Genomic DNA, 144179 nt, shown 5'->3' with positions numbered 1-144179 from the left:
TGCACACTACACACCCTACACATGGGACACACATCGCCGACACTGCTGCTGCATCTGCAGATGTCTGTCCGGACGGGACACGTGTACAACGTCCTACGGTAGGTACGTGCCTGGAAGAAGTTTCCTTTTTCTACCCTGCAAGACATATCATTATGTAATATGTATATACGCAATATACATAACATTATATCGCGTATTATCCGTCCGTAATCATTCTATTTCGTGTTTTATGTACGACATAATATATATTGTTACACTTTACTGTCTTGACAACAATTATAGTTACTCGTATTATGTTATTATATTATCATTATACTATCTACGCGCCGTTTTGTACGTGTCTATACTCTTATCTATTCTTTTTGTTTCGTCAACAGCACAATACGATGCATTGTGTATGCGCTCGTATCTATGGCCCACATGGCCACATTATATAATTCAAAAATCATATATATGATTTTAAGGGTGACCAAGCCACGGGTCCTTTATTGTGAGGGGTGAAACTCGCTCGCATTGTACTTATTATTCATTGTTGTATACATATATATATTTACATGTGTCCCGTAGCATGTAACTAAAGAGATAATATTATTAGATGTGAACACGCAATATTTTATCGTCTGGTATCGAAAAAAAGATTATTTTTATTGATGACGAAAATTGGTGGGACAGTAGGACCTCTCTCTTCCTTTACCACTAGTTACGGTTTTCTCTTGCTGAACGCGCATTATACGTGCTTTTGATATAAGTTTTGTATAACACAATATTCGTAACATGAGTTTGTGACATATTATTTGTTTCAAAAAAAAAAAAAAAAACCAAGTAAAACGAAATACCACAACATTGAACCTCCAATGACGGGCAACACTACTTTGATACCAATTATAATCAAAATACCAAAATATAAGTGTTTCTATACCTATCAACTTCGTCTGTGTTGTGATACTATTATATACAGATTTGAAATATATATTTGTTTTTTATATACTTCTCTAACCCTCTGTAGTACATATTTATTTGCTTATTATGTATACGTTTTTTAAGCACTCAGTAGAATATTAAATCAATGAGTCTGTGTAGTATAAAAACATTCCGATTAAGATATATTTCTACTTTCAAAGTAAATTGGCAAACCAAAGTCAATATTCTTGCAAAATTAAAGGCCATATAGATACATATATAATTAAAATGAACGAAATTATCAGATGTTGCACCGTAGTCCGTAACGAGTTGAAATCGCCTCGTATAACATTATATATTTATGCTTAAATAACGATATCTTGTCAACTTATAACAGACATAAAATAATTTGATTAACCCAAATTTTATTGAATATTCTGCAAGGTCTAAGTACATCATTGTTGATGTGATGTGTATAAAACCTTGTGGTGAATAGTGATCCATTAAAAATCATATTGTTAATAATTTCATTATACTATACTATATTATATAGTATGTATATTTATTATTAAACTAAAAAAAACGCCAAATGCATTCGAAACAACGAATACCTAGTCAGTGCTTATAAATTAAGTATTTAATATATTATCGTATAAGTACTATTTTAAATATATTATAATGTAAATTTTATAATTTTTGACATAATGTATTCAAATTGTCTTAACGCATATAATTTTATTATTAACGAGACCGTCGTATATTTAAAATTTACCAACTCTTATGAAAACGTAAACATCAAGCGTATAACAATCACAATAATATGTTGTATTTAGTATTATTGTTTAAACTATTAAACGGTCGTCAAAACTCAAAATGTATGGCCTTAATCTAATTTGTTCGAACGTTCTCAGCCATAATTATGGCGCATACATTATGTAAATATTTAAACATTTTAAACATTATTCAATACTAGTTTATAATTTTATAGCATTGGCGTAAACGACGCAAAACGGCGTAAATTCGGTGATTTCAGTTAGAAATAGCTATAGTAGTATATTTAATATGCGTGATGTGAAACATCGTAGGCGTCTACGAAAATAAATAAAAAATACCTTCGAAATAAAATCGAACAATATAATAACAAGTTCGATAAAATATTCCAAATGCACGTTTGACTGTAAATATAAGTATTTCTATGTATGGATAGAACTCAACACAAATAGTTATCGCATGGTACGTAGGTAGGTTATAACTAATAAGTATATTAGTTATATAGACATAGTGTATATACCTACATAATATAATATGTATTATAAACTCAGCGGTGGCGATGTGCGTTCAAAGAGTTATCTTGTTCGTGACGATTTGTGATGTGTATACGCGCGGTTTACGCCACCGTTAATAACAATATTATAAAATCTAATTCGTTGTACAGTAAACGCACGTACTGTACTAACATCATGAATATATACTAATATTAAGTTAGTATCATATATTATACAATGTACCGTTATGTTTAACTATAACGTCGAATTTTAGCACAAATTGTATTTTTTATTTTTTTTTTTGTTTCATAAAATGTAGATCGGGAAAAATAAAAATTTATTAAAATTCTGATTTTTGGAATTTTGATTCTGAGCAGAGCGATTAATTTATTAAATTTATAATGATGTGTTTTTTTTTTCTATTATTTGGGTCTGTAAATACTTTTTGAGGTAATAAAAATTATACTTTCAATTTTAAAAATAGGGTGGTCTTTGGTAGCAAACTGCATTTAATTTGTATCATGGAAGATCAAAAGTAAAATGTAAAAATGAGAAAATAAAAAAAGTTAAGGAATAACTTAGATTTTTAGCAAATCTTATTTTTGATAAAAATCAATTTTTTTTAATAAATTAAATTTTCACCAATCTATCGACTATTTTTTAGTTATTTATAGACGTGCGCAATTTTTATTTATTGTTTTTTTTTATTTTTAGAAATTTTGATTAAAAATTTTTGATATACATATACCTAATCGATAAAAATAAAATTATTAAATAAAATTATTTAAGTACCTATTGGAACTATAATAATATATTTTTATCATATAGAAAATGACAGTCAATGTATCTATAGTTGTATACTGTGTGTATAAAAAAGTTGCGATATTAATATAAATATATAATAATAAATCGTCGGTTTGGTGCGAAAACTCATTAACGGAAAATATTATATTTTTGGGAAATAACGTTAAAGATTAACTATATATTATTTACTGAACTTACAATTTTTATTCTCAACCTTCACATTGGTACAATAATTGTCATAAATTATTTCTTTTTTTTTTGTTAGATTGGTACTGAACTAGATATTATATTATAATAATTATGATACATAAGTTTAAAGTAGTTAAAATATGTAATTTTCTTACCATACTAATAACCTCGAAAGTTTCATAGACCAAATAATTACTATTAGTTAGATTTATCTTTAAGCAGTTTTATCAATATTTATGTGATCAAAAGTGCTGTCGTAAGTAAAGAAAATACAAAAGTTTGTTCTTGTTTTGTAGTCAATGGTACTATAAAGAGTATTGAAAATAAATGTAATACATCCACTTGTACAGTGGAAACTAAAAACTGAAATTTCCAGAATATAGAATTGGATTTGGCTTAATTTGATTTGTTATCATACTGACTAGATGGCAAGCAAATTAGTAAGTTCAATATTATGTAACATGAAACAATAATGATCGTTGAGTTATGATCAATAAATAAATTATAGTTTTTATCCAACAGAGTCATACAAACCGGCCCAAATAGCAAAATGAGCTGAAGCAGTGTGGTACCTATGAGTTCCGGATTCTTGTTCGCTTTTACGATTATTTATAGTATCGGCGTTAAACCTATTTAACGTTTTAGTATATTATAAAATTACTATACTTCAAACATTTATTTTATCGTAGATACTTTTTTTTAATATTATTATTGTTTTTATCCTGCGCGGATTGTTACGATCTGATTTAAATAATTTAAATAATTTTTTTTTTAGTACCAAGTCTTCATGACGTGGGCGCGTAGTTATGTGCGCTGCAAACGGGAAATACGACACAAAGAGTTGTGTTAAATGTGTTACATATTGTGTATACCACAGTGCACACACTCCAAGTGTTTTGTTTCCGGTATTTTACTAAACAATTGCCACTTTTTCACATATCGCATGTATACTTATATATATTATAATGCTTATGTGTATGTATATGTATAAGCATTATAAGCGTTACCACACACGCGTTCGTGGCAACGCGCAGTGAAAAAATAGTTTTTATACGTTAGGTCAAAAGGGTTGGCAGCTGCAGCCGGCGCCTGTGTACGGTTTTTAGATCTGCTTGGGAGTAAACACACGTCGGTGACGACGACGACGACAGATGGAAACTGTAAACAGCTGCAGCGGTGGCAGTGTATACGCGTTCCTACCTATATAATATTAATGTGTGTTATATATATTATATATATACGTGGCATTAAACTTGTATTGTATAATAATATATATGTATACATGATATGATGTACACACACAGAGGTAACTGCAGTGTCCACCTGGCCCGCAGAACGACCTATCTACGACGTGTTTAGCTCGACCGTGCGCTGCAAGTTTACGTATGATTAGTGTATACATATTATACATATGCACTTATCTCGGTTTTCTTGTGCAAGTCCTGATATAAAATATACCTACTACAATACATGGCACAAGTATTATATACATTTACGTGTGTGATTTTTTTATACATGGAAATTAAAATTGGAAATTATCCGAAAAACTGTACTTTTAAACTTCTTGTAAACCGTTCGATAACTACTAATGCGTATATTATGTATAAAAATACATATTTTACATTATATTTTTACTTAAGAGGACGTCACAAACGCATGTGTTGTCTTCATCTTATAAGATGATATGTATACAACATTATATGTATACATAATATTATATACATACAACATAGCAAATTTTCGTTCAGCGGAATTAGTTTTATGCTATTATAGCTTTAATAATAAAGTAAATAATTTATCTATATTATCAACTTAAATATATTATCTTGCAGGTCATCTCAGAGACTTTTATTGATATTTTAATTTTTAAGTAAGTTACAAGCATTTTAAATATTTTACATATAACTATATAACTCATTTAAAAATTAACGGTCACGAGCGTTAACGTCTCCCGAAATATTAATTTTTAAATGCACCACCATCGACCGAACAAAATAACAATAGCTACGATTTATTCAAAAAACGAATCATTTTATTGAAGGAAACGAATACATATAATATATATTTATACTATATACAGCTCGAATGAGTTATTGGCAATTTTACGAATTCAAAAAACATATGCAGTACATAAAATAATAATGGTTAGTTATAACTGCAGTAGATATAGATGAATATTAATAGAAGGAAAAAATACAAAAAATACAAAGCATTATCACCCCTATACGAATATTGCACTCCTCTAAATCGATAACTGTTAAATGTAGTATTTTTACATAATATCTATATAGCTAATAATAATATGTATAGGTACAGTTGCAACGTGTATAAACAAAAAGAACTGACGTCACTCATCGGTTCAATATGTTCACCCTAATAGACATAATAATATGCATATTATAGTGATACCTATATCATACGAGTATATATCCATATAATACATGCAATTTTGTTCTATATATAGTAATACTCTATATGTATATATTATATACTCCAGGAAAGTACGTTTAACGTACTAAAAATTCATTATTTTGAAAAATATTAACTTTTACGATATTTAATTTTAAGAAAATATGAAATTTCTGCAATTTACAATTTTATACAATTATTATAAATTGCTTTTGTTTTTATCGGTGAAACCATAGTAAGATTCTTAATATTTTGATGGCAACTATAATTTTTTTCATTTAAAAATTAAATAATTAATTTAAAACTGTAGTATAATATTTTTATTAACGTAACGTTTTGATACATATATATATATACTTGAATGCTGAACAAATAGTTTATTATTATTAAATATTTACTGTTTAGATGCAAAATAAATAATTGCAAGTTTGATATTATATACTTACAAAATAAATTCATAGTACTATTTTCTCACTAGTTTTCATTTATAAGGAAAGAAATATTAGTTAAATATTTGATAACTATTTAGTATCTACTCCAATATGTTTATAAAACGATAAACTTCAAATTATAAAATTAAAGATTGAGGTCACTATTAAAAAATATTGATAAAAAGTCATTCCTACATAAGGGTGAAAATGTGAAATAATAACAGCATACGACATATTAGAATTCCGTAATAGATGTATGGGTTTCGAATTATACCTATTAATACTTTTAAAAATAACGTGTGTTCACTGGTAAAATAATCATTTTCTATTATTTTATTAAAAAACATATTGCATATTATTGTTTTTACTTTTTCAAACATAAATTAATAAAATAATATAAGTGCATTATGTTTATTTAAACAAACAAATATTTCATAAATATTAGTATAAGTGATAAAATTATGTAACTATAAGTACTAAGTAGGTATACATAAATAATGTACATACATATATATATATATATATATGTATATAAGTACTACGGAGTTAATATTTATGATGCATAAACAATATATGGGGCATTCAACTTTGTTTCAGTATAATTTGGTAGGTATAGAACACATATTAAATGTACAATAAATTAAAAATGCATTCGGTATTATAACCTATAAGTGTTCACCTATCCCACATACAGCGTTCCTATATATTTATTTTTAACATTAATTATCTATTATAAACATTTTTTTTATTTTAAATACAAACTATTGGTATTAATAATAAAATTAAAACAAAAACTCTTCGTTACAAATTAAAATAAAATTATACAGAATAATATGTACAGTATATAATGTATGTTTAAAATGTTGATTAATTAAAACAATTTTCGTTGTATAAATATTAATGCAAAGTGCATTATAGAGATTAAAAGTAAAGTTTTCAAAAAAATATAGAAAAACAAAAAAAAGTGACGGAAAAACGGGAATTTTTACGCAAAACCAGTTTTCGACCAAATCGATTTTTTGTATGGTTGTAACTCAAAAACTAATCACTGTAAATACTTGAAATTTTTACCAAATGTTTATATTAGTGTAATCTATATACAGTCAAATTTTCAAAATATTTTAATTTTTTTTGAGTTATTATAGACCACTGAAATTTCCGATTTTTTTTGAAGTGTCGATAATTTAATAATATAAATATAATACATTTAAAATACTAATTTTAAAAATTCACATGTTATAGTGTTGCGTTAGAAACTGAAAAATAAATAAAATAATACATACATGCATAGATCTAGGTTCTGAATAATAAATAAAATAATACATAATAATACATTCAAAATAATAGTTTTTAAAAAAAAATTTCTACATTTTTACTGTTTTTTACATTTTTTCCTTGGTGGGAAATTCCAGTTTTTCTTAAATATAAAATGCGGCGTAATAGCAAAAAACCCTTATTTGATTACTATTGGATTATTTTTAAAATTATTATTTAAAAATTTGTTATTGACACCAAATCTGACAACACCACAAAATTAAAGTCAAGTAAAAAAGTTCGCAATCGTATATTACCCATTTAGAACAATTAAAACCATCATAATTACGTGGATGATGAAGTTAATTACTACGAATTCTGATTTTAATACATAAACCATTTAAAATTGTATTAACGATAATGAAATATTATTTGTAGTCTTTTAAATTATATTATTAATTGTTATTGAAGGGTAAATTATTATAACAAAGAATAATAATTATGACTTATAATAATTTGTATATGCTTTTTAAAAGTAATACATTTTTATGTGATTTAAAAAATCCATAATAATGCTTTTATATTTAATATAAATTCCTAATTTCTTTATTAATATTTAACTGTATATTATAGGTAATAAATAATACAGATTAATGATTATGGTAATAAGGTAGATACTGATATACGAGTATACGTAGTAACGTACCTATATAGTTAGGTACTATACTTATTAGTTATTACTTACTGTATGCCTACATTATGGTGTACATGGTTTTTATAATAAAGAGTTTAGACTCTTAACTCAGTTAATAGAGCGATTAATAATGACATTTTAAAATTAAATTATTTGTTTATTTGACGTTCGAAGGCAATAGAGTGTACAAAGAATTACTTATGATATAGAATAAAGATAAACTTGTAATTATATAATATAAAAAAGAGTAGGTAACATAATAAATAGTGTTGTGAATTTATATAATTAAAAAAATAACAGTTATTCAATATGAAGATAATATAGCATATCAATTCAATTAATTATAACTCAAAATTTTAATCGTAAATGCCAAAGTTTAAACTTTAAATTTTCTATCATAATTGAAATCAAAATCATCTAGGTTGTTACAAAATTGAAATATTCGACTGTTATAGGTTCATTATAGCTGTATGATTAAGTGTAGAATGACTCAAACAAAGTAATTCTTGACCCTATAAAAGTGGGAATATTAAACTTTCTGTGTCCGATACTCCGATTAGTATTATTATTTATACGAGTTTTTAATGATTTAAATACAGTCTTGAGAAATTGGACTATGATAGTGACATGCAGTTTTTGAAAATAGTTCCGTGTGACGCCATCTATGATAGTAATATAGCAATGACGAGCTCATGCTAATCGAACGGGCAATCAACTACTAAATTTTGTAAATACAACTCTTTTAAGCATTGAGCATTGCATAATGATTAATATAGACATAAATATTTATGATTTTTTTTTAAAATAATAATTATCATTCGATGTAGGTATAATGTATAGTGGCTATATTCCTATAATATGTTACTCACCATGAGTTTGTTAAGTGCTTAAAAATGCGTATCGTCATATTATGACTAAGCGCCCAACTGGTCTGAGCCACGCGTGTTTCCGTGTTATTAAAACGCGTCTATGTTTTTGATCATATTTAACTATTTAATATTTTTTTGTAGTATAAAAAATTATGTGGTAAAAAGATGGGGTTTTTCGTTAATTTATTTATTTTATGTTTTAATATGAATATCGCGTGATCCATTATAAGGGGCATGGGCCATGGGGTAAGGATGTGTAATTTATATATTAGCCCGTGTTTCCTGTAATCGATGTAAAAATGTACATACAACTGAGTAGATAAAAGTAAACTAAGAAACAATTATAACTATATAGCTACTATAATTGCCTACTATTATAACTTGTAAATACACTATATAATACGCAAGCATGGAGTAATAGGTCTTTGTGATTTTTACGCGAATGTAAGGCTGTAGAAGTAATAGATATATAAATACACAATCAATGCATCAATCAAATAATAAATTATGGCTATAGTATATAGTGTAGGTACATGATCATAGGCGTACGCATGCAGCATAGGTCTGCACTGCAGCAGAATGTCTATGTACAACATTTTTTAGGCCGATTCATTGACTTGTGTCCCATAGGCCGTGGTCCGTCGAGATGCAGGTTATAGTCGCTTATTCAAAAAGTCAAGATCAACAGCAGATTGACATAGCCAATTCATTATTTAATAGAAGTAAATAAAATAAATCTGAACTAATTTGGTCATTAGGTAATAACTACTTTGAACAATTGTACCTAGTTACAATAAAAGGTACCAAGTAAAAATTACGAATTGTAGTAATAATAACACAACTTATAGGCACAGTTATAATACATGTGTCAAACTAGTACTACCTATATAATCTTTAAAAAAAAGAGAACTAAGCACGGACACATGAACATTAAACAGTTAATTTTTTAGTTCGAATGTAAATAAGCTGCCGTAAAATCAAAATTTTTTTTATTTTAATTTATTTAAAGATTGATAAAATTCTTGTTTGAATAAAATTCTGCTTTGAATTCATGAAAATGTCAGATGTAATTAGTATTAGTTCCTTGTGTGAAGATACTTAGCTACGTGATAGTGTGGTACCCAGTGTACCAATAATATATTAAATGTAGCAATTGTCAGATTCAAAATTTCAAAGTCTTAAGACAGTTGCCTAATTCCTATATGTACAATTAACTTACAGCATGCACTCTCCTATACGCCTCAAAAATATTGACGTAATGACGTAAGGTATAAACAGTCATTTATCTTATATTTAGTCAGTTGTCTTTATAATCTCGAAATATTAGCAGGCATATTACGCATATATGTGTACCTATACTATAATGCACGCAGTATTATCAGTGTGACACGCGTGTCGCGTACTCTGATGGACTGGCTTCGTTTGATATTCTGTAGGTGTACAGTGTGCTAATTTAATGTATTCCTATAAGTGATTATATAATAACACGATATGTACAGCAGGTACTTACCTTTTATTTTTTTGATTCTATTTTACGGCGGTCCGACGTGGCTGTGATCGATTAATAATCAATATGCAAAAGACGACGGCGCTACTTTACATGTATATATTATACCATATTATCTAGGTACCTATTTATAATATGATTGTATTGTATACGCGACAAAGTCGTCACTAGATGTTATTTTTTTCGCGCGACCGAGACATGAAAATGGAAGATGTGCGTCCGTTATTTCCGCATGTACACGCGGACAGGAACTGCGACGACGAGTGCAAACGCATAACAAACCGATGAAAACTACCTGCAGCGTATTTCATATCGTATAATTTTATGTACCTATATGTATAATTTTATATCCTTTGCAACCTGTAGTCGTGTACTCATATTCGTATACAGGGTGTAACATGTAACGTCGAGTACCTCATCGCTCGCTTAAAATATTACAGTTGAAAGTTACTCAATGGAAATTAGTGATTTGTTTATTTAAATATTTACAAATCGTTATTAGAAGAGTAGATGTCATGTACCCATAGACTATTTATTTTATAAATATATAATATATACCTACTTTATAGCCTTTTTGTATTCAACTGAACGAATGGTATGTTGACGTGTTTTAATATTAAAGTAAGTACATTGGTCCCATTATCAACTTAAAGGTAAGAACATTATCTGTGTTTCTACTTTGGGTTTTTACGATAGTTTAATTTTTAAGCGAATTATATGGAAAATTTAAAATTTAAATATAATTTTACAAATTGATTTACTTAAAAATTAAACTGTCGTAAGATATTAATGCATAAAATGGATTTGATATTCTATATTAATAATTTTTAAGTTTCATGGTATACATTAGGCTATTGACTTTAACATTAAAACTAATAACACAAATTATTAGTTATTGGTTTTTATTGAATGTGAATTTGCTATAGGTTATAGTTATGTTGTGTACGACTACGTACATTTAAAGACGAGGACAACAGTACAACACGTCAGGTGGGTGTTTTGCCCTCTTAAGTAAGTACCTACCTATTAGTATATTATCATAATTACTTTCTTTTATACATGTATGTATATCTGATTTTTATTAATTTATCTCAATAAAACAATGATAACAAAATTACAATTTTTACTTTAGAACAATAATATACTTACCTATATCTAATGTACTTCAAACAACAATAATCAAAAGTTGAGTTGGCTGTCTTCAGTGATGATTTTCAAATTTAATTGAAAAAAAAATCGTCAACGGTTGATGGTATAAAACACCCTGTATAAAAATTATATTGTCTTAAAGGTAAAACGTAGTATAGGAGCCGTGGCCGTGCAGTGTGTGTATAATATAATATTATGTGTTCGCTTTCCGTCATAATGGTGTATCTACGTATATAATATATAATAGTTATACCTACATTATAATTATATGCGTGTTTTACCTTTATCTACCTACGGTGGGAACATCCTCTTGGTGCGAATTTATATTCGACGTGGATGATGGTCTTCTTCCGTTTTTCGCACCACCAGTCGACAGCCTGGTTAATGTAACACAAACATAATATATTATTAATATTTAATAATAATTAGTATCTTATATTATACAACTATTTGTCTATGTAGATATTGATTATAAATAGTAGGTACTTACTTAAAATACTAATTATTATATAAGTATAAAACTATTTAATGTTTGTGATCAATGTTAATATATAAGTATCACACTCAGTGGCGTGGCAAACTTGTAACTGTTTAGATGCAAGTCTAATATTGATATAAATATATGTAAATACTTATAGTTTGTACGTATAAATATTTTATTATACATGTATATTTTTGTATAAGTATACAGTATACACTATATAATACTTTTATCTTATTATTATTTATGATACTTAAAATTACGAATATTTGAAAATTAATTAGTTAAAAATGTATAAACATTTTAATATTCATACCTAATGTTTGAAAATACAACGCAGAGTTTCTTATAAGTTGATCTTATTGAAATTAAAAAAAAATTTTAACAAGTCTACTTTTATTAGTCTTTTATGAGTGTCTAAAATTTAAATGTTGACGAAATCGTAAAATACCGATTTCTCATCAAACAATTTACTTATTATTATTTTGTTTTAACTTAAAAAACGAATAACCGTAGATACTTGCAATTTTCACCAAATGTTTTAATTATAATTATTTTATACAACATGGTAGTCTTGAAAATGTTTTTACTGCTGTATTTAAAAACATTTAAAATTTACAATTTGTTTGTAGGTAGTTTTTTTCTATAAAAAAAATCTCTAAAAAATTGTTTTAATCAAAAAGTTTGAAAATTTAATTTAAAGTTTCTCATAATTCATTCATTAAGGAACCAAGAAGTCTAAAAATATATAAACTTAATTGACATTTGAAAATTAAATTTGGATGAAATTTAATAATGAAACGAAGAATTTTAGTTATTTTATTTTGATATAATTCAATAGTATTTTCCGAATGGGCTTAAAAATGTTCCGTATATTTTTATTTTTTATAAATATACCTAATGACAGTTTCAAAACATTTAGAATTAATTTTATGGTGTTGCCTTGTATTATAGTTATTTATATCATATTACTATTTACTAATAGTAAAATAAATTAACAATAATATAAGCAGTATAATATTTAAAGATAATATGCTAAAGACTGTCTTCGTCCAGAATCGTTTTTTATTTTAAATAATTACATTCACATCTAAGTATCTAACACAATTATTACACAATACAACACATCCAATACTTCTCAATGACTAGGTACACTAATTAACTGTAGAAACAACTAGAGTATTAGACCAATATTTTATTAAGGATATTATTTTATAATATATTTCACATATTATTGTGAAAAATTCCCAAATCTATAGTAGGTATATTATTATTATGATTATTGTCCAACAGACTTATGATTTGTTTTATTCAAATGAACCAAGGATTATTTTGTATATTATATTATATTATAGTTGGGAACATAATAGGTATTATATTGAGGCAATTACATACGGGACCAATTCCTTAATATTCAATTTCTAGTAAGTTAAATTTTTAAAATTATTAATAATAATTACTTTAAAATAGTCATAGTATAAGAGACAATTTTTTTTCAGGGAGAGAGGTGCATACGTATACAAGACCCCCATGTGTTCCCTTTAGGTAAACTTAAATATTCGACTCATACTGTGTAGCAGAGTGGATACCTATTTTTTTCTATATAAATTGTAGATAACTTTAACATATCGATAAAAAAGAAAAATAATATTTAACTTTAAAATTTATACTTTTCTGTATTAGTAATTACTAATTAGTTAATTTACCATGTTTTGCATAAGTATATGAATAATAATACACCACAATGTTTCATTGAACCAATATGTCAGTCTGACTGGAAATATGTAAAAAGTAGTGAATAATATTTATATGACTGTCAATTTAGATATTGGAGTATACTTAAATATAATCAAAGTATGGATGCATATGAATCAGGTAATTAATAAATAATAATTACTAATTTCTATATATAATAAAATAAATCAGAAAATGTACTATTAACTATATGTAAGTTTATATTATATTATTATTATTTAAAAAAAATATTATGAAGGGCCAATGCTTCAAATTAGTATATTTCTAATTATAAATAATAAATATCATAACTAGATGGCTTAGTTCAAATAAAGAATCTAACCATTTAACTTGAAATAATAATACAAACTATTAAGTACCTACTGATATTCTAGTAAATTAGCATAGATGTTATGCATTTTTTCAAATTAGTTTAAGTTAATTAATGATAAAACCTATTTATTGTTTTATCTGTAACTATTTGAAAATTAAAATAATCTTAATTTATAAAAATTACTTAGTTTAAAAGATTTGATATTACTATTGATTATTTTAACATAAAAGCAAGATACTACTGAACAATTAAATTTAAACAAATTTATTTAAAAATTAGTTAACAGAAAAAAATATAAATAATATATAATATACTAGTACAATATACAGTTCAGTTAAGATTATTTTATTGAAATATATAAATATATTATATTTAAGTAATAAATACCAATATAAGTATTAAGTAATAGTTACAACATTTATTGTTGTAAATTTAAAAAATATTTATGACCAATGAAGCCTTTTGATGTTACAGTGTTTTCTAAAGCTTCTTGGAACGAATCTAATGGTAAAGTCTTATGAGCAGGTGCAATTAACTTGCCATTTTTCATAAATTGTATAAGTTCATCATACATTTGGTCATATTGCTTTGTATGAGCATTTTCATTACGCCATCTAGTCATCCAAAAACCTCTGAGTTGAATATCTTTAAATATAAAAGAAGCAGTTGGAACAATGACTGGTTGTTTGGACATACCACCGTAAGTCACCATCACACCACCATTATTCAATGTGCGTAAAACTTCTGTAGAACTTTTACCACCTATATTGTTTATTCCTAAACGTGGTTTAGGTAAAAATCCACTTTTAAATAAATCTGTAGTCCTAAATAAGGAAAAATTAAATGTTAATACATCGAATAGATAATTGAAGCCCAAAAATATCACAAATATTGCACCTTAACTCTTCTTCAGTAAGTATGTATGAAGCACCTAGAGACTTGAGATGATTTTTCAAATTTTCCAAATCGGGTTCAGGTCGATTGCGTATAATATTTACACTTATATAGCCAAAAATATTTGCCAATTGAATGACATTCTGACCACATGCACTGTTTGCTCCATTTTGTATAATAACATCATTTTTGTTTAGAGATACAAAATCATGTAACATTCTGTATGCAGTACATGGATTAGAAGAAATACCACTTAATGCATACACGTCGGTATCTTTACTTACCTGAAACGTAAAAGTATAATTTAATATAATACATAATTGTACCTATGTATTACAATGTATTTAGAATGTTTATAGTTAATACAAAAACATATACATGTTGTGTTTTTGGTCGTTAATTGTTATTACATTTAAAAGTATACATTTTAAAATAAAATTGTTCATAAATTACATGTCAAATTCAATAAAAAAAAAATTTAATTTCAATAATATACCACTGACTTTTATTAGTTGTTCTGAATCAAATATACCAGCTGTACACCAAGTACCCATAGCACCATCTGATACAACTCGATCTCCAGGAACAAGATTAGTAACACGCGATCCGACTGCCACAACATCCCCAATTCCTTCAAAGCCCCCAGTCATGGGTAACGGTGGTTTTATGGGATACACACCTTGAATAATGTTAATGTCTGCTGGATTGACTGGTGCAACAATCATTTTCAACAAAACCTTATACATATTAACATGTAAATGAATTGTTTATGTTAGAATAATTATCAAATGTATTATCATACCTGTTTTTCATCAAGTTTGTCAGGTAATGTATCTTCTACAAGATTGGCGACTTTCGCGGGATCTCCATATTCTTCGTATATGATTTTACGACAGTGCATGTTACGTTGATGGTGTTTGAATACGTGAAATCGTAGAACTGTGGTTTGGCATACCGAACTGCTTAACTGAAATACTCTGTGGAACATGGTAAATCCAGAACAATGGGACTAGATATGTTTACCTGAAACCAAAACGTGGATTGTTGATAGTCGTAATCGAATAACAAAATTTCTGAAAACTCGTCTAGAATTTTAGGTGTGCAGTGAAGTCTTGTCTGTAGAACACTAACTTAATATATTTCTCGGTAGTCGGTTAGTCCATAATAAAATTAATTTATTTTGTTATGGGTTAGTCGGTACTCGGCACGTCGTCCTTATGAAATTATTAAATAATCATGTATGATAAGTGATAACCGATATCAGTTTAGCGCGTTAACACATTATCATGTAATATATTAAATTATTGATAATAACCTATATATACCTTTATCTTTATATAAATAGGTATATTATAATACAATATGCATATTGTACTTACATAAAGACAAGTATAAGTCTATGCCCTATGGTCATAAGTAACATGACCACAGAATAGATGAACATAACATTATAACTACATGTGAGTATGTGACATAACTATAACCATTTATTATATTATGCAATAGTATATTGTACATAAAGTATAACCTATAACCTATAGCAAATTCACCTTCAATAGAAAGCAATAAGTTGAGTTATTCGTTTTAATATTAAAGTCAATAGCCAAATGTGTAGTATAATAATATATTCTACAAGTTTATGAATATATATTTTACCAGAAATGTTGACAATTTAGGAAATGATAATGACAATATTACTAATAATAGGTAGAAGGAAATTATATCATTGCCTAATTTCATTTTGGTAGTTTATACGGCAATATCTATAATATTATAACGCATTACTTTCTTATACGAAAGCATAAAATTGCTTCATGCTAAAAACCTTAATCATCACCCACCAAGTTTGGTGTCAAATACTCAAATGTCATTATTCAATATTCATTATTGTCGGTCTCGTGATCTAAAAATATTATCAGGTGGGGAAATGACTGATATTGATAAATTGGTTGATTGAAAAATGTCACGGTCACGGCTATGGCATAACTAAAAGTGTCCAACCTGTACAGTGTTATATCCAGGTAATATAGGTAGGTAATAACTAATAACCTACCAATTTGGTACAACTTAGTGTGACTATATTTTCATTTTTGAAACGGGTTTGTCAAATACTTGCGTACCTATCATATCCTCTTGTTCCAACAAACTTAAATAATATGGTGTTCTTTTTCAAAAACATCTGTACACAAATCAAAATTAGAACAGTTTTTGTAAAATAAGCGTCTTACGACCACGACTCGCCAACACTAATCAGATGACTTCATTTCATCGTTTGTAAAATATAACCGTGGTTGTTGTTTTTTTTAATCGATCGGCATCACATCTTTGACATAATACCTGGGTATAGTTTCTTAACGTCCTTTGTGAAAATTGCATACTCTTCATATTATTATGACGTAATACATGCTATGCCAGTCGAAGTCCTATGACACATCACACATGTTATGTCGATTTGTGGTTTTTAATATTGCATTTGTATTGATGTACCTGTTGGCGGTAGTCGGTAGGTATATTTTGTGATAACATGTTGAATATTGTTGATACTCTATCATTAAACCTATTATAGGTAGGTACGTAGTTTAAGTTTATGTATTTTTAACAACATTCAAATAGGTAATGTAAAGTTGATAGCTGTAAATTATATAAAATCTAATGACTTAGTTATACTTGATAATTATACAAAAAGTATTTTTAGGAATACAAAAACATTAATACCTATTAATTTTTATTTAATTTATTCATATTATATTATCAACATTTGCGTTGACTGAATAAATCTTGATATAGATACCTATAATATATTATATATCGATTTGTATTTATAGATAAACACACAATTCGTAGTATTTAATCTTTTTTTTTCTATAAAAATCTACTAGTTAATATGTACATACATTTTGATACAAATATAAAATAAATATTTTGATGTATAGTTTTAGATTTTGAACGGATTGATCAGTGATGAATGTATTGATTCTACAATGAAGTGTGTTTTTTGTTTTTGTGTCTGCAGTTTATACGATAACTTGTCGAAATAATACTTCAATTTAAAACTTCAAGGGTGGTTTCCGGTAGAAAATTGAATATCCTTGGTGCATTATAGAGATAAAAAGTAAGAAGTTTCTTACAGTTTTCAAAAGTGTCTAGAAAAACCACAAAAAAAAAAAAAAAAATGACGGAAAAACGGAAATTTTAACGCAAAATCAGTTTTCGATAAAATCGATTTTTTTCTATAGCTGTAATTCAAAAACAAATCACTGTAAGTACTTCATTGAAATTTTCACCAAATTTTTATATTAGCGTTATCTATACACGATTAAGTTTTGAAAATATTTTGGCATTTTTTGAGGTATTTATGTATAGACAATTGAATTGTACTATTTTTCTAAATATTAGATTCTGAACGAAGTGAAGAATGTATTGATTTTACAATGATGTGTGTTTTTTTTTTTTTTTTTTTGTGTCTGTGTACAGCATAACTAGTCGAAATAATGCTCCAATTTCAAACAATGGGGGTGGTTTCCGATGTAAAAGTGAATATCCTTGGTGCATTATAGAGGTAAAAAGTTAACATTTTCCAACAGTTTTCAAAAAAATCGAGAAAAACAAAAAAAAATGACGGAAAAACGGCAATTTTTACGCAAAACCAGTTTTCGACAAAATCGATTTTTTTTTATGGTTGTAATTCAAAAACTAATCACTGAAAATACTTGAAATTTTCACCAAATGTTAATGTCAGTGGTATCCGTATATAGTTAAATTTTCAAAAAATTTTGACTTTTTTTGAGTTATTTATAGACCACTGAAATTTTCGATTTTTTTGAGAAATTTTTTTTAAAGTGTCGATAAAAAATTTTTGGATGACCAAAAAGTTTTGAAAATTTAATACAAGGTTCCTTATGAGTTGTTTTTAATGTATCTAAAAAAAATTAAAAATCGTTAGTCACAATTTTTTTTTATAAGCGTTTTTAGTTCAAATTTTTACGATATCTGTCGAAAACGCGAAAATTTGCAAGTAATTTTGAAGTTGAAAAATCATAAATTTTTTTTCTTTTATAACTAAGTTTTGAAAATTTGGTACAAGGTTCTCCATACATTTTTCTTCAAATATCTGTAAAAAAAACTCTACCGGATTCAGACAAAAAATTTTTATGAGTGTTTGAAATTTAAATTTTTACAAAACCGCGTTAAATAACAGTTTAACCTCAAACGATTTTTGATATTTGTTATTATTCAAAAAGTATAAGTCGTAGATACTTGAAAATTTTACCAGTTATTAAGATTCGCGTTTTCTTTACGTGATTTAAATTTCAAAATATTTTGACTTTTTTTGAGCTATTTATAGACAATTGAAATTTTCAATTTTTCTGAAAAAATATTTTTGAAGTGTCGATAAAATTTTTTTGGCCCTATCAAAATACTTGAAAATTTAATACAAAGTTCCTCATAAGTTATTCTTATAGTGATTAAAAAATTATAAGAATACATAGGCACAATTTTTTTTTATTAGCATTTGAAGTTCAAATATTGACAAAAATTCGTCAAAACCATGAATATTTGCAAATTATTTTGTAGGTATATTTCATAAAAATTTTTGTATAAGTAGCTAACAGTTGAAAATTTAATACAAGGTTTTTCATAAGTTTAGCTTACAATTATTAAAAGAACTTAAATTTTGTTGTATTCAGGCCATTAAAACATAAACCACCTTTTTTCACCAACCACTAGAAATTATATCCTAGGCTGACAAATCATCTTCGTTCAGAATCGTTTTTCGTATACAATGATAACTATCATTGGATTCAAATTTAACACTCCTATAATATATAATAATGATCCATACGGCACCTAATGTACAGCAGAGCGGTACTCAATTGCCCGCTTTTTTTTTTTGAAATGTCGATAAAAAAATTTTGGAACTTAAATTTTTAAACCTGAAAAATAATACAAGGTTTATTATTAGTTTTGTTTTTAGTAAAAAAAAAAAAAAAATCAAAAATTGTTAGTTACAATAATTTCTATAAGCGTTTATAGTTCAAATTTTTACTAAATATGTCAAAATCGCGAAAATTTGCAAGTAATTTTGTAGTTGAAAAATCATAATAATTTTTGTGTTAATATCTAAGGTAAAAAAATTCAACACTAAGTTTTCCTTCAAGTTGCTATAGAGAAAACTTAAAACATCATTATAGAAAAAATTATAAGTGTGTTTGAATTTTAAATTTTTACGAAATAGCGAAACGATTTATCCTTAAACTTTTTAAAGATTTGTTATTATTCAAAAAATATAAGTTGTAGATAATTGAAAATTTCACTAGTTATTTAGATTAATTTTCAAAATATTTTGACTTTTTTTGAGCTATTTATAGACAACTTAAATTTTCGATTTTTCTGAGAATTTTTTTTTGAAGTGTCAATAAAATTTTTTTGGCCCAGTCACAATACTTGAAAATTTAATATAAAGTTCCTCATAAGCTTTTCTTATAGTGAAAAAATTATAAAAATACATAGGCACAATTTTTTTTTATTAGCATTTGAAATTCAAATATTGATGAAAATTCGACAAAATCATGAATATTTGCAAATTATTTTGTAGGTATAATTCATAAAAATGTTTGTATTAGTATTAAAATCCAATACGAGGTTTTCCATAAATTTAACTTATAATAATTATAAAAGAACTTAAATTTTGGTGTATTCAGGCCATTAAAACATAATCCACTTTTTTCACCAACCATTTGAAATTATATCCTAGGCTGACAAATAATCATATCGTTCAGAATCTTTTTTCGTATACAATGATACCTATCACTGGATTCAAATTTAACACTATTATAATAATATATAATAATGATCCATACGGCACTTAACGTACAGCAGAGCGGTGTCCACGCCCCACTTATCCGTTTTTTTTTAAATTAAATATTATTATCAACATTTAAATTTTTAATCATTGCATGGAGTTGGTAATTATTAAAATTTCTAATATGAATTTTTTAGATTGCATTAAAAATTAGAATCAATATTTTTTTTTTACTTTTAATTTTTTAAATACATAACTAATTGTTTCATACCTAATTTAATGTTAATTCTAATTTTATATTTGCATCCTTAAAAATTATGTACAGCTAATTAATATGATTAAATTATTTGAAATTAATTTTAATGTTTAACTTTAACTTATTTTACAAGTATTTTTCATGTATATTGAATCGAATCAATAATATTATATATTGTACTAATGCAGTATACAAAAGTACACCATATTGTTGCTGTGCACCTGTGTCCATTGATTTTTCCACATACACAAAGGACAAAACTAAGTTTTGGTTCAAATAAGAAGGTAAATTATACATAATAATATATACTGTAGAAAGCATAACAGAAATAGATAATTATAGTACATTATAAACATATTTCAACGTGATAAATTTTAGGGAAATATTACGATATATCCGTATTTTACATTTGTTTACCTGCATTTTGTAGATTATTGAACAGTGAACAGATGGCCAAGCTCTTTTTCCTTTATTATGTGTATATTTATAGTTTATTTACAGATTTCAATAATAATTAATACAAAGTAAATTTACAAAAATATATCAACTTTGCCGTTATATTGTTATTAATTAATTATATAACATAATTTATTATAAGCATGTTAATTCAAACACAAATCGTACATATAGAAGTGGTATAATATACATATATATATAATTAATAAATAAATCTGTTAAAAATTGTATCAGTATTGAATTAACTACCCAATATAATGCACATATACGAAGGAGGGTTACTATAACGTCTATAAACTTATATATTACTAATACAACATTACCACTACGTTTCAAGGTAAACACTGGCATATGCAGACCATATTATAAAAACATACATTTATAGCCTTATAGGTATCACTAAACAATACTCTTAATGATTTTTATAATGTTTATATTGTAGCCGCTCCAAAATTTGAAATAATAATTATGGTCTAATAATTATTGTTTTAAGATAATTACCAAGTAAATTTTAAAATTCCAAATATCATAATTTTAATAAATCATTATTAAATGAAAAACTGAAGGTGAGTTGGTGCTTGGTGAATCATCCTACAATTATACAAATCAAATCTATGTACTCTAAACATAGATTTTTTTTAATGTGTCCGTTCCTTTTGCGTGTTGAATTAGTGATTAACGTGAAATGGCCCATGTATAGCATCTGTATTATACTATTATGTAGTTCATATTTTTAATTCTTGTAGTTCTAAATTTATTATACATATTATACAAAAATATATCTACATTAAAAAATATAAATATTCAATATATATATACATATATTTATTTTAGATTTTGAATTAAGTAATGAATATATTGATTTTACAATGATGTGTGTTTTTTTGTGTCTGTGTACAACATAACTTGTCAAAATAATGCTTCAATTTTAAACTTCGGGGATGGTTACCGATGGGAAAGTGAATATCCTTGGTGTATTTAGAGATTAACAGTAAGAATTTTCCCACAGTTTTCAAAAAAAGCGATTTTTTTTGTTCGGTTGTAACTGAAAAACTATAATTATTGTAAATATTTTACCAAATATTTACATTAGTGTTTTATTAGTATCAAAATATTCTGGCTTTTTTAAAGCTATTTATGGATAACTGAAATTTTCGATTTTTCTAAGTATTTTTTTTTTTTTTTTTTGAAATGTCGGTAAAAAAAATTTGAGTGTTAAAAAAAAATTGAAAATTGAATACAAGGTTTCTTATAAATTTTTCTTATTGTAGTTAAAAAAAAATCAAAAATCGTAAGTCACAAATTTTTTTATAAGCGTTTTAAGTTTAAATTTTTTTGGGAAATGTCAAGAATCGCGAAAATTTGCAAGTAATTTTGTAGTTGAAAATTCATAAACATTTTTTTATTTTTATAGAAGGTTAAAAAATTTAACACTATGTTTTCCATAAGTTATAGAGAAAACTAGAAGCGTCATTATAGAAAAAATGTTATGAGCTTATGAATTTTCAATTTTTACGAAATCGCGTACCGGTAACGATAACGATTTATCCTTATACGGTTTTAAGTATTTGTTATTATTCAATAAGTATAAGTCGAAGATACTCGACAATTTCACCAGTTATTTAAATTGGCATTTTCTTTACATGATTTTTTTTTCAAAATATTTCGCTTATTTCAATGCTATTTATAGGGATTTGAAATACTCATTTTTGTTTAGTTTATTTTTATAAATATCGATACATTTTTTTGGCCGAGTCAAAACACCTACTTGAAAATTTAATAGTTATATGAGTTGTATGAGGATACATTAGTTTTATTGTGATTCAAAAATTATTAGAATATTTAGGCACAATTTTTTTTTATTAGTGTTTGAAGTTCAAACATTGACAAAAATTCGTCAATATCATGAATATTTACAAATTATTTTGAAGTTATAATTTGTAAAATATGTTTTATAAGTAGCTAAGATTTGAAAATGTAATACAATATTTTCTATAAGTTTGGCTTACAATAATTACAAGAGGACTTGAAAGTTGGACAATTAAAAAAAAATTATCCTAAGGTAAAATTTTTATTAAATAAAAAATCACGTGTAAAATAACGATTTAGTATCAAACAATTTTAGATTTTTGGTAAAGTTATAAATTACTAGTCGTAGAAACTTGAATCATACACCAGTTGTTTAAATTGGCATTTTCTGTACATGATTTAATTTTAGGGTATTCAAGTCATTAAAACAAAAACCACCTTTTTCACCACCCTATTTAAAATATAATATATTTCATTTATTATATTATCCTAGGCTGACAAATTACTAAAATCTTTGTTCAGAATCGTTTTTCATATACAATTATATCTATCAATGGATTCAAATTTAATTCTCCAATATATAATAGTGAACCTCACGACACCTAATATACAGCAGAGCAGTACCCACTTGACCAAACTTTTTTTATGATTCTTTTCAGTATTATTAAGTTTTATTAAAATACATGATAAAAAATAAATATTGAACGTCAAAAACAGTGAACATAATATAAAATGAAAGATTATTTACACATAAAATAAAATTAAAACTCCAGATCGTTGTAGTTCTATTTATTTCCTTTTTTTAATATACATGCTTGATGTCTTATAAAAAAAATCATATTGAACAATTATAACATTACAATTTGTGATAATCAATTGAATTATATATCTAGATAATACAAATGTATTTATTATTAATTTAAATTTAAATACTTTAAAAAAGGAATAATTTGTACGCAATACTTGGATTATACCTAATTAAAATATTATTTTTAGATCTAGCTATTCTAGCTACAAGTAGATACACTCATGCACAGACGTTTAATTTTTTTTTTTAAATCATCATCGTTGTATTAAAAAAATACTATTGTTATTTTGTATTGTATTTGTATACAGTTTAATCTAATATATAGGTGCTTGGTTTTAAATTTAAATGTGCACGTTTATCTTTTTTTAAATAGAATAACGTATGTATTGGTAGTATAAATAAGTATATCCTGAGCTTTATGATGAAGAAATGAAAACTTCAGATCTGCAGGCAAAGAAAAGTCTTGAAAATGTGTGATTAGCTCATGAGACATTCTATATGAATCTAAGATTGATAAATGTAGTCATAAGAACATTTTTTAAGTTTTTGTATTGTTTTATTTTCTTGTTGGCAGATGTGAACTGACATACTTTTTGAACAAATCAGCTTACAGCTGGACAGAATTTATTAATTCCACGGTCAATGCACAAAATCTGCATTTATTTTTAAGTTTACAAAATTTGAAGCGTTCAGATATAAATTTAATACGCCTGCTGAAATCATATTGTTATATATTTTATAGTACAAAAGCATGCAATTTTGAGTATTAAATCAATCAAAATTATTTAATCAAATTATATTTTAAAGATTTAAGAAGTTATTTATTTGTATATTAACTTTTAATCTTTAAAAGATGCATAATATTATGTTACACAATTTATATGAATTATACGAATGTTTTATTGAACTAATAATAATTTTTATAATATCATGATTTATGGAAATTTTTTAAGCTGTTCAAAGTAAATAGATTTCAAAAATACAATATTAATTTTCAACCGATTATAAATTGTCTCCCAGCCTTAATTTAGTAATGCAATATTTTTAGTATACTAATTTATGTGCTTGAATAAACATGCGAATAATTAAATGGGTCGTAAAAAAAATAGTACAACTAAGCTTAATTAAACCTAAATATCTTATTGCTTTATTTCTAACAATCTGCTCGTGCAATGTGTATGGTGATTAATACAACCTGTGGAGGGTTTTTTTAGTAGAGCGCATACATAATTATTTTAAATGGCAATTATTCAGAAGTTTTAAATTTTTATACTCTTTTAAACAAACAAAAATAATTTATAATTATATACCATGATAAGTGAATTTCAAGATATTATGTTTTAAATTATAAAAATATATATGAAAATGAAATTTATTGTTTTTAGTTTTCATCAGCTCTAAACATGAGTTCTAAAACCTGACGACCTGTTTAGATGAGTAATTTATAAATTTATATAAAATATATGTATTATGTATTATATTATATATGTTATTATTTGCTTAGGATGCTTGTTTAGTAGTGTCATAGAAAACATTTGTACGAATAATGGCACATAGGAAATTGGTTTTGTGGCTACCATTTTCTTCAAAGGATACAAACGTCAAAATCAAAACGACTACTACAACAAGTAGGTATGTACATATATTTTGTAAATCTTTTTAATAATGGTAAATTTTATTATAATCTGTTGTGTACTTAATGTACAGCAGAACGGCACCCACTTGACCTCGCTTTTTTATGTTCTTATTAAAATATTATGTTTGTCTGATCGACCTACTACGCTAAATATATCAGTGGCGGAGTATACAGATCACAAAAAGTTAGTATTAATTAATACTGATCCTTATATAGCCTCTTTATATCTTCAAAATCATCTTAACATTATGGAAGACTGATTTAAAAAATTGTGATTCAAAGTAAACTAAAATAAATCTACTCGTACGATCTTTATTCTAAAATTAGCCCCTTAATATTCTAATTGTACTCTTTATAGTATCCCAATCACCTTTCCTTCAGTAATAATAAACAATAGTATAATAATTGTAGATCAATGTTCAACTTAGGTTTAGTACATTAAATCTAACTATGGACAATCTAAGTAACATTAAAAAACCAAATAATTAAAACATACAGAAAAATGTTTGTGTAGTTAACAGCACATTTCCGTGAAAGTTAAACTACTTATATTTTATGCATAAACTCTCTGAAAATCAATGTTAACTTACAGATATCATTGTGAGGGAATGAAAAAAAAACAAATATAAATAAAATTCAATATTTTCAAAGCATTACCCTCAGAAAAGTAATTAACCGTTGGGATTTATATTACATACCGATACCATGCCTTTTAAATATGAAATACAATTTTTATTGCCATATTGTACTATTTTCAAAATGCTTATCTAGATCATTTTTTTACATTTTTTGGGTGGACTTTTTCCTGCAGTGAACTGAAAATGAAATAATCATGGCTAGATTGAACTTTTTAAATAACTAATAAAACCCTAGATTGGCGGATAGCATACTCCCATTCAACATTAAATCGTCTATTTGCAGCTTCTGCGTGATTATTATTTGGGATTTAAAACTCTATTATAAAGGTTCCAAATATCAGGTGGAAAACGTGCATAGCGTCTACCTCTACATATAACATTATACAGGGTGAATTTAAGGTTATTTGAATTTATACACAATTTTTTGACCACGGTAAAAGAAAGGATAAACGGTGATATAAGGATCCTAACTGTTAAACGGTTCACGGCGAAATGTCTTACCGCGAAATGGCCACGACAAAACGGCCACTGTCATCTGTCCCATTTCACACCCAAATCCACTAACTCAAAACGTATTCTCAATATCAATTCCTGATGGTAATCCTCATACGCATTAAACATAAATGATACAAATGATACAATCTCTTACAATAATTAATAATTTATAATTTAAATAATAGAAAGCGTTATTAATGGGTAATTTTTTCAACCATATTTATTAATTTATATAAGATATGATTATTGTGTACATTTGATATTAAGACAATATTATACATACACAATTTAAAAATGTACATGTATTAATACAGTAAAACTCGCTTAAGACGCTCTCGCTTAAGACGCTTTCCCGCATAAGACGCTGTTTTTAGTCGGTCCCTAGACATTTCCTATACTAGTCAATGTAAAAATCACCTGTTAAGACGCTCAGTTTTTCTCTGTCTAATCGGGTAAAACGCTCTTTTTTTCAGCAGATTACGATAAATTTTAGTAGTTTTGTGAAAATAAAAATAGAATTTTTAGTATTATACGTGTTCTTATCGTTTTATTTTATCGCTATACCTATTTTATCATTACTTATTATAACAGTTTTACTGTATTTCATCGTCTTATGAGATTTAGTAAGTGCTGTTCGTTCGCATGTGTATAACCGTAATTTCGTTATGGCTAGTGGTATAAAACGTAAAGCGCTAACGATTTCGGACAAACTCAACATTTTGAAAAAGTACGATGAAGGATTGGCTGAGAAAAAAAAACAAAAAGATATTGCTAATGAACTGGGGATACCTCCTTCCACTTTAAGAACTTTATTGAAAAACAGACATGAAATAGAACAAAGCAGCTTGTTAGGTGGCAGCAAACGACAAAAATTAAAACACGGGAAGTATGAAGAGTTGGAAAATATTTTATTGGAGTGGTTTCAACAAGCTCGTAGTTTAAATTATCCAATAAATGGAGGTATAATCACGGAAAAGGCGATGGAGATTGCCGCACGTCTCAACTTAACCGAATTTAGTGGATCGACTGGTTGGCTGGATAGATTTCGGAGTAGGCATAGCATTGTGTACCGGCAAATATCAGGTGAGGCTGAATCTGTTAATAATGATGATATAGCTTCATGGAAAAATAACGTGTTGCCTTCATTACTGCGTGACTATGCTCCTGACGATGTATACAACGCTGATGAATTCGGATTGTTTTTTAAGCTTATGCCAGATAAGTCTTTTGTTTTTAAAAATGAGACATGCCATGGTGGAAAGTTGAGCAAGGAACGTCTCACGGTTTTAGTATGTACAAATTCTACCGGAACCCATAAATTGAAGTTGGTCGTCATTGGAAAAAGTAGGTCTCCTCGCTGTTTCAAAAATGTTCGTACGTTTCCATGTGAATACCTTGCTCAAAGTCGTGCTTGGATGACAGGAATACTATTCATAAACTGGATTCAACAGCTAGATGCATTTTTCGGTAAACAAAAGAGAAAAATTATTCTATTCGTCGACAATTGTCCGGCTCACCCTAAAGATATCCCTACTACCAATATAAAACTTGTTTTCTTTCCACCAAATACTACATCTAAGTTACAACCCCTAGATCAGGGTATCATTAAAGTGATAAAACAAAAGTACCGAAAAAAGTTAGTTCAGCGGTACTTGAGAGACATGGAGAGTACCAACCAAATTTCAACTAAAGTTAACGTTTTGGACTCCATACATTACGTTAGTGCCGCTTGGGATGAAATTAAACCAGATGTAATAATAAACTGTTTTCGGAAAGCTGCATTTGGTATGTTGAACAACTCTGAACAGGCTGATAGCTCACCTTTAAAAGAAGAGGACTTTCAGCTTCTGCAAAATTTTGCTGATTATGCAACAGTAGATGATGAACTCGTAACCAGTAGCACTCGGACTTTAGATGAAATAATCGCTGATACGAACTTAGTGGACAATGAGAAAGAAGACGACGATCAAGAAGAAGAAGATCAAGACTTTCCAGTATCTACTCCTACAATAACTACTGGTTTGCAACATTTATCGGAAATTCGGAAAGTATTATTCTGTGTTGAAAATTCCGAAGAAATGTTAGGTTGTCTTAATAAAATTGAAAACTTTCTTGCTGAAACACATTGTCAGAACCTTAAACAATCAAAAATAGATCATTTTTTTAATAAACAATAATAAAATATGTATGTAATAATAATATTTTTTTAAATTAAATTCAGTAGCACAAAAATATAAGTATGTATGTATATTGTAATTATAATTAATTTTTAAGTGTATTTCTCATTAAATTATGTTTAATAATAAAAAAATAAACTCGATATTTCAACCACATCATTTTGTTTCATTCCCGCATAAGACGCTTTCCCGCATAAGACGTTTTAGAGAGCTGGTCCCTTAAAGAGCGTCTTAAGCGAGTTTTACTGTATTAGATATGTATTACTATTTTAAATTTTGTAAAAGAAATATATTTTATGGTATTACTCGTAATAATAATTTATTTATATAATATACATTATACAGTAATAGCATGCCTGATATTTTAATCATTTACTCGTTGCACGGAAATAACGCTTTGGGACGTTCAAGTTAAAGCGATTCATTAAAATAAAATAAATATGTACATGAAAACCGTTTTAAAAAAATGATTAAATTCAGCGGACATTATTAATTAAAACTATAAAATAATAATGAATTAACATTATTTTTATTCAATCGAGCCATCGAAGGCTAAGGTTATTTTATTATAAACTATACTTAATACGTTAAAATTCTAGAAAAAAAATATATTGATGTAGACATCAAAGTATGCTAGTATCTTATTTAATTTAAGAATATATGTGTTTTTCTTTACAATACAAAAACATTAAATTATGTATACATAATATATTATACACTAAACGTCCATATAGAGTAATGCATTTAAAGACACTTAATATTTCAGAAAACACCAACTCCTTTGAAAATATTAATTTTACAAAATATTTTTTTTTGAAGAAGAATATTTTTAGGAGTTCCTATTTAGATTTATAAAAATCGAATTTCAAACAAATAGATAGTTAATTAGTTTATTAGCGAAACTGCTAAACATTTTCTGGAGTGTCTTATTCCATTCTACCTCATATAAACGTTAATATACTTATAACTCATAAATTACTCATTCAAAATTTGATTTTTATATATTGAAGAACTCCAAAAAATATTTTGCTTATATATAAATAAGGAATTAAAAATTTAGCCTCAAAAATAAAGATTAGAAAAAATGTTTTTATTAAAGACTTAAAATTATATAAAAAACTATTTCTAATAATTTTTTAAATAATTAGTGTCTTACGTTTAATTACGATCATCGACTGGTACGTATACGCATTACGCACTCAAAATTGATAATTAGTTATTTAGAATTTATTCTCGTTTTAAGCATTCTGGTAAATGACATATTATATAATATTGTATGTATATATTATATACATATAACTATTATGAGTTTGATGTACATATAATAATATGTTATAATAAGTTGTTTTTTTACTAACGATGATAATATTATATGGAGGAACTTTTGTATGCCGAATCGATTTAATTTTTAAAAGGTATTCCTCACGTACACTAAACCCCAGACACTAATGATAAACTAAACATTTTGTTTTATGTGTAAAATATAATATTTCGGGAAACCGTCATCATGCGAGCAACCACCCATGTTTTTTTCGCAATATAACAATAACAATAACAATAATATTATTATAATATGATATATAATACATAATTCGTTTTAGTCGAGCATGTTGCGTTCCAAACTTTTCGTGCCGCGTATTACTCCGTAGTCAGCTGCGACAATATTCCAAAAGTACAAAGCTCTCTTGCGAAGTAGCGGCGGCGGCGGCGGGCTTTATATTCGGTATAGCATGCAGCTGCCGCACAGCTCCGGTCACACGCGCGCTGCGGCACGTTACAAATTTTCCGTCCGACATGTGTGTTTTATATGCCGCGCACAAGCCGCTTATGTCAAATGAGCAACGAATATATATATATATATATGAATGTGTGTACACGCGCATATGAACTTAACGATCTTAACCCGTTTTTAGTTGTTCCCTTAAATATAATATTATATCGCGTATGACGCATGCACTGTGTACGCAACTGATATTGTCTCTCTTTCTGTATATTATGCAGGCAGAAAGGAAAAACAACTCACTCAAAATCGATAATTTGTAATTTTGAATTTATTCTCGTTTTAAGCATCCTGGTAAATAACATATTATATAATATTTTATGTTTATATTAAATTCTTATGTGCAACAAAATGGCTCTGAATTCTTCAATGTGACCTATGAACTCTGGTCAAATAACCATATAAATAATGGACCCAAGACTTAAATGTGGCCAAAAATTTCTATTTTGTATAGAAAAAACAATTTATGAAAGTTTAATAAATTTATTAATAATTACTAATGAGGACATCGATAACGCTATCGCAATGAATTTAGTAAATGATAACACATTATTTAATTTACTAATACATTATAATATGTATTGGTAATAATTAATAATTGAATATATTTTATCTGTACTATATTAACATGTATTTATTTATTTACTATGAATTTAATCCCATAGCCGTTTGGATGCCTATATAGTCTCCACTACTAATAAAAAAACTTAAACATCTTACGTAAAGAACGAATAAAAATTCTATGGAATTAATACAATACATGTATATGAATTCTAAATGATTTTTTTCAAATCTAAATCTTAATTGGTTTTTATTTTTCATTAAGTATACCTTCGGTAAAATAAAAATTCAGTAATAATATTTTTTTTCAATCAAACTAATAAAATTACCTCCTATACAATTTCCTCTGGAATTATAGTATATTTTCAAATCATATAGTGAACACTCAGTTAGTAAATTCAAATAAATAATATTATCATAACATGGTTGGACACAGTTCTCTGTATAAAAGATTATTTCTGTATAAGCGTAAAATTTAGTTAGACAAAGCTCTGTAAATTATTTAAAGCTGGAAAACATTATTTTCCAGTATTTAAACCTCTATTTTTAGTACAACATATGTATAGTTTCATTTTCACTAGTTTGGTATTTAACATGTACTGTTGTTATTATAATCCTTTGTAAATGTTAAATTATAGTTAATTATTATTAACAAACAACTGAAAAGTTTATTTGATAACTTGACTATGATATAAATGTTATAATATGTATTTATTAATTAAAATAAATATGTGCATGAAATGATTTTAAAACATTTCTATCATGGATGATATTTATAACAAAAAGTTAAGAAATTAAAAATCGAGATTTTCGTTTTTTTTTTAATTTTATTAAATTTGCTTGTACACAATATAGTTACTTGGTCAAGTAATTTATTTAGACACTTTTAAATTTTAATTGTTACTATTTAATGTTAAATTTAATAAGTAATAATCATTATTTAATATTTACTATATTTAAAATATTTATGAATCTATTGCTTTACGTTATTAAAAAATTTAAAAATCAGAACTTTGTTATTAAGTATAAACCTCATTGAGTGTTTTATTTTCTGGCACATAAACGTATAAATGGTTAACTAATTTTCTTTGATCATTTACCGCGAGTATTGTGATATTTTATTGTTATTGTAATTCTTTAAAATTATAATAAGTTTCTAAAAAAACGTGAAATTAAAAAAAAACATAAATTATTAAAATACAATAAAGCGTATTTCAATATAAAAAAAACTTTTTATTGTAAAATCAATATTTTTTACGTTCAACATTCCTTTTAGTGTATAAAATGTGTATATTATACGTAAGACTCTATACCTATATTAAAAATGTCGATAGTGTACAACAATCGCTTTATTTAATAAATTGATTTTGACTCATCACCCACACGCATTTGTATCTATTTACTGAATTAGGTAATCACACATACAAATGTGGTAAGTCGTGACATAATACTTATTAGTTATTATAGCAAACCTTCATATATAACACATAATTATATACAATCGAAATAAATAATAACGGAAAGACTATACAAACAACTATTTATTATATGTGTATAATATGTGTCGTAGACAGTAGCCACTTTGTGAAATCAACCTTTTCTCGAATAGTTAGATATTTTATGAAATGGATAGCGTTTATACGACTTTAAAAAAATTCATCAAGTGGAAACTTTTTAATGAATTGAACGAGTACTTAAATTAGACATTGTGTAATTTTTTAATGATCTAGCCATTCAAATATCATGATACAATTTATTATGTATTTATGTTATGTTTTTTAATTTATATGCTTTACTCTATATTATTAATATTATTGATATTATTTTATCAAACAAGAGCATCTTTAAAATCTTAAGCTCTTCTATAAAGCATGTCTCTTTAGAAATAATTTATAATTATTATTTTATGCGTTCAAATCGTTCAATTAATACATCATCTAAAATATAGACCTATAAATATAACCTAACCTAAGTCCTAACCTATATTTTTATAAGTGTAATATTATAATAAAATAATAAACATTAATTTGTAAAATAATATTTAATAAATTTAAAAATCATTTTGTGAAAATATGTGCATGATAATAAAATAATAATGCTTAATTTGCTAGTTTACGTATGCAAATTAACATAATATAGGATTTTAAGTTGTTTTTATAAGAAAAATAATTAAAAATAAAGTAAACACTAAGCGGATGGTCATGAAATTCATGATGTAAAATTTGAGTGTTCATTTAAAGAAAAGCTTAAAAATACTAAAATACTTGATGATTTTTTTTTATGTATCAGAAAGTATAGAAAAACAGTTTCCAATTTTAAATTTACACTGATGGTTACAACATACAATTTTTGTTTGTATGGATATTTCAACTTAGAAAAAATCTAAATTAAAATAATAAAAACATTATGAAAACGAGTATAGTATGTTTAAAATACCTAGGTATGTACGCGTTACTATATTATGTAATGATTACAATATATAGTCTCAATTTATTGATTTTAGTGCTTAATTTGTTTTACTTATAACCTATATAATGTTTATTTTTAATTTTGATACCTATCTGTATCACTCATTTCGAAGTATTTTCATTAGAAGGTATCTTAATTTTTGTATAATATATAAAGCCACTAATATTTTACAACACTTGCGCTTATTGCAAAAGTATATTTATGGATTGTGTAATTTAAAAAAATAATGCTAAAAAATAAAATTAAAATATCTATGTAACGTAAATAATAAATATGGCATAGACTTAAACCAGAAGTTAATTAATTATAAATATTTTAGATTATTTTAAATTTTCAAAATTTAATTTGGTAAAACTATAACCCATGTCATCTATATTGAATTATTGACCATATTCGGTAGAAATTAACAATACTCTACACGTCACTAACTGTCGGTTACAAACATTTATTATTATACTTGTTAGTAAGTATTTATTTTACAATAAATTAATTTTTTGCAATATGGGTAATCGAACATTATTGTACCTATTAAGCACCATATTTTTTGTTATAATATGTTGTATATTTGAATAAAAAATTTACACACAGTGGAAGCCAAGAACCTAGGGCTTCTTGATTTTCCCCAAATCTAGTTCTGTATATTGTATACTGAGCGATTATAATAACATAAACATTATTTTTAGTAATAAGTTGTATTATTTGTATATATATATAAGGAAACATTATAGTATTATACATTTCAGAATATTATAAAAGAAACGGAGAATCTACGCATTTACAAAAAAAAAAAAAATGCTGAAGTAATGGATCAAGATCACATACTCAGTGAGTATATAAAAACCGATTTATTTCTAAAATTACTAGATAAGATGATGATTACCTATTCACTTTGACTAAATCGATATTAGTTTGACGTCTTATAGAGTATACATTACAAACCAGTAGTTATTGAAATATTAAAACGACCCGTTATATTATTAAAAACTATTTTTTTTTTTTTGAAATTGAATTCTGCATCGCAATTAGCTGGCCCCTAAGCACAAAGTCTGTGATGTCACTATTTGCGCTATTGCTCGTTCAAAGCTATTGGTTTTATCGTTACCTACTCGATACGTCGTCAGGTCAAATATTATCGTCATCATAAAATTATATAGCTAGGTAATATGCAGCATTAATAATAATAATAATATTATTATTATAATGCGCATACTGTACAGTGTACATACTACCTACTAATAATAATAATTATTATTATATACGGACGACGACGTGACGACATTCGTCGGCCGGCGGGTAGAGCGGGCTTGATCGTGCATGTGACGTCTGTGATAAGCGCTTTTCCCAGCGCCGCGCGCTATATACTTCTCATCGTATACGTCGTACACAATATGCGTATATCAGTGGCTCGGCAGGCTGCAGTGGTTGGGTTGTGTACACACACATACACGCGTATACCATGGTAGTGGTAGTAGTGGTAGTTTTGATAAAATCCCGCGGTTTTAATTAACAATGTCAATGGCAGAGGTATATACTGATATTATATACTATATAGCGAGGTACATATAAATATATATATATATATCTATATACATTTATACACTACGTGTCTGCGTCTGGACCGGCTGCTGTTTTCGAAAGAGTGAGAGAGGGTGAGAGAGAGTGAGTCTGAGTGGGTGAGAGAAATGGGTGACTGGGTGGGTGGAAAGGCTGAGAGATGAAAATTATTTCGCCGCTGTTAATATAAAATAATATACGCGTGGTGTATTATACACGTTCGCTCCGCGTCGGCGCGCGTCGCGCGGCAAAACTTATCGTCCGTATATATGCGGTGCGCGCGACAGCGTCCCGCGGGTCGCCGCCGCCGTGGACGGACAGCAGCCGTGGCGGCATTACGCGCCCCGACACCGTGTACGCCGGTAGTCACGAGCACTTTCACCGCCGCCGACGTCGTCACGCGATCCTCAGACTACAACAATACACGTCACTTTAAGTTTCGTTCACCCCCGACCCCGACATTCGTAAGTCTACTATACCATATAATATAATTATTATTATTATTATTATCATCATCGTAGTTTTACATATGAAGATCTGGAGTGGATATTATACCTATATAGTTATCGCGAAAACATCGATGACGATGTATAGGTAACTCGTATATTATAGATCTCGTCGCACAAATCCGTTGGTGGGTTGTTAGGTAGGTGGGTGGGTAGGTGACTGGGTTTCAGGGTGGATGCATGTGTTTCGCTGTATAGAGCGCCACAATATTTTAACGCGCAAGGCGTTTGAACAGGTGTCTGCGCGATGTTATTGTAACAAGTGTCGGACGATGGTCGTGCGGTGAAGTGAGGGGTGAGCGGAAGAAACGAACGCAGCACGTGCTGCTGCTGCCTCGCGGTATACAAACGCGCCAATTGATCAAACTCGCAGCCGAGTACTTGTGTCATGATAGGGACGGTAAGCTCAACTGAGTCAGCGAGGTCTTTTTACGCACGCCAAAAATATAAGAACAGTCGCCATCATAATTTCTGTTTCCGTCGCCAACTGCAGTCGAGGTCCGTCCGTCGACCGTCGCTGTCATAAAATCTAACATTTTTATCATAGAACATTCGCGTAGGATATATTCATATAATATTATTGCAATATTGCTATCAATTATATGTATCGCAACTATCGAGACACCATGAGGGCAAGTGGTTTTCAAAGGTTCGATTCGTTGGCGATGGACAATAATTGCAGCAACGCGCGCCGGCAGGTGAGATCTGTTTTACGTATTTTACTTTTATTTTTTATTGTTCATTTCCATCTCTACTATATTTGGCATTTCGAAGTCATTTCTCAACCACCGTTCGTTTATACTAGATGCACTGATTTCAAAGAGACCCATTTTGAAAATTACACGTAGAAGTACCCTTTCTTAAACTATTATTCTTGATAAAACGATAGGATTAGGAAATTTGTTAATTACAATATATTATATAATTTAAAATAAATCTTTAACTGTCTAAATAATTCATATAATATTTTTGGAGTTAAAACTTAAAATATATTATTTAGTTATCGAACTACACGGTATTATGCTATTAGTGAATAATATTATCATCAGAGAGTATGCAGTCCTCTCTATCATGCATCCCCGAAATTGTTATGATAGGTTGTCTGTATTTAATACTTTGATATCTAAAATATAGAGAGCCCTGATGAAATCACCGTTTGAATCGGTTTATCCGACTCTGTGTATGTCCGTACAATATTCATCGTCTACAGTGGAGCCGTACGGCGGAACCGAGTTTAAAAATAATCTGTTTACCAAATTCGAAAACTTTATCACGATGTCGATATTATTTTTTTATCTGTTATGTTTTAAACCTTATTTTTTGGAAACATTGTTTGTTATTGATACAAGTATAAACGTGACGACAAAGTTTTTTGTGCGCATAAAATTATTGTCTATAGTACATGTTAATAGAATAATATTTGTTTTTTTTTTGCATTCTATTCAGATCTTTGCATATTTAGATTCACTTAGAATATTATCACCAACTTTACTTAAATCATTACCTGTAGTTTATATCGACTCATAGGTGTGAGTACAGGACGAGACGGTCGAGCCTGACTCGACTGGAAAAATTTAAAATGTGGGTAGGTTTATATCATTTAATTATAACAATATGTTCGAGAACATTATGAACATTTTTAACTTCAAAAATATATGTCTAGAAATTAGTACATTAATGTTGTGTACACATATAACTTGATTATATTTACACAGTTTTTAATTTACAATTAGAATCTACTTTAATGTGTTAAAAAATAAATTAAGGGCACTGTCCAAGAATTAGGCATTAAATGTTTCAGGCTCGATCGGAAATTGAAGTCTGCGCACGCTTGTGTCTATAATATTCAATCACTTAAATCGTTAGCTTAGGCTTATGATTAAAAGGATTATAGGTAGGTAATATTCGCCTGTTGACTGTCCATTGAATAAAATATGTTGGTGCTTGGTTACAATGTTTGTTAATTTATATTGTTTAGTGAAGAATAATGACGTTGCTCGTACCTATTTAAAAATTACAAGGTATATTTGAAAATACTATCACGGAAACTCCATTTTAGTCAAATCTTGACCTTTTTTAGATCTACTGCTAGAGCTAGTTTTTATTTAAAAAATGTAATAATTTATTATTACACACCTCATTGCTTTGAAATATACATAATATGTAATTATTTTAGATCAAATGATATTTAAAATGTTTATACCGGTATTTCATATTTTTTATTATCGGTACCTATAATGTACGATGTTTCGATCATTATATCGAATATAGTTATTTCGGTGAATTAATACCATTATTGGTAAATATCTCTATGTTTAACCGATGATTAAAGTTTATGAAGATTATAAAAATTATAATTTAAAATTTAAAAATGTCATTTTATTATATTTGTCTCATATGAGTTGATGAAATATTATAATAAATAAAATTAGTAAAAATATATTTTATTACTAATAAAAATAAAGTTAAACAAAATTAATTTATACTAAAGAATAATAATTACTTTTTTAAATTATAAAATATGTAAATAATTATAGTAATATTAATCATAATATTTTGGTCAAACATTGTCTAAAACAATATTTCTCAATCTAAATCCTAATAAAACAATAATCAAATTTTAAATAAATAAAATGTACACTGTGGTTTAATGACAATGCTAAGTATTGTTATTTTTGTCATGAATTAGTTACTGTTGGTGTTGTATTTTTGGTAGTTATATTTACCGACATTACCGTTGCACGATATTTTCAGAATAACTATGATAATTAATGAATCAGTGGTATAATTAATGGCCAACAAAGTGAAAAGCTTTGGAAATTTATAATCCTTGCCCATATTTTTGAAATAGATTAAGCTCTATGAAAAAATAAAAAATATTGAAGAATCAACTTTTTCATAACAAATATGTTTTTATTCATGTCAAATTTAATAATAAATTATAATGAGTACTACTAAAATACTACTCGCATAATAAATATTCTTACGTTTAATTTTCTTATACAATATACATGTTGTTTATCTAAAAATAATTTTATGGGTACAATGGGTACATTTATTATTTTTTGAAAGGGTCCAAATTTGTATACTACGTCACTACATGATTGTTGTTATTTTTAAATACCGATTACTGGTAAATCAAAAATAATACCATCCCTAACCAAATTTGTGATCTGTTTTACTTGTGTTGCATGTTAAGTTATACAATTTAATCAGAAACAAATAAATAATATCATAAATCATTAATATTATTCATAAAGGCTTCGATCTTATTTTCTTTCAACGGTGTACCTATTCATTATTAAAATAAACCACTTTACACTATTATATTATTATGATATGTATGTTTGTGGCAGCATGATGCGGGTGGCTCAGCGTTGGAAAAGTTCTAGCACTCTCGTCCGACGTGTTCGTAAATGTATAACTGGTGAATTAATAAGAATGATTTAATATTTGTATTAGGTGTTTTTGTTTGTTTGTACAACATGTTTTTGTATTTGACTAACATTAAAATATTGTTTCTTGATTAATCATCGGTATTAGCGATTATAGGTCAAAGTAAAAAAAAATGTCTTTTATAAGAGGCATACATGAATTGTTTTTGATATTTACGATATTTTCGTAATCTTAGAACTTTAAAATAATATGCCCCTCGAATGTTAAAAACTTATTTATTTTGAATAAATGTTTACGTTTATATGGTGTACTATATTTTTGACATAGTACAATACGAGTAATATACATAATATATTATTTAGCTTAACTTTACTGAACTCTATTCAATTTAAACTTAAAGTGTCAGTAACATAAATCTTGACCTAATCATAAACTATGACTTTACCTAATATAGCTTAATGTTAACTATTACACTTACGTACTTGTACGGTTATTATAATTTGTTATTGTTATTCTGTTTTCATGTTATATATAAAAAAAATATTTTAGAGTGGAATACTTTTAGCATATCAAAAACTTTCAATTGAATTAAAATATTTCTGTGAAGTCTGTTTAAACTCGGATATAACCATTTTTACGATGAAAAATTAATGGTTTGTTTTTTTTTTGTTAGTGCTTTACTGCGTTTGTTGTTGAAAAAATAAAATTGCACGTAGCCTTACATATAATTATAATATAATACAAATTGATAAAACCTTGTGTTCTATGTTTATCCGATATAATATTTTATATATTATTGTTATCGTTTTCGACGTTTTCGTAGACAATAAATATTAATGATTTCTCCTTTGACTTATACGTACGTTTAATTTTCACATTGTATATTATGTATGAGGATAAATACAGTTATTTATTTTTTTTGTTTATTTTTTTATCCATTTGAATTACGTGTTTTTCGATAAATTGTGTGGCAGAAATGAAAGATTTACCGACTGAAATTAACCATTGAGGTCCAGAATCGATTCAAATATAATAAACTAGGTGATTCTTTTATGAAATACTCATTATCTCAAAATTGAAAATCTATTAACGGTTTTGGAAAAAAAATGTTTTATATGATTTCTAGTCGAAATGAAATAGCATTAAAAAAAATACATTTTTAAATTATTTTTTTATCGTATAATATTTTTTATTTTCTTATTTTTTTGAATGATAATATACATAACATGATAACATATTTTCGAAATGTTTTAATACATAAAAATCGAAAATTAGACTAATAGTTTATGAGTTTTAAGTATTTAAAGTTTAGGTGAGCGGAGTAGTAGACTAACATTTTGAAAAGGTACCACTTCATTTCGCTCACCAAAACTTTAGGTACTTATAACTCGTAAACTACTTGTCTGAATTTTGACTTATATGAATCGAAATTCACAGAAAACTACCCTGATTCAATTTACGAAATTAAAAAGGTATATTATTATTCATAAGAGAAAACAATTAAAATAATATAACGATAAAAAATATTAAAAATGTTGTTTTATTTTGATAAGAAATTATGTAAAAATATTTTTTCAAAAGCATTAATAGATTTTGAACTAATTAGTGTTGTTCGATAAAACAACGTTGTTACGTACATTACCTAATACTTCTTATATTATTAATACACACACATATGTATAATATATAATATAGTATACATTTACGTCTCATGGATCTATGTTTGTATTTTTCAGTTAACATTAATTTTTCTATGTTGTATCGCGGTTTATTCGACTCTTGTCATTATCAGCATCGAGCAATATACATTATATTATTATATTATACAGATTTTATTATTATCAGTTCGATTTGAACAGTATCGACCCGATACACGAAGCCGTCGCTGCCATCATGAAATAATCCGCTGCGGAAGAGTGTACAGGCGGCGGCGGAGGACCTATCCGTTGTGTGTATATAGTCGCCGGTCGATAGAAAACATGTGTCCTTTTTTCCATACTGACGATTTCCGACTGCCGCCGACAGCTCACACATACACACACACACACACACACACACACACACACACACACACAACACACACACACTCGAAAAAGACGACCGAGTTGGGGCGGCTGCTCGCAGCTGGTTAATGTTTATCTAATAATACACATCGGCACAAGAAAATGCGGTCTCGGAGGAGCTTTTTCCACGCCACTTTTAGTCGATATTACTATCGTCGTCGTATTCGTAATGACGATGATGATAATAATAATAATAATAATAATAATATAACACACACACACATATAATATAATATATATTATGTAGACAACTGCCACTCGTGCATCACAACGATGCGTGCCGGATAAATTGCACCAAGCGTGAGTTAGATGTATAAGGTAGAGTAGGTAGACTACGCCGCAATAGATACAACCGAGTTTTTTCATTGACTTTTTTTTTTAAAACTTAACACATCTCAAGCTATTAATTATACTGCAAAACGATTCTTTGTATTCTGTGAGAAAGTAAAAATAGTAATCGAACTAACTGTAGTGCTTAAAGTCATCAATACACAATACAAAATCAAATGACCTTTAATTTTCTTCTTTGTTTATATTGAAAACGACCGTCACTATTACCCCATTATTTGAAATAGTTAATTTAAATTATACATACTAATATAAAGATTTAAGAATCACACAAAAGATATAACATTGCGGGTACATTTCTAAAATTGTCAAGACTGTATGTTTATAGTAAAAAGATGTATAAAGAATACTATCTAATATTTTTTTTTCTACTCTTCGACTATTTACATCATTTCTGTATGTTACTACAAGGCAGTTTCTACTGTAGTTTATAGGTTCGAAATTGAAAAGTAGATACAAGTATTTAAAATTAGGTGAGCAACATTTAAATACTCCAAAAATATTTTATTTTATAATATAATATAAAATAAAAAATGTATATTGTCATTTAAAAAATATAAAAACTTAAAAATTATAGCGATAAAAAATATTATATATATTATAATTATATAATTAGGTTATATGATATAAATATAATATTTTTAATATTTTCATGTTAGAATACGACTTATAGTAGATTTAAATATTTAATATATATTATATATACCTACTTCTATTTAAATTTACTATAAGTTGTATTTTAATATAAAAATATTTTGTCTGAGGTTGACACGCTTTACTAGTGTACGTTAATTGGATTTTCATATGATTGAAATATTGTATTTCATTCTCGATAATAGTACGCTTTAATCGTTTAACATTCTTATGTATTCAATATATTCAGTACATACCTAGTATACCTCTGTTAAGTATTTTATACATTTTTTTCAATGATTCATTTGATACAACATGCATAGGTTTTTAATATTTTATAAATAATCATATTGAATAAAAATCAGTTTCTTCCAATGTAAAAATAAAATAAAATATATTTATTAGTTATGTATTATATAGAACTTTGAGTATTTTACTTATGATTATTTTAAATAAATTAGATACAGAGAAAAATGTATTATTATTTCTCAAATAATAATAATAATAATAAAATTAAAGTAAAATTTATATTATCATAATGTGTATACAATATTATAATATTATATGTACATTGTACACATAAGCTGATTATATTATAGTGTCAATAGCTTATTTGTAGACTGTGGCATGTAGTATCATCCAATTTTGATAGGTATTAATTAATTTATTTACTAAAATCTTTAATAATATACTGTTTAATGTACATCAAATATATTTTTTAAGCCTATTCGATTTAGCCATATTACTTACATATTTTTTTGATACATAATAATTTACTATCCGTGTTAATTTTTTCAGTTAATGGAACCAAAAATGATAAAAGAAGAAGCGATCGAACGGGATTCTGGTATTCTGACAGACGAAACAGGTATAAATAACAACAATAACAAGGAATCCGCATTCAGAATTCACATTCGTAAGTATATTTTTAAGTTCATCTCACATTATGTTGCTGTTCTTAGTATTATTATTATAAGTTTAATATAAAGAATATAAAAATAATTTTAAGGTTATGGTGTACACAGCTGTAATAAATATATGTTAAAATATGATTTCTAGGTTAGGTGCATTCTACAGTATACTTAGTAGTTACTATATAGCTTTTGCTTCATATTAAATTTGAACATCTGTCTGTCTAATCAGCTATTTGTAAAATTGTCAATCATAAAACTTTGCTTTCGACATCGTGTATAATAATATAATTATTATTTTTGATTTTAAAACGTTGGTTAGAATAGTTACAATTTTAAAATTATTCTGAACTGATTTTTTTTGTTTTATATTATTATTAATTTGAAAATTCAGTATAGTTATTAACCTGATCACATATAAAAATAAATTTAAGAAGAGTAACAAATATTAATTGATTGCAATTTTCGTTATGGCTTAATAAATAAAGTATTAGATTTAAATTATTTAGTTTTTTTCTCGATGAATGGAAATCTGCTTAGTAAAAAAAAATAGTAGGTTTTCGTAACTATTTTGAGATTAATCTTCAAATGGTTTATTTTTAAGTTCTATAATAGGTGCCCATGTGTTTAATTTCCAATATAATATAAAAATATAAATTTACATACAATAAATATTTATAGTTGTATCATTTCATAGTATATTGTACATGAAACTTTTATACCACTTAATTCAGGTAAATTAACCTGATAAAAATGTACTCGTAAAGAATATAAACATAACATTTCATTGTAAAACTTACAATACTATATTAATACTTCATTTCTTGTTTTTATCATTGTATTTTATTTAAACCAATAAATTTATTGGCTATTACTTATTGAATTTGAACTTTAAAATAAAAAAGGATCATAGTATTTGAATAATGCATTGGTGGTCACTGGTCATAAGATTTATGAAAAGGTCTAAATATAAAAATAAGGATAAACAATATTCACGAATGTATGTTAGATGCATAGTTGTACATGTTATTTATATAGATATAATTTTCCATTCTCATTTTTTATTTAAAATCAAATACATAATGGGAAATGATTTTAATTTAGTATTGTATACATAATATGTATATTATACACATGAATAAGCATTAAGTATGAACCAAAATAGTTACTATTTGATGAAAGATCATTCTTTGCTTTCGCGACGTTTAAGCATTTGTAAAATTTTGGTTGATGAAAATATTCGTTAATATTTGCTATATACGTAGTAATACTATGTATAGTAATATATATATATCACTTCTTAATTATTATTTGAATTGGGTTTTAATTTATAAATTATAATAATTAAAAAATAATCAGTTTTATTAAAATTGATAAATGACTTTAAATGTCAATTAACAAATAATCAAGGAAATCACTTTGTTGTATTAAATAATAGAATTCGATTGTACTTTGGGATTTGGGAGTATCACTGATTGAATTTAATAGTATTTCATTGCATACAAAAAACGATTTGGGGTGAAATAGGTATATCAACTTCTATTTTTAATGGTATTTTATAATTTATTTATATTATTTACTATTAGTTATTTAGTTATTTATTTTTTCACATTATTACTGACTAATATGGTAGATTGAATAAATCTAATAAAAACATCACATAATATATTATTGTTATAATATTATTAACACATTTTAAATCGATAGACTTAATGTAAAATAATGAGTGGATGAGATTGTGGTGATAAAAATAACTTAAATTAAACTTAAATCAAGTATTTTGAAAAATATGTGATAAAAAATAACAATGATTGATAATTTAAGTAATACCTAATGGAATATTTTAAGTTGTCTACTATTAATATTTTTTGAATTAAAACTAATTTAATGAAAAATCACAGACTATAGCCCCCTCCACATGTGAAATTCATAAATAAAATCATGTCATTAATTAAAAAGTACTCATATTAATTCGCATACACTTCCATGACCTATTCTGAAAATATGTTCACCTCATTTTTTCCCTCAAAAAATAATGACTGGTTCAGAAACACCGCTCCATTCACCAACATACAAATATCCTCAGTACTTAGAGTATCTATTGTTATTTGTTTTAAAAACTCGTGCTTACAAATATTTTATAAATGAATTATCGGAATTTTAAGTTTTTGAATTTTGTGAACTACACAGACATCGAAATAACAAAAATAATTTTGCAAAATCATTCCAATCACATTTTGTAAGCTTAATATTTTCAAAAAATCCTCTCCTAAACAATAAGTAGGTATTTTGCATTTGAAAAAAAAATGTATCACAACTACATGACATACATTAGTGAAACACCATATTTTTTGAAAATGTAGTCTAAATTAACATTACAATATGGATATTGGATATTATTATTATATGGAAGATTAAAGGCGAGTGAGCATGTTTAATAAATCACCTAAAATACCAAGTACTAACGGAAATTTATCTGTATTAGAGAATCTGTGATTTTCAAGTTTAATTTTCTATAGGAATACCTATATTTTATTATATAAATGATTCATTATATTTAACCTCAGTAATTCGACATGAAGCAGTTTCAATCGTGTTTCAATACACTCTTGTGTAGAGTGTGAACTGCACATTATAGTAATACTAATAATTACGAAGAACTTATTTGTTAGCGAATAAAGAAAAAATATTAAATGATTTCACATAATTCTTTAAATTTCTCTTGAAAAACGTGTATGAAATAGAAACACACTCTTTCACGTACACTCACAGATATATGGTATATTACTCTAGTTGAACCGCCGCTGCCGTCAATTGCATAAAAGTGGAATAGCTGCTTACTGCAGGAACGTATATACAATGCGAGATATTATGTGAGTGTAAGTTGTAAAACCAGCGCTGCGAACGAAAATTAAGTGTCAAGTTTTGTAATAAGGAAAAAAAAGAATAATAATAAAAAAAAGCAAAATATTATTATAAGGCAAATTGAAGCCAGCACGTCTGTTACACGCGCATACCCCTGCTCTCCGACACCTGCGATTGACGTTCTTTAGTAAAATATGGCGCCATTCTTGGTCTCCTTCCAATAACTTTCACGCCACCACCTCTCTCTCGCATTTATTAAAACCCAAAATTTATTATAATGTTCGGCCGATTGTAAACCCTTTTACCCAGAAGTCCAACGCCCCCCGCCACATCATCACCGCTGCCATCGTTCCACGTGCCAAATATGATTTATCTGAAATCCATATAGATATAATATATACATATATATATTATATATATGTATAAGTCATATACTCACCATTACCGTACCACCTATATATTATTAGTGGTAAAGATTCGATGCACTATATGTTTGTACATAGTATGTATTATGTATATAGTTTGGTTGTAATAGTAGTGGCAGTTGTAGTTGTGGTGGTGGACAGAGTTATTAATTAAAGTTTAGAAAGTAATTCCAAAAGCGGAACCTTGGCCAACTTTACCGCTTAAGTCCGAGAAGCATACTTAAATATTATATATATAACGGAAAGCGTGTACTGTGTATATTGACTTTGTCCGGACTCGAACCACTCCAAAGTTTTTACGTGTCACCCGACCAATAATAATCATCATCATTCTCGATTCATTTTATTGAGTGTTTTCACTATTGTTTATTTATTTTTATGGTGGAAGGGAAGAAAAGGAATTGTAAAACAAAATATTTTGTAACGCCGTGGTGTTTGTATTCTAAGCCTTATAAAGTTTCCCCAACACCATGAAAAAGTTTTGATGTTAACTTTTCTGCAAAAAAACATTATTTTCAGTTTAAGCAAAAAAAAAAAAAAATACTGCTTTTGATGTCGATGCACCTAATAATTTCTATGAATTAATATTAATAATTAACATATATTATGACAATGTATTTATTTATTTTTGTAAGGATTTTAATTAATTGAGTATACATTATCGTGAATCCCGTAATTTTGATTATCGTTTATGTCGTCGCTATAATAATATGTTGCGTCTGTAAAATCGCTATGCAATTAATGTTATCAGAACGGTCCTTTGTCGCTTTAGATGTGTAGCTCACAGTTTGTATACAAAAACAAAAATTTAAAAACAATACGTCGATATTACACCGTAGAAGAGGGGGAATTTAATTTGGGTGAATTAAATAACAAATTATTTATTCATTAGAGACCGAGTGAATAAAAAATTTTCATTTGTGCATTATTTGACCTATTTGTTCATGTAAATAAATGTTTTATGTAGGCGAATACTAAATTCGACAATTTTGTTTCCCGGTCTTATAGAGACTTAGTACCCTCTGTAGTCTGTTGTTAGAACAGATCAAAGATTTGATCAAAAACTTTTAAATTTTATACTTATGCAGTAATGTATGATTATGAAGTATTAGACATTTCGTTTATCAATGTAATTATAACAAGTTAGGAAAGCTCATTTTGCGAGCGTATTAAATCCCAGTATCTAAATTTTACTACGTAATGTATGTAGCAAGTATTCTGCAATTAATATTGAGTACTTGTTTAATATGATAATTCTACGTGAAAATAAATTTTTACTCGTAATATTTTCATTACGAATTGTCATTTCGGAACCCATAGAAAATAGTTGAGATCAAACAATAGCATTCTATAAGCGATTTTGTTTTAAAATTTCATTAGGTACTCTAATAATAATTTTGTACCTACAAATGAGATGAATTCTTCGTAGACGACCATCATGTATAGATAAATAAGTTAAATTTAATATTATGTTTATTGTGAAAAGAGTTCAATAATGTTGAATATTATGTAATATTTATTTATTCGTATACCAACAAATGAAATTATCGTTTTAAAATTTTTTAGTACTTAATATAAATGAAATGCATAATAAAATTAACTAATGGTAATTAACAAATTGTAAATAATAATAATAATAACGGTTAATAATAGAATTATAAAATCAGCAGTATTAAATAATGATAACAATTAATGTATTATGAAAAAGTTTTAGAATTACAGTAGCATGCTTAAGCTTTTGATCCATTCCATTGCTTCTGGCGTATTTCACAAATTCCCCCGATACCTACCTCGTCTAAATTTTCTCTTCCTGACATACCTTGATAATATGTTATATAGTTTGTCCTTCATTGCTACAGTCGCATGTTGGACTTAATGTAAGTTCTAATAAGAACATTATGTATGACGACTTACAATATTGTGAATTTATGAAATACAATTAATTAAACTGCGATAATATAAAACTATTTAATACATTTAAATGTTAGAAAAAATAAAATGATGGTAGATAGTGACTAAAACGCATGTAAGTTGTGTACTGCATGTATTCGTGTTATTGTTTAATGAGTATAAAAATATTATTATTACCAACATTTATGGAAAACAATTTTGCAATGCTATCGGTGCCCTATATTTATTTTCATAAAAATACAACCATAGAAAACTCATTTTTAATTTCAAATTTAATTTTTTTTCTCATTTATTATCATCATTAGAATAATAATTATTCGAGGCGAGAGTAAAATAATTACAATCGTTGCGTCAAAATGATATATCTGCGGGCGGCAAAGTAATATTAAGAATTCGAAGAGATATCCAAACGACTGTGACGGCGACGTTATGTAAATATATAATATTATGGTTGTGAACAAGATGCGGTTTTTGGTGGTTTTGAAATCAGTATTGGTTTCAGAGTTGTTTTTTAATTTTCAATAAAACAAAACAAAAAAAACCCGTACATATTAATTAACCGAATTTTGCGTGCTTGGAAATAAATTGAAAAAGTTCAGCTGTGTACACTGCACGCACCGCACGATCGTCGCCAGCGGCAGCCCAGAACAGCGGGCATATATCGCGGAACCTCCGTGGCGATTCACTGGGGTGGCGGCAGTGGCGGCTGGCCGGGCGCCAGAGGGTCTGCTCTGCTTGGCGAATAATCAATTCGCTATTTAGATGACACTCGACAAACCGTCGAGTTCCAAATATTAAATACACACCAGTCCTGGCCCCACCCCTCCACTACGGATTTTCCTCCCCACTAAGGATCTTTCCCCACACTTCCAACGAGACGTGTTTAATCTTGATAGATGATATTGCAGCAGCGTGCACGTAATATATTATTGTATCGTTTTTGCACCGCATACGATATTCTTTTTTTCAACACTTCTATAGTTTTATTTTCACCGTTTATTAAAACAGTAAAATCTTGTAATGTCAAACATCGAAGAAACAAAATTAAGTTCGATAAATTGATTTAATTAAAAATTTTAAAAAGTTTAATAATATAAAATTCATCATTTGAATACTTAAAATACTAATACATACCTATGACTCATAGGCTATGAAGTATAATGTTTAATATTTAATACATTTTTTTTTTAATCCATCATTATAGTTCGTTTTTTATCTTCAGATATGTTTTTGAAGTTTGATAATGCAGAAAATGCACCATATTGCATACCTGCTATAGTCTCAAAAAATACTTGATTCAAAATAATGAAAAATTTGAGATAGTAATATTCAACATAAGAAGAATTTACTGTCTATGTATACATAATTTTTTTTATACTATCGCCGAGTAGTTAAGTACTCTTCTCGAATACACGTGTATTACCGCATGGGCCGCATTAACATGTCGTGTATCGTGTTTATATTAATATATATTATTATTTATTTCTATAGGCAGAAATTGATACGAGTATAGGTATGCATGGGATATTATCACATTTGTATGTTGTTTTTTGGTAGCATTCTTTTAAAAATTATATGAATTATATCCACGAACTCCATTATATTAACAGGCCACGTCATATTACATTTCTAATTTCAATTTCATAAAATCATTGATTTTGACTGTGGGTTTATTTAAAAATTAAAAGTAAGCAAAACGATTTATTTTAACATTATAAAATGCTTTTATTCTTTCTAATAGTTAAAAATAAATATTGGTAAATAATTTTTTTATTCTACAATTTATAGCATATAAATCCTAGCCCTATAATAATTTATTATAGATCGATGATACACATAACCGATGACGATCGCGGGTAAAAACTTAACAGAGCGATTAGGTTTGCGGCCACAATATAATAATAATTGCACATGTAAAATAGACATGATCATGAAGATTTTAGACTGTGCATTTATACCACCCGAAATTATTTATATAGGTAATAATGTATCATTTTTTCACAACGTTAAGAATTTTTTCATAAAGTATGATCAGTAAATTTTTCCAACATAGAACAACACTATCTGCCATCTGGTCATATATTATATTTTCAATGTCTATAGTCTATATTTATGTTGTTAATTTTAAATTAATTCAAGTAAAATATGGAAATAAAATATTAAAATTTAGGTCGCGTTTTTTTATTTAAAAATTAAAAGTTAAAAATCTCATGAAGTAATAATTATGTAAAATATCGGTCTTATAACTAGATATTATAACTGATTTATTTAAAAAACTAAAATTTAACGAATTTACGCGTATAGTAATGAATTAATAATACTTACTATATACAATTAAATATCTCTTATAAAATATTTTTAATATCATATATACATTTTCGTCAGTTGTGTGAGCTCTACGTTTGAAAAGGTTTTCTTATTACATTACTTCCAGCAGTCAAGTGAGAGTTCAAAAAAAATTTGATAAATACATAATATTAGGTATATATAGCTAATATACATTTCCAGCACATTCTCTCAATTGCGTGATTTCAATGGTTCGAAAAAATTATTGGGAGTCGTTTATTTTGGAGAGGAATGATATCCCTTAACTATTTTTCATTCACTATACAATTCTCTTCAAACAAGCCCCCCAATTGTGTAAACGCAATCAAAATTATACATCATAATATTTATTATGTATAGGTATAATGTATATAATATAGATAGTTCTATTCAAATAATTCTTAGTTTCAACTGCATATTCTAATTCAGTATTTTTAATTATTAGATGTTTCATATTTTGTCTATGATAAGTAGGCATAATCTTTTATTTTAGAATGTAATAAGGATATAAACGATTGAACGGTTGGAGAGAAAAAGGGGTGTATTTCATGCCTGTTCTAAGTCACTTCTAACTATATTCTATCCTTGCAAACTTAACCATTGTTAAACTTTTGATCTCATAAACGATCTAGATATAATCCTGTATTCTCCCTGTTGACAGGCAATTTTGTTATTAAGTGCATGAAACGTTTATAATTTGTATAATATTATCTTGTGATACCTACCTGACCATGGAAGATAATTCGTACAAGCCGATGATACTGTCGAAAGTACTGAAAGGGTGTGTGTTGTGGTCGAGTGGTGGGGAGAATAGCTGCAATAAAACCATGCGGGCGTTATCGCGTGGCAGCGTTTGCAGCGAAACATTTCCCAGTGATAAACGTGGTTGTGGAGAATAAAATTGGCAATAAGCATCGCCATGATTTTGAATAGCCCCGCTGAGACCTAAAATAAATACGACTTGTACGAAAAAAAAACCCACAAAAACGCACAAGACAATATTGAGTGTTTCGGAAACAAATTGTCTTTCAATGCGTGACGGAATAATAATAAATACCAATCTTAGCTCGACTTCCATTTTTCATAAACAACATATTAGATTCTGAACGAAGTGATGAATGTATTGATTTTACAATGATGTGTGTTTTTTTTTTTTTTTTTTTGTGTCTGTGTACAGCATAACTAGTCGAAATAATGCTCCAATTTCAAACTATGGGGGTGGTTTCCGATGTAAAAGTGAATATCCTTGGTGCATTATAGAGGTAAAAAGTTAACATTTTCCAACAGTTTTCAAAAAAATCGAGAAAAACAAAAAAAAAATGACGGAAAAACGGCAATTTTTAAGCAAAACCAGTTTTCGACCAAATCGATTTTTTTTTATGGTTGTAATTCAAAAACTAATCACTGAAAATACTTGAAATTTTCACCAAATGTTAATGTCAGTGGTATCCGTATATAGTTAAATTTTCAAAAAATTTTGACTTTTTTTGAGTTATTTATAGACCACTGAAATTTTCGATTTTTTTGAAAAATTTTTTTTAAAGTGTCGATAAAAAATTTTTGGATGACCAAAAAGTTTTGAAAATTTAATACAAGGTTCCTTATGAGTTGTTTTTAATGTAGCTAAAAAAAATTAAAAATCGTTAGTCACAATTTTTTTTTATAAGCGTTTTTAGTTCAAATTTTTACGAAATCTGTCGAAAACGCGAAAATTTGCAAGTAATTTTGAAGTTGAAAAATCATAAAATTTTTTTCTTTTATAACTAAGTTTTGAAAATTTGGTACAAGGTTCTCCATACATTTTTCTTCAAATATCTGTAAAAAAAACTCTACCGGATTCAGGCAAAAAATTTTTATGAGTGTTTGAAATTTAAATTTTTACAAAAACCGCGTTAAATAACAGTTTAGCCTCAAACGATTTTTGATATTTGTTATTATTCAAAAAGTATAAGTCGTAGATACTTGAAAATTTTACCAGTTATTAAGATTCGCGTTTTCTTTACGTGATTTAAATTTCAAAATATTTTGACTTTTTTTGAGCTATTTATAGACAACTGAAATTTTCAATTTTTCTGAAAAAATATTTTTGAAGTGTCGATAAAATTTTTTTTGGCCCTATCAAAATACTTGAAAATTTAATACAAAGTTCCTCATATGTTATTCTTATAGTGATTAAAAAATTATAAGAATACATAGGCACAATTTTTTTTTATTAGCATTTGAAGTTCAAATTTTGACGAAAATTCGTCAAAATTATGAATATTTGCGAAATATTTGAAGTTGAAAAATCATAAAATTTTTTGTGTTTATAACTAAGGATTAAAAATACAACACTAAGTTTTCCATAAGTTTTCCTTCAAGTAGCTATAGAGAAAACTCGAAGCATCATTATAGGAAAAATTTTAAGTGCGTTTGAATTTTAAATTTTAACGAAATAGCGTAACGATAACGATTTATCCTCAAACGATTTTAAATATTTGTTATTATTCAAAAAGTACAAGTCGTAGATACTTGAAAATTTTACCAGTTATTAAGATTCGCGTTTTCTTTACGTGATTTAATTTTCAAAATATTTTTTAATATAAGCTGGTTTTTTTAAACCACCTTTTTCACCAACCACTAGAAATTATATCCTAGGCTGACAAATCATCTTCGTTCAGAATCGTTTTTCGTATACAATGATAACTATCATTGGATTCAAATTTAACACTCCTATAATATATAATAATGATCCATACAGCACCTAATGTACAGCAGAGCGGTACTCACTTGCCCACTTTTTTGTTTGAATGAATATTGCTTATATGTATTCTGCTTACACTTCATTTATTTTTATTATCATAAAACAAAAATAAGATTATTTTATGAAGGATCGAATTTGTGGTGAGTTTAACAAAATCAGAGATTTAGACCGTAAAGGCAGGTTGATATAACTCATTTAAGTCGTCTAGAATGTCCAAGAAAAGTTTCATTATTAAAATCTTAAAATTAGTAATTTTAAACAATAATTAAAATAGTCTGTAAATTATTTAATGTTTTTGTCCACGTTTTATCAAGAGTGGTGAAAATTTGCTTGTGTAAAAGTATTTTTAAACTGTTTTTTTATTTTTACTCGTGAAAAAGCGACGTACAACATTCCGCACAAAAAAAAACTAGTGTTCTTAAGTTTCCATCAATATATTTAAGTATTTGACCTTGGACTTTGATAGTTGTCATAGAAAATTCTAGTCTGATGGAAAATTTACGTCTTTGCATGGTCAACTACTTTTGTTAGAGACTAATTTAATTCTCAAAATGTGCATCTCTTTTTCCAAATTTTCTTTAGTAAAAATATTATCTTCAATAATATTATTACATAACTAATTAATCGTGTTCAATTACGTTGTTATTCTATAATATCAATATATCTATTCGTAAATTTTTCAAGATTTTTAATTTGACTCAAAAATGCGTATAATTCTGGAGATTTTTTTAATAAAAATTCCTTGGTAAACAATTGTGGCAAAATCCGTGGTCCGTAGAGCAATTTTTATGAAAAAAATGAACATTGATCAATGATACGTACACGCAAAATGATTGCTCAATTACAATATAATATGATATAAACAAATAATAATTGGTAAAATTTGGTGAATCTATTTTTTGTGTTAATTATTGATTGTTTATAATAATTATAATAATAACATTGGTGAGCTATTGCGAGGTATATCATACATTATAATATATATCATTAATTATATTCTCACGTTGTTACTTTTCTCACCTTAATAATAATATAATAAATCCGACAGATGTCCCCTATCCACTATCGCGTCTCGTTTCTTATATTCATATGAACAACGATTAAGCTGTAAGACACAGAGTCATACATACATATTATTATCTTTAATTATGTATACATAGTACTACATTATGCATACTAATTAGTAATTACAAAGCATGAACAATGATATTATGCATTTTAATATTAATTGAAATCGGTAAAATCTAATTATACGTCACAAACTATTAGTGTCGTAACTGGGTAAAAATTTGATTGAAGGGAGGGGGGAGCAAAATAGTTTATTTACTAAAATTGAAATCATAATCTACCTATTTGATTTTGAACGAGTCTAGAACTAGGCTTTGAAACAAATCATAGATATCCATATTGTTAAATAATATTTAAGTACCGTATTTGTGGATGAATAGAAACAGGTTAACACTTTTCAGGAGTTATATCACTGGATGCAAAATATGTACAATGTTGTTAATTACATCGAAATTTGGGTCTCACCGTGTACTACATGATAGAAATTTAAATGATAATCCAACTATAAAATTTGATTTTATAAATTTTTTAAGTACGATGTTTCTATTCACCAACAGGTGTGGGTGACAAAAAATAGCTGCTTAATTTTCATAGAATTTGTTATTCAACTCTAATGCGGTTGATTAGAAACAAAATTTTGATTTAAAAAAAAACCGTTCAAATTACTTAATTACAGCCTTTATTATATAAAAAACAACATTTTGTATTGCTGCGGGGATCTGGTTTGTATACATTGAACATGTTCTATATTCACCTGGAAAGAAAGTGGTAAATGCCCATTATTTTTCCGTGATAACAAGTTATTATTCCATAGTCTAATAGTAAATTTTAAAACAAATTTGATTTTTTCAATAGTTGTACTACACATATTTTTTACAGGAGTTTTTTAAAATATTAGGTATAAACATCTGCACACATTAATTGGTTTTCCCCTGCAGTTTTTACAAATATCCTAAAATTAAAATATAACAACATTCAACCTTTTTACTTTTAATTGCTAACCATTTTCTACTATAAAACAATGTGAAAATAATTATACGCACATCGCATATATTAATAAATAATAAAAATGTATTTATTAAACATTTATATTTCACGTAATACTATTTAAATATATATATGAATATATGTATATAAACCAAAAATAATTTACAAACCTAGTACATAATAGCGTTTCAATAATTATTCATGTATACACCTATTTATACCGTGATTTATTAATTTTGCGATCTGCTAGCTTAATTATGTTTAATAAGTGATGTATGTTTATAGGAAGATACTTGAAAAGGTCACCAAATTTACAAGCTATGTAGTTAAGAATTCGTATTAAAACATAAGAGGTTTCAAATAATAAAAATAGTAATAAGATAAGATAATAGTTTAATGATAATATCTTGGTCATTTTTGAATAATTCGGTCGGTTTTTTATGTTTTGTACTCATAATATTATATCCTATCTATTGTGTGTTCGAAACGCGACAATGATTGTTGTAAAGTGGGTACACTTACAGCTATACCTTTAGACTATAACCTACATAATATATATATAAAGCATTATATATTATAATGGTATCTGGATATGTTATTAATGTTGAAGGATGACGGGAACGGTGGCAGCAGCTTGTGCCGGCGGCGAGGGGTTGAATGGATAGCAAGGGATTAGGCGCGGTGGCGGGTATATATAGGGTTATTTCGCAATGTGATGGAGCTCAGGTGCACGTTAACGGTATCGGTCGACCGGTCACAGCTTAACTTTAACTTCCCAGATGCAACCAATTTTTACAGAAATCGATTAGGAACTTCTGTTGCACGATAGCGGTGGTATAATGCACCGAACATATATTTATGTATTATATATATATAATATTCATATTTCAAACGGTAATATAAATTAATATAGGTCGTAAAGTCAACGGATTTACGCTAATTTCGCGATAGATGAAATTGGAGTAGTCGTCGTTGTGAAACAGCTGGGCTGATTTATTTTTAAATATTGTATTGTGCGTTATTATAATATATAATATACGATGTGTAGTAGTGTGTGTACGAATATGTTGTATGTATAAACGTTTATTTGTATTTCTGCACGTGATTGAGTGGGTATAGTATGGGTCACTGTAGTATGTGTATAATATTATATATTTAGTTTTTGTAGTTTGTCTCTCGATGATTTTTATCCGCATATTATGTATTTACGTTGGAAAACGGCTAAAAGAGAGCTTATATATATATATATATATATATATACAGTATACACACATAATACATATATACCATCGGCCGTGTTATCATATAAAAACACACTGGGCTACGTCAACAATAATATGTTTACCAGTGCCATTAGAAAAATAAACAAACGCCATGATCCGTGTCAAGTCCTGCGAACGACTACTAGGCACGTATCCGTTCTTATCTCTATAAATGCACTTCCCTCCGCACCACGTGGATCAACAACTCCGAGCTGCTTATTCTCGTTGCCGCCGGTGCGCCATGAGAAGAATTCCTCCGTTAATTTCGGCTTCAAACTTTAGACAAGCTGCCTGACAGTTATGATTACGGAGAGAAAATTGTTGTGGAGGAGTTAGAGAGAAATTGGTTAAGAGAGAGAGAGTGAGAGAGAGAGAGAGAGAGAGAGAGAAGAGAGAGAGAGAGAGAGAAAGAGATAAAGAGAGAATAAGAGGTAGTTCAAGACAGAAGAAAAATGCCAGAGAGATAAAATTAACGTGTGTGAAATAAGGGTAGAATGAGTATGTAGAATACTTCACGTTTGAAAATTCAAAACTATTTATTATTTCAAATTAAATGTGTTTTGGAAGTATGTGACAAATCACTATAATAATAAATTATTAACATGTATCTATACCACTCTAGCGCTGAACTTTTACATAAATGAACTCAAGCCAAATAAAAATAAAAGGACCACAAGTACAAGTTTATGGTTTTAATTCGTATAAAAAACAGTTAGTTAAACTCCCAAAGAAAACAACTATGCAATACAATACAGCATTGTCATCTATTACACTTAATATAATTTACGTATAAAGTATATATATAACTATGTAAGTGTAAAGTGTATACTGTATATACCTATTCAATTTAAAAGTAATCTATACATAATTATAAATTATGTATATTGTCTTAAAACTCTTAATTATTTAAATATTACTTATGTTTTTTATTTATACAAATTTTTGTATAAAAACATACTTAATTAACTTAATTTAAGATACTATAAGGAAAACGACAAAGCAACGAATGTACTGGTTTAATAATAACGCATTATTTTTCTTATATCTGAGATACTTTTTATGGTAGAAAAAGGTTCCTGTAGAAAATTGGATATAGTTTATAGGTACTTTGGAGACCTAAAAGTAAAACAATTTAAAGTAATCGGGAATTGCCAAAAAAAATTATGTACATTTGTTAAAATTGTAATATTATTACACAATCAATTATTTGATAACCATTGTTAGTTTTCCTCGATTACCGCAAAATGTCACAGCTTTTACTTAAAAATTGGTTTACATCATTTACATGTATCATTGAATTCAAAGTTAACACATTTATTTTAGTGACCTACTCAATAACGAGTTATATATTTACAGGTGTATATTTTACACCTACTATACAGCAACACATTCGTTTTTAATTATATGATCAATAAAAAATATCTGCTCTCTTTCAGTAAGACTAAGAAGTTATTCTGAAGTGAACTTTAAACCATAACTGTTCGACCCTCGGCGATATTTTACATTAAAAAAAAAATAAATAACTAATAAAATACATTCTTTTAAATCAAGTTAAACGATTATTCGTGTTACTGATACAATAGTACATAATTCAACCTAGCCTACAAATAAATTCAGTTAGGTAGGTAATGTAAATTAGGACCATAACCAAGGACTATGACATTGATTTGGATTTTAATATTGTACCGGTATCGTTTATACTGCTCATCAGTTACGACGTTCCAATTTGGACTTGCTTGTACAATTTTAGATTTCCCGGGATTTCATCAGTAGTCCATCGCTAATAACGGGAAAAAGGGAAGTTCATATTCGATTGGTTGGACACATTTATAGCAGACCTTCGGCCCACATGGCATGCACCTGGGTTCTGTGGCTTAACGTGTGAGCGTATATTTATAGTCGCTAGAGAACTTTCCAACTAACCCAAGAGCGCCTAAATAGTATTCAATTAATATATAAGAAAAACAATTTATTACCAAACATTTATTCGAAAATTTAACTTCTACTCTTCTGTGTTTGCAACCTTAATCAAAAATGTAATATGTCTTAAGAAATCAAAACATTCAAGTTTGGTGAACAAGTAAATTTATTAGACATTACGGTATGAACAAAATCTCTTATAACATGAATTAACCAGAAAAAAAAATAGAAAAGTTTAAACAAACAAATACGATTTTGTCAGGTACGTAAGACTTGAATGTTTTATTTGAATATTTGATGTTTTCCAAGAAGTCGTTTACGAAACATAAAATATCATATTTAAAGGTTGTCTCATTGACATTTAAAGTCGACACGCCATGCGTGTTTAAGAGACATGTAATGTAATTGTAATATGTACCTATCATAGAATATTTTAATGTATATAATATATGGAATGATCTATTAACGTCAGACACTCATTATTTCAGTAAATAATAATCTTTTTGAAAATCTTTCTTTTACATGATTTTAAATCGTTATAATATAACATTTTTAAAAATATTACAAATATAGGTTTTACTATTTTTTATTATAATCATTTCTTAATTTTTTTAATTTTTTGAACGACAACACACATTTTCAACTTTGTGTTCCTAAACAGAATATTATTCAGAGTACTTCTAATTGTCAAATTCAAATTGCAAAGTTTTAAATTTTAATTTTAATAATAACAATACAAAATAGTAAAACGCATTTGTTTAGAAAATTGTTTTTTATGGCTAAAATTAAGTTTTGTAAATGTTTTTAAAAATGTTAATAGCTTTTAAAATAATGTTTAGCTTACGTTAAATGAATCACCAAGTAAATTACCTATGTATTTATGTATGTGATTATAGGGTGGGTTAAAAGTTTAAGATATTTTCGGTCGACGGGTGGAAGTGAAAATTAGGAATGTCGAGGGTTGTTTGTCGAATAATCTTTATGTATACTCACTCAAACACCTGTGCACAACGTGATATGGATAAAGATTTGTAATGAGTTTACGTTATCCATAGATTCAATATACATGCAACATATAAACATCAATGAGGAAAAATAAAAATAATAACTAAACATTTGGTATATCCATACCTGTAATTTTTACTTTCTATGTACAACTAATTGTATAATTTCATGAGGTATGTGAGGCTGTATTTAGAATGTTATTACCTATAGGCGTAACAAATAATAATATTAAATATATACAGTCCCTAAACTATATAATATCGCACTATTATTTCATCCTCAAATCTTAAATTACGATTATAACGATTAATAAATAAACAAATACAATTTAATAATTAAAAGCTTGTCATTTTTTTCAAATAGTTTAATCATATTTATAAACACCACTGAATATAATATCCACTCGTGAATCACCTTGCGAATATATTTTAATAAAAGGAAAATGTTTGTGTGTATATATACAATATACATGTAATTATGAGATCCATAGCCAAATCTATTAAAATTATGATTCTAAAATTTGGTATGTCGGTAATTCTATACCCTATAGTCTATACCATAGGATATGCACCTTTATGTTGATTTTTCAATTTCCTATTTAAAAAAAAAGCCCACACAAACATAGCTCACAATAAACGAAAACTTTTTTGTTTCAATAGGGTTGTTTTGTTTACTTAAAATAAAACTTCTAGTTATTATAATTGAATTTAATTTTAAATCTATAGGTAATAGGTATTTTATATTTGATCAAAACAACTCGAATAATATGTAAAAAATATTTGTAGCTAATAGCTATATTTAACGAAGTTTACACCAGGATAAATCGCTGACATTATTTAATTTTACACGAGCGACACAATGTAAGATAAACTTATAATATGTAAGTGCTTACAAATTATCATAGTAATATAATAATTAGGTATAATAAAAGGTATTATACCTAGATAGTTATGTTTCTCGTTATATAGCATTTATTTCTGGTACCTTCATAGTTTATACATGACGTATTATATTATAATATTGTTGTTTGTTACCTTTCGTATACGATTATTTAAACGACGGAAGAAAACGTCGCGTATTGCGCCAGAAACGAACCACAGGAACGCTCGTGTACTTACAGCTCGAGCTCGAAGCCCCGAAAACTTCTTCGGGGCAAATATACATGTCACCCCCACCCACGTACTGACGTATTTTCCTTTACCACACGCCCGCGCGAAACCCACGTCACAACCGCCACCACTACCTCCTGCAACACTACCTCCACCGTCACCGCCGCCGATGAATCGCGTTCCCATTGCCGACGCTCGGCAGCAGCTAGCGGCACATCAACCGCAGGAGTTGCAGCCAAAACTAATAACTCGCAGAAACGACGGCGACGACGGTGTGGCGGTGTGTTTATGTGTATGACACAACAGAATTTCGCTAATGGACGTGTCACGAACACTCGGACACGTACTGGGCGGGCAAAGCCGGCGTGGCTTTTGGTGGCTGTACATATATATTATATTATACACACACACACACATATATTATATGATATATATAACCGATGACGAGCGGCGGCTTTTGTGCTTTTAAAAAAAAAAACGGTTTTATATACCTACGAATAATATATATATACCGGTATATACATCTATATTTTATATACTAAATAATAATAATACGCTTATAAATTTATATTTATTTAATTTATATAAATGTTTAAATGTATACAAGAGTATATGCACAAGACTTCGGCACGTTTTGAATATTAATATTATAATGCAAAAATATACATATCTATACATATATGAGTGATATATCACTTTCTTTTCGTATTTAGGTAAATCAAAAATCAAATCCAAAGATGCGGGCTTCTCGTCGACGTCCACTAGCGATTCGTCCGGCGAACACTTACTGAGTCCTACGCACCCGTTACCGGCACGAATCGATGTTGAATCTGAAAGTACGTACTTATTGAGTTTTGTGTGACAATGATAAATTATTGTTGTAATTTATATCGCCGACCTAACCCAATAACAGTAATGGGTATTATATATTGTATGCTAATATGTAATATATTATTATTATGCTATATGTAATATCAATAATTCAGTAACTGAATTACTTCAGTTATCCATAGACACACATTGCAGTAATTTTTTTTATCGATTTTTGTGTTTTTTGTTTTATTATTTTAAAGCGATTTGTTTTTAAATTTGTAAATTTGTTTAAATGCCAATTATGTTGTGAAAAATTATTTACCAAAACAACTTTTTCTTCTGATAATATCTACAGGTAACAGATTCGTTACCTATAAATTATTTAGTGCGAGAGTCGTGTACCAACTTCGTTGAATATTCCCTACAATCCACACCTATCAATTAAACTTATAATTCATTTATTAAGATAATACTTATTTTATTTAGATATTGATTTTTTAGTAAAATGAATAATTTATATACCACTAGGTATATAATAGAAAAAATTTAAAAAACACAATTGTTTAATATAAATGGAGTATCTTAAGCACACACATAATTAATTTATAACAGTAACTCTAATAATCTATACTAGATTATAATTTAATATTATAGCGTTATTGTATGTACTTTCTAATGGATGTATTTAATTTATTAAATAAACAATATTAACCCTTATGACGTGATTTTTTATATTCTGACGAGCGTGGGCCGTGATGTAATTATTTATCCCAATCTATGTTTAATCTGCCATAAATTGTTTTTTGGGTTCTTCGCAGTTTACTAAAACTTAAGTCGCTCCATCTTTTATGGTTACCATTTACTATTACAAAAATGTAACTAACATGATCTAATTAATATTAGTATGTTAGTTAAGAATTACGCTAATCAGGTTGTTAATCCTTATGTATGAGTATATAAATTATATTCGTAGTCAATAAAATTTATATTATACTAAACTTAATTATACTAGATATAAAATATTTTTCTAATTGCCGAGTCTAATAGTACCTATGAATGAATTAAAAAGCCATAAGGTCAATTTAACTATATATTATAGTAAACTTTACTTCTATTGTCTGCATAGGTTCGAGTCCGCCGTCTGACACGTTCAGGAATCACTCCAAACTCAAAAGGTTTCTTACAACACTGGTGCAATTCAGTGGACAGATATCGCCGCAAACTAGTGAACGAGTTAAGGGTCAGATATTCACTTTAGTGGTAAGCACACAAACGGTTTATATTTCACTTTTCCTATACATTTAGTCTATAAAATTAAACAATCTAAGAAAATTAAAAAAATATACTCTAATCTTTAGTTAGGAGTACTTGTATTTAGACTTAGTTATCAGATCATAGTTAGATCATAATTTATTATATTCTTATAATTACTTGATCTTAATATGTTAATGTTGTTTTTAATTATTGATGGATTATATTTTACAGTATAACTTTGATAAAATAATAATATGTATTACAATTTCATACCTATATAATATTAATTTTTAGTTGTAATAACTAAGTTATTTATATTATTATCAGAAATTAAAAATATATAAATAAGGCAGGAAATTAATACATTTCATAACTTAATTTATCTTTTTAAAAATACAAAACTCAGAGCACTTAGATCTACAAATATAAATAAAACCATATTCGTTTAATTATTTAATGTAATTTATTAAAATATAATTTATAATATATTTATTTCGTCGTTCATTTTTACAGAACAATTTGATAAGTGTTGAAGAATTTCATCATAATATACAAGAAATGACTAACTTCCCATTACGACCATTTGTTCTGCCATTCTTAAGAACTCACTTACCTTTGCTACAACGTGATCTGCTATTAATGGCTCGCAACAATAAACAGGTAAAACACACCATAATGATACCTATATTATGTAAATATTAAAACCAAATAAATAGTAATAATTAATCATATTTTAATAAATAAATTAAATTAAAACAAAAAATTGAAAATATCTTTTTCTAGTATTAATTGTTATGTAATCTATAATTAAGGCTTACTATAAAAACCGTATAATTTTAAATGACACAATATTATGATCAGAGTAGTAATTTTTATTTTTTATTTATATAAGTAAAATTGATTATAATTATATCGAATTTATTTACTCAATGATATTCCATATTAGACGATATTTTATTTATCGTTTTAATATTGACAGAATAAATCGCACTTTTTATTAATACAAGTTTAAATGAATCGTCTGGAAACTTTTTTCTTATTTTAAAACTTTAAATGTTAAATTTTATTTTAACTCATAAGAAAAAACATATTATTTTTATATTTTTTGCAAAAATCGTTATATCTACGTTTTTAAGTTTTAAGAATCCTTCTAAATCATTTGGTATAATAACTTATGTATGCTAGAACGTTTAAGCTAGATTTTTAATACGGTGACAAAAGATAATGCTTTCATAATATGTAAGCTGTCTGTCACAGTTTTTGAAAGTTGCCAGCGGCTGATAGTTTCACTAGTAAAATGAATATCGGAGTTGATAATTTAAAAAGGAATAATTGTTACTATACATATTATACTTTTGCATATTATGAACTTGTATGATTTGTACCTGACATATTATATATTTCTTGATGTGACATTCTTGATACAGCTCAAGGCATATTTCAGAATATTAATGAATGTTAACTATACTTATTGTCTATATTATTATTATTCCGTAAAAATTAAATCTTTGTCATTTTTTTATAAGTATCAATTTTTTGATTTATTTTATTTTTTAATCGAATTGTTTTAACAATATAATAAATTATTTTAAATAGGTATATATTTTCCACGTCGAGATTATTTTTGTGATAAAATATTAATAAATAATGAATAATAATAATAAGCAAAAAAGTAACGCATGCTTATGAATAAAAACATTTAAGTATATTATTACCACTCAAACTAACAATATTTTGACAACCCAATCTATATGAAGATTTGGCATTATTATTATCTATTTATTAAAATATTTAATGTTTGAACAATAAATTGTAGAAAATTTAACTTCTAAACTTATTTCATTTTATTTAAAAAATGTATTTAACTTAATATTTTATAATAATATAACAAATTGTCCATTAAATATTCAATTAAGTCATTAGATATAAAGAGTTTATAGTATAGGACTTCGAGTAAGAATCTCGCAAATAAAATTTTGGATTACGCGACGGGTTGTATCGACGAAAATTGCTGTCGTTGTATACGACGGTATTATATTATTATTATTATAAATACAAGCGATACTAAACCGTGAGAGGGAACGAAAAAAAAGAAATACTGTCAAAAATGAACTTCTAATGTGTAGTTGTGTCTCATCCATTACCAACTTCACATGTGTTGCAGCAACAGCCGTCGTTCAAGCTGCTTCTAATGAATTTCATCCGAACGGTCAGTGACTTTGCAAGGGGAGTGGGTGCACATGTCCCACGTGCGTCGCTTAAATGACTCCGCAGGCGCAGGCGCAATCATCGTTGTTGGTGCTTAAAACTATATGCAATTTTCATGTTCATGGGGGCGTAAACGAGGTCGCTGGGTTGTTTGTGGTTAAAGGGGTGGGAAATTATTATAGCATTTTTCGTCGACACGAGGTCAACGTTTTTTGTGTTTTCATGTTCGATTTCTCATTTTTTTCGCACGTAATTGTTATACCGTTATACCTTACATATCACACGTATTATTGTATAGTAAAACTACGTAGAATTGTTTATTTTTACGAAATCCGGGTTTTGATGGTTTCGCACAGTTTTTAATGCCGCCGTAATCATATTGTATCACGCCAAAATGCGTTAAATCATCAAAAATGTCAAGTGCATTCAGTAAATAATTTTAAAGCAACAACATAACCGCCTTAACATTATTTTCATTATAATTAACATTTCGAAACAGATCCCATTCATTTTGTTTTCATTTGGCACGATAATAATATACTCGTGAGCATAATAAAAGTTATCGTTGATAAAGAAAACTAACTTCCCCAACTTAAAATATGCTTTAGAAACCAACAAATGTTCAAATATTAAAGTTATTTATATTATTCAAAGAGCTCCTTACGTACCAATTTCTTTTTTTTGTAAATTGCTAAGCAAGTGATTTTGTTGAAAATGTTGATGTATCTAGAATAAAATTTGAACGAGTGCTTGGTTTCTGATTTATTAAAATTGATATACTAATAATAACAATAGTCCTATCTTTAAAAAAAATTAAAATTATATTATGTGAAAATTCATCTACCTACCAATTACACTAGGACAATCTTTATAAATTATTATAATATGTTAATACGTTAATAGTCATCAGTGATTACTATAATTTGCAATTCCACAAGCACGTCATAATATCTATAGCCAATGGCTTATCAATACCATGTATAAAAATACGATTTATTAATTTTCACGTGATTCGTGAAAAAATCTAGTCTCGTATAGACATGAAATGAAAACAAAGTTCTCTAATTAATTGTTACAGACGTTAAGCCAGTACCTGAAACAGCACGAGAATGCGTACTTGGACCGAGATTCACAGGCCACCGAACCATCGGAAATCTTCCACCAGGTGGAGCGAGTCCCTCCACCATCGCCAATGCCACGCGAGAACAACAACAACAACAACAATAGTAATGGAAATAACAACAATAGCAATAGCAGCAGCAACAACAACGGCATCGTCGGAAACGGCCACAAGCGACCGTACCCTTTGGTTGACAGCTACTACGAAACCGGTGGTTACGCGGCTGACCTAGAGTACCAGCAGCCTTGCATCAAGCGACCTAACCTCGGCTACGCTATACCATTCATGTACCATCATCCGCACCTTCACCCGCAGGAACCACCACCACCACCACCGCTGCCACCACCTCCTTCACATCCGTACAACATACTGCCACTACTGCACATACGTGAGTCGGAAGACCACAAGGGTCACGTGGAGGATGAATGGAAAAACATACACGTGGTAAGTACATTCGACGTGAGTCCCAATACATATTAATGTGTGTTTATTAACATGATTCTCAACTTTTTATCACAATGGTCGATGACACTCCAATTTAAATTCAAATAGAATATGAGAACACACTAGGTATCAAACAAGTAAATACACTTTATTTACCATGAAAAGCTACTATCTATCTATAAAGATAATACTAAGATAATGACTTGTCCTGATCAACCGTTGAAGCTATGAGTATGAAATTTGGACAGTAGTTTTGTTTTGTGTTATGAAAAACTCCTAAGAAAGAACTTTTCAAAATTCAGCCCTACATGGATTAAAAGGGTTAAAACGAGTAATAATAAATTATAAAACAATAAGCCAACTGACTGATCTATCAACGCACAGCTCAAACCATTAAACAGACCGGGCTGAAATTAGGCATAGAGATAGCCATTATGATGCATAGGCATTCGCTAAGAAAGGATTTTTGAAAATGTAACCTCTAAGGGGATTAAAAAGGATAAAAGTGGTATTATTTATAAATTGTATAATTATTGTGGTTGAACTTCACCGAAAAAGCCAAACGATTTATATGAAATTTTTATATATTTGTTGGATATGAGAATAGATCGTTAAATATTTTTTACCATCCCACCTCCACCCCTAGTAAGTGATAAAACAAGGATTTTGAGATTTCCGATGGAAATTTTTGTTTATAAATTGTTGCTATTGGTTTTTAATAATAATTAGTTGTAATAATAAAATAGTCAACACATAAGTCAGGTTGTTATACCAACTATATAAGAAAAACCACGAGATGGCACATTATTGTATCTAATTAACTGTAGGTTTGATCAAGTAAAAGAAATTGATATAACTTTGAAACTCAAGGGTTGGAAATTATAAACTTACGTACAAATCTCGCAGAGTGCGCCATCCACCACAGGTGCGATTGCGTACCTGATAACATACTACTTGCATTATCATAAGAGAGTCTTATAGGCAACAGCAAGCAGAATGGCTATACATAATATAACCTGACTAATTCACTGACTGATGAACGTAAAGCCTAAACACAGATTTCTATATAGAACTAGATAGCGAACTCCCGCTATCAATTGAAGCCAGGTTTTTCGGTTGGCATTATATGGTAAGTATTAATTATGTTGTATTGTACTTTATGATGTCTACACCCATTGTTTAAAAAATTTTTTAAATATTTTATATAATTCATTTTTCATTTATTTCTATATTTTACCATTAAAAACGATGTTATTCCTAATATATATTTTGTATAGGAAATGTAATGTTTTGCCAACCGACAAAATGGCGGAAACTGATACGCAAGCTTCAATGTTAATAATATAAATAAAATACGAATTCCTTATCTAGTTAGTATAGAAATTTGTGAACTTGAACAATGATAGATCGAGGCTTGCTATTTACACAGTAGATTAGGTTAGGTACCACAAATTTAGTAAACAATAAGAAAGCATTTTAAAATGGTGCTTCCACAAGTTTTTTGAGATTCAAAATGGTCAATGAAAATGTTTAAGTTTTGATCACCATTAAAGTTTAAACCGAATATTAAATAACAAATGAAACAAAGTTTGAATCATATTATAGAGTTGACATTTTTAACGGGCAATAAAGTGCATGGGGTCAGCTATAATTGTATATAATTATAAAACAGAATTAATCTAATGAAATTATTTAATTCGTCACATGTAACACTGTGCGGGATCAGTTAGTTCTATATAAATTTAAACCTTAAGCTCATTAAACCATAGTCAATTTGCATCCTTGCCAAATTTGTAATAAAATACAAACACAAAATATAAAGAAAATATTTAGAAAAATATATACTAAATAGAGTTACAAATAAATTATTTTTAAAAATCTGGTTTTAACTATTTTACTTAGATTTTATTATTTAGAAATTAGAATCAGTCCAAAACAATAATATTTAAACACTTTTTCAATACTATATTTATAATAACGGTTATTTTAAAATAAGAACTAAAGAATTTCAGTAGTAATACTTATAATGTTATTTTGAGAACCTAGTTTCAAACTTTGTAGAACAATACATCGTGTAAACGAGTTTCGATAATGTACAAATGCAACTTCAAATGTACATCTATGAGTGCTGTCGTATCCACTGTCGACTGTCGTGTATTATATAATACAAAATGATTTACCTGCATGCTCACCTCCATTTTTTAAGGACCCTATTTAAAAATTCTTAAGATATTTTTTTTACTAATTAAGGAATGTTCTACAGGAATATGAATTTCTATTTTTAAAATTAAAACACTTATTTACTGTAAATTATTTAGCAGTTAATGTTTTAAAAATGTTGATATACCTAATTTTTTATATACAATAAATTAAATAACTCAAAAACTACTCGTTCGAATTTTTATTTTGTACATTAATATGTTCAGAATAATTATCCACTAAATAATTTTACAGTAAAAAGAGATATTTTAATTTAAAAAACAGAAGTTTGTTACTCCCCCGACCCCCAGGATATTCCATAAGTAGTTAAAATTAAAATTTTGCATAATTTAAAAATGTGATCATTAAATATATTTAAAAATTTCTTAAATTAGATTTTGAATAACTGCAATATTGATTAAAAAAAAAAAAAGATTGTAAGCATTCTTGGTGAATCACATATTTCCATATACTATATAATATTTATTTATTATATACTTTTTTTGCACATTGTCCATACATGAAACTGTATACACAGCCAAAATATACTTGCCAGATCATTAAGATTTTAAATAAAAGTTTTTTCAGAAAGTTGTTCATTGTAGACAAATTTAAATAAAAGACGTATTAATTTTTTTAAATTCCTCATCTATACTCTATGATGGTTTGGTTTTTATGTAATATGGTTATTCATTTAAGACAATAAATTATCCTAACTATCTATAATCTATATATATAAATTTAAAAATTGTAGAATGAATAAAAATATTTTCCTGCAAATTATAGAACTTCAGAATGTGTTTTATTTCACATCAATCGATTTTACTATCTTTTTAATCTCATATTTATATATTATTGTATATTTTATATAATTCAATAACGTATGTCCAATTATATAGATGTTGAATTGTATACTAAGCATGGTGGAAAAAACAAAAAAAGCGTTGGGTATACTCCAGGAACGGGGCATGACTGAGACAAGTTTTCCAGACTGGAACAGAAAGAAATCGACTGAAGAAATTTTGGCGCAGACAGTACGTAATACGGAAGAAAGAATCGAAATCATCAAAAAGAAAGCTGGTAAGAATTATTTTTAAACTCACAAAAAGGAAATTTTTGTTTTCATCCCGTATGATGAAGTTTATTTTGCGTTTATTTAATAATAAGTATTATTATTTAAGAAATATTGTATTATACTTGTCTTTAAATAATTGTCTCGTTTTCATTTTCTGTTATTTATTGATTTATGTATATTAGATAAGAACCCAGTCAAATCACACTTGTAACCAATTGGGTCTTAAATATTCGTTTTCTCAAAAACACGATATGAATTATAAAATGTATTAAAAATAATAAATGTGTTATTTATATTTTTGTAGATATCTACTTTTATTACCTACACTTGATGTTTCACTATTTTTAAGTAAACGTAACATTTGAAATATTTTTTCTTTTTAATAAACGGCAAATATTCTTCTACTCGTAGTATCACCGATGTAACATAACAACAATAAAATAATAATATAAACACATTAAATCGGTAGCTTACAATTTAAAATAATTATAATTACCTAGCTAACATAAAATACATGTAATTATAATCAACGTTTAAAAATAATTTTAATATTTTATAATGTAATATAAATTTAATAAAAAAATACGAAAATGGTAACTCGTCGTTATTTTCTATGCTTGGATACTTGTATTATAAATTATTTTTTGGTAATAATGATAGACATGGATAATGAAAGAAAGAGGAAAAAAGAAAGGGTGCCTGAGCTGAATTTTGCAAAGTTGATCAAGTATTTTTTTTTCTTTTCTATATAGGTGTAGTACTGTGTAAGCAATATAGGTTTGATGTTGAGTTCTGTTCCACAACTGGTGCACAGTAGAGGTTAACTTCTTTTATACTATTAGGTGTCGGTGTATCGACCAAGTGATGTCTTACGTTGCGTATCTAGATTTGTTATTTGTTACTTTTTTGTAAAACATATGTATGTTAAATACGAGTGTGTTATTAACATATTTTGAATATCGCCCGATATGCATTTATACATAAATAATAGAAAAACATGTATAATCTTACGAATTAAACATTATAAATTGCAAAAGAACTTAACTTTATATCAATTATGATTATAAGTACATGAATAAATCAATGTTCTTTAAATTATTATTCATATTATAATTATTTTTATAGTATATACAATTTGATAGTATTGCATAACAATAAATACGTGTTAAACCTATAATCCTACCATATACGTTTATTATGTTATTATCAAATAAAAATATATATTTCCTTCTTTTTATGTCAAGTAAAATAAAATAACTATCAAGATAATGTTTATTATATAAATTATAGATGTTGTAAATATAAAAACTAGGTATTAGAACATACAAATAATTTATATAATCTTATAGTTGTACCAAAATAATAATACAGTGTTTAAATAAAGTTGACATATAGTTAATATAAAAAAATTGTTACTTAAATTTGTGTATAAATTATTCAATTATTTTGTTTTTATTATATTTATTTTAGTATGAAAAATAGTTTTATTATGATTAATAAAAAACATATAAAACATATACATATGTCAAGTACAGTATAAAAACAATATAGGTACGTGTAAAACAAACAATAATTTAACCTACATCGAATTATATTTAGTTTGAAATTTGAATACACATAATAGAATTTACAAATAAAACAATAAAAAAAATTTGTTGTAATTCGTTTGGTTAAAATGCATAAAACACGTATGCGCAATTGCTAGTTTTCGATGTTATAAGAAAAACATAATAAGTTCGAATTTCCACCAATCAAATGTAATTGTTCACTAAAGAACTTTTATTCATTGTTACATTTTACTTATTTTTTTTAGTTCAATCAAGAAATTTTAATTTTATATTTCTAATATTCATTATTTTGTTATTCGTTATTTACTAGGCTAAAATCAATACATTATTTAATGTTGATTTTCAAATGAATACTTAACTTATTATTATAATACTATTTTGACTTTTGATACATTAATTTAGTCTAAAATGTAAATTTTGTAACAAACAAATTATTTAAATATTTTCGTGAGATTATTTTGTACATTTTAACTTTAATCACATAACACGTTTTGTAATTAAAAAATGTTAACTATATATTTTCGATAGTAAGAAACTATATATTAAAACGTCATGATTTTTTATTTAAAAACGAAATTTGTTTTACACATTAATCAATAAGTAAAAAAAAAACTTTTAATTAATGATTTAAAATATCTATAAATAGCGCAAAAATAATCTTGACACGTTAAGTAGTATTATATTCGATTTTCTATTAGAAACATTCCTGAAAGTAGAAAATTCAAGAATATTTACTACTTTAAAAGGTGATTATAAAACATATAAATATATCAATAAAAAACATATAATAAATTTATCAAGTCAATAAATAATTTATCTCTTAATTCTGAATCTAAAATACAGTTTTGACATAAATATTATATAATATTTCATTAAATAAAACAATATAATTTAGAGGTATAATATTATATCTTACGTAAAATATTATGATTAAGTGTTTAATTTTTCACATACTCGTATTATTATAGAAAATAGAAATATTGTACGAACATCATTCGTTTTCCATATTCAAGCATTACAATTATCCATTAAACTAAATTTTTATTTAATTATTATTGATTACATATTATGAGAAACAACTATCACTAATTGATTCCATTCATACACAGATTTCAAGAATATTAAAAACACCGTTATTCAAGGTAAACGTTTATTTGTGCCGCATGGAATTCAAAATAATATTTTTATGCCTATACAATATTATTGTTATTCACATGTATGTGTTTATAAGTTTCACAACAATATTATCAATATTTTCAATATTTTTCTTTCAATATATTTTTTTTTCAATTGATTGTTTTACTAACTTTTTTATTATTTTTTACTAGCGAAATCTTTGTTCTTTATTCAAGTAGCCTATATTTATATTTTAAATATATAATATGTGTAATGACTCCAAGTAAAAGCACTGCAAAGATTTTATTGATCAAAACTACAAAACAATAGTTTTCATCTATCAATTGTCATTTACATTAATAACTAATTAACTTTATAAAATGGCTAAAATATACCTATATTTGCATTTTATAATTCATTAAAAAATCTAAATTTATTTAAATCATAGTTCACAATGTGTGCACGTCGTAGAAAATTATCTTTGTGTTGGAGACATGAAATTCGCATATTTTAATATCTACTAAACTTAACGATTTAAATTACATTATGATAATGATTATTAATTTTTTTTTCAGAGGATTCGATGAATGAGATACGACATCAGGCTATGATAGAATTGCAAAAGCTCGTGTTGGCAGCCGAAAACAAAATGATTGATTTAGTGTCCACGGAAAAGACGAAAATGAGCAATAACTGCAGGAATTCAGGCACTGCCAGTCTACAGATATCGCCGTCATTGATTTCGCAGTATAACGTAAGTCAAATTATAGTTATAAGAAATTTTTTAAACTAAAATTCAGTGAAACCATGTGTACACTATGTGTTCAGACTTAAGACGATGTGCGATAACGCGCTTATAATAATATTGTTTATCATCTGTACGACGTACTCTATATTTTTACTGAGTAAGGTTAATATAGTATTAATATAATAATATAGTATTATAGTATTAATAAAGTAATAATATATATAATATATTATATAATAATATATATAATATATATATATATATATACTAATATAGTATTTCAGTTATATTACTATTTCACGAAAAACATAATATTTAATGATAATATTGATATTAGTTTCGTTATAATAGTCTTCATACAAAACAGTTCTAGTAGAAAATATATACCCATGGTGATTTTTGAAGGCAAGTAAAAATTCAAATTTACTGGTCATGACTCACCATTAGAAGGAGCCTATCATATATCACTACCATTTTGATAATATTTCAGTATCCATCTTACTCCAAAGATCTATATTAATTTATTAAACACTTATATAGCTGATTACAATGTCAGATACTATTATTTTGTATACTTAAAACGTATATGTATGCCATTATATACTATTACCAAACTAACCCAACTAAATTATTAAGATTTTAATTCTTCGTCACTCAATGTGTTTTATCGGGTTTATTAAGCGCACCGAATTTTTACTATGGACAATATACCTACATATTCTCGCTGCGTTGCATTATTTAATAGTTGTTTTTATTGGTGTGCTCAAAAAGTGTGATTTTAAAATGAAAACTGTCTTAAAAACGAATCTTTTACTTTAACATCAGCTGTATGCATATAACAATAATAATAATAATGAATAGTATTTCATACCTACTTAGGTATACAAAGGTACGTGTTTGATACACATAAATGTTACGCTGCAGCTGTGTGCGATGCGACGCGCGTGTTGACAAGCATTTAAACAAATAAACAATACACAACGAAACTTACTAAACTTGTTGTGAATAACATACATTAGGTTAGGTTATACAAAAAAAATTGATTGTAAGTTTTTTTTTCGAATTTTGTAATTATTTTAACCATGATTCTAATATATTTGAAGAACATAATATTTTTAATCTCTAGAAATTTTTTATACTACTTATAGAGACTTGTGGCAATACAAACTTCTGTTTCTTGAATGAGACCCCCCCCCCCCAATTTATACTGTAAATTAGTATAAATGGATAATTTATTACTGTATTTAATTCGAAAATTCAACAAGTAGTTTTTCAGTTAACTTAAGTAGTATTTTATTACTAAAATGTATGTATTAAGAATAATAATCTTTAAAAATATAAAACAGATGTAATATCGAATCTAATATTTGTTATACCTGTAATATTTTTATAAATTATAAATAGTATTGTTACCAAATTATTAGTGTATAGTGTAAATCATTAAAATTTCAAATCACCACACATCTTTCAAACATTTTACTATAAACATATTATCCTATTTATCCATTAAAAAAAATAAATAATTAATAAATTAATAGTTCAAATTTTGATTTTAGTACAAATTTTTTTTAAAAAAAATAACTAAGAAATTTTAAGTAAAAAGGGGAGGGGGGTTCTTATTTGAAATTAGAAGACTTATCTTCCAAGAATACTCACAAAAAATCTCAAGAATTTAAAATTATAATCTTATACTATATTAAAAATTCCAAAAATCAGATTTGGTAATACAGCATGATTAAAAAATAAAACGTAGATAAGCATATTTGAAATACAGTGAGATACCATGAACCACCCTGTATGATATACCAGACTTCTTTTTCAACCCTCTAATAAATTTCTATTGCATATACCGTTTCAAAATATTATTGTAATACTGTGCAGATCTCCATTACACATGCCGTGCACCATATACTTATATATTTGTTTATGTGTATGTGTGTGTGTATAAGTGTTTATCCTACCGCGTTGTTACCATCTGGTCTGCAGTCGCACGCGCAGACTCTTTTCAATCTCTCCATGTACAGGGAGTATTGCCGCATATTATCTCGTTTTTTCGTCGCATGTACTACAAAGCTTGGAAAACGAGAAAGTTCATTGCATCACTCTGTACATACCCCCACACACACGTATATCTATCATACTTACACTTGTAATATAATTTAGTATATGTGACGTTGCGAGTAAACGCAAACCGCTGCTATGCTGGCCAACACATACACTGCACATGGAACCCTAAAATAAACTTTTTATCATTATTATTTCGTTTTATTTTCGTTGTAGTAGTATGTAATAAAATCGGTGATATCGATTACGATATATTATAGGTGTACACCAAATGAGTTTTATTAAAACGATTCATAACAGCAGATTGTACCTATACGTATACTATTTTGTATTTGTTACATTACTTGCATTAATATTATTACGTATCGTACTTATATGTTACATGATTTATTGTGAGATATAATAATATATTATAATTTATACGTATAAATACTACAGTTATGTATAGCGAGGAACGGGTCGAGAAATGTCAATGCATTTCATGATTAGCGGATTCGCTGGCCGATTCTAATCTGATTAAAACACACTTTGAGTAATTCCGATTGCTTATTGAGCAAGTGCAGTAAAATCTAATTCCAAAAATCAAGCTTAACAAAGTTTTGAAGTCAGATTATTTGAATAAGGATGCTAGATCATCGATTGACCGTATAGATCTCTCAATAGAAAAACGTATACGTTCTATGATACTGTTATAAAATATATCAAGCGATTTCTTTAATCATGAACAGTTATTATTTTAAAAACTATTAACGCTTTTGAGAATATCGTTTTTTAATATTTTTAAAATAATATAAATTTTTTTAATTTTTTTGTACAATAATTTCCATTTTTTAAATGTAACCCGAATCATACCCTATTTCAGAATATAAATTTTAAAAAGTAATTAATTATTGTACAAAAAAGTAAATATCTTAAAAAAATATAACAATAAAATAGTAACATTTTTTAGGAAATTTTTGTTTTTTTATTATTTCAATAATATGGTATCCCATTATTGACGTAAGTATGACGTAATATGTTTGTTTTTAAAATATTGCATTTCAATAATAAAATTAATGTAATTTTGATCACACGGCGTTATAGATAGGCAAATCAGATACATCAATGCTGTGAATATTCATATTTTCAATACTTAAAAGTATCTATGGGGCATGGGTTATTATTATGATATTATTTATAAAATATATTAAGTTAACAAATACTGTGGAGGCATTTGAATTTATAAAATGTACAATTTAATAATATTATATCATAGATTAGTTTTATTTCTAATTTTCCCGGGGAGGATTAAGATATGTGGTGGCCCTTGAATGGATAATAAATATTTTGAAGGTCCCAAATAAATAAACAGGACAATACATTTTTTAATTATTATGCAATATAAAATATTTTCAACTAGTTACTTACTAAATTTACTTAATAATTAATTATAAAAATAATGGAAGCGGTTGAGCAATATCATAAATCATAATAAGTAGTATTATAAAAAAAAAAAGGAATTACCTAAACATTATTATAACTTAAATTAGTAATAAAAATGATTGTTTTCAGCAATGATTAAAATCGAATGCCTGCCTTTTTTCTTGATTTCATAATCACAAATGATAGCATAAAAACCTTTTTAACTAGATTCTAGAACACCACTTATTTATTTGAATCCGTGTATTTTATATACATATTTATGCGCATATATATTTTATTAGCTTTCAATATTACACAAAAAATATTTAGTATTTTTTTTATAACAATTTAATTTTAAATATAAAATACCTTCCATTGTATATATACGTAGATAAATAATATATTATTTATAAAATTGACTGTTACTTTGTTTTTTTTATTTCTATATAGACTCAAAAACTAATGAAATGTTTTCAATAGAAGTTATATTAATAAACTAAACACTGAATAGACTTCTTAAATCTCGGAGAGGGTCACAATTTATTTTTTCATTTCCTATAGGTTTCTTTAGAAGAGCATAACTCAAAAATGTATTATTAGCTCACCTGCAAAATCAAATATTTTTTGTTTTATTTAAATGGTTCTCATTGGTTAAAGTTTATATAAGATATAACGATTATATGTATATATAATTATTATATTATCTTAACAATATTGAATTTACATAAACTTTTAGCATTTATTGTAACTGTATCCAATTTTGGAGGGAGTAATTAAAACCTATTTTTTCAGAGAAAAATAATCCTATATACAATTTAACACACTGACGAGTTTTACACTGATAATAATTTTGAAAACATATATGAATTTATCATGAAGTATATTTTAAATCATTCATGTAGAAGTTATATAAATTTTAAAACATTATTTTTCTCTATCGAAATTTTTAAAACTACAAGTTTCTTTATAAAATGGGGTTCGAAGGACCCAACGTTTATTTAAATACTAATCTATTTTTTAAAATTATTATTGGTGAAAAACTAAAGTCAGTATGTTGGAGCTCGTTTAGATCTATGACTTACAAGATTTCGCTACAAAATAATTTAGATTTTAGGAGTTTTATAATACGCGTATGTGAGCATATAATTCTTACCCCACTCGTTATAAAAGTATTTCAAATAGATTTCATAAAAAAATTAAATATATTTACAAAATTATTATCAGAGTAAAATTCATGTTGGAAAGTGTACCATAAATAGTATAGTGTGTCGTGTGTCATCTCCATAATTTTCGATTTTTTATGAAATATTATAATACATATCATTATTAAGAGTGTGTGCATTATGCGCAGAGCTGTTGGAACTGCGGCCGAAAGGCGAACGAGACGTGCAGCGGATGCAACACGGCGCAGTATTGCAGTTCGTTCTGTCAGCACAAAGACTGGGAGACGCATCACCAGACATGCTGCGTGCACTCGGCCGCTGCGGCCACCGCCACAACCATAGTTGATGCGGCTTCGTCACCCGGTAAGAAACAACAACAACCGCCGCCTCCGTCATCATCCACAACCGCCGCTTCTTCATCGTCAGCTGCAGACGATTTATCCACAAACCGAGCGCAATCGACGGCAGCGGCCACGGCGTTGTCGTCGTCACTTAAGGCAGACGAACATGCGTCGCAGCAATCATCGGTAACCACTACCACTGCCACTGCGACAACGACCACCGTTACCACGACCACGACCACGTCGACTACCACGACGACGACGGCCGTCGGCTCGAAACAACAACAATAGCAACTCGGCGGCGGTGACATAGACAACGACGCCGACGATGATTGTGATCCAGCCGCTGGAATCGCCCCCTCTCGTCGCCGTCACCGTCGCCGCCATCATCACCGTCAAAACCTGCACCGCAGACGAGTAGAAGCAGGTCTTCTGGCTTGCAGCACCACCGGCCTCGTACCGCGGGAATACTATCAGTAGGGAATTAGGAAAAGTAGAACGACGATCGGGGTTAAGACGCCAAACTATATATAACCCCGTACCATTAAAAACAGATGGATTTTAAAAATCAAAAAATAAAATTAACTCAAAAAATTTACATTGCACTTAGAAGATTCTATAACATTGAAACAAATGCCGTTTATGTCCCAATAACTGATTACTTGTTTGACAAAAATGTCTCTACTACGTCGGTGTTCCTTGAATAATATGACGATAACGAAAATTGCATGGGTCTTACCTCTAACAAAATAGTCACAGTCCCATTCCCCTACTCTCACTCATCAACAAGAAACACCTGGTTAAAATTCATCCATTTATTATGGCGCACTCTGTATGTATCGTTATGCACGCGATACCTTCATAAAACCCATATAACTTTCATGAATTTTGCTCTATTTATAAATAGATATAATTTAAACAGTTCGTAGGTAGCCAGTTATATCAAAACAATTTTTTCAAAAGAAAAAAATGAAATTCATCTCGATTTTTATCTTGATATATTTTCCAAATTTTATCCTTGGTATAGTATATTGTTAAATGATACATTTCATCTAGGTATGTCGAATTCCACTTAGAAATTTTAATTAATACAATATAAATGATAAATTATACATACTCGATTTTTTAATTTAACAACCCGATTTAACAAATTCTTCAAAATAATAGCTGAAAACTAGATGTTTTATTATAATTATAAATTATAATATTATATAAAACTGTATAAATTCAATAAGTAATCTACACTATTCTTTTTTACCAATTTAATTAAAATATTTTGTTTTACACAACCAAAATTAATTTTATCTATATTTATTAAATGTTGAAACCGTGTGTTAGTACTCTGTATCACCGCACTTTATCTATACAACAATGTCTTCGTAACATTAGTGTACGAAATATATATGTGATTATCCATTAAATGTAAAACAGTTAATATTTTAGAATTATTAAATGTTTTTAATAATATTTATTTTACATAATTTTAAGTCCAATTCCCGACCCCGCCACACGTATATTGCTCAATTATATCCTTCTGATTTTTACTACTATATCTGAATCGTTCATACTTACTATTTCTTCATATTTTCTCATAATTTAGTTTTTTCTAGGACCTAAATATTGTAACACCTCTCTTTCAAATCTCGCAAGGCTTTGTTCAACGATTTTTGTAGCCCAAGTTACAAGTACCCGACTCAATTATTTGTACTCCTAAATGTTTGAACTATTAAATATATATTATTATTAATTATGTACACCGTATAGCTAATTATGACCAGTTTCATAATATTTCGACAGAAATGATTGGTCGAATACTTTGCATAGCTTAGCCATATGTCGAGGACTCAAAATATATTATAAATTTGACCAGCTGTAGGCCGTAAAGCATTGCGAAATGTGTTAATATATATAGTGGTGTCAATGTGTCATAATCGTAAACACTATATTGTTTTGTTTCCACCAAAGATGTCCGTACTATCTAGTTGTATTTAATTAAATGACGACTAAGTCCAAATATTTAAATACATTTGTTTTGACTTCTGTCAATATTGGTAACGACATTTTCGTAAAACTCTCGTTTTTATGTGCGTATACATAAATACATTATCACCTTTTAAGTATATGCAAAGTATAATGCTATTTATTTCCGTTGTCGATATAAAATCTAGGATAGGTAATAGATCACTGTACATATATAAACTCTCAACGTAATAGCAAAAATGGTGTAGTTCGTATTTTAGTTTAATTTTATTATATGGTAATATTTTGTGTCTATATAGAATAATTTTTTTTTCTTATACAATTAATAACTATACGCACACACTGTAAGTTACAATATTAAATAATTATTAAAATTGGTAAATTAAGAATTAAGACTATATGAGGTCGCATATAGGTATATCATAAACATTTATATAAATCCTATACCTGTTAATTGTTATGATCATTATGATTGTAGTTAAAATTCTTTGATCGTTTGAGCTTTTTAAATATCACTACTGCAGACTGATGGATACATATTGTATAAAATATATAACTACTTGATGCGTCATATCATAAACAATACAAATCTCGCTCATGCTCATTTGAATCTATTATATAATATAGGTACCTATATCGTATGTATTATATAATTAAAAAAAAAAATACGTGAAGCACTTATAACCTAAGTATTTATTGAATGATAATATTTGTACAATTGTAGTATTGTACTAACATTGTGATCTCAGTTACTTACAGTCTAATTTTAAATGTCTATGTAGTATGTATACCTACTATAAAACTTTTATATAGGGCTTATTTTCTTGACGATAATGAATCATTTAAAACTAATTTTACGATTTACTTATGTACCTATAATATCAGATGCGTACACCGTAGGTATACGTAAATGGAAACTAGGTTTAGTCAACGCTATGTATAAAATATATTATTATATTATAATTTACCGTTTTCGAGAACCACATTTAGGCAACCAAAAGTTAATAGCATACATTGACCGACTAGATCTATAACATTTTAAAACTTAACCTGACCAAATCAAAATTATAATTAACCTCTTTTCGACTTTTCCCTTACATCCCTCAAGAAAAATAATCAGTAATAGGTAACCCAGTTTTCAATTTTCGTGATAAAACTACGATATCTATAATGTAGGTTGAACATCAGCCAAAAATATAATGTAAACTAAAATTTACAAAAACGTATACTTTTGAAATAAGTGATCCATTTATGTTATTTTCTAATTGCATAGAATAAACTTTGAGAGTGTTTAATAAGTACCCGAACCCAACAATTAACATAGTATTTACAATTATCGGAATATAAAATATAAAAAGATATGATAATACCTTTATGAATACCTTTAACGAAAAAAACGATATTATAATATATACCTATTACCTACGTATAAAAAAGTAGACAACATTTTTTTTTTTATTATTATTTTTTGATCTTTCATATTGTATCTTTAATCTATTTAAGACAAAGGGCAAACCATTTCGACTTTCGAACATATTTATTACTTAATAAGCTAAAATAATATTGTATTTTGTTGACAAAATCTTATACAACGTACAACGCGTATAAATAAGAGGATAAAACATGCCATAAGTACTTTTAGTACCTACTTAAAAATTATTTGTATAATTATTAATTTATATGTAAGCCGTAAGGCATATAACAATATATCTAGCATATAAATATTGTGTATTGTGTACAGAAGATAATAATTTGTTTCGTAAATATGTCTGTATATTGTATATGTCCAGGGGTAGAACCAAGAATTAAGTTATTATTTCTACCTGCTAGGTGCTAGACGGTTGCGAATACTATGTAGCAATTTCTCAAAATTTTATATCCCCATAGTATTCTGCTCTTAAAATAAAGTTATACATCCAAGTCACCATTATAATAAATAATTATAAAAAAATAATCTATATCGCTTGCAGCAGCATGAGTCTTATATAAGTAAATGGCTAAGTATAGAACATTTATCATAGTACATATTGATAAATTATAATATAAAGGTATATTAATAAATTAATATTTATACCTACTAATAATAATTAATATGTATCTATTCACTCTTACTTAACTATGTATAATCTTTCAATTTTATGTTTCAGAATTAATAGATTTAGAAATTTGTGTTATTTTGAATATTTTTATTATTATATGTGTTATTACTTATTATTATAAATTAGCCGTTGATCTCGTTTTGATTTTTTTTTCTCGCATTTATTGTAATCTCTATAGAACAATACTTAATAACGGCACTGTTAAATTCACAGTCTAGTCCATATTGTTGTCGATCCGTACAGGAACCTTCCAAAGCAACAAAGTACACACACCACATTTTTTTATGTTTTTTTTTTCTTCAATACTGTAAATATAAAATATTACAATAGTTGTAACATAACAATATTATGCATTAATAATAGTGTTTATTGCTAATAAACAATATTTATCAATATTACATAATATGTGTATTATAACGAATATGTACATTGTACATATAAATGCATTGCGTATTACCGTAACACCTGTAGTCATTGTTGTTATTACTCGCTTGCCTATATAAGTACTCAGTCGATTACTTTCCATCTAGTAATTCTTGAGGACTCAAAGTTTCAAGTGTTATTTATGTTACACAATAATTATTTAGAGTAGTATATTTTTTTTTATAGGTTTTTTTTAAATTTTGCTTCACAATAAATTTGAAATAAGACCAACTATCCTAATTGTTTTTACAAAATTGAAATTCTATCAATTTAAGTGGACGTAATTCAGTTAGTATTTTAAGTAATTTGACTTAAAATAAAAAATTAACCAAAATAACTTACCTTGTAAAGTAATATTTACATTTATTAATTATGTTTAATGATTAATGTACTAAGTAAATTAAAATATATAAATTGTTTTTAAATATAATAAAATAACAATTATTATTACTTAGTATTTAAAAATGCATGGTTTTCTCTATTAATTTATTAAAATATCGAGAATATGATAATAATAATTGAATACTATTCATTTTATTTTACAAAAGATGAAAAGACCTTTCCAAAAATGTCTTCTAAATTTAAATATTTAACATAAGTTTTATTTTATAATAGAATAAAATATAATAAATGTTGCCAACAACATGATTTTATTAAACACTGTAAATTCATACAATGAAAAAAGAAAATTTGTTACTCATATACTTCCATTACATCATCTTCATAAATACACAAATCTTCCATCATCTCTTCAAGACTTATACGTGGTGCACCATCATCATCATCATCATCTTCCACAGCAGATTCAACATTGACATCTGGATTTTTGTAAATATTAATATTTTGCCTTAAATCTTTGTCCTCTTCCAAATCATCCATAAATTCATCCATGTCACTAAATAATAATTATTAGAATTATTCAATTTATAATTTTAATTATTAAAATTAAATACTAACTTGTTATCACTTTCAAAATTAATTTCCGTGTCTGTAGTCATTCGTTTTAATTTCCAAGTACGTTTGCGATGTCTTGCGCGGTCAGGATAATTTTTCTTTATAAGTATAACATCTGGCAATGATGTTTTCGGCAATTTATCAAAATTACTATCATTAACATTACTATCAGCAATAGCATAACCCAAAACTGTGTCCATTGGTTTGAGTAAGTGTCCTAAATGTGATCGGCAATGTATAGTATCTGTTGTCAATCCCAAATCACAAGATCTAACCACCCACACATCAGCCAACATATGCTAAATAAAACATTTACATACTGTTTTAAAATCAAATGTATTTTAATAATTAAAATTCTTAAAAAATAATGATGAAAATAATTTGTAGTTTATAACTAACAATTAAAAACCAACCAAAATATTACAATAGTCCAAAGTTCAAACTAATAAAAAAAAATTTAGTATTACATAATAATTGTTAGGTATATACATAAGTACAAAAAGTAGTATTGTAATTAATTTATTAGAAATTGTATTATACTTTTTTTATAAATACTAAAAGGTATATTATAATGCTTATGATGAAGAAAAAAGCTTTCTTTTACAAAATACAAAATTATTTAACATTATTAAATGCATATTTTATTGTTTTAACTATTGGGAATAACTATTATTAGATAAATAATAACTACAATTTCTTAATTTTAAATTAAACAATATTTAGGATTAGGAAATATCATTATAATTTATTAATAAATAAATAAATATAAAACTTATCATAATTTACAAAATAGTTCATTTCTTTATCTGTATTACTAATTTGACAACTAAATACTAATACACTTACTTTGTATGAAAGCTGACCTTGGCCTGGAAATTGCACTCTGTCCTTTTCCATAATTGGTTCAATATCCATTACAGTGTACTCTGTTAATTGTTTACTTTTGAATATACTTTGAAAACTATCCCTCCAATATGCAGAACTACTCACCTCAGCCACTAAAAATAATATTGTCAACTATTATAAGTAATATATTTTCAGAGAATGGAAACATATAAACATTTACATTGAGCAGTAGAAGGATCAATCAGTTTAATAGAGTTAGTTACTCTATACACAATACATAGAGGACTGATTCCTCCTAGTTGCTGGCTAATTTTTTTAGACAAACAAACAACACTATCCTTCATGACAGGAACAATTTCCATGCTGGAAATAAAAATGTATTAAATTTTTAGTAGCAAGTCAAACTAGATAATAATCAAAAATTTAAATTACTGTAGAATCTCTAAGTAGTAACTGAATAAAATATCTCTGTAATTGTGGAGTATAATTTATAATCCTTTAGTGAAACATTAGTTTTTATGAAAATTGTCTTTTAGTACAGATTTAGTTAAGATAACAAAAACCCCCTTACTCCTTTAAGTATATTTTATCTAGCAGTAACATAAAACATATTATATAATATTGTATAGACATAAATTATATCCTTTAGCGTTGAACTGAAAAATATCTTAAGAAAATGTATTGAGTAATTAATACTTAATTTCAATTTAGTTATTGATTATGTATACAGTTTATTTATAAATAAAAATATATACTTTATTTATTTTTTATTTATACAGTTCAGGGTTCTCAACTTTTTTTTAACCCTTTTTCCTTTATGAACATAAAAATTAATAACATTATAAAATATAATTTAAAATATCAGATCTTCACCACTTAACATTTTTTTTTTATTAACTACAAAAATACCTGTATGTGAATTTGTAATTATAAGTATTACTATGAATATCGTGTGATAACAACTTTTTAGAATGTTGATATCTACAAGGCAACACAGCAGACATGAAATCTACAAGTTTACGAGCTTGTGATTCAGTTGAATAAAAAAAATCTAAACCATCTGAAACAGATAATATAATATTAATACCAATATATTTTGTCGTTTAGAAGTAATAAAAAAAAAAACATTATATTTTACTTGATTCTGGTTTTATAGACAATGTATTTTGATGTGCCTTATGTTTTAACATTAACTGTTCTAAGTAATAAAATGTTTTCTTGTTATCTGATTTTTGTCGAACTTGAACCTGTGATTATAATTGTAACTTTAAATGTTGAATTAAGCAAATTTTGACAAATATAAGTATAATATAAGGAGTCATAATAAGAAATATAAAAAATAATAATAACAGAATTATTAATAATACCCTAAAAACCAACTTCAAATTTTATTTTTGTTTACTTCATAATATACTTACTAAAGCACGCCAATAATCCTGAGCTTCAGACCTATGACAATCATCACACATCTGATTTGCAACAGTAAATTCAACCACAAACACTTGCTGCAGTGTCATGCCACTCATCACTTCTCCATGCACAGTAAGTTTTACCTAAAATTTAATTTATTTTTATTTTTATTTTTATTTTTATTTATTTATTAATTTAGAATTTAAGACCTTTTTTTTTTAATATTATTTTTATAATCCATATTAACCTTAATACGTTTGGAATGAGGTTCAGTCCAAATAAATCCAGCATCTACTAGTTTCACTTTACTCAATGCTTTCAGTTTACGCAAGCATAGCCCCAACAGTTCCTTAGATTCAAGCGCACAGGATATCCATTCGAATGGTGGTTGTAGATATCGTTCACAATTGCGACAAAATTGCAAAGTTCCTTGTTTGGGTATGTCTTGAGTGATGTCTACATGTATACGAAGACAAGATACACACATGTTAGCTGGATTTGGTTCCATAGTCACACCACACTGGCAACATAATCTATAAGAATACAAGCAATCAAAATTATTAAATAATAGTTCAAATATATTGTAAGTTTTACGAAAGTGATACTAACATTTTAGCCACCGTTGCCGGTACAGTGGTCGGAGCGTAGTCCATTTTCGAAATTTTAGTTAACTTAGATCAAAAGTCAAAACCGGCAGGCAACGTGAGCATGCGAGAATAAGTCAATGAGGCATGAGCATGTCACCACCAGGCACTCACCACAAAAATCAACAATTACGTTCTACGATCTACAAAATTGATAACATCATCGATAATATGATAACACAAAATTCACAGTGCCCTCATTTATGATCGATAATGAACAAGTCGTTGTGGTTTAGTTGGCAACGCTTGATATACGATGTTTGTTTACTATGCAACCGTATACCTGGTTTGAATTGTGTATGGTCCAATATTGATCGATTTATCGACCATTTTTCATCTTTCACATAGCTGCTGCTGTTGGCTGTTGCGTTCTGCGTATGTAACCGTCTACCGGTTACCGTATACCGGGCACCGGCGTCTGACGACCGGCTTTGGCGGCAGTTTACTTGATCTGTGCTTCTAGGGTTTATACAGTTTACATATACACAACACGCTTACAAATTGTATCCGTTTTTTGTTTAGCCGTTTAGCATCATTTGCTAAGGGGTCGGCCGACCAGCAGTGTCTCTGCATCGTGCTCGATCTACCATTTTTTTTCACCTTTTTCGCGGTTTGGACGCCGCACGGCAAAATTCAAGGTGGTGAGTACCAATTATTTTTTAAACTATTAATTATTAGTATTACAACAGTGCTTCAATTTATTGTACTGTACTTATGTCGTAATTTACTGCCCAACGTGCGTTTTGTACTAAACTTGTACATGTTTTTGTTGTTAACCATTACTATCCTACACACGTTTTTGAGTTAATTTCAAACTGATGTAATGTTCATCCCACGCCCAAGTATTGATAATTTTGAATGACTTGTCGGTACTTAATTTAAAAACACTAATAATTCGTTTCATTGTACCTAAGTAAATTGTAATATTCAAGTCGGTGGTGGAGCTTAAAATTTCATATGAAACCGCAGCGTCATATTATTCATTTTAATTATTAACCATTTTTCTTAATTAAATTTTAGAATAACTAGAATTTTGTCAATTAAAATAAAAATTCATGTTTTAAAGTTCTAATTGATTAATTATTTATTGTTTAATTTTGTTTACATTGATTCCATAAATCTTAAAACTATTCAAATAATCAGACGTTATTGTATCATTCCTATGTGTGATCTTTCATTTATAGCCATTATCTGACTTCATTGTCACAAGGTTTGAAACTGTGCATTATAACCTTTGTTCAAAATATGTCTTGTTTTTGATGGCTAATGATTAAAATTGTTGTGTCAACTATACCTGTTGCATATTACATCTTAAGTACCTTGCAGTTTTGAAACTTGTTCATTACTTATGTATTTATTGGTATACTTAATAACAAAAATAATGCGTTTTTTTTATTATACTTTATCCCGCATATTATCCATGCTTCACCACTGCTCGGATATTGGACTCACTTTGTCACTTTAAATTAACCAGTACTGTTCGTGTCCCTACTATATTACCTAGTATTCCAAGTTTATCTATAAATCTATTTTGTTTATCTTAATTGTATTTTTTAAATTTTTACAAAAAAATAATTATGTTTGGATCATCTTGTATTAAATATGTTATTTTATAATATGCTGTATAGTATTTATTAATATATATTAGAATTTAGAATGCATTTATTTTTAGTTAATATGTTTTAACATGATTATTATTGTATGTAATGTAATTTGGCATAATAATAATTTAATATTAAAGGTCTATTTAAAAGTTGCCTGTACAAACATAAAAATTCATTTCATATCCCAGCATTTGCCTTAATCAGTCTTCTACAGCAGTTCCTAAATTACTCCATGAAGCCCTTGGTGCAATAGTTTCTCAATGGTTACTTTTGTTGCATCATAACATTTATTAATTTAAAACCTATTTGTTACTTAACACGTTGACTGCCACAAGCCCGCCGGCGGCCCAAGAGATATATTTTATTGTGAAGCTATTTGGGTCGCCTGCTGCCACATTTAATACCAACATTAAATGCATATAATTCTTCAAGACTTGGAGATAACATTATTTAGATTGAACCATGGTGTAGACAAGAAAAAATTGATCATTTAAAAAAAACAATAAAATCCTTCAACTTTAATAGATTTATATTTTATACAAAAAAACTTAATATTTGGATATTATATAACTGTTGTAAATAGTAATGTAAAATGTTAAATCAAAATTATAGAAATACCTTTGATAAATTTATAAAAAAAAATTTCACTTTCTAATACTTAAAAATAAAAATAATTTATAAAAAAACGTAACAAAATGTTATTAAAACAATTTAGTTTTTTAAATGGTTTTGAAAACATTGTATGCAAACAGATGGGCAAAGACTGCAAAAAGTTGTCACTTTCTTAGCTTTGTTGAGAGTTTCCCTAGAAATATTAAATTAAAAAGTAATATTAATTTTTAAAAAATTGAATTTGAACTGACTTGTATCCTAGTTCTTTCGAAAATTTAGTATAGCATTCTATACACCTTTTTCTTTTTTTTCTATTTCTTGAACATTTTTCGTCTATTTCCTCGAGTTTATGTTTAACTATTTGTCGTCTTTGGAATCTATCATCAAGAGGTTGTTCAGTATTTGAAACACGTAAAGATGTAGGTTTTAATTTGAGAAGTTTGTCTACAAGCCCTTCACAAAACTTATGTATGGTTAATTTATTTCAAAAATTTTGTTCGTTATACATCATTTGAGCATTTACTACAAAAGTATTTAAAATTATTTCAGTAGCTACCTTGTGATACCACTGAACACTCTTTCTCATAAGAGTACAGTATGATGCTAATTGATCGGATAAATCTATTCCAGCTTTTCCCGCATTATAGAATAATATGATATCTGGTTTAAATATATCTTCATGGTTTCTATTTTTTTTCCAGTCTTAGTCATATTTAATTAATGTCGTATTGAAAGTAAGTGAATGTCTCGTTTATCTTTAAATTTTGATACTACTATACCAGATTCATTTTCAAGACCGACCAATTCCCCTTTTTTCAATTTTTTTTCCTATAATTGTTTTTGGCAAAATACGTTTATTTTTTCTAAGAGTTCAAATAATTTTCACACAAAGAAGTTATTATTGTTTCACTCAATGCTTCTCCGGGCTTAGATTGTTTTCCTTCATAAATAATAATTTTATACGTGTAACCATTAGACCCCACATACTTTGAAACATTTTCCTCCATATTTATGTGCTTTATTTGGAATATACTGCCGAAATTTAAGTCTGCCTCGAAAAGGTATCATAGATTCATCTACCGCAATTATTTTTCCAGGTTTATGTATATTTTTTACTAATTCACGCTAATTCATTAGGTAATTCATTTGCCATATTAAGTAATTTTCTTACTTTGTATAAACGATCAGCTTTGTCAACAGTCTCATTATCCTCAAAATTCCTTAACCTAAGAATGAGCTAAAATGTATTTCAACTCATAGTGTTTGATGCTACACTGTTTTTATAGCGTTCAGCTTTGCTCCAATAATCAGCTATTGATGTCATTTTTACTAGTCCCGTCCACAGTAAAAGTCCCATACATTTTTTGTTTATTGGTTGCCAAAATGAAAATCTACTACCACGTGAAACTCTTTGTATATTTAAAAATTGTTGAGAGTGTTTCTATTTGTTTCAGTGACCATCAACTCAATTATTTCGTTGGTAAAAAATAATTTAAAATAATCCATAGGTCCAATATCCTTGTCTAAAATAACTAATGGACCCGAGTTTCCCGTAAAGTTAAAAATTTTTTGCTTAGTACCTGTTACTGGATTCCATTTTGATTGATTATTAATAGATGTTGGTAAAATTTGATCCTCTGAATTTTCGTCATCTGACGACTCATGAGAATCACTGTCACTTTCAACACGATACATAGGATCCCTATCACTATCATCAAAACTATCACTAGAAAAATTGTCAGAGTCATCTAATGCATTATTAATCATGCGTTCATCCATTATGCTATTATATTAATATGTAAAATAAAGTAAAACAAATAATAATATTTAAAACTTGATAATCACAAGAAGGTGACACTTACCATTCAAGACAAATACTAAAAGATAATTTACTTATAAATATGTTAAATAAATGTTATTATTATTAATATTATCTTAAAACCGATCAAACCAATAAAAAACAAAACATATTGTATCTAAATTTAGCACGAGACAGCGGGCAACCGTGTGGCTTGTATGAAATATTACAATATTGGTAGGCCACCTGCCAGCCGGCAACCCAAGACTTTTTTTAATGGTATTATTTACGAATTACTGATTAAAAAAATATCAATTTTATTAAAATCGAACGTCTGGAGCTATTTTTATAGCTGTACACATTTACGACAGACAATGTAAAAAAACACCATGGCCTGACACGTGCTGATATGACTTGGGTCGCTGGCGGGCATGCAGCAGTCAACGTGTTAAAACATATATGTATTGACAAGACTTAGTCAATTCAAATATAATAATTCACTTAGTGCCCATATTACAATCGTTAAACTAAGGTTAAACCACCGAATTCAGTTGTAAAATCTGTAGGTTAAGCGTAACCGAGGTTTAAACTATGATTGTAAAACAGGCCTTAATATGTGTACTAACAATATTATAATACTGATAAGATAATTTTTTTTTTTATTGAAACTTTGTGGTTTTACAATTTATAAGATTATTTTATTATTTTATAATTAGTCTAAAAGCAAATTAATTTCTGAATTTTGGCCTTAGTTAATGGATGATCTAGTATTAAGTTCAAAAGCTAAATTGCTTATACTGCCTTTTGGTACAATGCATTCATTGTAAAACAGCTAGTATAAATAAAAATACTCATTTTAAAAATTACTTAAGATCCGTTAAGATCCTACAAATATTTAAAAAAAAAAAGTATTATAGATAAAAGACTACTATTTATACAAGAAGCCAGTTTTACTCTTATTGAAAATGGATAATAAGACCTAATTGACTCATTACCCCTACATTATCACATTTTATTTTTTGTTATTTATTACTACTAGTTATATTATTTTAGATTCTGGGTGTAGCATTTACACAACACACGTTCTGTAAAAAAAATAAGTAATTGTGATCAAATGCGAGACTGAGGGTTTGCTTAACAGCAAATAGGATCTGGATTGTACTTAAAAGTTAAATATTAGTTTAATATTCCCAGTACCTTTTTTATATTCAAGAATAATAATGTAAAACATTCAAATTTTTAAGCTATATCAGTTTTTAACTAAATTGATTTCTTTTGTTATAAATGCAAATTTTCACTAAGTGTTTCTATCCTCATAATTTTATATAGTATAATTTTCAAAATATTTTGATTTTTTAGCTGTTTTAGACAATTTAAATTGCTTTTTGCTTTTTGCTTTTTTTTAATGTCAGTACATAAATAATTTATAAATAGGTAATAATATTTGTACATTCAATACAAGGTTCCTAATAAATTATTCATTTTCAAATTAAAATATATATGTATATAATAACAAATGTAGTCACAATATTACTTAACAAGCATTTCAATTTTATTAAAATATGTCAAAATCTCTAAAATTACAAACTATTTTGTGGACTATTTTGTATTTAAAAATTTGTGAAAAGAATTTTGTACCTAAGTTCATGATTTGAAAATTGAACATAAGGTTCTTTATACGTTTTATGACCTGTATACATGGTGATTCTTTTATTAAACAATACTCATTATTTAAAAAAGTATTGACTTTTTCAAAATTATAAATTTACGCTATTCTCAAATTGTATAGTTTTTGTATATTTTTCACCCTTATATTTATTAGGCAAACAACTAGCAACTTTTGATTTTTAAATGGTAACCTATACTTAAAATTTAATAAATGAATTAAACTATTTATTTTTATTAATTACCACATTCAAATTTTCATTTTTCGTTGATCCGTTGATGAGATATTGCTCCTCAAAGTTAGTTAGGGTGGTTTTTTGGGAGGTAGTTATTGTGTGTAAATGTGTTATACTGTTATACCTCGTTAGTTGTAGGTACTGCAGCTATCAGGATTTTTATATACCTGTAGGGAGTTGGTACAATACTACAATGATTATCACTATTATATCTTGGGTTGTTCGAACGATATTGAATTTATTACTTTTATAACTACTGGTCTTAATACATATTTTATGAGTATTATGACTATTGACCAGTGCCGTGATGACAGTCATTGGGGCTAACTGCACGACACCCAGTTAAATAAGTATTAAACATTTAGGGGCACAACTGAAGCTTACTGTACATCTGTTTTACTTGAATTGATATGAAAAGTGTAATATCTTTTGCCCTGTAGCTTAAAAATTTTGATGACCACAGTATCTACTAATGAGGTATAACACATTTACACACAATAACCACCTCCCAAAACTAGCCAACTTTGAGGAGCAATATCTCATCAACGGATTAACTAAAAATAAAAATTTGAACACGATAATTAATGAAAAAAAAAATAGCTTTAATCATTTATTAAATTTTAAGTAATGGTTACCATTTGAAAATCAAAAGTTGTTAGTTGTTTGCCTAATAAATATAAGGGTGAAAATATAAAAAAAAGTATATTTTTTTTAAATAATAAGTGTTTTTGAATAAAATAATCATCCTGTATATAAAAAAAAATATTACACAGAAAGTCAAATGAAATTCTTATGATCATTTGAAGTTAACACTTCTATGAAAACTAATATTTACCTATAAAAAAATCTATTTCTTCCCAAACAATTTTCCTTTTTAGTTGTAATTCATAAACAAATATCTGTACTTATATACTTCAAATTGCTATTAAATATTTAAATTATAATTTTCTAATTTCTATGATATGAACTTTTTTTAAATTTCTCATAGGCATGAGAAGCTTAATTTTTTTTTTTGCTGAAATGTCATTAAAAAAATTATTCCATAGTTCAATAATTTTGAAAATGAAATACAAGATTCACATAAGTTGTTCATATACCTAACTATTAAATTATTGAAAAACCCTATTAATAAGATATAGTATATACATATAAACAAATTGAATGATAAGGTAGTATACCTGAATTTTACAAATTGTTGCCAGTTCAATATGTAGAAACTCATAAATTTGCATGTAAAATTATTTCTATGTTTAATAGTACTTATCAATGAAAGAATGTGAGCAACTATTCTCATTATTGATCAGTAATTAATCACCCGTTAAATTCAGATTAACTGATGCACATCTAAATTCAGTATTTATACTTTATCCAACAATATTTCTCTTTAAATTGAAAAGTTGGTGGGAGAAAAGAAATGCTGGTACTAGTTTGTTAAGGCCCGCCACTCAGGTTTGTTATCGCCCCGCTATTCATATAACATTAAAAAATTGAATAATAAATATAAAACAGTATATAATTTTGATATAATTATAAATGTTTATTTATTGTCGATATATTGATATATTTAAAAAAAAAAATTAATAATAATAAATATAAAATAATGTTATAATTAAAAATGCTTTATGTGATTCCCAAAATTCTGCTATGTCTTTCAAAATGGTTTCAAACGGATCATTATTTAAATAATAACTACAATATAAAAACATACTAAATGTTTTGATCGCCACATAAATTTTGCTTAGTACGAGTAAATATTTCTATCTGTCCCTCTACGTTTTTTGTTGCCCCATTTGGCCAAACCCCACATTCTTCAATATTTTGCGTGTGGGTTCTTGAGTTAGGATCCCCGAAATCATATTTATGATTCACTTGATTATGTTGAAAACCATGTTTCAAATTAGCATAAGCTTTCCAACTGTCAGAAAAAATTATAAAATCATGTCTAATATATGGGTTAATAATAGGTATCAATGTAATTTATACACAATATTATTTATCGGCAACCTCGAACCTTTCAGCCAATTATTTACCCTAATACCTTTCTTTTTATGATAATCCCTTCATTGACATCGCCATCTCGATCCTTTAAAAACATTTTGTGGCCATTTTCACATGTTTTGGTCATTTCAATTATATTTGTAGTCTGGAGTAATTGAAATCCGGCATTTATATCGGGCACTTCTGTTAACAAATTCTTAATATTCATTTTAATGATGATGTATGAAATGCGAACAAATACGTACTGTGATGTTTGATCGGTATAATATCAGCTTATTATATTATTGATTATTTGTGATGTACATTTATGGTAGGCACCTTATAGTTATGGTACGTATTTTCCATCTCATTATTTTATATTTATACAATATACTTATTGTTATATGAATGGTGGTGCTAAAGTTTTCACTTGCCCCGGCGAGCCTATAACAAACCAGTACCAAAATACCTAATATATAATCCAAAAAGAATTATTTTTTAGTATTGGTGTTCATTTTTTTGTAGGTAGGTAGTTGTTTTCTTTTTTTACCTGCTGTTTTTGTAAATGTAAAGAACAAAATAGAAAAATGTTGTACAAGACTATTTTTATGTACAGCCCTTATAGTAAACTATCCAATATATTTTATCCACTTGATACTTTGAGTTTGACATACCTGACTTACAAGGTTGAACAGTATCTTAGATACAATTTTGTCTTGTATTTTGTATCGCAATACATCAAAGCAAAGTATTTTATATCTCGATAATGCTTTTGAGTATCTTACCCAACCCTGCTGACATACAGTAATACTAAAAATTTAATAAATAACTAGTAGATAGGTAGTTCTATTAAAAACATTATCATGAAATATACTTAGTGATGTAAGATGACACCTCGGATGACACTAATAGACCGTCTCCGCTCAGAATCTGTTTTCACATCCAATAGAAGTATTATGTTGTCATTATGTGTTTTATAGTGGTTTTGTCCTGCAAATGTATAATTAATAAATATTATAATACCTGGGTATACTAAGATATTGCCATTACCCGCTATTGAATACTTGTATCTCATGTTTTAAATAGTAGCAAACCCTATATTGTATAATGATTAATGAGATAAATGGTTAATAGTAATGAATTATTTTTATAGAATTGATAATATTTCTGTTTATTATTGTTAATGTTTTTGAGTAAAACGAGGAGTAAAAGCTCCTGTAATATTTTTTTTCTTAAAATTGATAATACCTACACATATTTATATACATGTCTGTGTTATTGCATTACAACTAGACACTGGGGAACAGAGTGGCCAAGCGAATTACAGCGTTGGTTTTAATGTGTGCCGTCACTGGTCCGAATCCCGGTCACGGACAGCTTTTCTCTCTGGGCAGGTAATTAGTCTAGAGAGAGTGACTCCCATCCTCCAATCAGGTATGGCAGAAACTTACGGGTGCCCAAATAGACATCCGAACTAGGCCTACTCACAGACTATAAGCCATATGAAAAAATAAACTAGACCATTACTAAAAATGTTTCAACCTTCCCTGTAACTTAACAAAGACTGTATATTGAATTATTTATTATGTTATAATTACATTAATTTTTGTAGTGAAGTACCTACTCAGCATAAATTGCGTTAGATTAAACTTTTGTAAATGTAACATGTATAATATTTTGTGAAGGTATAACAATGAATGAAAATAAAATATGTATGTTAAAATAGTGCTTCTAAAAGAAAATAATGATAAACATTATCTAAAACAAAATACATTTTCTTACAAGAAATAAAACCTTATTGATTAGATTGATTCATATCGCACCGCTTTAAATAATTTACATAAAACAGCTTTAAGTAAATATATATTAGTATATATTTTAAATATATTAAACACTGGCATTAAATAATGATATTCTTATGTTTAAATAAATTAAAACAGAAAACTACACTCTGTAGTACTCAGTTTTACACACCAACTTGATTTGACTTTTCTATAGTGTATATTTAGTGAAAATACATAAAGTCAAAGTTCAGAATCAAGTATTCTATTTCGAAGAGGTTTTACTAAGTAACCATGAGTTAAAGCATTGGAACCTTAGGTTACAAAAATAAATGTTGAGTCACAAAGATGTTTTATTTTTTGACTGTGTCACAACATACAGTAATTAATACCTAATTATAACAATTTTTAAACTTATATAATTTTGAATACTTATTAATGTAGAAAAGTACTTAGTTATGATCAATCTTGTAACAACAGGGATACCAACATAAAACAGCAAAATTTTCAATTGATATTATTAATCATTTGTCTTATTTTACTTTATATGCCTATTACTAAACTAGAAGTTAATTTTTGTTAGTTACTCAAACTAAAGAATTAAATATAAGCAGTATAATATATGTATAAAAATATTCTTACTTCCCATAGGTAATAATATATTGTTTTTTACAGGTACGATGGCATTTTGTTTTATATGCGATGCAAAATTATTTGGAGAACGAACACGTGTATGTTCAAGCATTTCACCACACAGTAATTCACCATACCCTGAAAAGATTGGTGAAGTTCTAGGAGAGGAATTTGTTATTATTGTAACTCCTGCTGATCATATGTGCAAGAAATGCACATCACTTTTAAACCATGTAGACAAGCTCGAAAATGATTTGAAACTTGTTAAAAATGCCCTAGTAACTAATATACAGAAGAAATATGGATTAGTGCCTGCTGATCAACCTGTTAAATCTGTTAACGTAAGAATTTATTTTGTTCTTATTATTTGTATACTACAATAGATCTTACTACTTTTTATCTTAGATTGTTAATGGGCACTTAAGAACTGATGACTTAGAGGTTGGACAAAGAAAAGTTCCTAGTGGTTTGACAGTTAGAGAACCTTCCTCTAGTAGTACTCCATTAAAAACAAAACATGACCCTTCTAAAATGAAAATTTACAAATGTGGATTTTGTACATTCCAATCTAAAGACCTTGGTCATGTTCGGTAAGTACATTAATTATATTATTTCACAAGTACTTTATTTGTATCTATATTTCAGTTTCCATATGCGTTCTCATATGAACAAAAAAAAAGATGGTGAAAATTCTAATCAAACTGCTATGACTAAAACAGTAACCCAGGTAATATATTTATTAATTCATAATATAAAATTGTGCATTTAACCCTAGATTTACACGCATTAAAAAATATTCAAGAGATAATTACACACGTGGGTTTTTTGACTGTATGTTAAAATATATCAACTAAAACTAAGAATTTAAATAATCATTATTTTATTGCTCTTAAATAAATAGAGATTATCAAATACTTTCATTGATACTTAATATAAACAAATTAAACTTTCATCTAAATATTATATCACAGTATAACAATCTTTTATGCAGTTTTTGCAATAGATAATGAACTTAGGACACTTCTATAGTACAGACATTAAATTGTATTCAATTGGGAGTTATATCTAATTTTAGTTTATCACCTAATTAGAAGATACCTAGGTTGGATTAGATTAATATTTCATATTTTCGAAGTAATGAACAAAATTCTAAAAGCTTAATATTTTTGACCATGATGCGTGTGCTCTAAGGTTAAAAAAAATAATGATTTACTAATGTTTATTTGCTCAGAAATAAAGTATTCTATAAATTTATACAAATTAAATAAATTACATATTGTAAAGTTATATTAGTTAAAATATTTTTAATTTTTATTAAAGTTGTAATATTTTATAAAAAAATTATCCATATGGATATTCTTTTATATATATTTGTGTTTTATATAAATAATTAAATAGCACTCTTAAAAGCATCCCTTCATTTATTTCAACTACCACAATTCGTCTTGCTATTAAAAAAATTGTTTGATTTGAATTTTTCACAGCAACAGCAGCAGCAGCAACAACGAGAGCAACAACAACTACTACCACCACAACCAAAAAAAAGATTGTATAGATGCCAAGTGTGTTCTACATCTTATGATAGCAGATTTGATTGCCTTGAACACATTCAAAAAGATCATAACCAACAACCATCTTCTACAACTGCTGAGGTTTAACTGCTTAACAATTTCCAGAATGTTTAAATCCACTTATGCCTTTCTTATATTTTTTAGGAAAAAGAATCTGGAGGTACTACAGTAAATATACCAGTTTTCCAAACAGATGCAGTTAATTCTATAGATAACCAACAGGCTGTGGTTAAAAATGATGTTGAAAATCATGTAGTCAACAAGGAGTCTATGGACACAAATATGTTGTTGAATGACAATATCCCAGCTGATGACTCTACTGTTAATAAGCAAGAGGAAACTCAAAATACTTGCGAAAATATGTCTGGACAAAATGAACTTATGCAAGTTAGCCAAGATATGCCTGTTACAAATGTAGATATGAGTGATATGACAATTGAAGGTGGTGAGACCGGAACAGACCATTTGGATATAGAATCAATGTTGGCAGCCATTCATAATGATGTTGTCTCTTCCCCAAATGATGGCAGGGATACACAAATCTAATTAAAGACCTATAACTGTATTATCACTTGATAATAAATTAAATTGATGTTTTTTATACTCAACTTTTATTGAAATTAAATTTTAAAAAAACAGTACAAATAGTTTAAGTTGTAATTTTTATATTAAGACATTGAATTATTTTGAAATAAAACATTATTCTTGAAAAACGGTATATATATATATATATTTGAACTATTGAACTAAATTTTGTTTCTAATTTATGTATGTTTATCTTAGTTTTATAGTTATTTTTTCAAGAGTTCTTCCAACTTGCCATTTTGAGACATTTTTCTTACGTCGGAGCCACCACCAATAAATACACCATTAACAAACACTCGTGGCACCTATAATGATAAATATAATGAATGAATCATACTACATTTATACAGTCGAGTCTCGATAACTCGAATTTCAAGAGGTAAAAATTAATTCGACTTAAGTATTTTTCTAGTTACAAATATTGCATTGAGTGTATAAAAATTTCATAGGGATCAAAAGAAATTTGAGTTAACGAGACTCGACTGTATTTTATATCAATTAATAGTGTCAATAAATGTACCGAGCGAGCACCAGTTATTCCTTCTAAAGCATCTTGAATATCATCCATGTCTTGTCTCTTATCTAAATCGATAGATTTGTAAGTAGCTTTCAACTTGTCAAAACACTATTTTAAAATTACATAAATTATTATTAGCCTTATTGTATAAAACAAATATTTAAAGTATTTACTTCTTTGGCCATCTGACAGTAGCCACAGTCTGATTTTGAGAAAATAACAATAGGATCATGCGCAATTGCATCTTTAACAAACTGAGTAGCAGCCATCACTTGAGTTGGTGAAGATAATTTCCTGCTGGAAATTGAACCCATTGGGTGAAATTAGTTAAATGTGTTCACAAAAGTGAAGTAGAAATTACAATCAATGTTTTGCGAATTTGAAAGTTATTTGTCTGTCAACACATAAACTAGTTACTAAACTAAAAATAAATTAATAATTTCGTGCATTGATTAAGAGGATGTCACTCGCATGAGTAGTCTGCATCTTACATGTGTATGACATAGACAAAGACGCGTTTATGCAGTCTCAGAATTATCTCAATTTTGGTGTTAGAATAAAAACACATATTATAAAATTATTAAATATATTACATATCGAAAGATGACAATAATTTGGAAGGCATCAGTGAATTAAAAAAACTATATAGAATTTAAATTTTTTTAAATGTTTTCATAAACATTTTCGCTATTTCTAAACAATATACTGAACATTATATGGGAATAATGGAAAAAACGCACGTACAATCTTGCCCTCAGAAATATTGTCACAATTCAATTTTATAATAGGTATATTTACCCAAGAACCAAAATTGAGTGAGTGCTATTCAGATTCAGACCTTGTCTATGTGGTACGTCTGTAAAATTGAGCAAAACATACAAGTGTGACGTCCTTTTAAGTTCTAATTAATTTAAAACTAAAGCTGAATGAATATCTACCAGCAATAAATAAATGAGTTACAAGTAAATAGCTTAAAATTTTAATTCAATATTATTATTAAAGAATAATAAATGATATACATATTATCATTGGTGATATGATTTTAAAGTAATAGCACATATAGGGGCACCTATGGGGTATTTTCGCGTGTAGTAACAACTGAACTTTGGAGCAAGCTAGCTAGTAATTATCACCCAACCATTAGAATAACTTGACTTGTCTAGTTAACCAAGAACTATCTTCGACACCCTGGCATATGAAATGGGGCCAGTTAGAACTTAGAATGCCATACCATTATGATAGAAGTTAATAATAACCAAAAACTCAATTTTGGGATTAAACATATGTGAAGAATGTGGTTAAAATTTGATTATATTATTAGATTTCTTTGACTTAAGTCTTTTTGTACCAAGGTTTAAAGATTAATTCCTAACTATAGTAACAATGATAAATATAATTAAGTTATACCTACATTATAACCTGACAAGGTAATAAAAACTAACTTAGTACTTAAAATTATGTTAAACTCGAAAGTTTGTCTTTGTCTTATACTCTTATTAACATACAATATGGTCAATATTATAATGCCCAGAAGAATGCCAGTTTACTCAGCTGTTTTTAATATAACAGTGAATTTACCTTTATCGCATTTAAAGATAAGAATATTATTTAGGTTTTTTTTAATATTTTAAAATTGTAGATACATACGAATTGTCTTATAAAATATTCTTGACTTTAATTTAATAAAAGGGTCAATACACTCAGTGACATATTTTACGTAGGAATTTTGCGCCCCAGATTCTCTAAGTGCCATTACTTTTTTTTATCACCCAAATAACCTACATGCCTGAATTAAGAACTTCAGGGGCCCAGTGAGTGCCCATAAATGAAAACAATTCTTTAAATTATAAAAGTATACAATAAAACAAATTTAAACATTTTTATTTAAGTATGATAATGATAAATGAAGATAAAAACATTAAAAATATATAATTTTTTATTAAAATAGATATTTACAAATAAAATGAAGTATTTTTAAGTAAAAGTTTTATTTCTAACTTTTTAACAAACCCCATCCGTTAGTTAGTTCAAACAAGAAAAAAAGAAAAAGAAAAATATTCTTGTTGGTACTATAAAGAGTACAAATTAATACTCAATGTAATTTTAGGCCGGGAAAACTATGGGTCCTTTACACACGTGGGCCCGAGGACGTGGTCCTCCCTGGCTTCCCCCCCTTAATCCAGGCTCAATGACCTAGAAACCGTATTATATCAAAATGCTCTCCAAAGCCTCCTCTGGCCCCCCTAAGTACGTCACTAAACGCACTGCTTAGTTGTTATGTTAAAACAACAAAATAACAGATACTCATAACAAGAAGTTGTCTTATAATTATGTTAGAAAGATGGTGACAACTCATGTGGGTAGGTTTTTATTTTAATATATTTTAGTAATTAAGCAAATACAAAAATGAAATACAAGTGTCTGATAGATGTATAATAATATATTAATATAAACACTAGTATTTATAACCCATGTCAATACTAATTAGGGTTGTAGATCGGCATACTAACAGTAGGTAAATAAAATTTATTTCATCATATTATATATTTGTCACTTGTTTGTAAAAAATTAAAAAAAGTTTTTTTTTTAAATGGCAACTAAAAAAAATATATAGGTATATCCTGTGATACCTAGGTATGCCTTTAAGTTGTGTGGAAGACAAAATGTTAGAATTAATTTTTTTTTGTCCACTTGTGCAACTGTATGTCTGTATTATATTATAAATATTAAATATGTTATGTTTATAATATGACAAATCAATAAAACAGCTGCTACTAAGTATAAGGGGTTAATGTAATGTACCTAATACTTAATAAATACAGTTGTATGATTGTGTGAACTATCTTTCAATACCATGAATAACATTATACTCATTAATAATTTTTAAATTAAATACAACAATAACAAACAGTAGACTCGACAGTAGGTAATAGGTATTGTAATTTATTTTATAAGCAATCGTTCAAATAAATACCAAATAATCTATCAAAAACGTAAATAGTTGACCAATATCCACTCTATTCAACAATCAAAAATCAAATTCACACAATATACTTTAGTCAGCTTAAAGATCTAATTAAGTATTACAAACTCCTTATGTATATTAATGTACATACAGTACTAAATGTTTATACTTACTATTAAACTACGAGAAACGGAGTGATTTTCAAATCAATAAACTTTAATGTTCGACGTTGAGACGTTGAGTAGGTATTAAATGACTATAACATAAATAAGTATAAAATATGTATAATATAATTAATATTTTACAACAATAATAAGTAATAACTATTATGTAATTTAGTAAGAAATAAGTAAATACTAAATAGTAATGCAATAACCTATAATATATTACTATCGTTACAGTAAAAATATTACCATTTACCATAATATGAAAATATGGTTGGTATGGCAATTTTATGATAGGTATGCCTGCTCAGTGCTCACCCATCAACTAACTGCCCACTCTTACCATGACAACCATGGAATCAAATACACTATGATTAAATTGTTATCATGCAATTCACCACCGTTTATTGCCCGTTATTGGTCATATTATGCGGCAAATTGGATACATTCAACCAATTAAAATAAAAAACCAAAAATATTTTATATATCTGTGCATTGAAGTAGGTATTGAACATTTGAACGCTTTATGATATTATAATATATGATGACATATTCTCATAGACCTTATACTAGAGCATCTTGTTACACTACTAACTTTTGTCTTTCAAATGAGAACACCTTTTTTACTGTAAATTAATTAGTTAGATATACATATTTATATATTTTTTTGAAAACGTTTATATGTATAAATTTATTATATTCATTAGTCATTACCTAATTCAAAATTTGAACGAGTAGTTTCTCAATTATTGAAATAATTATATCAAGGATAATATAATAATAATATAAAAAAGCGGGTAAGTGGGTACCGCTCTGCTGTACATTAGGTACCTTGTGGATCACTATTAGGTATATATTATAAGAGTGTTAAATTTGAATCCAATGATAGGGTATATCATTGTTTACGAAAAATAATTCTGAACGAAAATCAGCCTAGGATATAATTTCCAGTGGTTGGTGAAAAAGGTGGTTTATGTTTTAATGGCCTGAATACATTATATAAAATTTAAGTTATTTTATAACTATTGTAAGCTAAATTTATGGAAAATCTTGTATTAAATTTTCAACTCTTAGCTACTTAAGCAAAATTTTTTATAAATTATACCTACAAAATAATTTGCAAATATTCATGATTTTGACAAATTTTTGTCAATATTTGAACTTCAAATGCTAGCTAATAAAAAATATTGTGCCCATGTATTCTTATAATTTTTAAATTACTATAAGAGTAACTTATGAGAAACTTTGAATTAAATTTTCAAATTTTTTTATTGGGCCAAAAAAATTTTATCGACACTTCAAAAAAATTTTTTTCAGAAACATTGAAAATTTCAGTTGTCTATAAATAGCTCAAAAAAAGTCAAAATATTTTGAAAATTAAATCATGTAAAGAAACTGCCAATCTAATTAACTGGTGAATTTTTCAAGTATCTATGACATATTTTTCGAATAATAACAAATATTTAAAATTGTTAATTGTTTGATGATAAATTGTTATCGTTATACGATATTTCGTAAAAATTTTAAAATTCAAACGCACTTAAAATTTTTCTTATAATGATGCTTCGAGTTTTCTCTATAGATACTTGAAGGAAAACTTATGGAAAACTTAGTGTTGTATTTTCAATTATTAGTTATTAACGCAAAACATTTTATGATTTTTCAACTTCAAAATTACTTGCAAATTTTTGCGTTTTTGACAGATTTCGTGAAAATTTTAACTATAAATGCTTATAAAAAAAAATTGTGACTAACGATTTTTAATTTTTTCTAGCTACAATAATAACAACTCGCAAGGAACCTTGTATTAAATTTTCAAGTTTTTTTGGTCATCCAAAATTTTTTTATCGACATTTCAAAAAAAAAAAATCTATTAAAAATCGGAAATTTCAGTAGTCTATAAATAACAAAAAAAGTCAACATTTTTTGAAAATTTAACTGTATTTACTATTAAGATAACACTAACATAAAAATTTGGTGAAATTTTCAAGTATTTATACTTTACAGATAATTTTTTGAATTACAACCATTTAAAAAAATTGATTTAATCGAAAACTGGTTTTGTGTAAAAATTTCTATTTTTCCTTTCCGTTTTCATTTTTTTTTGTTTTTCTCAATTTTTTTGAAAAATGTTGTTAAATATTTACTTTTGACCTCTATAATGCATCAAGGATATTCACTTTTCCATCGGAAACCACCCCCAAAGTTTAAAATTGAAGCATTATTTTGACTAGTTATGCTGTACACAGACAAAAAAAATACACATCATTGTAAAATCAATACATTCATCACTTCGTTCAGAATCTAAAAATGTTGCACAAGTAGCTAAAAGTTGAAAATTTAATACAAGATTTTTCATAAGTTTAGCTTACAATAACTATAAAAAGAACTTAAATTTTGGTGTATTTAGACCATTAAAACATAAACCACCTTTTTCATCAACCACCGGAAATTATATCCTAGGCTGACAAATTATCTTCGTTCAGAATCCTTTTTCGTATACAATGATAACTATCATTGGATTCAAATTTAAAACTCCTATAACACTTAATAGTGAACCTAACCTAACCATCCACACGGTACCTAATGTACAGCAGAACGATACCCACTTACCCGCTTATTTTAATGATGTAAACACTTTTTCTCTCGCTAAACTTGCTCAAAAGTACAAGTATAGCATATTTTCTGAAAGGTGATGTTCTTGAGCTGGTATTTTTAAGAAGTCAGTTTTCGATTTTCGAAATGATATTCCAAATAAAAGTGGTTAAAGGGGAAAAAATGTACAACTTCTTGATTATATTATAATATAAAATAAATACGGCTTTGTTTATCACCATAGAAACGATTAAAATTAAATAAAAAAGATCCCCTCGTCCACTCAGAATCGTTTTTTTATCGAATGCAATCATATTGCATTCAAATTGAATACCTACAGTAAAATTACACTATCCTGCCCGAGGACCGAAGGAACGATGCACAAAGATCCACCATCGAAACGAGCTGACCTACTTTTATTATTATTTTTTTAAAAAAAATATATATTAAACAATGGCCATTTTTATAAATTATGAATGTTACAATAATTAACATACTCAAATTAACTTACAACTAACTCTTTATATACTTAATTTCCAAGTCCATTATCGTGAACTTATATAGTAGATAAATAAACCTAGTAAAATGAATTCAAATACTAGTATACTACTCATTTAAGTTCTGATTTTATAGATGCATTATAGTACGTCAACATTTTCAAATAAGAAAAAATATTTAGGTAGGTAATAAAAAATTCTCAGTAGAACAGGAAGTAGGAAGGTTATCTCGTTTGAAAAACTAAAGTTATATCTCTAGTAGTCTAGTACTCCAGTTTCTACAGGACACTGGTTAAATAATACAAGAAATCTCAAAAATTTAAAATTGTGGTGTTATAATAGGTATATCAATGATATATAAGTAAGTATATGATAATAAATAGGCTCTCTACTGAGTACTGAGTCTCTAGTAGTCTAGTATTAACTATTAAGTTTGTAAGCAAATTGCATCGAAAGCTAGGTATAACGTATAACGGTAAAACAAATTTAGCTTTCTTATATAGTTATATATTATGTTACGTCTTATATGTTTTTGTGTAACAATTATCAAGTACAAATATAGGTATCATCATGATCGGTTCAGTGGTTGAATACCTATTTCATATTTCAAGTCCCGAACTGACAAAAACAATCATTATTTTATAAATAAAATGTATTTATTTTTCCGTTTTGCTTCAGTTGAAACATTCTTAATAGTTTTTTGTCAAAATTAGTCGATTAAGTATATATTAACCTCAATTATATACATTTTGGTACTAATATTACAGTTAATAGCTGATACCTACTCAAAAACTTATATTAAATTTTGATCAAGTAGTTTATTAATTTTTTATAAGTATTTAAAGTTTAGATGAACTATGAGTGGATCAACATTTTGCCACTTAATAGGTAGGTACTTATTAGTTACAGTAATAACTTATTCCAAAAATACGATTTTCATACATTTAATTATTAAAGTACTCCAAAAATTATTCTGCTCTAGAATAAGGAATTTAAAAGGCATCACGATGTCATTAAAAACATTAAAATAATTTTTGTTTAACTACTTAAAGTTAATAAGTAAAGAAATAAAGTATATATTTTGAATTTTCAAAAACGTTAATAGTAAAATATCAAATAATAATAATGACTCGGACACTCGGTGCTATACAACCACAGAATAGATTAAATTTTTAATCTATTCTGTGATACAACTACAAAGATAAAGCAAGCAAAATCGTTATTGAAACTCCTATAATTTATAATACGTGTTATCATGTTTGACGTGTTATCAATTCAAAAATGATTAATACTTAGTAGGTACGTCAAGTTGTCAAATGGATTTACTATTCACTATAATAGTCAAATAGTCATTTCACAATTGCCATTTTAATATTTATTTAAAAGAATATATAATTATTTTAGTTGTGAAGTATTAACTCTTTATCTCTTAATCGATAATTGTTAAAACTTCATACTCTAAATTATCCAATTTTTATCATGTTGTCTTAAGAGAGAAAAATAATTTTAAAGTAAATGCAAATAAAATAAATATATTAAAAGATTCACAGATTAATAAGTAACTATCCATTTTAATTTTAGGATGTATGCAGCCAATGGATTGTATGTTGTGCAGGGAGAACTGTCAACTTTAATATCGGCGTTAAAAAGAGATCACAATTCATATCAAGTAAATAATATTATAATTTTATTTTATGGTTGTCACTACTATCAAATTATATTTTTAGTTTATTGTATTTTTAAACCATAAGAATGTATTTAAGTGTTGATTGGTAAGATTTATAGAAAAATAGTGATCCATAATATAAATCTATACCTAATTTCATATTAAATGTAATTATGTATTAATATTGTTTGTTGATGTTTTTAAAATTGTTTAAGCATTTAATTTCTTCATAGTATAACACAATTCTTAAATATTTGATATGAAATCATAAATTAATTTGTTTTATTTATAATATACCATAAGTACTATTGTATTAAAAAAATAAAACGTTGATCTAGTTTTAATTTTTGGAACTACATAAATAATGTAATCAATTGTTAATGTTATTGGTTTGATTTTTAATTAAATAGTAATTACTAAAAATTAAATTAAATTACTTTTTTTCTCACATATTTTTTTTATGTTTAAAATTGTACCCAGCTTTATAACATATAATGTATACACAAATTTGTAGTAAAGGAATAAATGCTCATTGTCGTGATCTTAGTAATGCTTTTTTAGGAAAGATAAATTTCTAACATAATTTTTACTAAACTGTATTTAATCTGCAGGATGAAGAAAGGTATTCACCCTGTAAAAGATTGTTCAAATTAAGAGATGCCATTAATCAAGTGGAAGATTTAATGTCCCTCAATTTTGATCATGTTATGGGTAACCTATTTACTGATACATAATTATATATATATATTTTTTTTTTCATAAATCTGTGTAAAATGGAAAAAAAACAGATCCCGGCTGTTTCCAAGTTTTACAAATTTTAAGTATTGGATATTAGTTAATTAGATAATTATAGTTGGAATTTTATGTTTAGAACCATTTTTGGATGTGATTCGCTGTGAAGAGATTACTGGTCCAGTAACAAGTTTAGCATTGATGTCAATTTATAAGTTTATAAATTATGGACTAATAAAAAAATGTAAATTTTAATTACACAACATGACTTATTAAAATTTCTTATTTTACTATGGTACTATACATTTATTTAGGTGTTCCTGAGTCAAAATTATTGACAACTGTTGAAAATATTGCAGATGCAATTACTCATACTAGATTTTTGGGAACTGAAAAAACCAGTGATGCTATAGTATTAATGAAAACTTTACAGGTTTTATATTGCTTAATGATGTCTCCTGAAGGCGAGTTTCTTCCAAATGAAAGTGTTTGTGAGATTATGATGAGTTGTTTTCGTTTTTGTTTTGAAGTTAGACTGAGTGGTATGTTAGATACTATATTCAATGAGAAATTATTTCATATAAATTATACATATTTATAGAATTTGTACGATCCTATGCTGAACATTGTTTGAAAGATATAATACAACTTCTTTTTTCAAGATTAGTCACATTAAGTAAAGAACTGGGAAATTCTTCAAAAGTCAGTAAATCTTGTTTAAAATGTGCTATAGTATAAGAATTAATTTTTTTTTTGTATTTCCTCAGGTATTAGGGCTGAACATGAAGAATTATGGTGACCCTCTAAGTAATTGTAATGACAATATGGAAAATACAGTAGATATAGTTAATACAAATGATGATACACCACAATCTGAAGTATCAACTTTAACTCAAGTAAATTAATATAACTCTTAATGTAATGAGTTTAACTAAATATTTACTTATGGTCTAATATTATAAATTAATGAGTTCTTAATGTTTTCTTAAGGTACGGTTTCTCTGCAGCGTCAAACAGTAGAACAGCACGGCATCATGACGTAGCGTCATATGCTATGTCATGTGATAGATGTCTTAACTACTAGACCAGTAGTTGACTATAGATGCTGTTGGGAAACCATACTTTTAGTGAAATAAAATGTAGAATATAAATTAAATATTTGTTTAAAGTATTTATGATTATCCATTTATTATTAAATTACTATATTATTTAATATTTATTATAAATATATATTTTAATTTAATTTTACATTTTAAAGATAATTTTCTTACTATTAATTTTTGATTATTTAAGTATTCTAGTTCTCAAATTGTTATACAATTACTATGATAAATTAATTTAAATTATTCTGTTTGAATTATTAGTGTGATGTAAAAATTCTCACTGAATCAACAAAACTAGACATAAGTAATGAAAGAGAAACTTCGCCTGGTATTGAATTAACAACTGATGAACTACCATTACTAAACAACGGTAAATTATTATTATTGTTTTTTATCTCAAATAAAAATAATAATTTAATGCTTTTAAAGAAAATGACACGGATTTAAATAATGAAAATTCAGTTGATGATATTAAAAAAGAATATGTGAATGGTCAAGGAGTAAGATTTACTACCCAAATACCTATACCTTATACTAGTAAGTGATATTTTTATTTTAAAGTTATGTCTACTTATTATTTTATATATAACTTAATTTTTAGAAGTTCCATACAATAGTGGCTGTGTTTTGGAGCTTATTAAGTTTCTTGTAGATGCTTGTGATCCACATGACCAGCAAAATACTGAAGTAATGATTGGCGTTGGACTCAATCTTTTGGTCATTGCTTTTGAAGTTGGAGCATATGCCATTAAATGCCACATTAACATGCATTCCATTATAAAAGATCAACTATGTCGTAATATTCTTTCTGTATGTGCAAAAATCTAAAAAATATCTTCTTTTTTTTTTATAAATAATTATTAAATATATAATTTTTTTTTAGCTCCTGTCTCATGAGAAAATGCCAATATTCAGTTCTAGCCTAAGACTTGCTTTCTTAGTGTTTGAATCTATGCGTCAACATCTAAAATTTCAACTGGAATATTATATGTCTAATTTAATAAACATAGTGGTAAATGAAAATTCTAAAATTCCATATGGTAAAAAAGAAATGGCCTTAAGTATGTTTTATTTTTATAATGAAATTCAATTATTACAGAAAAAAAAAACTGAATGTTAAAAAATTAATTTTGTATTATTACTTTAGAATGCCTTGTCCAACTATGGAAAATTCCAGGTCTGGTTACTGAACTTTATTTAAATTATGATTGTGGACTTTATTGTTCAGATTTATATGATGATATTACTAAACTATTATCTAAAGTAATTTAATAATATAATAAAACTAAATTTTTTCTTATTTATATATCTATTTATAACTAATAATAAATTTATTGATTTTAGAATGTTTTTCCATTCAATGATATCTATAGCACTCATTTATTATCAATGGATGCTCTTTTAGCTGTAGTTGATTCAATCGAACGCCATTGCCATAATCGTACACAATTTACTCCAAAGTCTGAAAGCAGTTCCACTTATGATGGTAACATTTAATCACTTATAATTTAATTATGTATTTAATGTTATAACTCAAATACTTTTAGTTTCTGAAGATCAAAAATCAGATTCTGAAATTCATTTTGAACGATGGCAACCAGAATTTTCAATTAATATTCCAAGTCATGAAGAATTAATGGCCATTAAAAGAAAAAAAAAGGTGAAATAATTTATTTTATACTTTTATTTATAGTTGAAAATTAAAATCTCCCAGTTACAATTTGACTATTGCAGTATATTTTTGAATTATATTTAATGAATAACAATTTTCTTAGTAATTACTAATTAACTAGTTGATCCCGTGCACTTAGTTAAAAATGTCAACTCAATAATATGATTCAAACTGTCCAATTTATTATTTAATATTCGGTGTTATGGCGTTCAAAATGCAAATTTTGTAAAATGCTTTCTTATTGCTCACTTACTTTGTAGTACAAAGGTATTGTGTAAATTGCAAGCCTCGAATTACATTTTTCAGGCTCAACGTTTATCTGTTAGTAAGTCAGTTAGGACACATTTAATTATAATTTATATTATAATATTAAAGCCATTCCGCTTGGTGTTGCCGTTAGACTGCCTTTGATTATGCAAGCACTATATTATTAGATAGGCAATCAGCTTGTAGTGTATTGTGGACTCTGCATGGTCTGTATGTAACTTAAAATGTCCAACTCTTAAGTTTAAATGTTATATCAAGTTTGATTTTTTAAACTTGATTCAATCAATGGTCTAATAGATACAATAATATATCATCTGGTAGTTGTGGATATAGCTGGTATAACAACCTGACTTAGGTGTGTACACATTCACCACTTAATTATTACAATTATTATTAAAAACTAATAGCAACCATTTATAAACAAACAATTCTATTGTAAATCTCAAAATCTCTGTTTTAACATCTATTGGGGTTGGATCTTTACCTTTTAAAAATACTTTATGACCTATTTTCAGACATATTCTCAGATATTTTACAAAATATGCATTCTTAATTTATTCATGAAAAATATTTTTAAAACTATTTTAGCTACTTACTTCGGGTACAGAAAAATTCAATACAAAACCAAAAAAAGGCATAGAGTTTCTACAAGAACATGGTCTTTTATCAACACCTTTGAATCCAATTGAAATTGCTACATTTTTGAAAGAAAATCCTCTTTTAGATAAGAAAATGATTGGCGAATATATCAGCAACAGAAATAATGTAGATGTTTTAAATAGTTTTATTAAGTATGTTTTAATATTTAATATAGTTTTAATTTCATTTCGTGTACTTTATAATTTGTTTTGGTTTTTTGTTTAGTTCTTTTGAATTATGTGGTACACGTGTTGATGAAGCACTTCGAATGTATCTTGAAGCATTTCGACTACCTGGAGAATCACCTCTTATATCATTTGTATTAGAACCATTTACAGAATATTGGCATGTTAGTTATTACTAATATTATTAAATAGTTTTTCCAAATTTATTTTATTTATATATGAATTCTAGAAATGTAATGGAGAACCTTTTGCAAATGCTGAATGTGCATTTTTATTAGCATATGCAATTATTATGCTAAATGTTGACCAACATAATCAAAACGTTAGACGAATAGATCAACCAATGACAATAGATGCATTTAAACGCAATTTAAAAAAGTTGAATGGTGGTGAAGATTTTGATCATACAATGTTGGAAGAAATATATAAAGACATCAAGTAAACTAATAACTTATTTGAATTTAATAATATTTATTATAATTGTTGTTATCTCACAATCACACTATAAAAATTTACTATTCTAAAGTCAGGGGTGATATAAAATGTACCAAAATAATCAGATATTTGTACATTTTAACAATTTATGAAACTTTCAATAAATTCAAATAATATAATAATGCTAGGTTGTGTGAACGTTTATTTAATACTTAATAAATAAATAGCATGTTATTGTTTGAATAAAAATTTATTCATTCATTAAATGTTCATTAAATTTTCAATAGTGTTATTGAGTCATTAAACTAATGGTCTGATTTTGGCTTATTAAATTTTAGATGGTCATTAAATTTGTTATCACATTGTCAATATGATTTTACTTATTCAAATTAAAAACAGCTGAAAAGTTGTCATCACTTTTCTTATAATAAGCTTAAACTTTACCATAAACTTTGATATCATACTATCATGTTTAAAATTAACACATTTGTGTTTAACTTGTGCTATTCAAGTAGCTCATTATAAATATTTAATTGTTTGATAAAATCATTAATTAAATACATTTAAAGAATGCTTTTATGCATTCCAACATAACATAGTTAAAGCATAATAAAATACAATTTTAAATATTATAAGAATTAAAATGTATTTATCCGTTTTCCATAAATAGGTTACTTATTACTTATTACTTGTTAGACTTGACTACTTCAAGATACATAGAAATATCAATCATAAATAATAAATCTTAGAATAAAAGATGGCCATTATACAGTTACTTGGTGGTAGGGACTTAAATTTTGTATAACTCAATGATAGGGTAATAACAAACAAAATATTATATCCACAACTAATCCAATGTACACTTTTAGATCGAACGAAATTGTTATGCCTGCAGAACATAGTGGTACTGTTTTAGAAAACTATTTATGGAAAGTTTTATTACGGCGTGCATCTGGTAAAGATGGTTCTTACATACAAGCACCAAGTGGAGTTTTTGATCATGAACTATTTTCTATTTGTTGGGGTCCTACTTTAGCTGCATTAAGCTTTATATTTGATAAGTCTAATCATCAAACTGTTTATACTCGAACAATATTTGGTCTTAGGTAACTTTTGTTCATAAAAATAATTATTTATAACTTTTTTCACTCGCTTAAATAGACATTAGTCATATGTTTAACTACTGTAACTTATTCTCATGACTAATTTTTCAGAAAATGTGCATTTATTTGTGCTCATTATGGAATGTGTGCTGAATTTGATAGCCTCATAATATCATTGTGCAAGTTTACTAATTTACAGAACAACCCAGATGTGTGTATAGTATTTAAAATATTTTATCAGTATTAAAAAAAATTTACAAAATAACGTGTTTGAAAGAATATTATCTTTTTTAAATATTAAAACAATTATATTATATTTTTAATTAGTAATTTATATATATTTAATTAAAATTCAACTATTATCTTATTTATGATTCTCTTAATTTAGTGTCCAGAAAATGTTACAATACTGTTTGGAAGTAATCCTAAAGCTCGACTGGCTACTCGCACTCTTTTTAGTTTAACCCATATGTATGGTGATATTATTCGTGAGGGTTGGTCTAGTATATTTGACATAATATTACAACTGTATAAATGCAAACTATTACCTACCATATTAGTCGAGGTAATTTTCCTTAACCATGAATGCATTTATTGTTAATTGTATATAATTAAGTTTAATTTTTTTTTAGTCTGAAGATTTTCTTGAGCTCAGTGGTAAAGTTTCATTGATACGTGAAACAGTGCCTTCAGGTTCACAAAAATCAGAATCTGGTTTGTTTAGTTCACTTTACTCTTACATAGCTTCTGGAGGTGGTAAGTACATATGTTATATACAGCATTTATTGAGTGATTCTTTTATTGAACAACAATCATTATTTCAAAATCTATTTACTTTTTGGAAAATATTTTTTTGTACAACTTCCAGTCAAAATAAAATAACACGTTTTGTATTTTTAATCTTTTTTTTCTTACTTTATTAAATGACAACATATATTTTTTGTTTAATATTTCAAAGCAAAATAGTTTTTAGAGTAATTAGACAACAAACAATTGAAATTTAGACTAGTAATCTATGAGTTATAAGTATTTAAAGTTCAGATGAGTAAATTATTAGACCAAAAGTTAGTATTCCATATTACTCCACTTCGCTCGCCAATACTTCAAATGTTTATAACTCATAAACTACTCATCCAAATTTCAATTATTTTGTATCTAAATACTCCAAAAAAATATTCTGTTTCAGAATAAAAAATTAAAAATCCAAGTTTTATTTAAATAAAGTAAAAACCTTAAAAAAATATCATAATAATTTAATATGAATAAATTTTGTTTTATTTTCACTGAAATTATGTGAAAAAAATTTGAATCACCCTTATAAAGCATAGTAATATATTAAAAGTTAAAAATAATATTTTTTTTAATTTAAATTTATGATTAATTTAGAGACTATTAATCATAAAATACAGACATCAAATGAACCTGAGTTGATTGTTACATCTAGAGACTGTATTTCTGAGAGTCGATTAGAAAGTTTAATTACAGAATCTAAGTTTCTCACTATAGAATCTTTAGAAGCTTTAGTAAAAGTATGTGTTATATTATATCTATAAATATCAATAAACTAGATTCCATGAATGTTTTTATCTTCAGGCATTAATTGGAACGTTTTATAAGCCGGAGGGTGTACTAGCACTTGGATCACGGGAAAATGAAAATGCTGCTAGTTTCCTATTAGAAATGCTTCTTAAAATAGTTTTACAAAATCGGTAAGTTTTATTTAATGTATCATTATTTTCTATTCTAAACTTAATGTAACAACCGCAGGGATAGAGTAAACACTCTATGGGAAGCAGTTAAGCAACATCTATACAACCTTATGACAGGTGCTATAGAACATAATCACATGTTTCTTTTAGAACGCACTGTAGTTGGGCTAATGAGGTTAGCATCTCGCCTTATGAGACGTGAAGAAATAAGTTCAATGGTAAACTAATTTTATTCTTATCATATTTTAACTAAATATTTTATTTACTATTTTATACATTATATCACATAGGTATTGCAGTCATTAAATGTTTTACTGTTGCTCAACACAGATGCTTTACAAATAGTTGGACGTCAAATAGCATTTGGGATGTATGAATTATTAAAAATGTGTGCGGCAAATATTCATACCAGAGATGATTGGACATTAATCTTTTCTATATTAGAGTATGTTGGTGCTGGAATTATAGTATCTAAAAGCAATAATATAGGTATGTTTCAATGTTTCATCTATTCAAAAATACTTTTTCCTTTGCATAGAATCTTAAGGATTAAAATCATTTGCTAACAAAGTTTTAATATTTAATAGATAATCGGTCTGATAATGAAGTGACAAGTGTAAGTGATAGTAATGATGATAGTGGCTTAGACGTGAAATCAGTTAATAACGTCTCTACCCCTTCATCTTCACCATCAGATAGTAAATCAGAGTGGTTAAAGGTAAATATATTTCATACTATGTTCAACAATAAATTCATTTAAGAAACAAATGTTTTCATACGTGTAGATTGAAACAAACCCAGGAGCGTTAGAAATTTGGCCAGATTGTTCAACATTTAAACGTCATGATGCATTATCTTTTGTTAAATGCTGTGAATGTCTGGCGTTTTTAGTGCGTAACATTGCACATATTACACCATACAACTTTATTAAATGTGTCTCTGTCATCAAAAATTTTGCTCGGGCCAGCTTACAATCAAGTATGATAAATCATTAATGCTTTTTTTTAGATATATTTCCAATTAATTTATTTTAGAAGATAAAAATGTACGCCCAAAATTGAGCAATAAACAAAAAACCAATTTGAAATCAAACAAAAACAAAATGTCTAATCCATATGATGCAGACGACAGTGACCCAGAAGACATTCCAAGTAGTTATACTCAAGTTTCTATTCAGGTAATTTGTCCATTATTTATTTATTATATATTTATATGTTATAATTAATCAGAAACCATTTATATATTTTTAGCTACTTGATCTTATGCACACGTTGCATACAAGTACTGCAGATATTTATCGTTGGTGGGCAGAAGAAAATCCAGATACAGCACTAATATCTTTGTGGAGTTATGGTTGGTGTCCTCTACTCCAAGGTATTGCTAGTCTGTGTTGTGATTGTCGGCGTGACGTGAGTAAATTTTAGTGTGTAAAATTATATTTTATATTATTTATTTATGTTTTTGTTTGTAGGTAAGAATGAGTGCTGTTACATACCTACAGCGTGCCCTTCTTATGCACGACTTAGCAACGCTCAACGGTGATGAATGGGAAGCATGTTTCCGCAAAGTTTTATTTCCATTGATGAACAAACTATTAGAGTGTGGAACCGACATTGATCCTAGCGGTTTAGATGAAACGAAAATGCGATCTGCTACTTTGTTATCAAAGGTTTATTACTTTTATTCAATAGATTCTTAGTAATCCAGTATTAAATGAAATTGAGTATATTTCAGTTTTCACAAATTATAGGCTTATAAAACATTAGTGCATAAAAACTTGAGAAAATTTGTTATTTTGTTTATTAAAAATGTCAAATTAGAATTTTAGTTACCCAAGAATTGATTTGAATGATTTTTTTGTTTGCTTATAAAACTAACAATTTTTCTATATAATAATTGAATATAAATATTGTCATAGGTTTTTTTACATCATTTGACTCAACTTCAATCACTACCAACATTTGTTGACTTATGGATCACTGTTCTAGACTTGATGCACAAGTTTATGATATCTGACAATAGTGACACTCTGGTATAAAATTAATTATTTAATGTTTTTTAGATTTTGTGATTTGTATTAAACATTTTTAATCTTCAACTTTAATTTTTATAATTGGTTATGATTAGAGTGAAGCGATTCCAGAAACCTTGAAAAATATGTTATTAGTAATGTTAAATGGAAAGACAAATAGTAAAGAAGAGTTGCATAGTAAGCAAACTTTTTGGGATGCTACTTGGAATAAAGTGAATACGTTTTTACCCCAAATGTCCAATGATTTGCTTCAACATCACAATAGCAGACAAATGACGTCACAGGATCATGGTTAGTGAATTACAACCATCATAATAGGAAACGATTAACAAACAAGTTTTCATATGTTTATTTAGTCTCCCAGTTAACAGATACCTCATCAAATTTATCAGAAGTAACTAATTCTTTTGTACCAGTTGCACCAGGTGTCATAGTGCCTCTTGTATCGCCAACTCCTTTGGAAGTAACACATGAAGTTTTGAATTCTCAATCACCCATTTTGTCTAGTCCTATACTTTATCAAAATGTTAATCAAAACACTGTAATGGGTGTACAAAATTTTGTCAGTCATACCCAACATGTCGAGTAATTAAATAAATTTAAATATATTCACATAAAAATTAGTATAAAATTTCACTTAAAACATTTGTCTTACAAAGGGATGATCAGAATGATGAACTGATTGCAGTCATTACTACTGTTCCAATTTCTCAACCTTATACACTCACAAATAAGAGTAAAGAAATTGAAAACTGTAAGTATTTAATATATATTTGACGTATAACTGTATTTTATTTATTTGATTATTTAATCAACATTCAATTGATATAAACAGAAAAATGTGAATTTTATTTTGATTGAAAATTATTAATCAAGGTTTTTTTCACATTTTACTCAAAGATAAATTATTTCAAAAAAATTTCACATACCTTGAATTATTTAAATATAATGTGATACATTTTTATTTCAGGTAATACACCAGATTGTGAACGTGAAGTAAACCAACAATTACACTGAAATAATTTTTAATTTATTTTTATTATTCACTTTATATGTTCAACATTTCATATTATATACATTTTGTATTTGTTCATATTATTTTTAATTTTATTTAATATATATTAACTAGTTAAAATTACATTAATGATAATTTTGAATTTACCTTCAATTCAGGTAAATTTAGATTGTAATGAAAATATAATTTCATTTGTGTTTATTAGTTAATTTTGTATACAATTTTGAATAATTTTCCTTCAAAAATGTTAGGTACTTAAAGATAGTTGGTATCATTCTGTGATTAAGGTAATATATTTTAGTGGCATATTTATGAAAGGTGTGTGAAAACACTTATTAAATTAATGTATTAAAAGTTGACAGCAAAAAAGAAAAAAATATATTATAAAATAAATAAATCATGTTATAAAAAAATAATTATTTATTATACATCAAATAGTTTCAGAATCTTATTATTTTCAGTTGTTTGTTTTAATAGCAAATATTGATTTATGAGCTTATGTGGTTTTGTATTTATATTTATTATTTTTTATTTTTAAATAAATTATTTACTAAAATGACAATTAAGCATACTCGTAATAATTTAAAAGAATGAATTATGAATAAAACATAATAATTGTGTATAAAAAAAAAAAATGAATAATTATTTTGTTTCTTAGGAGCATTAATTATTTCCCTTAAGTTTATAGCTCCTGGCCTCCACACTCCTATATAAAAAGATGTTCATAAATATGCCACTGGATTTTCTAGTAGAAATTTAGATTTTTATTCTTTTATAAACAGAATATATACATTAGAGTTATTATTGTTAAGTTTTAAATTGAGTACAAATTTCATACGAACTATATAAATACTTTTTTTATAATCAATGGCGATAGGTTATTATTGTAGTATTCGTTTAAAGGAACGAATAATTTTGTTTGTTCTACGTTTGTTTTATTGGTATAAAGTTATAAATTACAAAATAGTCCCCTATTCAGTGATGAGCAAATTTTAAAGACTTAAGAAATTTCCCAGATATTCTCAAGACTGTGACTTCATTGAAGACAAAATTATTTTAATATTCTTCATTCAATTTAAAGCATGGCTATAATTTTGTGGCATTTTTAAAAGTGTATTGCAATTTGCAAAAAGTAAATTCTAATAATATATACTTCCTATTTATATTTTTGGGGGGGGGGGGGGGTATAACGTTTGTTCTTTGGTATAATCAATATGCTAATTATTTTTACTTCTAGGGCACCAGGCATTTCAGTAGTAAATTTTGTTAGAAATGTGTAGAAAAATAAAGAATGACACTTGTATAGCTCTATACTGCCAGGAACAGCCTAGGATAAGTCATAAGATTCAGGTCAGGAAAATGTATTAGACTTATATATATATTTTAATACTAAGAAATCAACATAATTATTTTTAAATTAATGTAATACAGCCATCAAGCCAATGACAAGTTTCAACATATCAGGCTACTAGGAACCTTCCAGTATCCAAGTGTGCCAGACTGTCTCTGTATACTACTCTATTAAACAAAAATGCTATACAAAATTTAAATATGTTTAAAAATGCGCTGAGTGGCGATTATGTTAATAACTGAGAATAATTCTTGTAATAAAATAAATAATTGATTTATTTAGGTATACAAAAATTATACAATTCTATAATCAATTCAGTGAAAAGTCAATAATACCTCTAAATACCTTTGGTTTTTTCATTTATTAATTTTAAAGTTTAAGTAATATTTATAGATAAATGGAATAGTTTTTAAAATTGTTATTTTACATGTACATATTATCATCAAAATCTGGTGAAATCATGTGATCTGGATCAGGTCTTAAAATGTCAGGCCTCATTGGATCTGGATTGCGAGGACGCATTGGATCAAAACGTGCCATCGGAGGAACCCTAAATATTTAAAATTATTAAAAAATGGAATAAAATTGAATACAAAATTTTATGAAACCATACCCTGGAAAAGCGTTTTGTCCTCTTCTCCTCATGTTTGGATTAAAAAGCATACCTTCACCAAAATCACGTAAACCACCTAACGGATTTAAATCTGACATGCCATATGATGGAAATACATTTAATGGATTGTCATTTATTTCCTGATATCTCCGAACATCAACGGGTCGTGACTCTAACCTATACAACATAAATGCCAGTGTTAACTTTTATTACGCTATATAAAATGTGATAGAACACATACAAGAGAGAATTCTTTGATTCATCATTGGTCTGAGTGCTGACATTAATCTTCTTCTCGTTTTCTTTTTTCATAGGACCAATTAGTTGATTTTCTAACAAATGAATAATTTCATAGACTTTATCTTTATTGTTTACTAGGTCAGTGATCCATTGCACTGCAGAATTAATATTTCCAATAGTACTGCATGACACATGTTTTGTTTTTACATTCTAAGTAAAGTAGAATCATAGTGGTCATATGTTATATTTGTTATTTTGATATTTGTTTGTTATCTACTCTGCTCGCGATCAGCCTGTATAGAACGTATTGCCTACATTAGATGACTTTACGTCAGCAGTCTTTTGAATCTAAAAATTCAAATTTTGATATTCACAAATGAAATTTATCTGTATTTCTATATCTTCCATATAGGTTAATCAACATTGTGATCTATTCTTGGAAAAGGGATTAATAATTCTTATAATATTTGAAATTACAATAATAAATTCATACTTATCTTACAAATTGTATTAGTTTATTTTAAAATATGATTTAAAATTAATTTTAATGAGTTATATTTTATGATATTTAATACTGGCATTTAATTTTTACCACACAAATTATTAAAACAAATAAAATGTGTGACGTTTAAAGATGTTTAGAAAAGTGCTTTTTTTACATATAATTACAAAATATTTAGATGCTACCTTTGTTATTATTAATTGAAAATAATGTATTATTATTATATCAAAATAATTTTGTAACACTACCTATATAAAAAATATAGAACAACAGACAACCATGAGGTGGTTGAGTGATACATTTTATATGGGAAGGTGGCTAAGTGATAACAAACAAATATCAATATTTCTTAAAAATTATACATATAAATATTTAAAAATTAAGGTACATATAAATTCAACAGAAGGCTATCACCAGCATTGGCAGCATTCAACAAAATCAATTCTTTGTCATACATGTACTGTAACTTGTAAGTCTCATTTTGAGACCAATTTGTAGGTAAAATATCAGACGGTTGCGCATTTTCATCAATTGTATTCTGAAAATATACATTGATACATAATAATGAAAACTAATATTAAAAAAAATAAAAATATGTATTTAGTTTTTTATACATTAAGATATTTAGGTATAATCATAACTATGTGTATTATACACTGAAAATGTGTTTAATCCAAAATTCAATATTATAGAATAGATAGTCAAAATGTAATAAATGCGTTAAAAATAGTTATACTCTAATAGATTGTAATAATGTTCATAAACAAACATCAGTTAACGAAAAATATAGTATTAAATATTAAATATATACCTATATATATATATTAATATATTAAATATAAAGTATTTAATATTAATAAATGTAGGGCTAAAATATATGTCAGACCTATTAGATTTTATTCATAAGCACAAACACATTATTTTCTAGTTTCCATATTATAGTATCTTAATTTGCATAAGTACATTCCAGTCTAATCTAATCATAATTTGATACCCCTGGATAGCTTCAATAGGGGGTGCGTTCAAATAAGATTAGTCGGAGTAAACTCTATTGTTACCAGTGGAGTTAAAATAACCTACCTATTTATTTAGGGTTGTCGGGTTAACCCGGAGTCAACAACTATGTGTTACCGAACGGTAGCGCGGAGTTAACTCTTTAACGCCAAACGACGTTGGTTTACTCGAGTTAACTACAGTTAAGTTTTCAAGAGCACCCAAGTATAGTGTTATTTGTTACAAAACAGATCAAATAAGTTAAGACATACATATCCTAAAAATAGTTTTTTTTTATAAAAATTAAGTTTGGTAAATTAAATTGTTACCTTACAACCAAGTCCAAGTACTTGAAAATCGTTTTTCAACAACAACCAATGAACTAATATAATCAAATTGTCCTCGGGTTTTTTAACGTCTTTTTTAAAAAATTCAAAGGCTAACATCCAAAATTTATAATTGTAGTCGTTGCATTCAGCCATGATGTTCCAGAAATTTTGTATCCAAAATTTGACAAGATTTTAAATTTTTAATCTAACAAGTTCAAATTTAGTTTCATGAACATTCTATAATGTTTATGTCTAGTTTGTACCATACCTATTACATATTACCATAGACTTTAATAATATGCTTAACTGCTATAGCAGGCTGTATGCCTGTATATTAAGCATAGATAATAAATAATAATAAATTATTATATATGATACCAATGATACATATTAAGGTCTATGGTTATACCACAGACTATATGAAAACAGATAGCATTAGGTTGCGACTTGCGGTCTATGGCGGTAACATAATAATTGATAAGCGAATAAATGATAATAACAAAATAATATTAATAGGTTTGTTGAGTTTTGTTCCAACACGCGAATACGCGATCAAACCATGAAAGATTAATCTTAGTACTTAGTTGATGGGTCAAACTATCATGGTATCATAGAATTACTGTCGGGAGCATATGCAATATGCATAGTAGAATTTTTCCCGTTTCAATTCACCTGATAATTGATATTCAAACTCTAAGTTCTAACTGTCAGACAGTTGTTCCAACACGTTATTAGACCAATTTTATGACTGGTTATTAACAGTCAAAACGATCCGCGGATTTTGACCGGACTGGGAGTCCGAGACACTGTTAACATACATTTATTTAATATCTATTTAAAGAGCAATTGTGGGCAGCACGATTAAAGATTACCTTTAATCATGGTGGACAGTCAGAAATGTGTTCCCAACAGTGGTCAAAATTCATGATCAATCCACATTAGCGCATGCGCTGTAAATCAATCATGGATCAGTTGACAACTTTACTAATCTGTCTAATCCCAAATTCCGTGTTGGAACTTGTAACAAACCTATTTTTTTTTTTTTTGTAATAATTTAACAAGATATTAATTGTGATTATGTGCGAGTGTGGGGCTAGGCCGCCACCACACTGCCATAGATATTAAAGAAATACTAACAAAGCGCTCTGCTCGACTTTATCTATATTAATATAGTACAATTCATGACAAAATGTCATGGTACAATCACAGAAAACACTAAACATTTCTATAATTCTATTTCTATCATGGTATAATAGTACATAAATATTCCACTGCGTTTAGAGCGCTGCAGAATTGTTGTTATCATGAGAGTAATATTGAAAAAAACAATTCCATGCTCGTTAAGCAACTATAAACTCTATGTCTCTATGGTGCTTCGGACCCGTAAAAAATGAGGTCGTTTCCAAATTCCAGTCCTCTCTGTCTTGGTTCGTGGTTCTCATTGTAAAACATATGTGTTGGTCTTTCAGTGAGGGATAAAGGGATTGGAATTCCATAAAGTATTATTATTATTTGTGAATACCCACACTGATTTCCATCTGATCTGGTTAGTTCAAGGCCGACGAGAAAACGAAAACATTGAAAACAATCCGACGAAAAAACTTGTTGGTGAATGTTAGTTTTTTAAGAATATCAAATTTTCGGCCTTTTAAATTAATAATTTTATATTTTTGGTGTACTTAAAATTATATTTCCCGTTTCATACGTGTCTTCTTACAGATAATACGTTCAGATTATAACAATAAGTGCGTTTGTTACTTCAGAATAAACAACAACCAATATTCAGTCAGGTAAGAAATTTGGTTAAAAAAAAATGAGAGAATCGTGTTTGAAATCAACTCTTGACATTAGTATTTTATTTAATATTAATATGTTGAAGTATACCTAGTTGATTAATTTTCCACTTATTAAATTGTTTCTCTAGTTAGTAGTTATATTTAATCATTAGGTACAACTAAATTGTTTTTATTGATTTTTTTGAAACAAATAAATTATTAAGCATTTAATAGGTAATATATTTTAATTTTAGAAATAATTTATACTTTGCTTTGTTCTTACATATTAGTTTTATTAAAATACCTAGGTTGATGTGTTATGTTATTCATTGATTTGATAATAATCATTATTCATTAATTACTTACCTATTAGGTATTATAACTTATAAGTATTCACCTTTGACATACCTACATTGTAGAAAGAGGAAAATATTGTAATTATTAATTATATGATTTTTACTTGTATTTATTATTAATTGTTTTATAAGAATATTAGATGATTTATTGAAATCAAATTATTTAGTTTTAGCTTGTACTTTCATTGCATGCTTTCTTCCACTGTATACTTAAATTTTCAATTTCTCCATATTTAAATTTTTGGAGTTAACTTCTTAAAGAAATGTAGTCATTGGATGCTTTCTTCATTAAATTGGCTATGTTTTCAGTTTTGTATTTACCTATATTACAATAAATTTGTTCATTGTATGTATATTGTAGTTAGTAAATATTTTCTACTTTCAGTTAATCTATAAATAATATAGGTTATATTTTTAAATACTTAAGTAGGTAATGAAATATCATTCTCAATTAATTCAGATTAAAGTTATATAACTTAGAAATGACTTGTCTGAATTTAAATTTCGATAGTTCAAAATTTTATTAAGTGGAAAAAAGTAAGAATCATTTATGTTGAATTAATCAGTGGTAGTTTAACTACATATAATGTAATTTATGTACTTAAATTTTTGATATTTGTATATTGTTTTTGTAAAATTTTGCTAGTTGACAGCAAAAAGTAGAGCTTGTAGTTTTCTTTCTTTATTTGTTTATTTACGCCCGAAGACAAGAAAGTGTACAAAGAATGAAGATATTAACATAAACCCACCTCACATTATTTTTTTTTGTATCGTGTAAAAATAATTTAAATAAATAACTATTTCTTAATGTGATGTTATAGTTATACAGTACATTATATTATTATATTTCAATACATATTTATTTGATAAATTAAAACTAAATAATTGTATAAGTACCTATTGGCTATTATAAGCAAAAACTAATAAAATAAATTAGATGAAACACAGCTCACCTATAAGCACATTCAGTACTTACTACTTTGGTACTCAATAGTAACTTTTATAAAATATACATGATGTATTTTTTTATTGATGGTATTACAACTATTAATTAATCAGTATTTATTTATATATATATATAATATATAACCTGAAAATCGACCCTGATTGTATTATCTATGTAATTCAGGCTAAGATTGTCAACAGTAAATGTTGTTGAATTCATACAGAACCTACAGTTGTAATCATATGTATATTGTTAATAATATTAACAAGTATAATATACTTAAAGAAACAATTTCTCTTATAACTAAACATGGTTGTGTAGAAATTTACTTTACCTTAATCATTCTATGTATAATAACTAATAAGTATAAATTGATATTTTACTTTTACTGACTGGAAATTACTATTGAACTTTTTACAAAATCCTCATAATTTAACAGATCATTAAGATTTTATAAAAGAAAACTGTTAAAAACGAAATGGTATGATAGTTCGATATTATAATTTGTCACTTTTAACTTTGTAGCTTAAAATAAATTTATGTAGATGTTTAGAATGTTAAATGTTGATCTTTGGTATTTTATTATACATTTTTCAGATAACTGGTGCTTCTGAATTTAGATCTCTATGTATATTACCTATTTTAAAACAATACCTACTTATTTATTTACATTAGAAAATTATCAATGTTATTTTAAATCACTTGTATACTTATAGTATAAATCATTACTGTTAAGTAAATTTATTTGGTTGAGATTGGTGGCAGTAGAGTGATTGCCTGGAGACTGTGATCACAAACGTTGGTATGATTACATACTTTAATATCTTAATTTAATATGAAGTTTAACAGTAATAAACAAAGTACTTATTTGTTGAAATATTATTAAAAATACTATATTTCCTTAATTATCTAGTATTCTAGTTAATTAACATATTTTACTTTTAATATTAATAATTTTGATCTTGTTTATTGTTTATTTCAATATTGTTCTATGTATTTTTTATTATCTTGACTACAGTCCCATGGCACAATATACACTATCAGATTATAGATTGGTATTACGATTAAACTTACATTTGTATCATTGTGTAATATGTATGTGTCTGATATGCTTAGAAGCTATTTTAGTGTAAGTGATGATTTATTATACTAAATTAATTGGGTTGCATGCATTGTAAATTATTTTACCACATTTTGATTTATATTTATTCTATTTATATATTATAGAATATTTACTATTTCTAACTAATTAACAATTATTGTTAAATACTTAATATCCCAAGATTAATAATTAGCTTTACTTTTGAAGAATAGAAATAAGTTTTTATTTATAAAAGTGTTATTTTAGAGTATGCTGTCAGTGTCGAGTAATACATTATACAATGTTAGCTATTTTCCATAACGACCTTCATTCAATTTTGATCTCATTCTTGGAATAAGCTCGTAAGTGTATTTTCTGCCAAAATAATAAAATATATTATTTTTAAGTAAATTTAATAAATATATTTTATTGTTGTATCGAGTACTTATTTATTATTTATTTTAAAAGATTTAATGTTAATAAATTCAGTAATTAGTACTTAATGATTATAATAGAAAGATAAAAAAATTACATTTTATTAAATTTACATAATATTTGTTTATTATTAAAAATACTAAGAGAATAATTAGGTAATATATAACTAATATATACAATTTAAATTGTGTTTGGTTCTTTATTCATGTAATAATTATTGTTTTATTCAAACTAATAATGGTGCAATAAATATATTTTAGTTTAGGGTGGCTGGTTACAAAATGTATTTAATATTCTTAATAATTATCTAGTCATATACAGTATACATCAAGTACATAAATATTCAGTTATTTTAATAGTCAACTATATAGTATTTTATGAATACAAATTATTCATTCAAACTTAAATGACATCATTATGAGTTCAACATAAAAAAAAATACTTGTAGGTGTTAATATTTTGAAGATTATTATCCAAAAAGACGACCGTCACTATTTAAAATAAACTATTCACGAACAGAGTTATTTTTAGGTGTAAATCTGTAAATGGCAGGTCAAAAATAAAACAGTTCCTACTTATCAACTGTATAATTACAAAACCTAATTTTATCATTTATTACAAATATAAAATACTATTTTTATAAAACAACCTGTTGATTTTGTTTGCATTAGGTGTTCTTTTTAATTTTTGGCACTTATTCATTTTTTTTTTCCATTTTTGTTTCATCATAAAATAGAAAATATTGGATTCATATGAAGAAGTAATTAATATTATTAGTTATTGTTTTATGGTGTAGTTAAATCACTTGTATATTAATATATTTATAAAAATATATATTTATTTTTATGATATTATTATTTATAATTTCTGTGATCATAACTAGGAGATAACAGCCACAAAATAATAATTGATGATAAAAAATTTTGAAGATAACATATTTTTCTATTACTAAACATAACTACTGATGTTATTGTTTTAATTTAATAAATTCAATTTTTTATTTTCAGAAAAAGAAAAAAAATAATCGAAATGCTGTTAAAGAGTTATCTATAATGTCTGAACACAGGAAACATTCTAGGATCTCGGTGATGCAAATGTTTCATGAACTCAAACAGCAATTTCCTACAGTTCCAGATCAAGTAGTTTCTGATTGTATACTCAAGGTGAGAAAATTTATCAATGGTAATAACATTTTTATATTTATTTAAAACTAACACTTATTTTATTTATTTATTTTAGCATTCAACTAATCGAGAAGCTTGTGTGTCAAATCTAAGAAGTGTTCAGAAAAATTATGTTCAACAAACTTATCCTTCTGATATTGTAGATAAAATGGCTAACAGGCCCAAGTCTCTTGAAATGTTACATAATAATCCCTCCTTGCCTAAATTACAATTTTCTAATAGACCACAACAATTTGATGAAACTAAGGATTTAATAAATTCAAATAGAAGTGATATAGATAACACACAAATTTTAGATATAGATTTTAATATAAATAGATGTCAATGTTCATCTGTTTCGGCACCATCAACTCCTTCACAGCGGCATCAAGGAGAGCATAGACACAAATCTTGTCTTTCATTAGATTCTGTGCCATTTGTTGATACACAGTGTCGACCATTTACTTCTGTAAGCCTCACTTTAAGAACACCTACTAAAGATCCTTTACCTCCTTTAGATTTATCAGCTGGTGGAGGTTCTGAACTCACGTATACAGCTTGTTCATTTGATCCAACTACTGACCCTAAAAATTGTTATCAATCAAGACTTCATATAAGTATTGACCCCGAAGGTGAAACAACTGTGACTACTTCTCGTGTTATGGTATCCCCTACAAATATTAAATCTATTAATCGGATGGCAGAAATTCAACTTCCTGGATCAGTTCAAATTGATAATATTTTACCTAAAACTAAAAGTGATTATTTAATATACATTGTACATTTTTATTGGATTTTAAATTTTCTGAATATATATTTAATTAATAATTTCTTAAAGTTATTAAAAATATCTGAATGAAGATTTAAATAAATAATTTTTTTTAGTGGTAATTAATGCTCAATTAGAACGAAAACAGAAATTGGCTTCAGAATTGTCAGCTGAAAAACAAAGATTAGAAATTATGAAAAAAAATGTGGCAATGATGGAAGAAGATATCTCTAAAAGGCGTTCATATTCCAGAAAGGTATGTGGAACAAATTTGAATTTGTTTTTATTTATTTAATCTTTTTTGTTATATCTATTTATAGATTGAACATTTAAGAAATGATGTTGAATTATTACGAATTGAATGTAACAAATTAACTGTCCAAGTTGATACAGTGACAGAAAATCGAGGTAGGTTAAGTCATGTAATCATTAATATAATAATTTTAGTTAAATTAACTCAATAATTGATAAAATCTTAATGTTAAAGCTTTTTTAAAAATTTAAGACTAAAATAAAGCAAAATTTCACAACAAATCCTAAAAAATAAAATTAAATAGATTTTACATATAAGAAATTTCAACTTTTGGTATATATTTTTATCAAATAAAATAAAGGGTAATTTAAAATTATTTTAAAATATTTTCCTACTATACATATATGCATTGGTGCAAATTCCAAGGGCGCTAAGCATGCTTAGCAACCCTGATTATTTTCCACTGTATTCCATTATACTTAGTATCTAATACTATCTATCTACTATAATTATTAATAGCACCCCCAGGATTTAATAAGGATTTGCGCCAATGCATACATGTATTTTTTATCTACATTATATCAATAAATTAAGCATTATAGGATAAAATTAATTTGATTTATTTCTATATCTGTTATATAGCATAAAAATATTAAAAAAAAATTTGAAATAGTCTAAATACATAGAATATTTTATGAAATAAAATTATTAATAAAAAAATTAAATTAAAAGTAAAAATAAAATTTTTATAAAACCAATTTATAGTTTATCATTATATACTAGACCAATAGAAAAAAAGCAAATAATTACAACATACAAAGTTATCAGTTTTCATTATTTAAATCAAAATATTTGTTAAACATTTTATTATTCTATTAATATTTTTGATTGTTTAGAACCCTTGTTATTAGAATACTGTAGAGGACGGTGGTTTTAGATATTATTTAAGACTGATCTGGATTATGAGGAATTAGCAACAGTTGTGAAAAACCATGTAGTGGCTTAGATTATAATTACTGTAAAAGTGTAAACAATTCATTCTTATTAACACTTCTAATTAAACATGATCTAATTACAAACTAAAAGTTCTGATTCAGATATCGATTTGATCATTGTTTCACTAATTGATTTTAAGAATAACCATTTCCACCAGTCATGATCGCATTAGTTTGAATCATGTACACCCCAATAATGTTGTAAGTTTGAACCTTGGAATTTAATCAGTGAAACAATTATTAATGGACAGGTCGATAACGGAATCAGAACGCTTATTTTGTAATTAGATTGTGTTTTATTAAAAGTATTGATAAGAATGAATTGTTTGCAGTAATTTATTATAGTCTTAATTATCACATGTTTTTTTTTCGTGATGGTTGTGCATAATATCTAAAATTGTTACCCTCAGTATTCTAATAAATGAAATTCCTCAGGGAAAGTCGCACATGTGTTGTTTTTGTCTTAAAAATATTCGACATCAGACATAGTACATTTTTGTTCACCAGTTTCAATAGCATAGGCGGCACTTGGCTCTTATTATCCGGGGGGGGGGGGGGTAGGTTAGGTGACCCATTTAAAAATCTTCTCATATTCAACTTATCTAATACATATACATTCCACCTAAATTTTACTTATTATCTCAATAAGATTGGATAACATCTTACACTCCTATACTTTTATAATTTATATTTAAATAATTTCCCGGTTAAGTGCCACTTATGGGTAAGATACCTATTTTCATTGTATTTTTGTTCAATCACCACATACATTTATTGTGCTAAATAGCAGTACTGGGTATTAACAAATTAAAAGTTAACATTAAGTAACTAGTTACTTTTTTTGAAATTAACTTTTAAGTTTTAACTAAAATAAGTTTTTTTTTTAAGATTAGTGTGTTAACTCAAAGTTAATTGTTTTCAAAAATATTTAAATTAAATTTATTTTCGTCCAAAGAAAAATGCAAAATTTTGAGTGGTATATTTAGAAAAATAGGTTTTTTTTATAGCTAATTAATATTTTGATGTATCATTTTAAATTTCCCTAGTAATTTTCTTGAGTGTAAAGAAAAACTATGTAATAAACATAATTATGTGTCTGGAATTTATGTTGCAAATTAGAAAATCTTAACTTTAAATTAAGTTAGTTACTTTTTTTCAAAGTTAACGTTTTACTCAACGAGTTAACGAAAAAAAATATGAGTAACTTTTAACTTAACTTAGCTTTATTATTTTAAAATAATTTAACTTAACAAGTTAAAAAAAAAATCGTAAACTTGCCCAGCCTTGCTAAATAGTACAGATTTGCATCTTAATAAAAATAAATATGTTATATATGTTATGTTATGTTTTAAAAGTAATCAAAATATTATATTAATATCCACAGTTTTCTAGAATTTACATTAGTTTATATTAATTTATGGTAATATTGATCATTTTGATCTGACTTAACATGGGGAATAATATTCTTATATAATTGTACAAAAGTAATTGTAACATAAATATTTTATAAAAATTTAAAATTGAATTTATAAGGGGGCAAAATGATGAGTTTGCCTTCTCCATATTTTTCCTGGGGGGGGGGGCAATTGCCCCCTCATGTCCTCCTCCTAAATGCCACCTATATTCAATAGTGTTATTTTGGTTTTGATACTAGAGTGACTACCTAATTGACTGATAATCAAACTTTTAGGTAAGAACATTATCTGTATTTTCTCATGGGTTTTTACAATATTTTTATTTTTAAGTGGATTGTGGGTATGGAAAATATTTGAAAATGATCATAATTCACTTAAAAATTTAAATATCATAAAAATTCACAAGAAAACACAGATAGTGCTCTTACATTAATGATATTAGATCAATTCACTTTAATATCAAAACTAAAATCACGTTATTGAAACTGGTAAATAAAAATGTATTATTACCACGTTGTACGTGTATAAGACGGAGACAACATAATATGCAAGTGCTATGTCCTATTAACATAATAGTATGATAGTTCATTTAAAATAAATTTATATCTTATTATCTAAAAATATGTATTTGATGATTCAAATGATAATTTTATTTTTATAGTTCCATTAGACGAAATAAATAAACAATTTTATAATAAAATTTATACTGGACAAAAAGTTTCTTTTGGGAAAATGCACAAAGAATATCAAGGTTAGAAACTATTTAACTTTAATAATTTAATAAATTACTTACAATTCCTTATTAATTTAAATATCAAAATTGTTTTATTGTTAAAATATATATTTTGTAGAACATTCAGAAAACCAAAACTGGGTTTGTCCTATGTGCACATTCCAGAATCATCCAATATTGCCAAGATGCGAACAATGTGATATGGCTCGTTTTGATTTAGGTACAACTACATCAGTTATGAACAACAATATTCCCATGTGCACCAAATTAAATGCAAATCTAACAAGACAATGCTTAACATGAGTTTGAAACTTTTTGCAGTGTGTGATGGTGAGAATTTTAACATAACTAACTTTTTTTTTAACTATAGATAAATGGATAAATTAATTATAAAATGATAAAAACTGCTAAAAGAACTATAGGCACAACTACCAGTATTTTTAGGGATGCGCTAAAAGTGAAAACCTCACTGAGCTTTTAGTTCAAAATATACTAATAATGACAATATTTACTTTAAAAAATGAAATTTTAATATAAAAATATTTTATTTTTGAGGGTACACTTCCTTAGTTGTGCTAAAGAAGAGATCTAGTTATCTTGTAAGTCAAGGATGAGCAACTTAAAGTTACTAGAGGGTAAATTTTTAGAAAATTAAAATCTAGCAGCCCAGAGCATAGAAAGCATAAAAAAAAGTCATTCAAAATATACATTTAGCATTTATTTTATTAATAATAAATAAATTCTCCCATGAGGTATTCAAAGTTCTATTTTTATCATCAATTTACGCTTTTTTGCGGACATTATTAAATAATATAAGAACACAAAAATAATTAATTCAACTACAGCACGACATGAATGTACAAACAGCTATGGTTAAAAGCTGTACGTATGCACAGTGTACAGCTGTACGTGTGTAATGTGTATATACTTAATTATTATTAGATAACAATTATTATATCAATAAGATAGACTATACATATAGATTATAGAGTATAGATGATACACTTTATGTTTGATGTAATTGAAAAATGTAGGACGGGCCAGATAAAAAGGCTCATGGCCCGCCAGTTGCCCACTTCTATTATAAGTTATAAGTATTTTGTATCTGATTTGATTTATTTCTACCCAATAACATGTTTAATTTTTTAATAAATCAATTTAATACTCTTTGAACTTTATATTATTATTATTTAGTGCTTCATATAAATTTTTGTTTGTATTCATAAATGTGTAAAGTGACTGAGTCTGTGATAAATAATTAAAAAAAAGTGTTACTATGTTGCTATCTAATTATTTTATGTTTAGTGTTGTGTACATTTAATGAATATTAATTTATATTGACTATATTTTCATGTTTGTTTATTTGTTATCCAATAAAATTTGAATTTATTTTATAGGAAAACCACAGCCATATCCTGGAAATATTCATGTAAGAGTTACTCATCGATTGAATCATCAAAGTGAGTCGGTATACTATTACACTTGATAGATTTAATTCTGTTTCTAGAGTATTTAAAGTCATCTTCACTCTTCAGTTGCTATCACTGAAAAATCTGTTAACTTGTCATATTATCATTCATGTTTTTATTTTAAAACATATTTTAAATATTTGTTTATAGGAAAAACTACAAGTTTGTATTGATGTATTGATTTTGGATGTCTGTTGAACTGAATCATCAGTCTTTGGTTGATTGGACAAAATTAAATTTTATCTAATGCTCTTAATGTGATACTTAACGGTATAGGGCTATTTTTTGTTTATTTTGCATTATATTTTACATTACAATTACCTAATATGAAGTATATGGGTATTTATGGAGGATTTGATAGTTGCTCATTTATACTGTTATTAAAAATTGTCAATCCTTTTGATACACTGTATTATGTTAAAATAATTTTGTAAACTAATGATTTAATACTTTTTATACAAGTTGAAATATAAATAATGTTATATAATTGAGTGATAAAGTTACACAGTTTTTATGTTTAAGATTTACCAAATTATGTTTATTAAAATCAATATTTATTTGTATAAAACTATTTAATGTATTAAACAGCAATATTTTTTATTTGCTGTAAATAAAGACTTGTTTTATTTAAAATATCATATAAATTTAAGTGTTTTATTACAATTATTGTTTTACATACACTATAAATATTATATTTATTTTCACAAAGGACAATTGGCATTTAGAAGAAACAATCATATTCAACTGTTAAACTTTGACCAATGCATTATTATATTTTTTTTTGTACACTAAGACTTGGAACATGGGTTGATGCAATAATTTGTTGAATTACTTATACTTTTATTTAAAAATATATAATAAAAAAAACGTATGTTTAATATATATTATATAATTATATGGTTATTGTCTTAAATTTAAATAGCAGTTCCTCTTTCCAAATTTTGTTTGATTTGTGTAGTATGTTCACCATAGTATCGTTCCAATTTTGCATTGAATTTCATGTTTCTTTCATTGATATAATCAATGTCAGCTTCGTCATTATGTGTTCTTCTCCTACTAAATTTGTTACGTTTTGCAATCCTAAAAAATTAAATGTATATTTTCATTTAATATAATTATTATTTTTAAGTTTAAAATATTTAATTATACACACTGTTTTTCTAAATCATCAACCATCCTGTCAATTCCTTCTTTTGAATCTTTGACTTTATCATGCAAATAAGTATTAGCCTCTGCATAGAATGCTTTTCCTAGTTTATCTTTTTGTCTTTGATAAGCATTCATGTCTACCTTCATGTTGGATATCATTCTGTTGTACTGACGAGCAGTAGCTTCTTCATAATCCGAGAAACCAGGATCGGGATTTTGACGTTTTTTCTTTCTGTCAATAGCATCTGCTTCCATTGCGGTCATATTTAAAAGTTTTAAACGGTTGTAATCTTGTCCCTAAATCATTAATAACATTAAAAATTATTTATAATATAATAAAACTATTTAATAAAATATAATTTCATACTTTTTCTTTAGCCTCTTGCCTTAGTTTATCATCATTTAAAAGCCATTCTGCTTTTCTCTGTCTTGCTTCCCAGTTTGATGGCAATTTCATTTGTTTGTCTTCTTCAACAACTTCTTGATGGTTATTTACTCTTGCTTCATTCTGGGAAAAAGACAATAGAAAGACATATCTATTATCTGCTATGTTAAATTGTTTTATAATATTAAATTGATAAATTAAGATATTGGCTATGTGAAATCTGTATTACAAAAATTAATATAATAAAATATAACTTACAATACAATAGATTATATTATACAGATACATGCATGTATGCATGATTTAGTTTTTAAAATTGTTAAAATAAGTAATATGTTGATTGAAGAAAAAAAGCTTTGTAACAGTGGTGATGTTATAATAGGTACAACATATTAGATTCTAATATTATTTATTCAAAGATTAGAATGATTATTTATAATATATAATGACACTAGGTACACTAAATTTGCTTGTAAGTATATTCATAATAAAGTTTAGTCATACACAAAAATCACCCAAAGAAGGAGGCTGAGCATCAAACCAATTTTAGTGGTCCAGCAATAAGCTTTGCTTCACACACCATATAATTTTCATTACATTTGAATAAATAAATAAAATTGTAAGTATACAAAATAAGTTATTTTTATTTATTAATAAGTACCTAATAATTAAATTAGACATTTGTCTACACTTGTTTTCAGCATATTTATTTTAAAATAGTTTCATTATTAAGGATTCTTTTTTGATGTGGATAATTGTTAAAATAAAATTTAAATAATAAAATTTTGACAGTCAATCTTGTTTCACAATAATACACGTCAAAGATTTTTTATTATTACTTAAGGTAATCACTAAATTTGGAGTACGAGTATTAACATTTAGTGTGCTAACTCCCCCGTATTTTACATCAATGACCTTTATCATCAATTTTATTAAAAAAAAAATAATACTTACTCTTTTGATGTGAAGGTCTCTTAGTTTCTTCAAACGATCAGCTTGTTTAGCTTGGACAGCTTGGCTCATGACTAAATTGTAAAATCTAAATCTGAATATATTATTACTATATGATGTAAGTACTACAGTTTACCTTTACACTAGTAAACCAGTATTTATTGCAGTATTAGCATAGGAGATAGAACAATATTATGCTTATAGTCACGTTCACGTACTTGTTTATAGTATTTGGCAAGGTAGATAGGATACTGGATAAGTGATAACTGTATAAAAAAAAAGTCCTAGAGTATAATATATAAATATATAATATAAATTATTATGCAGTTATGTTCAACGTTGTCATTTGATTGCAATTTGAGACTAATGTGAATAATTGTGATTTGTGATTGTGATTATTATTTATTATAGGTAGTGATTGTGGTCTGTGAAAGTGTAAATAGGGATATCTTACTATCTTTTTGTCTTGCTAAATATTAAAATTTATCAAAAAAATATTATCAGTGTAGCCATTTAGATAAGTTTATAGAATATAAATTTGTCAATAAAACGATAACTCAAACAACAAAACAAGTTAATTAAAAGTGTTAACTGTTAAGCCGTTTTCCAATTCGCCTTTAACAAAATGATATAATTTTTAAATTCAAATGATTTTCTCAAATTCAAACGTATTACGCCTCGGATGTCGCGATATTTTAACTCGATGGCGAACGCTTTCATAGTCTTCATCTCATCTATATCATAGTATCACAGCAAGTTCAATTGCAAAAATATTTGTGAAATCAACGTTATGATTGTAAGTATCTTCTTATTCACTTAAGAAAACATATGTTCTACTTTAACTAAACGCAATGCTCGTTATTATTCAAGAGTTAATGCCTTAATTAATTAACTACTCTATCGTGTTGATGGTTAATTATTTGGCATTCAATTCTTTCCCGAGCATTCATGATGACATAATATTTATTTGTCATATTTTCCATACTACCTAGTCTATTTGTATAATCAATACTTTTTCACTACAGTTACCAAATTAATAATGAGTGGAGTGCAGTTCAGAGAAATCCACAAAAACTCATGGCTGAGAAAACTACCAGCTGGTGTTGACAAGAAGTCTGCTCTGAAACTGACTGGTGGACAGAAGCTATGGACTGTGTTTTGTATACACGACGATACAGAACCAGTGTTAGAGTTTTATGTAGATCAAAAGAAAGCAGCTGCACATCGTCCAGATAATTCTGTACCATTATCAGATACCGTCCATGTTTCTGCTACTATATGTCCATTACCTGTGATGACAGGTGATCATCAACAACAGTATCAGTATGAATTTGTTGTAACCCTCACCTCAGATGTTGTGCGCTTAGCTGCTCCTTCATGGTTAGTGTGTACCTAGTTGTTATTTATTGTTTGCATAATAATACATTTCATATTTATAGGAATCAGATGATGGATTGGGTCCAAGGTCTAGACATGAAATTACGTGAAATGCATATATTGTCCCCAAAAGAAAATGTTTATACCAAGCCACCAGAGTCTAGACCCCCTTTATTACCAACTAGAGATCCAAACTCTCCACTTCCTCCTCCACCGTTACGGGACTTGTCAACAAATGTTTTACCTGGTGTTGAACCTGTTGTCTCAGTAGTTCAATCAATAGGTGTGGCTAGCCCTAAAATGGTTGATAGAAACTATTATTTAAATTAATACTGTTGTTTGGTTGTTAGGTATAGATGAAGGCCTTTCTTCAGAAATGGAACAAACTTTTTCAACTCCACCTATTAGCCCTAATCCAATGTGAGTAAATATTAAATACCTATTGTGATAGAAAATTATACTTAAATTTTATTTATTTTTATTTATTGATTTATTTACTATACATTAACTTGTTGTAGAAGTCCCAGTGAACCAGTGAATAATGTTACCATTGTAGAAGTAATAAATCATAATCAAGTATTCAATTTTAGTCAAATGGAACAAGTTTTAAACCAAACAAATGAGCAACCATCTCAAATATCATCTGAGCCATTAATAAATTCTCCTAGGCCCAGTAGATCAACTAGTTCTACAACTGAAAATGTTGCTACTCCAAGGCCGTCTAGTAGACACCATCAAGTTCGGAATACGTCTATTTTAGAAGAAACTGTTAGTGGTGCTAGGTCTACTAGTCATTCAGAATTTAGTGATAGAACATCCAATGTCGATGACATGCCACAAAGATCTACCAGTGAAGTGCCAAATGAAGGTCAACGAATTAAAATCAGAATTGCTGAACCAGAAGATGGTTGGCATAGAAGAAGACCAAAGAGACAAGATATTATACCTCCAATAACGGATCAAGAAGTAACTAGTAATTATGAACATTTAATATTACCTACAGCTATGCAGTCTAGACCACCACCTGCTTCGTCTAATTCAGTACCTGCAGATATTGCAATATTACCAATAAGATCTCAAGTAAAGTTCAATCGCTTTTGACATTCAACCCAAATTGTATTAAAGTTTTCTTTTATTTGTAGCTACCAATTGGTCGAGGTCGTGGTGCTCGTCGAAAAATTAATGGCGATAGTTCACATCCTGCGTTAGGAGCTGATAGAATTCGTGTAGCAGTAAATAGTAGTACACACAATATGTTACAGCCAGTTCCTACACCATTTACCCCCGTAAGTATTTTGTGGATCCAAAAACATGTATTATTACACTATAACTTAAACTTTTTGTATTATAAATATAGACAGAAAACAGAGATTTATTCAGTCCGAGTAGGTTAACCGTTCGTGAAAAGCAAGTTCTTCAATTACGAAAAGAAATGTCCCATCTCGCTGGTGTACGGTTACAATTGAGACGTAAAGATTGTATTAATACTATTGCTTTGGTTGATGTCTTTCAAACTGTTTGGATTGCTGGATGGAAACAGAAGGAACATCCCATGTTGCATAATGCTTTACATTTAGGTGATCAATTGTTGAGTGTTGCTGGAAAACCTGTAACATGTTCAACAGATGCTCATAAATTAATACGAGCATGGCCAAGCCTCTATGTTAGTATAATTTTTTTTAAATAAGTACCATAGAATTTTGATAGTCTGGATGAATTTAGACCAAGTATCTTATGGATTACTGAAATGGAAGTTTTTTCAAAAGAAATTCAAATGATAAATACATTTTGTTTCACTACATTTATTTTATATTTCTGATAAAAAATTACGAAAAAAAAATATATATCTATAGGATGTATTAAAAGATGCATTTCAATTTGATAAATTAAATTATTTATTATTTAAGAAGTCAGTTATTGTTTTTTAAATAATGTTCTTAACTTTTATTAAAAAAAAATATTATTAATATACATAAAAAATATATTTATATATATAATAAACATGATAAGACAGAAGGTATACTTGATTAAAAAATTGTTGATATATTCGTTATATTTTTGCCATTATAGGAATGTTGATAAATAAGTAATTGCTATTAATAGCTTAATGTGCTGACCAGACTATCGAGTTTATCACCAGACTATCAATATAAGTTACTGTTTAATGTGATTATGCATAAAAAATAGTGTCATATTTGTAATTTCAGGTCGAATTAATTATTAGGCGTGTTCCTTGTGGACGTGTATTTGTAGTACGTAGACAAGAGCAAGGCCAAGACCTTGGAATCATCCAAGAAGGTGGTACAGCTGAAATAAAAGATATACTGCCAAATAGCCTAGCTGCTGCTCATGGCTTATCATCTCGCACTCCTACTTTAGATGGATTGTCATTTACTTCTTGGACACTAACAGAAATAAATTCCCGCCCATTAAACTTATTGTTTAAAGAAACTGAAGTTAGAGATCGTCTGAATGCAGTCGGGTTAGACATATCATTATTAGTGCAACCAACTGATCTTATATCAGCACTACGCAAACAGCTTAAGTCCTTAAAATCATTTAAAGACTTCTTGTTGGTATAAAGTTCACTACAATTACTGGTAATATAAATAATGTTTATACAACATACTTGTTATAACATTAATTATTAATTATATTTTACATTTTACTTTGTTAATGTAAAGTACAATGTTTTTAAATTCAGTTTTATATTGCATGTTATACACAATTTTACTACTAGCCCTATCTTAAAGATTAATTTTTTATCATTTATAATATAATATACCTATGGACATAATTTAGTTAAGTTCTTTTATATTTATCATAAAATGTAGAATTTTTTTATTTATTGTTTACTGTTAAGAATTTTATTTACTTTTAATATTAAAAAAAAATATTCTATTTACCTACATCTTTATATTTTGAAACTAAATTGACTTTTAAAGTTAAAATTTAACTAAATTTTAGTTTAATATTTTGATTTGAAATAATTTTCTTTGAAGTTAACACTATTTGTAACAAGTGTTACAAATAAAACATATCGAATCATTTATATTACTGCTGGTTTTGTGTTATTCATCATCAGAGTATTTATCTAGCATGTCTGTGTTAGTAAATTTAATCACATAAAATATTTAATTTATGAATACCACGATGGTAGTATGAAAAATACTATACTATTCGATATAATAAACTTTGATATACTTTCTTCAATTAATTAAATTTTTAATAAATAAAACTAAATTAATTTTTTTTCAAGTTCCATATGTATTTTAATGTTTGAAAATAAGTTTTAAAAATATTAATGAGTTCTTTATTGTTAATAGTATAGGCCTGTTATTGTAGTATACAAGCGTGGTCCAATCTCAATATTTCATGGTCTTAGGTACTGCAAAATTTTGTATTTACGATCGCAGGTTTTAAAAAGTACAAGATCAATTTGAAACAATAATATTAATGTTTTCAAAATACTGGTAGATTTAGATTGAAATTAAAATCTGAAAGTTTTCATAGTTATATATAGTCATGCATTATAAATTATAATAATATCTACTTAGAAATTAAATACTATTGAAATATACTGTTGCAACAAATATTGTAAGGGTGATAAGTCTCCATGCTTGATTAAGTATTTCACAGGCTTTGAGCAAACAAGTCAAATGGGCATAATTACCTCAGCCATGCTTCTAAAAAAATATATATATCATTTTTAGGGTTCCATACCGTAAAACGGGATCCTATTACTTTGGCTCCGTTATCCGTCCGTCTGTCACCAGGCTGTATCTCATTAACCGTTAAAGTTAAACAGTTGAGATTTCCACAGATGATGTATTTCTGTTGCCGCTATAACAATAAATAATAAAAAAGTGATTGGCTCAACCATGAGGAGGTGCTTAATCTGACATAATTTTTTTTTTTGTTTTTATAGATAAAGTACAGAACCTTTCGTGTGCGAGTTTGATTCGCACTAGGCCGATTTTTTTTTATAATTTTATTTATGAATTTAAATAATATTAAATACATTTCTATGGGTTTTTATTTTTAAGGGTCTTAATCAAGTGCTTAATTTGTTAATAGGGTAATTCTACACTGAGTGGTCATGTGCATGACTATGCAAAATCTTTTTCACACATGGCCTACCTATTAATATCATAATGTATCTATAAGTAAATAATTTTTATCAGTAAAACTCTTCTTTTTTATAAAATAAATATGTAATAGCTTTAATCTAAGTCTTAAAAACTGTTTAATTCATGCCATTTATTTATAATTATTGATTCAGCTTTATTGTATAAATATAGTTATTTGTATAATAGTATTATACAAAATATTTAAATGTAAAAACACAATTTATGTTAATTATTACATCATTATTGGACATAAATAATTTGACTAATCTATATGTGTTAAAATATGTTATATTTTTTAATTTTTAACAATCTAAATCATACATTAGTGTTATATACAGTATATACTTATACATGGTGTATAATACTATAATTAATAACTATTATAAAGTATTATATTATTATTATTTTGTTTTTTTTTTAAGGACAAGATCATGATGAATGCAGGGTCAATGCAGAAGAAATATATATTAAGTATTATAATAAATAAGAAATATCAAACTATATTTTACTATATAGAATTAAAGTAAATATATTTTTATTGCCTATGATTTATCTAAATTAAACATGGGATTAAGCATTTTTTTAATCAGTATTTTTTTTTATAACATTTAAAGTTATTGTTTTCTGTGATAATTTTGGCAAAAAATATTGAGTATATTTTAATTTTAGTTCTAAATTTTAAATGACAATTGGCCTATGTTAACATAAACAGTTTTAATTAAAAACTGAATTATTTAACCTTGTTATATTGTATTCTAAGCCAAAATTGTAGGGTGTACTGCGTCATATATGTGCAATATTATTATATTTTGTTTTGTTTTTGTTAGTAATGTGTTTAGACATTAAATTGTAATTCTTTTTATTGTAATAATTGATTTGTCATACAAGTGGTATATACAAGATTTTTCAATTATAAGGGTTTTTAATTTTTAATTGATAAAAAAAATTTAATTTCAAATTGTTAACATTTGTGTATCAATCTATTTTGAAAATCACAATAAAAGTTCTTATTTTTTCCTTGACTTAAATAAAAGACAATGGAAGGTCTGTATTATCCAACAACTACGTCTCGTATACACCACTATATGATACAGTGTTCAACTAAGCCATATTGTAGTACCTATCAAAAGTGATGATAAAACCTGGAAAATGTCCAAGTACTAGGTATACAAAAATATAATGCAAGTAGCTATTTGTAACAAATGGCATTTGCTTCGGAAGTTACCCAGAAGATTTTTATTTTAATTGTGTAATTGACTACAGTTATTACATAATCATTAAAAAGTGTGTTGTCAATATTAAATGCTAATATTCTTATTTCATGTTTTTTGTAGGGATGAATTTACATTATTTTAAGTATTTATTTTATAGGATATCACAAACTAAATAATAAATATTAATGATTTATTAAAAATATAATTTTAAACCACTGTGGTAACGAATATCAGCCATTTATATGTTATTATTTGCTGGTTAATATAGATACTATTAAAATAAAATTTATCATATAAATTTATACTTTTTAATTTTTGTGATAAACCTGAATTAATTCCAATAGAATAGAATAATAATTATGATTAGTTAATTTGATAGTTAATACATTTTTTGTCAAAAGTATTAATTACCTATATGGCTATATGTAATATATTATGTGTCTACAGAAACAATGTATGCTTTATTACTCATTACTCTATAAATATTTATTAATTCTATTTGTGAGATATTAATCCAGACTAATGGATCAAAAATTTCGTTGGCTAACAATTTTTTAGCTCTTGTATTTTTCAACACAACTTCATTTTTTTTTTTTAAGTGGCAATTATTTTTGGATTGATCGTTCTTTCAAGTAATTTTGATCTATATATTTTTATAATAAATCCAAAATTGACAAAATTACAGCTAAATATAATAAAAAAGTTAATTTGAATTTTTTAAGTTATGTATTTTTTCCTTCTAGACATCGTATGATAAATTTATTATTAAAGTAATAAATTATTTACTATTTATGAATTATTATTTTATTTTATTATTACACATTATAAAATTATATATTTTATTATAAGCAAAAGTATTTTCAAAAAAAAAATGTATTCTATTTTTTTTTTTTTTTTAACAATACTATACTGTTTATGATATTTTATGATAATATTAGATTCTGAGGGGAATGATTAGTATATTAGTCTTACAATGATTTGTGATTATTTTTGTGTGATCTTTTTGAGTACCTAGTAAAAATGTTTTGAATTTGAATTTTGCCATTATTTCTTATAGGAATGTAAATCTATTACTACTTTAGTGGGTCAAAAGT

The 144179-nt window shown here is 26.8% G+C and overlaps 11 protein-coding genes and 1 long non-coding RNA gene across 40 annotated transcripts; 6 read left to right on the top strand and 6 right to left on the bottom strand.

Annotated features, from left to right (window-relative positions):
• Positions 1 to 14268: 14268 nt before the first annotated feature.
• On the bottom strand, positions 14269 to 16181 carry LOC114119770 (enoyl-[acyl-carrier-protein] reductase, mitochondrial). 2 transcript variants are annotated; one of them, XM_027981462.2, is made up of 5 exons: positions 16046 to 16181; positions 15717 to 15937; positions 15418 to 15651; positions 14918 to 15198; positions 14269 to 14844 (listed from the first exon to the last, which is right to left on the bottom strand). In XM_027981462.2, the coding sequence occupies exons 2-5, from the start codon at positions 15900 to 15902 to the stop codon at positions 14439 to 14441; spliced, it is 1107 nt and encodes a 368-aa protein (XP_027837263.1). In that variant the 5' UTR covers positions 15903 to 15937; positions 16046 to 16181; the 3' UTR covers positions 14269 to 14438. The 2 variants fall into 2 exon arrangements, with proteins under 2 accessions (XP_027837263.1, XP_050057190.1); XM_050201233.1 differs by having other exon boundaries at positions 15717 to 16143.
• Positions 16182 to 25550: 9369 nt separating this feature from the next.
• On the top strand, positions 25551 to 82821 carry LOC114119754 (protein CBFA2T1). 3 transcript variants are annotated; one of them, XM_027981451.2, is made up of 10 exons: positions 25551 to 25678; positions 34546 to 34627; positions 43101 to 43218; positions 61547 to 61669; positions 62773 to 62906; positions 63414 to 63560; positions 66187 to 66672; positions 69771 to 69951; positions 73206 to 73384; positions 78195 to 82821. In XM_027981451.2, exons 3-10 carry the CDS (start codon positions 43104 to 43106, stop codon positions 78636 to 78638), a joined length of 1809 nt encoding a protein of 602 aa, XP_027837252.1. In that variant the 5' UTR covers positions 25551 to 25678; positions 34546 to 34627; positions 43101 to 43103; the 3' UTR covers positions 78639 to 82821. The 3 variants fall into 3 exon arrangements, with proteins under 3 accessions (XP_027837252.1, XP_050058163.1, XP_027837243.1); XM_050202206.1 differs by lacking the exons at positions 25551 to 25678; positions 34546 to 34627 and adding an exon at positions 35611 to 35820; XM_027981442.2 differs by lacking the exons at positions 25551 to 25678; positions 34546 to 34627 and adding an exon at positions 35880 to 36560.
• LOC114133123 (tigger transposable element-derived protein 4-like) lies at positions 27481 to 30250 on the top strand. Its single transcript, XM_050200276.1, has 2 exons — positions 27481 to 28863; positions 30236 to 30250. The coding sequence occupies exons 1-2, from the start codon at positions 27481 to 27483 to the stop codon at positions 30248 to 30250; spliced, it is 1398 nt and encodes a 465-aa protein (XP_050056233.1).
• Positions 82822 to 83480: 659 nt separating the features above from the next.
• Positions 83481 to 86841, bottom strand: LOC114120268 (60S ribosomal export protein NMD3). Its single transcript, XM_027982134.2, has 9 exons — positions 86669 to 86841; positions 86307 to 86592; positions 86068 to 86202; positions 85788 to 85896; positions 85559 to 85709; positions 84870 to 85012; positions 84650 to 84801; positions 83807 to 84102; positions 83481 to 83744 (listed from the first exon to the last, which is right to left on the bottom strand). The coding sequence occupies exons 1-9, from the start codon at positions 86710 to 86712 to the stop codon at positions 83543 to 83545; spliced, it is 1518 nt and encodes a 505-aa protein (XP_027837935.1). The 5' UTR covers positions 86713 to 86841; the 3' UTR covers positions 83481 to 83542.
• Positions 86842 to 87044: 203 nt separating this feature from the next.
• LOC114120276 (uncharacterized) lies at positions 87045 to 99298 on the top strand. The gene is made up of 6 exons (XM_027982141.2): positions 87045 to 87344; positions 97052 to 97350; positions 97415 to 97599; positions 97655 to 97736; positions 98494 to 98661; positions 98725 to 99298. The coding sequence occupies exons 2-6, from the start codon at positions 97057 to 97059 to the stop codon at positions 99124 to 99126; spliced, it is 1131 nt and encodes a 376-aa protein (XP_027837942.1). The 5' UTR covers positions 87045 to 87344; positions 97052 to 97056; the 3' UTR covers positions 99127 to 99298.
• On the bottom strand, positions 94346 to 97056 carry LOC114120299 (uncharacterized). Of its 11 annotated transcripts, XR_007604621.1 has the most exons (5): positions 95848 to 97056; positions 95646 to 95690; positions 95470 to 95585; positions 94862 to 95405; positions 94346 to 94799 (listed from the first exon to the last, which is right to left on the bottom strand). It is a non-coding gene; the product is annotated as an uncharacterized LOC114120299 (long non-coding RNA). The 11 variants fall into 11 exon arrangements; XR_007604615.1 differs by having other exon boundaries at positions 94346 to 94533; positions 94657 to 94799; positions 95470 to 97056; XR_007604617.1 differs by having other exon boundaries at positions 94862 to 95064; positions 95146 to 95405; positions 95470 to 97056.
• Positions 99229 to 103181, bottom strand: LOC114120283 (glutaredoxin-2, mitochondrial-like). 5 transcript variants are annotated; one of them, XM_027982150.2, is made up of 5 exons: positions 103068 to 103181; positions 102821 to 102903; positions 99856 to 100076; positions 99686 to 99790; positions 99229 to 99470 (listed from the first exon to the last, which is right to left on the bottom strand). In XM_027982150.2, the coding sequence occupies exons 3-5, from the start codon at positions 99994 to 99996 to the stop codon at positions 99372 to 99374; spliced, it is 345 nt and encodes a 114-aa protein (XP_027837951.1). In that variant the 5' UTR covers positions 99997 to 100076; positions 102821 to 102903; positions 103068 to 103181; the 3' UTR covers positions 99229 to 99371. The 5 variants fall into 5 exon arrangements, with proteins under 5 accessions (XP_027837951.1, XP_050058164.1, XP_050058166.1 ...); XM_050202207.1 differs by having other exon boundaries at positions 99856 to 99979; positions 103068 to 103127; XM_050202209.1 differs by having other exon boundaries at positions 99856 to 99976; positions 103068 to 103085.
• A 4012-nt stretch (positions 103182 to 107193) lies between these two features.
• Positions 107194 to 118665, top strand: LOC114119151 (Golgi-specific brefeldin A-resistance guanine nucleotide exchange factor 1). Of its 2 annotated transcripts, none has more exons than XM_027980650.2 (35): positions 107194 to 107414; positions 107485 to 107572; positions 108181 to 108280; positions 108441 to 108545; positions 108616 to 108843; positions 108903 to 109003; positions 109069 to 109197; positions 109666 to 109774; positions 109834 to 109941; positions 110006 to 110214; positions 110288 to 110465; positions 110552 to 110667; positions 110749 to 110890; positions 110952 to 111064; positions 111932 to 112134; positions 112208 to 112331; positions 112397 to 112605; positions 113472 to 113708; positions 113817 to 113916; positions 114094 to 114270; positions 114338 to 114461; positions 115092 to 115234; positions 115299 to 115414; positions 115473 to 115632; positions 115705 to 115903; positions 116002 to 116132; positions 116200 to 116392; positions 116449 to 116591; positions 116665 to 116823; positions 116886 to 117083; positions 117333 to 117446; positions 117542 to 117737; positions 117863 to 118031; positions 118106 to 118200; positions 118417 to 118665. In XM_027980650.2, exons 2-35 carry the CDS (start codon positions 107486 to 107488, stop codon positions 118461 to 118463), a joined length of 4962 nt encoding a protein of 1653 aa, XP_027836451.1. In that variant the 5' UTR covers positions 107194 to 107414; position 107485; the 3' UTR covers positions 118464 to 118665. The 2 variants fall into 2 exon arrangements, with proteins under 2 accessions (XP_027836451.1, XP_027836442.1); XM_027980641.2 differs by having other exon boundaries at positions 107195 to 107414; positions 117803 to 118031.
• Positions 118666 to 120060: 1395 nt separating this feature from the next.
• On the bottom strand, positions 120061 to 122833 carry LOC114119855 (proteasome inhibitor PI31 subunit). Its single transcript, XM_027981579.2, has 5 exons — positions 122490 to 122833; positions 121556 to 121705; positions 120667 to 120875; positions 120426 to 120602; positions 120061 to 120362 (listed from the first exon to the last, which is right to left on the bottom strand). Exons 1-5 carry the CDS (start codon positions 122640 to 122642, stop codon positions 120236 to 120238), a joined length of 816 nt encoding a protein of 271 aa, XP_027837380.1. The 5' UTR covers positions 122643 to 122833; the 3' UTR covers positions 120061 to 120235.
• Positions 122834 to 123821: 988 nt separating this feature from the next.
• LOC114119917 (uncharacterized) lies at positions 123822 to 134358 on the top strand. Of its 7 annotated transcripts, XM_050199280.1 has the most exons (11): positions 123824 to 124103; positions 124209 to 124279; positions 126915 to 127009; positions 128090 to 128245; positions 128322 to 129003; positions 129131 to 129270; positions 129335 to 129422; positions 132339 to 132428; positions 132529 to 132630; positions 133808 to 133870; positions 134030 to 134358. In XM_050199280.1, the coding sequence occupies exons 4-11, from the start codon at positions 128135 to 128137 to the stop codon at positions 134050 to 134052; spliced, it is 1299 nt and encodes a 432-aa protein (XP_050055237.1). In that variant the 5' UTR covers positions 123824 to 124103; positions 124209 to 124279; positions 126915 to 127009; positions 128090 to 128134; the 3' UTR covers positions 134053 to 134358. The 7 variants fall into 7 exon arrangements, 5 of the variants coding, with proteins under 5 accessions (XP_050055239.1, XP_050055237.1, XP_027837479.1 ...); XM_027981678.2 differs by lacking the exon at positions 126915 to 127009 and having other exon boundaries at positions 123825 to 124097; XM_027981663.2 differs by lacking the exon at positions 126915 to 127009 and having other exon boundaries at positions 123825 to 124103.
• Positions 134359 to 134519: 161 nt separating this feature from the next.
• On the bottom strand, positions 134520 to 136803 carry LOC114119956 (pre-mRNA-splicing factor Syf2). Of its 4 annotated transcripts, none has more exons than XM_027981715.2 (5): positions 136583 to 136803; positions 136368 to 136458; positions 135396 to 135536; positions 135033 to 135325; positions 134520 to 134959 (listed from the first exon to the last, which is right to left on the bottom strand). In XM_027981715.2, the coding sequence occupies exons 2-5, from the start codon at positions 136434 to 136436 to the stop codon at positions 134794 to 134796; spliced, it is 669 nt and encodes a 222-aa protein (XP_027837516.1). In that variant the 5' UTR covers positions 136437 to 136458; positions 136583 to 136803; the 3' UTR covers positions 134520 to 134793. The 4 variants fall into 4 exon arrangements, with proteins under 4 accessions (XP_027837516.1, XP_027837510.1, XP_027837522.1 ...); XM_027981709.2 differs by having other exon boundaries at positions 136368 to 136452; positions 136501 to 136755; XM_027981721.2 differs by having other exon boundaries at positions 136368 to 136438; positions 136501 to 136755.
• Positions 136804 to 136949: 146 nt separating this feature from the next.
• Positions 136950 to 143383, top strand: LOC114119908 (uncharacterized). 2 transcript variants are annotated; one of them, XM_027981648.2, is made up of 9 exons: positions 136950 to 137160; positions 137390 to 137744; positions 137804 to 138024; positions 138092 to 138161; positions 138260 to 138821; positions 138884 to 139027; positions 139099 to 139404; positions 139949 to 140341; positions 142294 to 143383. In XM_027981648.2, the coding sequence occupies exons 2-8, from the start codon at positions 137404 to 137406 to the stop codon at positions 140321 to 140323; spliced, it is 2019 nt and encodes a 672-aa protein (XP_027837449.1). In that variant the 5' UTR covers positions 136950 to 137160; positions 137390 to 137403; the 3' UTR covers positions 140324 to 140341; positions 142294 to 143383. The 2 variants fall into 2 exon arrangements, with proteins under 2 accessions (XP_027837449.1, XP_050055235.1); XM_050199278.1 differs by lacking the exon at positions 142294 to 143383 and adding an exon at positions 141455 to 142129.
• Positions 143384 to 144179: the final 796 nt, after the last annotated feature.

The sequence above is a fragment of the Aphis gossypii genome, chromosome 2 (genome assembly GCF_020184175.1).
Source record: "Aphis gossypii isolate Hap1 chromosome 2, ASM2018417v2, whole genome shotgun sequence".
Classification (NCBI taxonomy): Eukaryota; Metazoa; Arthropoda; class Insecta; order Hemiptera; family Aphididae; genus Aphis; species Aphis gossypii.
This window is presented reverse-complemented; position numbering and strand designations above follow the sequence as displayed.

What these genes read in the sequence shown, in the direction of transcription:
- LOC114119770 (XM_027981462.2), bottom strand. Translation starts at nt 15,902, where the DNA reads ATGTTCCACAGAGTATTTCAGTTAAGCAGTTCGGTATGCCAAACCACA. An exon ending in ACAAACTTGATGAAAAACAG is followed by an intron (nt 15,652 to 15,716) that starts GTATGATAATAC and finishes AATATGTATAAG; the next exon opens with GTTTTGTTGAAAATGATTGT. An exon ending in CTTACTGAAGAAGAGTTAAG is followed by an intron (nt 14,845 to 14,917) that starts GTGCAATATTTG and finishes TTCCTTATTTAG; the next exon opens with GACTACAGATTTATTTAAAA.
- LOC114119908 (XM_027981648.2), top strand. Translation starts at nt 137,404, where the DNA reads ATGAGTGGAGTGCAGTTCAGAGAAATCCACAAAAACTCATGGCTGAGA. An exon ending in CGCTTAGCTGCTCCTTCATG is followed by an intron (nt 137,745 to 137,803) that starts GTTAGTGTGTAC and finishes TCATATTTATAG; the next exon opens with GAATCAGATGATGGATTGGG. An exon ending in TATTACCAATAAGATCTCAA is followed by an intron (nt 138,822 to 138,883) that starts GTAAAGTTCAAT and finishes TTTTATTTGTAG; the next exon opens with CTACCAATTGGTCGAGGTCG.
- LOC114120276 (XM_027982141.2), top strand. Translation starts at nt 97,057, where the DNA reads ATGGCATTTTGTTTTATATGCGATGCAAAATTATTTGGAGAACGAACA. An exon ending in AACCTGTTAAATCTGTTAAC is followed by an intron (nt 97,351 to 97,414) that starts GTAAGAATTTAT and finishes TTTTTATCTTAG; the next exon opens with ATTGTTAATGGGCACTTAAG. An exon ending in TGACTAAAACAGTAACCCAG is followed by an intron (nt 97,737 to 98,493) that starts GTAATATATTTA and finishes AATTTTTCACAG; the next exon opens with CAACAGCAGCAGCAGCAACA.
- LOC114120268 (XM_027982134.2), bottom strand. Translation starts at nt 86,712, where the DNA reads ATGGACTACGCTCCGACCACTGTACCGGCAACGGTGGCTAAAAT. An exon ending in CCGGCAACGGTGGCTAAAAT is followed by an intron (nt 86,593 to 86,668) that starts GTTAGTATCACT and finishes GTATTCTTATAG; the next exon opens with ATTATGTTGCCAGTGTGGTG. An exon ending in CTCATTCCAAACGTATTAAG is followed by an intron (nt 86,203 to 86,306) that starts GTTAATATGGAT and finishes ATTAAATTTTAG; the next exon opens with GTAAAACTTACTGTGCATGG.
- LOC114119151 (XM_027980641.2), top strand. Translation starts at nt 107,486, where the DNA reads ATGTATGCAGCCAATGGATTGTATGTTGTGCAGGGAGAACTGTCAACT. An exon ending in TTACTAAACTATTATCTAAA is followed by an intron (nt 110,668 to 110,748) that starts GTAATTTAATAA and finishes TATTGATTTTAG; the next exon opens with AATGTTTTTCCATTCAATGA. An exon ending in TTACATAGCTTCTGGAGGTG is followed by an intron (nt 114,462 to 115,091) that starts GTAAGTACATAT and finishes TGATTAATTTAG; the next exon opens with AGACTATTAATCATAAAATA.
- LOC114119956 (XM_027981715.2), bottom strand. Translation starts at nt 136,436, where the DNA reads ATGAGCCAAGCTGTCCAAGCTAAACAAGCTGATCGTTTGAAGAAACTA. An exon ending in GAGACCTTCACATCAAAAGA is followed by an intron (nt 135,537 to 136,367) that starts GTAAGTATTATT and finishes TCTTTTTCCCAG; the next exon opens with AATGAAGCAAGAGTAAATAA. An exon ending in GGCAAGAGGCTAAAGAAAAA is followed by an intron (nt 135,326 to 135,395) that starts GTATGAAATTAT and finishes TTAATGATTTAG; the next exon opens with GGACAAGATTACAACCGTTT.
- LOC114133123 (XM_050200276.1), top strand. Translation starts at nt 27,481, where the DNA reads ATGGCTAGTGGTATAAAACGTAAAGCGCTAACGATTTCGGACAAACTC.
- LOC114120283 (XM_027982150.2), bottom strand. Translation starts at nt 99,996, where the DNA reads ATGGGTTCAATTTCCAGCAGGAAATTATCTTCACCAACTCAAGTGATG. An exon ending in ACTGTCAGATGGCCAAAGAA is followed by an intron (nt 99,791 to 99,855) that starts GTAAATACTTTA and finishes ATTTTAAAATAG; the next exon opens with TGTTTTGACAAGTTGAAAGC. An exon ending in GAATAACTGGTGCTCGCTCG is followed by an intron (nt 99,471 to 99,685) that starts GTACATTTATTG and finishes TTATCATTATAG; the next exon opens with GTGCCACGAGTGTTTGTTAA.
- LOC114119855 (XM_027981579.2), bottom strand. Translation starts at nt 122,642, where the DNA reads ATGGCTGAATGCAACGACTACAATTATAAATTTTGGATGTTAGCCTTT. An exon ending in GCCTTCTGTTGAATTTATAT is followed by an intron (nt 120,876 to 121,555) that starts GTACCTTAATTT and finishes TACTTTACTTAG; the next exon opens with AATGTAAAAACAAAACATGT. An exon ending in GAATCAAAGAATTCTCTCTT is followed by an intron (nt 120,603 to 120,666) that starts GTATGTGTTCTA and finishes TATGTTGTATAG; the next exon opens with GTTAGAGTCACGACCCGTTG.
- LOC114119917 (XM_050199280.1), top strand. Translation starts at nt 128,135, where the DNA reads ATGTCTGAACACAGGAAACATTCTAGGATCTCGGTGATGCAAATGTTT. An exon ending in TACAGTGACAGAAAATCGAG is followed by an intron (nt 129,423 to 132,338) that starts GTAGGTTAAGTC and finishes TTATTTTTATAG; the next exon opens with TTCCATTAGACGAAATAAAT. An exon ending in AATGCACAAAGAATATCAAG is followed by an intron (nt 132,429 to 132,528) that starts GTTAGAAACTAT and finishes TATATTTTGTAG; the next exon opens with AACATTCAGAAAACCAAAAC.
- LOC114119754 (XM_050202206.1), top strand. Translation starts at nt 35,626, where the DNA reads ATGCGGTGCGCGCGACAGCGTCCCGCGGGTCGCCGCCGCCGTGGACGG. An exon ending in TGGCTCGCAACAATAAACAG is followed by an intron (nt 63,561 to 66,186) that starts GTAAAACACACC and finishes TAATTGTTACAG; the next exon opens with ACGTTAAGCCAGTACCTGAA. An exon ending in CATTGATTTCGCAGTATAAC is followed by an intron (nt 73,385 to 78,194) that starts GTAAGTCAAATT and finishes CATTATGCGCAG; the next exon opens with AGCTGTTGGAACTGCGGCCG.